We start from the raw sequence: 144,179 nt of genomic DNA, 5'->3' as shown, positions 1-144,179 counted from the left end.
TCTGAAAAAGTCCCTAAAAGATTTTAAAATGCCCGAAAGTTCGGTACTAGTCCAGTATATCGATGACCTGTTGGTGGTATCAAGGACTCGAGAAGACTGTGTAGTGGATACTGTTGCATTGCTGAACCATTTACCAGATGGAGGACTTAAAGTATCCCCATCAAAGTTGCAATTTTATCAAAAAGAAGTACAGTATTTAGGCCATAAAATTGAAAAAGGGATAAGAAAAGTGACTGCAGATAGAATCAGGATAATCAAAGGAATGAGAGCCCCAATGACTCAGAGAGAGGTGAGAATGTTTCTTGGAATGGTTGGATATTGCCGTCAGTGGATTAGTAATTTTTCATTGATCGCAAAACCTCTGGTACGATTGACAAAGAGTGATGTAAAAGATCCCATTGAATTAAACAAAGAAGAGTTGAAGGCTTTTAAACAATTGAGAGATGGTTTGTGTGAAGCCCCAGCTCTTGGCATGCCTGTCTATGAGAAAGAGTTTGAGCTCTATTGCAGCAAAAGAAATGGATGTGCACTTTCCGTACTAGTACAGAAACATGGAAAATTAAGAAGACCAATTGCATCTTTTTTAGTTATACTAGATCCTGTAGCCGTGGCATTGCCTGGTTGTTTGAAAGCTGTAGCAGCTACTTGTAAGAGCTTGGAACAGAGTGAAGGAATTGTGATGGGATATCCTGTGAGAGTGTTTGTGCCTCAAGACGTAGCGATCCTCTTAACTAGGAGCCGCACTCAGTTTATGACACATAGTCATTTAACTAAGTATGAGAAAGTCATATTGGGTGCAACAAATGTGAGCCTTGTGAGATGTCTGAATGTGAACCCTTCAACACTGTTACCTGATGCTGAGAATGTGTAAGTCAGGGATGATGTAGATCATGACTGTCTGGAAGTGCTTGATTTTTGGACCAAGCCACGCCCTGAAATAAAAGATGTACCTCTGAAAGAAAGTGACTATGTGATGTTTGTGGATGGATCATGCTTGAGAACAGACGAGGGAATTTTGAGTGCAGCAGTATGTACTGTAGCAGCTGTATTGGAAGCATCTTGTTTGAACGGAGTGAAATCGGCTCAGGTTGCTGAACTGTTTGCATTGACAAGAGCATGCAAGTTGGGAAAGAATCTGAGAGTGACTGTGATTACCGATAGTCAGTATGGCTTTGGTGTGGTGCATGACTTTGGACAGATTTGGTCCCAAAGAGGATTTTTGACATCGAGTGGAACTCCTATAAGGAATGCTGAAGTGGTTGGAAAATTGCTTGCGGTGATACAGCTGCCTAAGCAATTGGCAGTAGTAAAATGTGCTGCACACTCGAAGTCTGCTGATTATATATCAGCGGGGAATGAGTTTGCTAATGACATGGCACAATATTGTGCACGAAACAAGAATTCAGTGAATCGTGGAAGGGAAAAAGAAATGAATTCATGTCCCTTGCTGTTCACTAACACTGTGAATACATGGGAAGAGGTGTGACAGTTACAAGAAGAAGCAGGAGATGAGGAAAGGAAACAGTGGATAAAAGCAGGATGTGCACCACGAGAGACAGATCATGTGTGGGTTTATCGGGTTGGAAGACCTGCCATGCCTGATAGCATGGTCTCTACCATGGCACGGATGTATCATGGACAAGCACATGTAGGAAGGGATGCTATGATCAGACTTTTCAAACAAACATGGTATAATGCCAAGTTTAGACTCGTAGCTGAGAGCCTATGTCAGAGATGTCTTATATGTCAGCAATATAATCCTGGAAGAAAAACAGTGGTGAGCCTAGGAACAATAGGACGAGAAGGAGGGCCTTTCACCAGAATGCAGATTGACTTCATTGAAATGCCCCCCTGTAATAGGTTGAGGTATGTTCTAGTGGTGGTTTGTCTGTTTTCTCGATGGGTGGAGGCATATCCAACTAGAAGAAGTGATGGAATTACCGTAGCAAAACTATTATTGAGAGAGTTTATTCCCAGATTTGGTTTTCCAGTTACGATCGAATCAGATAGGGGAAATCATTTTCATAATAAAATCATGAAACTGATTTGTGAAGCATTGAATGTACAACAGAAACTGCATTGTGCTTATCGCCCAGAGGCTTCTGGTGTGGTGGAACAAGTAAATGGCACCATTAAAAACATATTGGGAAAAATGTGTTTAGCCACAGGTTTAAAATGGCCTGATGTCTTGCCTCTAGTACTCATGACTATTAGATCTATCCCTGATAAAAATACTGTATTGAGTCCCCATGAAATAGTGATGGGGAGGACAATGAGACATGTTTTCATTCCCGTCAACAAGCTATTACCTATATCTGATGACTTGGTGTTGGATTATTGAAAGGGGTTGGCTGATTCTGTTCATTCTGTGTTTCATCAGGTTGGATTGGATGCAAGCACTCTTGAAAAGAAGCCAGCTCATGATCTAAGCCCAGGTGATTGGGTGAGAGTTAAAGTGCTTAGAAGAAGAAATTGTCTGGTCCCAAGGTGGGGTAAACCACGAAAGGTGATCTTGACCACAGCGACAGCTGTGAAATGTGCAGGAGTGAAGAATTGGATTTATGCTAGTCATACCTTGCGAATTCCAAATCCAGCGAATAACAGTGAAGAAGAATACTTTGAAGAATCCGATACCAGTTCCGAGTCAGACTCAGAAGAAACCAGAACAAGAACAACTCCTGAAAGGGGGCAATTAGAATCAAGTCCAGTAATAGCATCAGAGAATCAACCATTAAGAAGAAGTTTGCAGATTTCTGACGCAAGTTCCGAGTCAGATACTGAACCAGTACAAGTGCATGAAAGAGAAATCGAAAACTGTGATGAGACTGTCAAATAAATTCTTGATAAAGAAGCTCCACATGTAAAAACGAGAGAAATTCCACCTGAAATCACAGAGGTAGATGGTGAGGTGCCAGATACAGAGAGAGAGGGAAAGATTGTTGCGGAAGAACCCCGAGGAGGTGTAGGGAAACCACAAATCCAGATAGAAGAAGGGACAGTTAGTCAGTAGAAACATTGTGTGGAAGAAACACGAGGAGGGACAGAAGTAGATAAGAAAAAGGAAGTGGTGGAAAGAAAGACTACTGAAAGTAAGAGTCAAGGTGGAACTGAATCTGAGGACAGTGACAAAGAAGTACTGGAAGGTCGAGTTCTGAGAAAAAGAGCATGGAGAACTGAGAGAAGTGAAAAAGGAAATAAGTTGAAAAGGCCAGCAAAGGAGGAAGTTTGGCCAAACAAGATAAAGAGACTGAGATACCGATTGACATGAGTCAAGTCATCTGGAGCTGAACAGGTGAATGAGGTGTCTAGCCAAGAGAAATCAAAAGACATTGAACAGACACCGTCAGGGGGAAGAAAACGGACTAGGAAGCCTAACCAGAAGTATAAGTCACCAGAATGGTTAAATGTGGCACTTCCTAAAGTACAAGAGGAAGCAGACAACCAAGGGAATCTAGAGGCGACTATACCAGAAGTGGTTGAGGAAGAATCGGAAATCCTGAGAGTTATCTTGTCCGACATTGTGGAAGAGACGGATGTTCAGGAAATTCTGAATCAAGACTGTGAGAATAAAGTGAAAGACGATCAAATGCCAAATTGAGGAAACAAAGGTGTTCCAGAAAAGAATTTTGAAAATACCGAACAAAAGACATATCAGACAAGAACCAAGTAGGTGCCTAGAGCCTTGGGTTTAGACGAAACTAGTTATGAAGTAGACGAGGCTTAGTCAAAAGACAATGATCATTTTCCGAAATGGCAAACACAGAAAGTAGAAAATCTACATGTGTGTTCCTTTGAAGATGGTGCAAGGTGTGTTGCTGTTGTACAGGATTACTAATGCTTCAGTGGAGTACGTTAGCTTTAATAGTTTCATTTAAAGTAACATTAGAAACGATAGAAGGTCATAGTGAGAATATGACTGATGTAGAAAAGATTCATGATATTCATCCGACTAAAGAAATAGATAGACATTATTTACATAAAGATAGGTCCATAATTGATTTTTCTAACAATGTTTTCTCAAAATTGTTGTATGAATACTTAAAAACAATGGTTGTGAGAGACTGCTACGTCTGTATGCAGTTACCTGCATCAGTATCTGAGGGAGTGACGTACCATCACCTTCCAGTGACATATGGAATAACATGTAGTGTATTAGCTAGTTTGTTTTACAAGAGATGGAAACTAGAATATTATTTTTCAGATGTAGATAAAAAAAATTCACAAGTACCCGTAGTTCCAAAAATTGAATAGGGTAAAACCTGGTAAAGTTTTAGGTGAATTTTTCTTAGAAACTAGAGAATCAACGTTAGAATAAGTATTTAGAAATAATCTCACATGTAGTATGAAGAGAGAAGAAAATACTTTTCTAGATATGGTAGAAGAGAGGAGAATAAAAATGCAGAAGAAGGTACCTGAGCAAAAAGAGGAAAAGACAATCTGGGATGTTGAAAGAGAAAAACATTTGAAAGGAGAAACTAGTCCAGCTATGGCTTTAGATTGGCCTCAGAAAGGGAAATTATGTATTAGAAGGAATCAAACTGTGTATGATAACTATTTCATGGGTGCGAGTGATTGCCATGATACGTAAAGAATCATGGGTGGATGGGGATTTAAAGGAGGAAATGATCCGGTATTTCCTGGATTATATTTTATCTGCGGGAACAAAGCTTACTATCGATTACCGGACCATTGGTATGGCACATGTTATCTAGGCCTGGTTTTCCCGAAGATATTTCATGTGGGAAGGGGAAAAGATGGTGCACATGAGATTGGTAGACAACTAACACGTAGAAGGAGGGAGAGTTGGTCAGAAATTGTAGGGGATATCTTTGGAGCACTGATACCAGCAGTTGGAATATCTCTGAATGCCCACAAAATTAGAAAATTGTCTTCAGTATTGGATCGCTTATCAACAAGTACTGCTGGTGGTGATGCAAAATCGACTTGCCCTTGATAATATTTTGGCCAAAGAGGGTGGAGTCTGTGGAATGCTGAAGGTTCAACATTGTTGTACTTATATTCCTGACGAAAGTCAAGATTTAAAAACATACATTAAGAATATAACTGATTTGCACAAGGAGATTGTTTCATTGGAGGTTGAAGGTGTTTGGGAAAGGATTGGAAAATGGTTTTCTAATACTAAAAACTTTTTACTAAGATTAGGTAGTACCTTTATTGGTAAGATTTTAATTCCAGTAACATGTGTGATATTTTAAGTATTAATTCTGAGACTAGGATGTTTATGTAGCAAAAAAAGAAAAAAACAAAATCATATAAAAAGAGAAGCTGCAAAGAAAAGAGAGAAAGAAAGAAAAGAAAGAGAAATGGAAGATATAGAATTGGAAGAATGGAAAGAGAATGTGCATAAAAGGGCAAAAGAGGAGGAAACAGGAGAAACAATTATGTGACCTAACGAAACTTAAGAGAACTGAATTCATTTCTATTATAAAATGTTATCAAAATATAAGGGATTTTATGGTGATATTAAAAATCACCAAATGGGGGATTGATGGAGCAGGTAAAGCAACACTTTGTGTAATTCTCTATTTTGCATGAAAATACTAATTACGTAATCGACTTATATTATAATTTGAATTAGCTGTTTGCAGTGTTATACTAACCAACAATTTGCATTTTTGTAAACACCAATTACACGTGGTACTCATTGCTATTTGCATGGCAGAATAATTCTAATAATTAATTGCGGTACGCCTATTAACAGTAGTATGTGTGGTGATAGAATATTTCATGATATATGTTGCTTTGGTGATGTTTGCGTTCCTGTTAGGACCAAATGGTGAGTTATTATCGCTTTAAATGTTGCTATAAGCTAGGAAAATATTAATACATAAAGGGATTAGTGTGGGTTAAAAAATTAGAATCTTCAATTCCATATATTAATTACTCTTTTGTGTTTGTTTTGCTTAAGTTGCCATTCAGGCCTACCAAGCCATGACATTCAAAATGGAGTTCAGAAGTGGCCACCGTCTGGTGAGCGAGATGTCTACTGCGCAGACTCGGATGGCTCCGTAGACCTCCAGGCACCCTCAAGTCAGAGCACAGTGTTCCTGATCAAGGATAGGAACATGGAGGACTGCCAAACTTCAGTTAGTAAAAATCAATGCAAGGAACAATGAACTTCCACAACCAAGAAAACTACAATGTTGCATGGACATGTCATGAACCGAGGAAGTGACCTAGCACTTCTTTGAGAACCAAAGTCTGGGAAAGTTGGACGATGTTAAAATTTTCTTCAAATGGACCAATCAGATTATTGTATTGTCAAAGAAATGTTTCATGTTATCCAGAATTTTCTTTTAAAAAGGGTAGTAGAATAGGGAGGAGTTACCGCACACCCCTACCGACCCCACAGGCGATGACAGATGAGCTAGATGCTTGCACGATTCCTGGTCCTTTGGAGATCTTTGGGACTGTGACGTGCTGAGCAAAGAACTTTTCCGGACTTTAAGTCTTGGCCTGCTTTATTGGGACAACTGAGCAGAAAAATTTGGTTTATGCAGAGCCAATTGAATTAGAAAAGACCCCGATAGTAAGAATAGGTAAATATAAAATGTCATGCGATTTGTGTTGTTTGACTAAATTTCAACTTTGATTGACTGAAATACTAATTATATAATTGCAAACAAGATTTAGATAAACAATAATTTGATTAACAGAAAATAGGAGTTTGTGATTTTTCCAAGGAGATTAGAGTATTCTGAAGCTTAAATGTGTTTTAGCTGGTTCTAAATCACCATCAACCAGTCCAACTAATTGCTCCGTCGACCAAGTGGTGGAGTGCCTTGATGTTAAGGTTAGGATCCTATTGGTGGTGATGCAAATATGTATATTCTGTAATATAACTTTTCTTCCCTATAGGTAATAAGGTACCCCCCCCACATGTCCAGCGCATCGTTCCTCCTGTGTGCAGACCTGTGAGAGAAACGTATGAGTGTTGGTGTTATGGGCCCCACCAATGAATGCGTGTGTAAATGAGTTAGCGTGACGTCGGGTCTGTGACACAGGAAGGATCTGTAAAATTTGCCCCCCCTCTTCGCGCTGGATCACTACCTTACCATGAATCAAAACTTCCACTAGTCAAAACTTCTATTAGACAAAACTCCAATACCGCCAGGAACAAAATTAATCACCGGAGTTTTCTTGACATTTTAATTGCTGCCTGAACATTGCCAGAGGCCAGGAAAGCGGCAACAGGTGCTTTTAACACAATATAAACTAGCAAACACCAAACAGGCGCCCCCGTGCGAAGTCAGCACCCGCGGCGGTGGCACCGGTCGCACCGCCCTAGAGCCGGCGCTGCCTAGAAGTAGCCCTGGAAGACGTATGGCAGGGTAGGACAGTAGGACTCGGCTTTGCAGTATTCCGGCATAGAGAACCAGGGTGCTCATTCGACTGGACAGTGCCAGTGAGGGCCCGGGAACTGAATAAAGGAAGGCTGTTAAAGTTTAGTGGGGGCCCGGAGGAGAATCAGGATTCATGGAGCGGAAAAGAGGTTTACCCTTTTTTTGCACTAGATTGGTCTGCACATTTATTTTTGGCCTTTGATTAGCTGGGTAACTCCAGTTTTGTTTGCAAGGCAGTACTTGAACGAAGTTGAAGTTTTTCTGGCCTTGTCAACGTGGTATTGCGTGTATTGGGAACCGAAATGAAAAATGTTCCCCCTGGCTGGGAGTGGGTTCTAAGGATCGGGACTCTGAATACAGAAATGAATGAATGAGATGACCTAAATTTTATTTTTAGGGACCTTTAACTTTTCAACGCCAAGGCTTTACTATCAGAATTTGAGTAAAATATTTCGAATGTGCAATCAGAAAAAAAACTCGCATTTCTATTTTAGTGCTTCTTTTACTAGTTTATGTATATCCAATCTGCAATGCTTTTTTTGTATTTACCGCCCATATTCTTTCCTTTGCAACTTGTTGTAAACTAAGTCACTACGAGTCTCTTTTGCAGCAGTGTCTGTATCTCCGGAGCTAAATGAAATACTGTGTACCAAAACACTCACATGTGTATGCAGACATTTTTTTTAGCCCAAATCCACCGCAAGATTTTTCTTGCATTCAGTGTTATGTAATGTAAGAAAAATCTTGCGGTGGATTTGTGCTGAAATAATGTTTGTACATACAACCAATTACCGCCACTTTAATCGCTATAATGCCTCGGCGGGAGGATGGACATGGGAGCGTGACTGTCTGCACAGCATGACTCTGTGCCAAAGCTGGAAATGCGGCTCTCCGCGGCCTCCTCAGGGGGCCATTCCAACGGGCAGCCCTTTAGTGCCATTTGGGCACAAACGCCACCCTACTGGCCAAGGGTTGGACTCAGGAAGAAATCCTTCGCCATGGCGCATCACCTCCGGCAGACAGAGGTCAGGTGAGGGTACTTATACCTCCTCCCACCTCTCTGGAGTCCTCTTTGCGCCAGACATGCCGTGATCCAGGTTGAGCCGGGGACCACGAGGTTAGTTATCATAGACCGCCCCCCCTTTTTTGCTCCCCGATCCCATCGCGCAATAATCACTCCACGCAAGGTAACTTAGCGTAAAAAACCATTTATTAGGACAGGGTTGGACAACCATACCCAAACATCACACAAACCCCCCAACAATCCCCAACAACATAACTTCTCATTTTCCCATACTCTCCCATACTCCAACTACTCCATCCCACTTCACACAGCAACCTCCTCACTTATCCCATTCGCTTCCTCACTTCTCTTCCAACCTCCTCCATCATCTCCATTCTTCATAAACTGGTATGACGCATCCCCACCTTTCACCAGTATCCCCCTCCCCGGAAGGGTGAGTATGCCCGTCATGGACTCCTCCCCCCTCCCAAATCCGCTCCAAGCACTCACAACCCGTCCTAAACTGGCACGCTTATAGAAAAAACGTATTATTCCGCAATCGATTCCATCGACTGTAGGGTGGGCGGGTGGCCAAAGCACGACTAACTAACCCACCCTGAGGCGCTGGGGAAAGGAAGAGGAAGGACTTCCTCTCCCAGCCCCCTTTAACCTCACCTAACGACCCCACCCCTTATCCCACCCCTTCCTTCCCTGTCCCTCCCTTGCGCGAAATCCCCGGGGGAAGACTAGTCTGCTGACCTTTCTTCCCCCGGGGGCCGCATCGCTCAATAATCACTCCACGCAAGGTAACTTAGCGTAAAAGGCCATTTATTAGGACAGGGTTGGACAACCATACCCAAACATCACACAAACCCCCCAACAATCCCCAACAACATAACTTCTCATTTTCCCATACTCTCCCATACTCCAACTACTCCATCCCACTTCACACAGCAACCTCCTCACTTATCCCATTCGCGTCCTCACTTCTCTTCCAACCTCCTCCATCATCTCCATTCGTCGTAAACTGGTATGACGCACCCCCACCTTTCACCAGTATCCCCCTCCCCGGAAGGGTGAGTATGCCCATCATGGACTCCTCCCCCCTCCCATATCCGCCAACCAGGGATCCCCCGGAGGTCGGTTACCTGCCCCACCCCATTCCAGTGCACCTTTCGCCCTCACTCTCTTCGACACCAGATAGACTCATTCCATAAACCGCTGATGACATCCCTCAACTCCATCATGTAGTACGCATTGCCCATGTGTGAAAGGTGCACTCCATCGTCTCTAAAAAGCAGGGGCACCTCGAGCCGCACTCCGGTGTGCGCCAGCACTTTGATCCCAATGTTCTCACAAAACACCCGCATTGCCCTATTCAATTTCCTTCGGGCTCGTTCCACCGCTGCGGGCTTTAATGCCCCCCTCCAGATCCGACGAGGGATGAACTCAGTCCATACAATACAGGCGCCAGCTAGATTGCGTTTCATAGCCTCCAAGTCCCTTTGCATCAAATAAAGCAATGACACCCCCGATTGTTTCACCAGGTCATTCTCCCCCAGATGGATGGCGAGCAAATCCGGACAGCCTCTCTGCAAAACTTTCTTTGTCAGCCAGGGCAATAGCTCACCCCAGCATATCCCACTCTTGCCCCACCAATGTACCTCGTGACGGCTGCTTCTCAGGCCTAGGCTACGACCGTACACCTGCCTGTCGGAATACTTGGAGGCCCAATGCACAAACGAATGTCCAACGATCCAGGTAACCGTCTTGGCTCCCGGACCCCCAACACAACCTACGAAGAAAAAATAAATTAGAACACGAAACAGAACAGAACCGCTCCAGCAGCCGTCGCGCCCCTACGCACCTCGCCGCTCCACTTCCTCACGTACCGCTCGCAACAGCGCGACTTCCACCTACCAATCCGCCTGATCTTGTCCCAGGACCACCCCAGCCGCGCTGCCGCCGTCGCCGCGCCGATCCGGAAAGAGTGCGTCCCATACCCCGCTGGGTCCCTACCTAGGCGCCTCAATGCCATGAGGAAGACCGCCAGCAGCTGAAACGCTGTGACCCTCTTCCCGGAAGCATGACAAAATATCTCTCCTACACTCCTGCCCACCTGCCGACAAAAACGTCTCCACTCTCGCACTGGACAAGCTCCCACCCCACCCGACTCGCACAACCACACCCATTTTCCTCTTCCAGCCTGGTCTGTTTTGGACCGTCCCAGCCAGATACCCAGGCATGCCCCGTCCAGTCGAACGTCCTCAAACCCCCTCCCCGGAGCCCCTCTAGCCCCCAACAACTCCGAAACCCGGAATGCCCCAAAGAACATCCACGTCATGCACAACCGAAACAACGCCAACTCAACCACGTCATAACAACAAAAACTCAATTCCGCCAATATGTCCAACAGCAATTCAAATGTAATAGCCTCACGCACAGCCGCCCTCCCAATCCCCCCCGCACCCTACCCCAGCCCTTCAACATCTTACTCAGCAACTCACTCCTGGCTGGATCAAATCCCAAATAAACCATACCATAGAAGGAAATCCCCGCCAACTTCCCCGCAATCGTAACCGGTGACAAACCCTTGTCCATGCAGTGCAAAACGTACCTCATCACACCCTCCTCACAATCCCCTTGAGACATACGTCAAGCATCCTTTGACCATCCCAGAAAAGCACCCAACTCCGCCCAAGCCAAACGGTACGCCCGCCTTGTGGCCTCTGCAACAGACTGCTCAACCAACTCCACCACTCTCACTCCCCCCAGCTCCAGATACCCTCCGGCACCTTGATCTTGACAACCTCTGCTCCTGGCGCCAACCTTCTGAAACGCTGCCACTGCGAACGAGACAATGCATCCGCAATGTTATTGCTAGCGCCCGGCACATGCTTCGCGCGAAACAGCACATTGAAATGCAGACACAGCAGCATGAAACTTCGCAGCAAGCGCAGCACCCGCAGGTCCCTCGCCCTCTGATTATTCACCAGGTCAACCACCGTCCGGTTGTCCACATGGAACAGCACCGATCTGTTTTGGAATTCCTGCCCCCACACCTGCAGCGCAACCACGAGCGGAAAGAACTCCAAAAACACAATACTCCTGCCCTGCATCAACCAGTGCGCCGGCCACTGCTCCGCACACCACCTCCCGTCCCAGGTAATGCCAAAACCTCGTGCCCCAGCCGCATCCGAAAAGATCTGCACCTGCCACACCATATTGTCATCCGCAAAATCCAATGAGACCCCGTTGAAGTCGCTCAAGAACACTTGCCAGATCCGCAGATCCGCCCGCACGCCCATGGAAATCCGCACCCTGTGGTGGGGCCCAGTCGCCTGCAAAACGTCCTGCCAGCCCGCACCACGCGACACGCGAAATTCAGCAAACCCAACAACCTCTGTACGGACCTCAAATCAATCTTCCGCTGCGCCACCACCTGCAGCAAAAATTCCTGCATTTCCTCCGCCTTTCGCTGGGGCAAGCGCGCCACCCACGCGACCGAGTCCAATTCAATCCCCAAAAACGACAGACAACAGCTAGGCCCAGCCGTCTTCTCCGGCGCCAAAGGAACCCCAAAGTCACCAGCCAGTCGCTGAAAATGGCGCAAAGCTTCCCCGCACTCGCCCGACTGCCCGCGCCCGACGAACAAGAAGTCATCCAAATAGTGGGACACCAGCCGGTGCCCCAATCTGTCAGTGAAGGCCCACTGCAGGAAGGAACTGAAAGTCTCGAACAAAGCACAGGATACCGCACAACCCATGGGCAAAACCTTGTCCACAAAGATCGCCCCCCCAAACTGCCTCCCCAGCAATGGAAAGTCCGCCGGGTGAATGGGCAGGAGGCGAAACGCAGACTTGATGTCACACTTAGCTAACTCCGCCCCCCGGGCCACAAGCCCTCACCAGCTCAATCGCATCATCCACCGACGCATACAGTCCCCCCCCCTCTCCCCGCCGACTCACTGCCAGAGAGGTACAGTGCAAAATCCTCCCCCACCAGCTCCTCGCTCTCCCCTTCCTGATCGCTGTCCTCACTGTACTCCACCAGGCCCAAGCCCCTCCCCTGACAAGCGCCACTACCCCCCCTGCTCCGCCCGCACCCCTCCCATGGACACCCCCGGGGGACCCCCTGCCCCTGCATCGCCAGTGCTCCTGCCCCCCCTGCTCCCCCCCCTGCTCCCCCCACCTCACGAACGCCTGTGGCCCCCAGCGCAGGGAGGCTCATACGCCGATCCCCACGCTTCCCCCCAGAGCCTGCTCTCTTGGCCCCCCCGCGTTGCCACCGCGTGCTTCTTAGGAGGCGGTTCCTCCAAACATGCAGCCACTGCCGCTGCCACCCCTGCGGAGGCCGAGCGTGGCGTCCGGGTCATTCCGACCCACGCCTGGTCTAGAACCCCCGGCCGCAGGAGATCCGCTCTCCCCGCGCGGCCGAGGAGCTGCAGCGCTGCGCGCACCGCAGCGTCATCCGGTGCCTGCCCCGCGCCTACCTCCATAGCCGTTCGACCGCCTCCGCCGAAAATAGACCCGCCTCCTCCGAATCACGCCGCTCCCAGGCCACCACCTGTCGCCAGACTAGGCCTCCTCCCGTCAGCCGCTCCGCCACCCGAAAGCCCCTACAGAATACTCCAAAGCACGACTAACTAACCCACCCTGAGGCGCTGGGGAAAGGAAGAGGAAGGACTTCCTCTCCCAGCCCCCTTTAACCTCACCTAACGACCCCACCCCTTATCCCACCCCTTCCTTCCCTGTCCCTCCTTTGCGCGAAATCCCCGGGGGAAGACTAGTCTGCTGACCTTTCTTCCCCCGGGGGCCGCAATGCAGTCCCACCACGCTGGCCTTTCCCGTGAGGGGGCTCGTCCCAGTTTCCAGCCTGCAGCCCGGCCCCGTGTGGTACCGTGGGGGTTGGGGGCTAGGGAGCGGGACGGGGGTCTGGGCGGGTAGGGGTGTCGATCCTGCAGGCATCAGCCACGCAAGCCTTGCACTCCCCAGCAACCTGGTTACGGCCCGCTCGCCCCCCAGACTGCCGCTGCTGGCTTGGCCTCCCTGAGGGCCCTGGTCTGGGCTTGGGCCCGCGGGGGGCTCGGGCGCAGGAGTGAGAGCACCGCTAGGGGCGCCAGCAGCATAGGATGCTCCAGTATGCAGCATGTTTATAAAGCCTGGCGACAGTAGGTGCACTGGGGCCCACAGGGTTTTTCACATCCAGACAGCAGTCATGCCCCCCCTCCTCGCCTGTTGCGGGGGGCTTGCCGTGTGGGGGGTGCAGCGAGGCCCCCTCCTGCTATTTTCAGGGGCCGCCCACTGCGGGGTAAATATATAACGCCCTGCAACTAGTTGGAGCTCGAGATATGCCCTGGGACTGGAGCACCTCGTCTGGCAGAGCATTTGTAAACAATTGTAAGCGTTTAGATTTTAAAGTCGCCAGGGTATAACTGAGGCTGAGCGGTCTAAGGTGCTGGATTAGGTCCCTAGTCTCTTCGGAGGCGCGGCCAGGGGTGTTTTCGAGACTCTAGAATTGTGTCTAGACCGAAGTCAGTCAGTCATTAGTTTCTGGCCATCCACTTATTATTTTCTGCTGTTTTCTTCCTGAAATGCGATGGCACCATAAGGCGAGTGAAGCATTTATCAAGGATAAGGCTGAGGGTTCGAATCCCGACCGGGTAACGTCATACTACCCCGGGTCACACCCGCGGTCATCCGTCTCCACAGGTAGTGGATGTTATAAGGTTGCACGTTCCTTTATTACACCCGCTCATCATGTGTCTCCTTACTGCGCGTTACCCCTCCATCTTCCAGGAAGTGCGTTATCATTCCATCTGGCTTAGTGCGCAGACATTGCTCAGGGTCCTGTACATAGAATTAAAGCGATCTCCAATAGTGATGTTCAGTGCCATTTTGAGATTTTTGTAATGCCAGGTTAGCATATTTTCTGTGCTATTCATGATTAAGTGCAAATTATTTATGCTATGCTTAGTGCATGCGTTTCAAATGCCAAGTTCGCATATTTATCTCACTATGCTGAACTGCTGCCTGCATGCATTGGTAATGCCATGGTAGCATACGTTGAGTGTTATCTTTGGATTCAGACCGTAGGGGATGTGAGTGTTGAACCTTCTACAACTTTCTGTTACTCCTTGTAGGTGTTATGTTTTTTGCCGTAATGTTACTTACCTTTGCTTGAGCGGGCATGTTTAGTGCATCTCAAATCTATTCTTACAGTCTCTGATGACGGGGCAGCGATTCTGCAATTCAAACCGCACTTACATTTATGTGGCCGATGATGGGCATTTGGTTGGCACCCAAACCATTCTTGCTTTTATTTGTACTGGGTTACACCCAGACACTTATTACTGTTGCTGGTGATGGGGTATCTGCGTGCACCCAAACCATACTAAACTGCTGGACATCTTCGAGCATGCTAAATGCGCTCAGACGTTAATTACTTGCTGGTGTTGGGCATTTACATTTCAGTCCAAGCCGTTCCTGCATTTACATATTATGGGGCCTATTTCTTGCACGCAAATGTCTGGTATTGGGATTTGTTTCTTGCCTAAATCAGCGGCACTGGTTTGTGTGCAGTCATTTAGATGTCCTTAACAAGAGATTGCCAGAAGAATTCATGCCTTCATGGACACTGGGCACCAGGCTGCAGCTCTCCCCGAGGCACAGTAGGGCTTAGCTTCTGGGGCTTATTTGGGTAGGATTGTCTAGCATTCCGTTGTGCGGAATTCGTTACTTCCCTTTCGTTGAAGGGCTTCTGGCTTTGGAGAAGGGGAGGGACGCTGCTGTTAAAGTAGGGTAAGATGCTGAACTTTAAGGCAGAAGCATGCTCCCGGGCTTGGGCACCGGAGGAACTGTGCCTGCTGCCATAAAACAGCCTGGGCAGCGTGCTACTTGTGAGTTCGCGAGGTGTCAGGCTTGAACAGGTTTCGTTTTGCTTTCCCAACATCCTGTTTCGCGTTATGCTCTGGTCTGAGTCAGCTTTGGTTTGCGAGGCGAGCTCGGGCCCGTTGAGGCGGTTGGCACACACCGCCTGGTGTGTGCCACTGATTTGGGCTTGAAATCTTCTTGGAAGCATTTTCAATTTTCCCCTAACTAAACCATAGTTTTTATTTACGCATGTAACCAGCAGCCATTGACAGTGTCATAGCTCCGGCTTGCTGTAGGGGTAATGTTACGGGTGTGAAAGTGTGGCTATGGGCTACTAAAGCTAAATTGCAGCATCAAGTTTACCTGTGTAATTTGACCGGGTGGTTTCTGGTGCACTGCATGTCACTTAATTGTCATACCGGCACTTGTGACAGTCTGCCACGAGTTGCCGCTGTCTGTAGATTTTAGAGATGACCACAAGAGGCATTGATTAATTCAATTTACATTAAAATCACTATTGCCTGCTGCCCAAGCCATTCTGATAGCTTTGAGGGCTTGGAATAGGCGGAATTGTCATGCTTCCACGAGTGTCAGGGTTAGTAGTTGTGGTGTTACTAGGATTGGCAGTACGGTAGGAGCAAGGTGTGGTGCAAAAGGAGGTGGCCGCCTGATGTGAGTCCTGGCATATAGTGGCACAAGTGTCAGGTTTTCTGTAGAACTGCCTTGCTGTAGTGTAGCGCGGGCGAATGTTGATTCTAGTTTTGCGCAATATTGCATATTACATATTGATGTATGTGTCGCCGTAAACAGCTCTAGGTCAGAACTTGTGTTACTCCGCCTTCAGTTGGCATTGCGGGGCGCCTGCCTTGGCAGTAACCAGACAGGTTGCCCTGGGTGGGGCAAAACAGTATATCAGTTTGGGGGTTGATTATTGGTGCGTTAAACCAATTGTACGGCCAGGGTGCCATAAAGTGGGAAGGCAACTTGGGGGCAGTGTTTCTCACTTTGGCTGCACATGAATGAATAATATCTTCATTCACCAATACCAATAATGGACATTGCTCCATCCTTCTCAGCAAGGTAGACCAAAAAGCGGTTTGATAGGTCCTTTACTTTGATGAGCGATTCATTCAACGCTTTTCTTTCAAAGAACTATTCTCGCCAATTTTAAGCCAGTAGTTTGAATGGCGCTTATGTCTTTAATCCATCAATATTTCTTTGATGATCTGGTGACTCGCATTTAAGGGGATGTCCATGGTTCTTTGCATGGTTAATTAATGTTTCCAGTACACAAAGACACCCGTTGCTTAAGGCCTCAGGCTCCCATTGCTTCACCCTTGGTTTGGTCGTACCATAAGGGGGGCAGTCACTTACGAATAAACCGTCGGTTGGCTATGTTAGAAAGACTTTTCTCACTCCTGAGCTGTGGGACGGTGGACCAATTGACCTAGTGAGTTATGTAATCCCTGTGATGTCATGATGAGGTTTGGTAGCACAGCGTAATAGGGGCAGATGGTACTAAGTCTCTCTTGTATGGACGATAGGAAGGGTAATTAAAATAAACTGGTATGGAGTCTCTTCTGTAGTGTGCCACTGTGGGAGTGCCACAGTAAATGTACACTGCCTCTGGGATAAGCCAGAGTCTCTGCCTAGCCACCTAGGGGGTGGGCAGGTGTCAGCATGAGTGTGTGCTACCTTCTCCCGACTAGAGAGGTGGGTTTGGCAAGGCTTAGGTGCATACCCTAGCCAACCTGAAACTCTATTTACAACATTGGTAGAGAATGCCTAGGAGTGGTTTGCAGTCCATTCGCAACCACCCCACAGGGTGAATGTTTTAGGCCACAAGGTTTGTGGAGGGCTCTTGTGTGGGAGCCTGGTGAAGAGATAAGGTCAGGCTAGGATGTCTCGTGCTTTCACCGCACTGTTGAGTCCTAGTCACAAGTGGATTCTATCAGGGTGTGCTGGCTGTGGGTCAGGAAGCGCCAAGGCATCAGTAGCACTGAGCGGCTTACAGTCAGAGGCGGTATCCGATGCAAGGGGGCAGCTGTTAGATTAGCACCCTACTCAGAGGTACCGCCTTGCTTGGAGGTCTGTTGGCACCACCTTTCAATGGAAGCTAGCTGCTTTGAGCAGAGCATTTGCAGGCATAAGTAACAGTATCAGCTGCCAGTTCAAACGTGCATCTTTCACTAATTTACTGAGATAACTGGGACAGGAAGTAAGGCGGGCTGGATAACTGTTGCTTCTACCTGCATTGGCACATCTTGTCAGGAGTGATTGTCAAAGGGATTGCACTTAAGCCAGGTAATGTTAGCACCCATCCACACCAAGCTGATTGTTAAGGTCACCCTGGGCCGCATTTATACAGGCGAGCAGTAGGCCATTGTGGTTGTCAGTGCCATGAATCACTAAATTGAACTGAACAGGAGGCGTGTCCGTGGGTTACACCAGCAGAAGTTTGAGGAGAGCTAGACTTCACCCATGGTCAAGGTGTAGGTTTAAGTAGTTGGAGTGGCACTCTTAGTTGAACAGGGGTTCGATGCTACACGAGGGCATCGCCGCGTTGCGGCCAGAGCACGGGCATTGGGTGTTTCCCAGGGGGCAGCAGGTGGAGGCAAGGCTCTTTCCAAATCTGGCACCAGAACACAAGGTAGTCAGGGCCAACTTGTCTGTTAGGTGACTTGTGTAGGCATCGTGTAGTTGTCACTCCACGAAGGGGTGAGTTTTCTCCAATAGTGGGCAATATACATATATGTGTGTCTCTGGCCTTACAGCTGTGTGGAGCCTGGCTCATTTAGAGGTACGCCCAGGTGAAAATTGTGTATTTAAGGTTTGCATGATCAATGCGGTTTGTGGTATCTCCTAGCGGACCCACTGAAGGTGTACTGCAGCAAAACAGGGAACTGGGAATCTTGGTTTACGTCACTTTGGCAAGCTTAAAGCATCCAGGGTCGGAGATGGACAGTAGGTACTGTGCATCTGTGATCCGACGGCAGTTAGGCAAGCGGGGTGCGCTGCGTAAGTTGTAATTGCATAAAAGGTTGAGGTGTCTCCAATAGTGGGCACAAGACATATATTGTTTCAAACCAGCTTTGATACCATTAAGATGTTCACCAGGGTTTAGCAATCAAAGGGGTTTGTGCAACCGTCTGGTCAACGGGGGAAGTAAGTGTACCCCTGAACCAAGGGTAGGTGACATGTTCCTGCAGTTGAGCTCAAAGGCCCAACCGGTTAGCTATGGTAGCCTCGCTGGGTGGTGATGCTGTCAGCCAACATAGTGTGTGCCGTCCCAAGAAATGGGGAAACAAGGTGTCAAGCACAAAAAGCTACTATGTAAAAGAACATTTGGAACGTCCAGTGATCAACAATGATTAAAATTTACAGAGCAGGTAATTTTCCCCCTATGGGGTTGCCCAAGGGTGGGCAGTGTGAACACCCCTGCCCCCCTTTTCAGGAATATTCTAGGATGGGGTTTAGGTAGGACTTAGTCAATCCTTAATGTTAGGCACCATATTGCTCAGTGCGCACTGTATTAAATCACCTCCGATTCTCTTAGCTGGTATGCCTAGGGGGTTTCACCACAGAGGGAGCTGAGCTGACGGAATTCCCATAAGGAATAAAGGATGCATGACAAGGGCAGGAGGGCACCCTTGCTCATTGACACATACTTCTAGTTATGAACATTCCTGTGCATCATGATTTAGGAAGCACAGGGACTGTGCAAATGTTAAGCATGATCCTTCTCGCTCTAATAGCCAAAGTAGGCAGGCTGGGGTGGGAGCGGTTACCTAACAAGTGGGCTGCTGTCCCATACATGGGGGACACAGGGGTTCAGGCACACACGGTGCTAGTAGGACGGCAGCTAGGTGGGATCAGCAAATAGATGGGGCAATGTGAGCCTTGGTGTCTTAATTCGTCCCGCCCAGAGTCGGCATGGGGCTAGGTCATGTGAGACAGTGAAACTTTCCCGCAGGAGAATGAATAGTTCTTGGCACAGGTTCACAGGCCAGAAGGTTCTTTGGTTTCATCAGACACTAGCTGATATAGGCTAACGTCAAGTGTTATTGTGATATATATGGGGTTCATCTATCACCATTAGGGGGGGTTCTCTTCCCTTAGATTTGCAGAAGGCCTGGAAATGAGCGGTCGCATGTGTGAAATGTGCGGTTTTGGTGAGATCAGCAACTACATGGGTCAATGTGAGCTCTGGTGGTCTGAGATGATCCCCCGCAGAGGTGGCACAGAGCTAAGTCAGAGGAGGCCGTTGAACATCCCTGTAAGAGGGAACTGTTCATGGCGTAAGTTCGCAGACCAGAGGGGTCTGGGTTTCATCAGACACGAGCTGATTCAGGCTAATGTTAAAGGCTACATGGCTAAAGATGGGGTCCATTGTCACCATTGCCATCCAGGGGTACGCCTAGGTTAGGTTGACATAACGTGGGTGCATTTGTCTCAGGCGGGCATGGAGACTTTCCACTGGACATGCACGAGGCCCTAGAAAGCAGGTTGCAGGTCAGAAATTAGCTGTTTTGGTGGGGGGGCTCTGGCACTGATGGGGGCCGCCTCCAGAGCTGTGGTGGAGTTACAGTGCGATCTGGAAGCAGACGGGTACAGTAAGGGTACCTCTGCACGGCACAGTAGGGGTGCCAGAGCGAAAGACCAGGAGCTTCAGGGCAGGTTCCTGGAAAACCGCGACGGCGCCCCGTTAGTCCTTCGGGCGGTTGGGGGCCTGACCAACCGGGGGTTTGCCCTGCTACGCTCCACCCTGAAAAGGGCATGAGTAATAAGAGACTAACGTGTCACGTGTTCCAGAGGAGGAGGATCACAAAAAGGTGTAGCACTGATTGGGTGTCCCACATTGCTAGCTCATCAGGCGGGGGGCAGCATAGGTTGGTACAGCTGCCTGCCGTTAGATCGCCCATAAGATAACCCACCATATTGCATACTTGTGTATGGAATAAACCGGCAGCAATATTTCCCATAACAAAAGTGGTCTTGTGTATTTATTTATTCATGCATGCTCAGACTGTGGGTGGGGGTAAGTTGACGATAGTGGCACTATACACTACACACATCAAAGTATCTCGCGTCCACGACGCGCCTCAAACACTGCCGTCCTAAAGTGCTGCTCCCTGGTGGGAGATGAGATCCCACCGAGCTAAGTAAACAGAGGCATGTTCGCCCAGACAGGCTGTTGGTCAGACCTGAAGGCGCCTTTGAGTTTCACGACCTGTCACCTTTACTTACTTATCTGTATCCAGTGCATACATTGGTAGCATATACTTGCCTGCACGAGACAGGATCCTGTAGTCAGGATCCTGTCTCATGCAGGCAGGTATATTCTACCAAATGTCCGCGCTGGATACAGAAAAGGAAGTAAAGGTGAGAGGTCATGGACAGAGTACTGGCTTTAGTGCTAATGGCGTGCGGGGCGGCATTGTTTGTTGGTGCTCTTCCCTCCTCCCCCGAAAAACCCTTCGCCACAGATTACCCCGGTACCAATCTCCAACAGTGCCCCTCAGGAGAGCCCTTCTCTTTTGTGCAAAAATTGTGCTCAGCTAAATAGGCTGCATGCGTCATACCTGAATTATTAAATATGTATCAGCTCAAGTTCACTGGAGTATACACTCGAGAGTCGCCTATTAATCATTAATCACCGCTCTTTCACCAGACTCTGAGTCCCTGAATTCAATTAGAGGTAACAATGCGTGGAGTTTGTAGGGAGTAAGGAAATGTTTGAGCATGTTTAAGGACCAGTTAAGCATCTAGTGTTGGGGGCACATTAATGCAGTATGGTCCCAACAACAGCATCACTGACGTTTCAACATGTGAGCTGTGTGAAAATATCACACCTCAAGGACGACATCATTTTGTAGAAAATGGGGAAGTAAAACATATGAAGAACAACAGCTCAAAATTAATATAGTGGTATCTGAAGATATCGTGGTAGCCATGTTAGGCTTGTACATTTTAAACTGCAAGTAACAAAAGAATCTCTCTGACAAAAGCAGTAACTGACCAATTGAACTATCTACATTATATGCACTTTTGTGATCTGCATGGTACACATTCTTTGCAGCAGGCATATTAACCCTCTGCGCATTACCATTGGCTTGGGCCCAGAATGCTGCTAGTTTGTGACCTGTTTAGTTGTTTGTTAAATAAAAAAATCTGTGAACTACTCAGCATTGTTAGCTTGAAGTCTGTTATGAAGCTATGTGGTTATACTGAATAAGCAGCTAACTAAGTTATTATATGAAATCTCTTTATTAATGTAATTACTGCACTTTCACAATTGCTTTATTAACCTTGCTTTCTCAAAATTGCTGGAAAATGCACCAATTGCCTACTCTTTTTTCAACATTTTCTCAGGGGGAGAACCCCCCGAACCCTCCTAAGGTTGTTTGGCTCGCTCACTACGCTTGCTTGCCACGGAGCACTCTGCCACTAATTTTACACCTCACCACTTTCAAATGTCACCAGCCGCCACTGCTAATAGCTTTGGTAGGCCACAACACCTCATCATCGGCATATAATATTGCTGGTATTGGGTGATTGGAACCTATTTCTGTCAAGACTTTTTCTGGGCCATTAATGTAAAGAGTCAAAAGGAAAATGGTGAGCACCAACCCTGGCACACACCTCTATGACGGCTAAAGGAGGCTGTAGTCTCCATTTGGGCTTCATCTGACACTTGCTGTAACATCATTGTTAGAAATGGGGATCTCTAGTTGGAAGAGGTAGGTACCTTTGTCCAAATGGGGACCCTTGCTTCTAGTCAGGGTAAGCGGGATACACAATTTAGATAACCCCTGCTCATCCCCTTGGTAGCTTGGCACAAGCAGAGAGGCCTATCCCAAAGGAAATGTGGAAAGTATTTGTACCAACACTCACAGTAACACAGTGAAAACACCACCAAAGGACAATTAGAAAAATAAAGTATCTTAATCTAAACTAAACAAGACCAAAATGACAAAAATCCAACATATACAGTTAAAAATATGACTTTCAAAAGGTTTCAAGAACTTGTAGCATAGAAAACTATGGATGTGTGACTTTTCACCAAAGTACCTGTGGATGCGTCAAAGTTTCAAAAGCCAAACAGCCGCAGAGTCAGAAAACAAAGAGATGCGACACTCCTGAGACCTGGGGAGGCGATGCGACAGTTCTGCGCCACGCAGAGGACGAGTTGCATCAAATCCGGTCTGTATGGGGAGTGATGCATTGATTATTTGTGGCGGTTCCGGTCTGCAGGTGATGCGTCGGGAAAAAGTGCCGTACAGGTACGATGCGTGGAAATCCAGGATGTGTCGTGATCGATGCGACGACGTCGAGCGATGCTGCGTCGGTCCTCTTCAGCCATGGCCCCTCGATGCGTTGATTCTTGCAGCGGCAACAAGCACTGCGTCATTTTTCACATGGCGCGGCAATGTGTGGAAATTGTTCTCATGCAGTGAAGATGCGTCAGGAAAACAGCCGCAAGAAGAGAGACACATCGATTTCTGTAGTTCTTTGAGTTTCTTCTTTCTTCCATCTTCCAAACAGCAGCAACAACTTCCAGAGGCCCAAAACTGGCACAGGATCCTCTTGGCAGGTCAGATCTCACAGCAGGAGAGTTCAGAGGAGCTGGGGGTGAAGTCTTTGTGTCCCTGAGTCTTCAGAACAGGAGGCCAGCACATACAGGCCCTTGGAGATCTCCTTCAAGCAGGGGACACATCACACAGCAAAGTGCTTCTCTTTTCCTTGGCAGAAACAGCCGCTGCAGGCCAACCCCACACAGCACACAGCAAAGGGGCAGTACTTCTCCACAGTCTCCCCAGCTGTTCTCCTTGGCAGAGGTTCCTCTTGAATTCCAGGAACTAAAGTTCTGGGGTCTGAGCTCCTCTTTTTATACAGTAAATGCCTTTGTTCTCTGAAGGCAGAGAGTGGCTGTACCCCGGCCAAAACCAGTTCTGTCCTCTCTGGTGCAGCTGCCCGCCAGGAGGTGGAGACAGCATTGTGGAAGGTAGACCAGGCCCATTCAGGTGAAAGGAAATCTCCACCCCCTACTCTAAATGCAGCCCAGGTCTATTCAGCCCAGCCCTTACTCATCAGGCTCTCTGGAGCCACTGCTACACCCCAGCCCCTGACCTCCAAACCCAGACAGTCAATTCACATCCTAGCATAGGCACACTGGATGGCTAAACAAGAAAATACCTATTTTCTAAAAGTGGTATTTTCAAACACAGAATGTAAAAATCATCCTTACTAAAAGATGCATCTTAACATTCTGAGTTCAGGCATATCAAACTTTATTTTCCTACCTTGTTCCCATGGACAGTTATGTTTATAAGATGTTATAAACAAACTCCCCATTCTGTCCAATGGGAACAGGTAGCCTTGCAATAGTGAAAAACGAAATTGGCAGTAATTCACTATCAGGACAAGTTACACACATCAGCACATGTCCTACCTTTCACACTGCACCCTGCCTAGGGAGGTACGTTGGGCCTTCCATAGGGGTGTTCTGTATTTAAGAAAAAGGAAGGTTAGAGCCTGGCAAGTGGATGCACTTGCCAAGTCGACCTGGCAGTAAACAAACTGCGCACAGGCACTGCGGTGGCAGGCCTTAGACATATTTTCAGGGCTACTCATCTGGGTGAATAGGTAGAAGGGTGCCTTCAAGGGATTTGTTTGACAATTAATTTATATAATTTCACTTATTATTTGAAGGTAGGTTGGTTATATACCTACAGTTATCACTTGTTGTATTCTTAAGTCAACTTAGTTTATCAGAGTCTAAGTTAAATCAAATGCGAATGAATCATCATATGTTAAACTCAATGTAATAGAGATAATCAATCAGAAGGAGGAAATAAAAACGGGTGTATGTATAAAAATTGAATTTATATTCAAAGTTCAAAAGGGTACTTCAAATAATAACAATTATTAATACAGTGAATGGAAATGTTTCAATTATTGATGCCTTCACTTTCAAATTGATCAAACACTTTTTCACAATGGTGTAATTTTCTCTGGAAAACAGTGTGAGAGTCGACGTTTCGGTCTTTAGATTTTCTTTAACAAGACCATCTTCAGGACAAATTTATTTACAAGGTTGACCCCTAAAAATAGAAAAAATTATCTTAATGAATATACAAATACACACCCTAAATAGTAATACTTTTCCTCCAAAAAGTATCTATCACTTTGCTATTTATAATTCTCATAGTCAGTCTCGAAAATTCCTTTAAATTATTACGCATTTACATTGAAAAGAACATTTTTTACAAAAACAAACCGAGATGGATGTATGATATTACAACGCAGGTTTTTACCACGCGTGCAGTTACATCGCATGCGTCACAACGCATGCGATGTTACAACGCTATGCCATTAGAACGCAAGTCTTTACATCGACTTGCGCTAGATGGCGTGCTGACATTAAAAAAGTGTAATTTACTATTCCAACTCCAGTCCACTTAACAGTAGGGAAGGTGTTGGGATAGTAAACTACACTATTTGTAATGTTAGCACGCCATCTAGCGCAAGTCGATGTACAGACTTGCGTTCTAATGGCATAGCGTTGTAACATCGCATGCGTTGTAACGCATGCGATGTAACTGCAAAGCGTGGTAATAACCGCATTGTAATGGCTGTTCCCCAACCGAGATTCATCATCTAAAAAAGATATATAATACAATCAAGGACATTTCCATTATGTTCTTTGGACCTAGAACTCATTTGTTACTTATAAATTGTCCTTTAATTGCTATCACATATTTGATGTATGTTTATCTTTATTAATACCAATGGTCTTTTGAGATGATCCTAGAGGCTTCCAATATGTTTCGAATATCGAGACATATATACCTTAGTGACTTGATTTTATTCCAATCTAATAAGTCAGATTTCACTGAAATAGGAACTTAGAGACACTATTGTGTCATTGTGTGCTAAAACCAAAGGAGCTGGTCGGCTTTGATCCATTCGCATCCCCATTGATGGAGATGAGAATGATCCCTTATTTGAACCAGTCTTTACACAAACTGATGTATGCTGTACACAAACACCTAGATAACTGTTTGAGTTTCTTCTAAAGTTATGAACCTTAATAATATGATCACATGATATAGGATATAGGTCTAATCCTTTTAATCAAACATACACACAAAATTCTTAAGATGTTGAAAGACTCAAATGTTTGTCATACGTTGTTTCATTGAATAGAGACATACCTCAAAAAGCTGTTGGTTATTTTATCGAAAATAGAGATCAAGGAGCGTCAAGTAGCAAATGCGTAACTGCCCCAATATATCGCGGTTCATAAGATTCTAGCGATTATATAGATGCCCACGTTTCAGTCTAGAATCAAAGAAATGTTTCGAAATTAGTGTCGGGTTAGGAGTTAAAGCGTCATGAACTCAACCCGTGAACCACTTAGAGCATACCTGAAGGCTGTTTGTTAAATCACGCATGCACGTCACTATTGAGAGCCGAATGTCGCGTTTATTTACCGGCTCCGTTTCAGACTCAGAAGGTTGTACAAGTACCCACGAACTGATCTAAAACGAAGGATACATCAAATTTAATGTAAAGGTATATGTTAGAGAGAGAAGTCATACACTACACCTCGTAACCGCTTGTAGCGTACCTGTAGGTTGATCTGGCGATTTGACTAATCCATACATGTCTGGACAGCGAACCAACTCTAACGTTTGTAAGACGGCACCATTTAAACTATTTAGATAGTGAAAACGGACTAAGGGATATGTGTCACCTAGTATGGATGCTAAGAGGTAGCCATCTTTAAATGGAGTGATTATTGTGTTCATTAAAGGACTTATGTTATAGTATGTTGAAAGATGGCTTGTTTCTACCTATTTTAACATGAATACATAGCCCAATAGCAGTGATTAGAATTGCCAATAATAGTCGTGTTGTCTCGACTTTTATGGCAGAAACTACCCCAACACTGCTGTCTTGGAGGGTAGTGTTACTTATGGTTGAGAGTCATGAACTATCGTCTTAAGTTTGGTGAATAACGTTGTATACAATAATTAGATTGTCGGCTTTTTAGACATCGCTAAAGCGATGATCTAAATATAGAGTAAACGTCTTGTCACTTAAATGTGTTCAATCGAGCCGAAGGTAATCAAGAGGGGGTTTATAGTTCTATGTGTTTTAACCCGCAATGTAATCCGGCTCAGAAATATCTTTTAGGGCACTGAATTGATCCATAGGTGACTGCCTATACAAATCTAAAATGACATTGTAGACAGTGTATCACATACGATGTATTATGTCTAACAGATTTCATAATCTTTACTTTACGTTGTTAAATATAAAGATAAATTCACTTTTCTGATTTTTTTGAAAAACAGTAATATTCACACGGATTCCAACATAATTGGCCTTAGAGTAACTAGTGATTATACAATGCCATTGTAAAGAACATAACATTACAGTAGTCAAAAGTTTCAATTACATCAAAATCCTAAATGCACTACTCGAGTAAATAGATTGAATGTTAGCAAAACTGTTATCTTTTAGACCAGCATATTTTTTAAAAACGTATTAGAACCTCTACTGGGGTAAGTAATCAAGAAGGAAAACATTGTGCCTAGGGGATCAAATGATTTCTAGTCATTTCCAGATGGGGCCATAATACTGTTTGTAGTAGCAACGATCTTATTGAAAGTGGCTTCTAATTAAAAATTTAAATGAGGCAAGCCAAAGTGTGCCATTCAGTTGCCGAGTTGAGTCCCCGGTTTATTACATCAGTTAGACAAATCAATCTACCCTCTTTTGTAGTTAGTAGCTGATCAACATTGTTCTGTCTCTTACTTGGTTTGACTACTTCCAAAACCCACCAGCGCATTTCTTTATCGGTATGACCCTGGTTTTGATAGTGTTCTACCAGAGGGGCATTTTCTGTACGACATCTAATGCGTGATTGATGTTGTAAAATTTTTTTTTTGACTGGTTGGGCTGTTTTTCCAATGTAGTATAGATTGCAAGGGCATTGTATGCAGTATACCACATTAGGTGTATTGCAGTTCGAAAAGCTTTTAAGGGTGATAGTAGTGTTGTTGATGACACAGGTTTTGGTTGTTTGTGTGGTATTGCATGCTAAGCACATGTTACATTTATAGTGGCCAACAATGGGCGACAGTTGTCTCATATTGTCTATTAGGTCTTTGTGGTTATCATCATACGCTCTAACCAATCTATCTTGCAGGTTGGTGCCCCTTTTAAAAGCAAATAAGGGTCTTTCAACAAAATCCGGTAGATGTTTTAACAGATTCCAATGTCTATTTATGATTTTTTTGATGACATTTATATGAGTTCCAAATGTGGAAACGCATACTATTTGTGGATTTTTAGGACGTTCCTTGACTTTCAGTAGTGCGTCTCTATCACTGAACCATGCACGTTTCATGGACTTTTTAAGCAATTTAGATGGATATCCTCGGGCCTTGAGTTTCTCTTTTAGTTTCTTGGCCTCTAAGAAATAGTCATCTTTATAAGTACAGTTCCTGCGTAAATGCAGAAATTGCCCAAATGGTAGACCATCCTTGAGTGCTTGAGGGTGGTGGCTTTGTTATTGTAAGAGAATATTTCTTGAAGTTGGTTTAGTATACAAAGTTGTATACAGATGGTTTGACGTGTCATTCATTCATAATTTTCCACTATATTGATTACTGCCATGGTATCTCTTATATAAGAGGGTTGATTTATTGCAAAAGGTCTTATAAAGAAATCAGCATATTGTGCCAGAGGTTTAAGGATGGAATAACATCCCGAAACGATCAGGCGTCCAGGAGGGTTAATGGGATCTTTATGCACCTTTGGGAGCATGTATATGGCTCTTATATAAGAGATACCATGGCAGTAATCAATATAGTGGAAAATTATGAATTTGATCCACAAAACGATCTTCTAGTCTCTATGGATATAGAGAGTCTGTACACCAACATACCACAGCAAGAAGTTCTAGATATACTAGAAAACCTCTTGGATACAAGACCCAGGCCACATCCAGTACCAACAAATTTCATTTTAGAGTGCGTACGCATCTCTTTATATGAAAACTTTTTTCTGTTCCAAAATACTTTCTATCAGCAACAGAAAGGAGTAGCGATGGGGGCAATTTATGCCCCGGACATTGCCAATATCTATGTATCAGTATTTGAGAAGGAACATATTTCACACTCATCTAATCCTTTCTCAGCCAATATTAAAAACTGGCTCAGGTACATAGACAACGTTTTTCTAGTCTGGCATGGTACACAGCAAGAACTCCAAACTTTCCATGAATGGCTGAACACTAGAAATCCACATTTACAATTTACCATGGAATCTGATAAGTGTGAAATTAATTTCTTAGATATCACGATCAAGAATGACACGTCAAACCATCTGTACACAACTTTGTATACTAAACCAACTTCAAGAAATATTCTCTTACAATACCAAAGCCACCACCCTCAAGCACTCAAGGATGGTCTACCATTTGGGCAATTTCTGCGTTTACGCAGGAACTGTACTTATAAAGTTGACTATTTCTTAGAGGCCAAGAAACTAAAAGAGAAACTCAAGGCCCGAGGATATCCATCTAAATTGCTTAAAAAGTCCATGAAACGTGCATGGTTCAGTGATAGAGACGCACTACTGAAAGTCAAGGAACGTCCTAAAAATCCACAAATAGTATGCGTTTCCACATTTGGAACTCATATAAATGTCATCAAAAAAATCATAAATAGACATTGGAATCTGTTAAAACATCTACCGGATTTTGTTGAAAGACCCTTATTTGCTTTTAAAAGGGGCACCAACCTGCAAGATAGATTGGTTAGAGCGTATGATGATAACCACAAAGACCTAATAGACAATATGAGACAACTGTCGCCCATTGTTGGCCACTATAAATGTAACATGTGCTTAGCATGCAATACCACACAAACAACCAAAACCTGTGTCATCAACAACACTACTATCACCCTTAAAAGCTTTTCGAACTGCAATACACCTAATGTGGTATACTGCATACAATGCCCTTGCAATCTATACTACATTGGAAAAACAGTCCAACCAGTCAAAAAAAGAATTTTACAACATCAATCACGCATTAGATGTCGTACAGAAAATGCCCCTCTGGTAGAACACTATCAAAACCAGGGTCATACCGATAAAGAAATGCGCTGGTGGGTTTTGGAAGTAGTCAAAACAAGTAAGAGACAGAACAATGTTGATCAGCTACTAACTACAAAAGAGGGTAGATTGATTTGTCTAACTGATGTAATAAACCGGGGACTCAACTGGGCAACTGAATGGCACACTTTGGCTTGCCTCATTTAAATCTTTAATTAGAAGCCACTTTCAATAAGATCATTGCTACTACAAACAGTATTATGGCCCCATCTGGAAATGACTAGAAATCATTTGATCCCCTAGGCACAATGTTTTCCTTCTTGATTACTTACCCCAGTAGAGGTTCTAATACTTTTTAAAAAAAAAATATGCTGGTCTAAAAGATAACAGTTTTGCTAACATTCAATCTATTTACTCGAGTAGTGCATTTAGGATTTTGATGTAATTGAAACTTTTGACTACTGTAATGTTATGTTCTTTACAATGGCATTGTATAATCACTAGTTACTCTAAGGCCAATTATGTTGGAATCCGTGTGAATATTACTGTTTGTCAAAAAAATCAGAAAAGTGAATTTATCTTTATATTTAACAACGTAAAGTAAAGATTATGAAATCTGTTAGACATAATACATCGTATGTGATACACTGTCTACAATGTCATTTTAGATTTGTATAGGCAGTCACCTATGGATCAATTCAGTGCCCTAAAAGATATTTCTGAGCCGGATTACATTGCGGGTTAAAACACATAGAACTATAAACCCCCTCTTGATTACCTTCGGCTCGATTGAACACATTTAAGTGACAAGACGTTTACTCTATATTTAGATCATCGCTTTAGCGATGTCTTAAAAGCCGACAATCTAATTATTGTATACAACGTTATTCACCAAACTTAAGACGATAGTTCATGACTCTCAACCATAAGTAACACTACCCTCCAAGACAGCAGTGTTGGGGTAGTTTCTGCCATAAAAGTCGAGACAACACGACTATTATTGGCAATTTTAATCACTGCTATTGGGCTATGTATTCATTTTAAAATAGGTAGAAACAAGCCATCTTTCAACATACTATAACATAAGTCCTTTAATGAACACAATAATCACTCCATTTAAAGATGGCTACCTCTTAGCATCCCTTCTAGGTGACACATATCCCTTAGTCCGTTTTCACTATCTAAATAGTTTAAATGGTGCCGTCTTACAAACGTTAGAGTTAGTTCGCCGTCCAGACGTGTATGGATTAGTCAAATCGCCAGATCAACCTACAGGTACGCTACAAGCGGTTACGAGGTGTAGTGTATGACTTCTCTCTCTAACATATACCTTTACATTAAATTTGATGTATCCTTCGTTTTAGATCAATTCGTGGGTACTTGTACAACCTTCTGAGTCTTAAACGGAGCCGGTAAATAAACGCGACATTCGGCTCTCAATAGTGACGTGCATGCGTGATTTAACAAACAGCCTTCAGGTATGCTCTAAGTGGTTCACGGGTTGAGTTCATGATGCTTTAACTCCTAACCTGACACTAATTTCGAAACATTTCTTTGATTCTAGACTGAAACGTGGGCATCTATATAATCGCTAGAATCTTATGAACCGCGATATATTGGGGCAGTTACGCATTTGCTACTTGACGCTCCTTGATCTCTATTTTCGATAAAATAACCAACAGCTTTTTGAGGTATGTCTCTATTCAATGAAACAACGTATGACAAACATTTGAGTCTTCCAACATCTTAAGAATTTTGTGTGTATGTTTGATTAAAAGGATTAGACCTATATCCTATATCATGTGATCATATTATTAAGGTTCATAACTTTAGAAGAAACTCAAACAGTTATCTAGGTGTTTGTGTACAGCATACATCATTTTGTGGAAAGACTGGATCAAATAAGAGATCATTCTCTTCTCCATCAATGGGGATGCGAATGGATCAAAGCCGACCAGCTCCTTTGGTTTTAGCACACAATAACACAATAGTGTCTCTAAGTTCCTATTTCAGTGAAATCTGACTTATTAGATTGGAATAAAATCAAGTCACTAAGGTATATATGTCTCGATATTCGAAACATATTGGAAGCCTCTAGGATCATCTCAAAAGACCATTGGTATTAATAAAGATAAACATACATCAAATATGTGATAGCAATTAAAGGACAATGTATAAGTAACAAATGAGTTCTAGGGCCAAAGAACATGATGGAAATGTCCTTGATTGTATTATATATCTTTTTCAGATGATGAATCTCGGTTTGTTTTTGTAAAAAATGTTCTTTTCAATGTAAATGCGTAATAATTTAAAGGAATTTTCGAGACTGACTATGAGAATTATAAATAGCAAAGTGATAGATACTTTTTGGAGGAAAAGTATTACTATTTAGGGTGTGTATTTGTATATTCATTAAGATAAATTTTTCCATTTTTAGGGGTCAACCTTGTAAATAAATTTGTCCTGAAGATGGTCTTGTTAAAGAAAATCTAAAGACCGAACCGTCGACTCTCACACTGTTTTCCAGAGAAAATTACACCATTGTGAAAAAGTGTTTGATCAATTTGAAAGTGAAGGCATCAATAATTGAAACATTTCCTTTCACTGTATTAATAATTGTTATTATTTGAAGTACACTTTTGAACTTTGAATATAAATTCAATTTTTATACATACACCCGTCTTTATCTCCTCCTTCTGATTGATTATCTCTATTACATTGAGTTTAACATATGATGATTCATTCGCATTTGATTTAACTTAGACTCTGATAAACTAAGTTGACTTAAGAATGCAACAAGTGATAACTGTAGGTATATAACCAACCTACCTTCAAATAATAAGTGAAATTATATAAATTAATTGTCAAACAAATCCCTTGAAGGCACCCTTCTACCTATTCATTCACATTTGCCCGAGCCCTCAAGGGTATGTTGGGTTGTCCACTGTACTTACTCTACTCATCTGGGTGGCACAATCAGTGCTGCAGGCCCACTAGTAGCATTTGATTTGTAATCACTGGCACACTTAGTGCACTTTACTAGGGACCTAGTGGTAAATCAAATATGCCAATCAGGGAGAACCAATCACAATAACAATTTACACAGGGGGCACTTGCACTTTGACACTGATCAGCAGTGGCAAAGTGCCCAAAGCATCCAAGCCAGCAAAAACAAAATCCAGCACAGCATCAAAAACACAGGAGGTGGAGGCAAAAAGTCAGGGAAAACCACGCCAAGGAGGCCAAGTGTAACACGTGTCCCCTCCAGCTGAAAAGTGGGGAGAACTACCCACCCTCTTGGAAGTTCTCATCACTAAGCCGGAAGAACCTGGACAGACTATCAGCATTGGCGTGTTCTGTACCAGGGCGGTGTTCCACCATAAAGTCCATTCCCTGTAGGAAGATGGACCACCTCAATAGTTTTGGATACTCACCCCTCATCTGCATCAAGCATTTGAGAGGCCTGTGGTCTGTCTGAACCCGGAAGTGAGTCCCAAACAAGTAGGGCCTTAGCTTCTTCAGTGTCCAGACCACAGCAAAAGCCTCCCTTTCAATTGCACTCCACTTCTGTTCGCTGGGAAGTAGCCTCCTACTGATGAAAGCTACAGGTTGGTCCAAGCCATCATCATTCAATTGTGAGAGTACTGCTCCCACACCATGCTCTGAAGCATCTGTCTGCACAACAAATTATTTGGAGAAGTCAGGTGCCTTAAGCACAGGTGCCGTGGACATGGGAGATTTCAGGGCATCAGAAGCGGTTTGGCAGGCATCAAACCAGATCACCTTCCTGGCTGCTTCCTTAAAGTTAGCTCTGTCAAGAGGGCAACAATGGTGCCATACCCTTTGACAAACCATCTGTAGACCCAGGAAGGCTCTCAGATCTGTCTTCGTCTTGGGGGCTCACAAGCCAGAAGGGTGTCAATCTTCGCTTGTGGGGGCGCCACCTGGCCGCTCCCTACCTGGTGTCCCAAGTACATATGAGATCCCTGCCCTATCTGGCATTTACTAGCCTTGATAGTGAGGCCTGCCCTTTGCAGAGCCTTCAACACTTCGCAGTGGTGTTGCAAATGTTCCTCCCAACTGGAGCTGAACACAGCAATGTCATCCACGTAGGTGGCGCTGAATTCCTCCAGCCCGGGTAGTACCCGGTCGACCAGTCTCTGGAAGGTGGCAGGGGCGTTCTTCAACCCAAAGGGCATAACCTGGAACTGGTAGTGCCCCTCTGTTGTTGAAAATGCTGACCTCTCTTTTGCCTCATCTGTTAAGGCAATATGCCAGTACCCAGATGTTAAATCAAATGTACTGAGGTACCGGGCAGCTCCCAAAAAGCAACAAGCACATCAGTTCTGGGGATGGGGTGTGCATCAGTCTTGGTGCATCAGTCTTGGTGACTGCATTGAGCTCATGCTAGTCCACACAGAACCGTAGTTCTGGAGTTCTGGAGTGGCACCGGGTGCAACGGCTTTCGGCACAAAGACCACTGGGTTAGCCCAGGGGCTGCTTGAGGGCTCTATCACCCCTAATGCCAACACCTTGGAAAATTCTCCCTTGATGCTGGCCCTGACTTTGTCAGCTACCCTGTAAAATTTCAGCTTCACAGGTAGACTGTCCCCAGTGTCCACATCATAGTTGCACCAATTGGTGACTCCTGGTGTCAGGGAGAACAGGGAGGTGAACTGTCCCAGCACCTGGCGACAGTCCCTCTGCTGCTCTGGGTTCAGGTTAGAAGAGAGGCTTACCCCATCCACTGACCCATCATGTTCCTTTGCTAACAGGAGGTCAGAAAGAGGATCACTCTCCTTCTCCATTCCATCATCTGTTGCAAGGAGCATAGTAGCATAGTTATCTCACACCTCTCAAAGTGCGGCTTGAGGAGGTTCACATGCAGGACCCTCAAAGGGCTCCTAGGAGCCTGCAAGTCGACCAAATAGGTCACCTCACTCTTGCGCTCCACCTCCTCATATGGACCAGTCCACTTATCTTGGAGCGCACAAGGCTTCACTGGTACCATCACCCACACTTTCTGGCAACGCTGAAATTCGACCAGAGTGGCATTCTGGTCATACCATCTTTTAATTTCTTCCTGGCTAGCTTCCAGGTTCACCTGAGCGAGTTTCCTGAAGCGTTGAGTCTGGTTTCTGAAGGCCAGAACATATCTGAACACATCTTTTGGGGTCTTACCAGGAGTTCTCTCCTAGCGCTCCTTCACCAGACTCTCACAGGGTGCCCATACAGCAGTTCAAAGGGACTGAACCCTAAGGACTTCTGCAGTACCTCCCTGTATGCAAACACAGGCATGGCAAAAAGACGTCCCACTTCCGTCTCATGGGTTCTGCCAGACCCTTTATCAAGCCCTTCAGGGTTCGGTTGAATCTCTCAACCAACCTATTCCCTTGTGGATGGGAAGGAGTGGTGAACTTGTATGCCACACTGCACTCCTCCCACAAAGATGTCATGTATTTCGAAATGAAGTTTGTACCATGGTCAGAGAGCACCTCTCTGGGGAACTCCAGACGGGAAAAGATCCCCATCAGTGCACGGCCCACCACGGGGGATTTGAGGGACAGCTTCGGGGTACCGGGTGGCCTGGTCTACCAAGACCAAGATAAACTTGTTGTATAAGGCTGTCTTGTGTTCCAGTGGCACCACAATGTCAATGCCCACCCCTCAAAAGGGGTGCTCACCACAGGAAAGGGTTGGTGGGGAGCCTTACACTTCCCCTCACTCTTGCCACTTGCCTGGCAAGTTGGGCAAGATCTACAGTGTGTACCAACGTCCCTTCTCATTTGGGGCCAGTAAAAGTGGGAGACAAGCCTCTGGAAGGGCTTGTCACACCCCAAATGTCCTGCTAGAGGCAAGTCATGAGCCAGGCCCAGTAGAAAGGTCCTGAAGTGCTCGGGTACCACCAGCACACGGGCAGCACCGGGCTCAGCGACCTTAGGCTCACTATACAACAATCCATCTTCCCAGTAAATCAGATGTGATCCAGACTGATCACTTGCTGCCTGGTTTGCAGCCTGTTGCCGCAAACCAACAAGAGTAGGGAACTCCATCTGCGCTCTGCAGAACTCCTCCCTGGAGGGACCCCCTTCGTGCTGCCTTTGGGTCAGCTCAGGCAGATCTCCCGGTTCAGCCACCTGTTCCCCTGTAGGTTCCTCCTCATAAACCATGGGCACTTCGGGAGCTGGTTTCCCACATCCACTGCCCCTCTTCTTCCTGGCAGTCACCTGGGCCACTGTTTCAGGCTCCAGGTCCTCTTGATTACCCCTACTGGCTGCCATTGACTGAGTGGTCACACAGACCCACTCAGACAGACCCAACATCTCCAAATGAGCCTGGCGTTTCACCTCCTTCCATTGGGAACTCGCCAGGTCATTGCCAAGCAGACAGTCAACAGGCATGGATGGGCTAACAGCGACCTTCAAGGAACTTGAGACCCACCCCCACTCAAAGGGAACTAGCGCCACTTTACACAGGCGCTCAGAGTTGTCTGCTGCAACTACAGGGTGAAGTACATTGGAAATAACCTCCTCTTCAGACACCCATTGACACCTAACAGATGTCACACTGGCTCCTTTGTCTCTCAGAGCCTCCACCGTGCTCCTATTGATGGTCACTCAATGCCTATATTTCTTAGTGTTCTCAGGCAGATAGGATCCCTGGACATTCTCTCTGTCTCCTAATGAGACAAGGGTCATAACTGCTGGCTCCCCACCTTCACTAGGAACCAATGCCTCCCCCAGCGCTACACTCACTAACCCCGGTGGCGGTGCATCAGTGGATGATGGTGAGGTGTTGGGGCACTTGGGATCCCTTGCAATGTGGCCAACCTTACCACATGAATAACACCAGTGGGGAGCCCGGTTGTCGTACCTGCCCTTACGGGGCCAGGACACTTTAGGCTTGGGGGGCTGGGATTCTTTACCTGGGGAACTGTTTTGGGGCCCTTCAGAGAACTCCTTTTGGTTATCCTTGCCCCCCCACTCTTCTGCTTGGGACCCTGCCCACCCTTGGCTGGGTTACCCACAATCCCCTAGTGAACCCTGGTGCTAGTCCAGCGGTCCGCCTCCTTAGCGAGCTCCCTGGGGTCAGTTCGCTTACAATCCAATAGATGCTGGCGCACCTCTGGAACACACAGACTACTCAAGTGCTCCCAACTAATCAAGTTGTACAACCCCTGGTAATCAGTCAGCTTGCTGCCCTTTATCCAACCATCCAGTGCATGGTTATACATGTTCACACATTCAATCCAAGTATGAGAATCAAGCTTCCTAAAGTTCCTGAACTTCTCTCTGCACTGCTCTTGCATGATTCCATACCTGAGGCATAAAGCTTCCTTCATGTGGGGCTAGGTCAGGTTACCCGCCTGCTCCAAAGGTGACAGGGTGTCCCTCCCAGAGGCCTCAAAGTGTTTCCACAGGCCTGCCCCCAATTCTTCTCAGCAACCTCATTCATTCTCAAGGCTACCTCATACACCGTAAACCATGCATAAATATCTTCACCCCTCTGGTAATTCTGCACTAGGTCCTTGGGTATGTAAACCTTACTCCCTTGCACTGGCTGTACGCGCATCCATTTGAACTGGACTCCACTTGCTTGGCTTTAATGTCCAGTTCCCTCATGCTCAACTCATGAGCCAGAAGCAATTTCTTTTCCTCCAAAGCAAGAGTGTTCTTGCTCTCCTCTGCCATCTTTTTTCTCTCCATGGCAGCCCTTTGGTTCTCCATTTCCAATTGCTTCATTTTAAACTTTAAGATCTCTACTTCATGATCTCTGACCCTTTGGTTTTCCTCCCGCTCCTCTGGGGAAAGACTTCCAGCGGAATGGTTGATGCCAGCCCTGGAGGCTACTCTTGATACAGGCAGATCCTGTGACCTGAAACCATTTCCTTGTGCATTCTCATACACCTCTGCATCACCTGTCTCCCCAGCCTCTTTTGCCTCCCACCAGGCCCTTAAGGCCTTCTGTAGCTCCTCCTTCCTGGAGCTGCTCTTCATGAGACTTCCAAAATCTTTGCAAAATTGCTTGAGCTGATCTACTCTGTAGGTATGCAACATTTCAATATCAAACTCCAATTTTGCCACCTCACTTGCTGGTTTACTCTTCTGAGACATGATGCGTGTATACTTTAAGGGTCACTCAAAAATAGAACCCAAAACAATACCCAGTATGTGGTTGCGTAGTGGTCTGCACTAAACTAGTGATGTAAACCAATCACTGTGAGTCAAGTACAAATACAGGTTCAAATTCTCACCGCTGACCACCAATGTTAGAAATGAGGGTCTCTAGTTGGCAGAGGTAGGTACCTTTGTCCAAATAGGGACCCTTGCTTCTAGTCAGGGTAAGGTGGATACACACTTTAGATAACCCCTGCTCACCCCCTTGGTAGCTTGGCACGAGCAGACAGGCCTATCCCAAAGGCTCTGTGTAAAGTATTTATACCAACACTCACAGTAACAAAGTGAAAACACCACAAAAGGACACCACACCAGGTTAGAAAAATAAAGTATCTTTATCTAAACTAAACACGACCAAAACGACAAAAATCCAACATATACAGTTAAAAATATGACTTTCAAAATGTTTCAAGAACTTGTACCATAGAAAACTATGGATGCGTGACTTTTCACCAAAGTACCTGTAGATGCGTTAAAGTCCCAAATGCCAAACAGCCCCAGATTCAGAAAACAAAGAGATGCTACACTCCTGAGACCTGGGGAGGTAATGCGATAGTTCTGTGGCACGCAGAGGATGAGTTGCGTCGAATCCGGTCTGTATGGGAAGTGAGGCGTTGATTCTACGTGACGCTTCCGGGCCGCAGGTGATGCGTCGGGAAAACTTGCCGCACAGGTACGATGTGTAGAAATCCGGGATGCGTCGGCGATCAATGTGGCGGCGTCGAGCGACACTGCGTTGGTCCTCTTCAGCCGTGACCCCTCGATGCGTCGATTCTTGCAGTGGCGACAGGCGCTGCGTCCGTTTTCACAGCGGCGCCGCAAAGCGTGGAAATTGTTCTCACGCAGTGAAGTTGTGTCAGAAAAACAGCTGCAAGAAGAGCGACGCATCGATTTCTGTAGTTCTTTGAGTTTCTTCTTTCTTCCATCTCCCAAACAGCAGCAACAACCTACAGAGGCCCAAAACTGGCACAGGCACCTCTTGGCAGGTCAGAACTCACAGCAGCAGAGTTCAGAGGAGCTGGGGGTGAAGTCTTTGTACCGCTTTGTTCGCCATAAGTTGGCAGGGTATGCTCAGACGTGAGTCCCTTGCTCACTTTGCCACTGGATTCAAGCAAGCCTGGCTGAAGACGGCTGAAATGCCAGAAACCGGTCCTAGGAAGCTTGTTTCCGGTCCAGGGAAGGCATGGCTTGGCAGTTCGGGCTGGACTGTTCCCATGAGGCACAGGGTCAGACTGATTTGCATATGGCCATGTCTGAACTGGGGTGGCAGAGTGGGTTAAGGAACGGTGATGGATCAAACCCAGATCTGTTGACTGGGTGTGAGTGTTTGATTGGTTCTGATGCTCCGTCCATCACCACCTCCTTTTGTACCGCGGTGAAGTCTTTGTGTCCATGAGACTTCAGAACAGGAGCCCAGCACATACAGGCCATTGGAGATCTCCTTCAAGCAGGGGACACAGTACACAACAAAGTCCTTCTCCTTTCCTTGGCAGAAACAGCAACTGCAGGCCAACCCCACACAGCACACAGCAAATGGGCAGTATTTCTCCTCTGTCTCTCCAGCTGGTCTCCTTGGCAAAGGTTCCTCTTGAATTCCAGGAATGATCTATAATTCTGGGGTCTGAACGCCTCTTTTTATACAGTAAATGTCTTTGTTTTCTGAAGGCAGAGAGTGTCTGTGCCCAGCCAAAACCAGTTCTGTCCTCTCAGGTGCAGCTACTCTAAATGCAGCCCAGATATTCAGCCGAGCCTCTGACTCATCAGGCTCTTTGGGGCCACTGCTCCTCCCCAGCCCCTGACACTCCAAACCCAGACAGTCAATCCACATACTAGCAGAGGCACACTGGATGGCTAAGCAAAAAAATCCCTACTTTCTAAAAGTGGTATTTTCAAACACAGAATGTAAAAATCATCCTTACTAAAAGATGCATCTTAACATTCTGAGTTCAGGCATATCAAACTTTATTTTCCTACCTTGTTCCCAGGGGCAGTTATGTTTATAAGATTTTATAAACAAAACTCCCTATTCTGTCCTATGAGAACAGGTAGCCTTGCAATAATGAAAAACGATATTGGCAGTAATACACTATCAATACATGTTACACACATCAGCACATGTCCTACCTTTCACATACACTGCACCGTGCCAGGTGGTTACCTTGGGCCTTCAATAGGGGTGTCCTATATGTAAGAAAAGGGAAGGTTAGGGCCTGCCAAGTGGCTGCACTTGCCAAGCCGACATGACAGTTAACAAATTGCGCACAGGCACAGCGGTGGCAGGCCTTAGATATCTTTTCAGGGCTAATCATGTGGGTGGCACAATCAGTGCTGCAGGCCCACTAGTAGCATTTGATTTATCAGCCCTGGCACACTTAGTGACCTTTACTAGGGACCTACTGGTAAATCAAATATGCCAATCAGGGCGAACCAATCACAAAAACAATTTACACAGGGAGTACTTGCACTGTGACACTGATCAGCAGTGGCAAAGTGCCCAAAGCATCTAAGCCAGCAAAAACGAAATCTAGCACAGCTTCAGAAACACAGGAGGTAGAGGCAAAATGTCAGGGATAACCACGCCAAGGATCCCAGGTCTAACAATCATGATGCAAAAGTCTCAAAAAACTCACAACGGGCTCATCGATCCCCAAATCGGAATGATGTTCCAACTATAAGACTGGTTTATGTGATCAAAGGCCAAACTAAGATCCATAAAGGCCAGATAAAGATGGTCCGGCATAGCCCTGGTGTATTTATTAATCAATAGATATAAATTGAGATACTGCTAAATTGCGCCCAGCTCTGCTGGAAATCCAAATTGCAAATTGGATAATATTTGATTGTTTTGGGCCCAAACCTCGAGGCATTCTAAAAGAAGTCTACCAGCAATTTTGGCAGTAGGATAAATAAGCGAAATAGGGCGATTGCCCCTAGTGTCTCCTGTGTCTCCTAACATAAATATGGGTACTATGGTCAAGTGAGTCTCACCTCCAGTGACATTTTTCACCAAGTGTACCAAATATGGGATATTATCCCTAAAAAGGTCAGCTGGTACTCCATCTGGTCCTGGTCCTTGCCCCTGGGACGCTTATTTATAGCAGCCTCAACTTCAGTTACTTCAAATGCTATGGCTGTGTTATTACCCACATACGATTTTCTGCCCTACCGAATAGATATTGAGGGTAGTACACCTTGGAAAAGTGGTTCACCAAAATGTCATGGGGAAGCAAAGTGTCAATGCCAGTGACAGTAGAGCTCCCATAAAAGGGTGATTAATAACTTGCTAAAAGGCCTGCATGTCATTCAGTGCACTAGCAGCCAGAAGAGAGTCCCATGACTCCTCTCTGATGTTTTTTTTCTATGAGGAAGGACTCTCTTCTACATCTGCCTACAGTGTCATACTCTGTCATGATTACAAGGAGCTGACTTAAAGGGACCATGAGCATATATTAACAGTGAAATAATGGGTGTAAATTTGTTCATTGACATTGTGTCACCTGCCTGTAATTTTACAACGTGACTTAGGTACTAATAGTCCTCATCCCAACATACCCATTAAGAGAGAGTTGCAACACAACCTGCCTAATAAGTATTAATTAGAGAAGTTGCTATTTTCAACCAACTGTGAATGGCTACGAATACAGGGATGTTAGATTGCAAGGGCTGCAGACATCTATACCTGTGTTCACATTCCCTAACAGGAAATCTTTTTTTAAGGCAGTCCATGTCCCTTACAGAGACAGGTTCTTCATTTAATAACACATTTGGGAAAACAGTGGGGTTTGCAAACAATGGTTAACTGGACCACTGTCTTCTACCCCAAGGCCCCTGAACTCAATTCTCAAAGTGGAAGCTACTCTACGGAATAGTATACCCCTTGCAAATCAGAATCCCTCGTGAAGCCAAAATTGTAGTAAAAAATCATTGATACATGTACTTCAGAATAGGATGGGACGCCCGTTTCACCCCCGCCGCTGGTTCTCAATGCAGCGGGGCAAGGGCGCTGCATTGGTCTCTCCAGCCACGGTCCCACGATGCGTTGGTTCTTGCAGCCGCACAGCAGGGCCTGCTTCAGAATTGGTGCGGTGATCTCAGACTTCGGAGATCGGTGCATGGGATTCAGCATGCAGCGATTTCTCCAGCCGCGGGCAGGCACTGTGTCGCTTTCTTCAGCGGCACAGCAGCGATGCATCGGAAACAGGTGTGGATGCATTGCGCTTCTCTTCGTTGTGTCTTCTTTCCAGCTCCCAACATCAGGAACAACCTCCAGGCCCAACACAGCAACAGGCACCTCTTGGCGGGTCAGAACTCCCAGCAAGGAAATTACGGGGAGCTGGTGGTGAAGTCTTTGTGCTCCTGAGACTTCAGAACAGGAGGCAAGCTCTACTTCAAGTCCTTGGAGATCTTCTTCAAGTAGGATTCTCAGCACACAGCAAAGTCTTTATCCTCTCCTTGGCAGAAACAGACACTGCAGGCCAACCCCAGAAAGAATACAGGAAAGGGGCAGTACTCTTCCTTCAGCTTTCCCAGCTCTTGTCCTTGACAGAGGTTCCTCTGAAGTCCAGAAGTATTCTAAAGTTCTGTGGTCTGGGCCCCAATATTTATACAGCATTTTCCTTTGTTCTCTGGTGGAAGAGAATCCCTGTGCTCAGTCCAAACCAGTTCTTTCCTCTCTAGTCCAGTGGCAGGAGGTGGAGACAGCATTGTGTAAGGCAGAACAGGTCCATTCAAGTGCAAGGAAATCTCCTCCTACTCTAAATGTAGCCCAGTTCTATTCAGCCCAGCCCATACTGATCCAGGAAAGGCAGGACACACCTAAACCCCTAGTGTCTGTCTACAAAGAATGCACATCCCCAGCCCCTGTCACTTCAATGTCAGTTAGTGAATCCACAAACCAGAAGAGGCACGCAGGATGGCTAAGCAAGAAATTATCCACCTTCTAAAAGTGGTATTTTCAAACACACAATATAAAAATCATCTTTACGAAAAGGTGAATGTTTATATTCTGAGTTCAGGCATACTAAACTCCATTTTTCTATCTTGTCCCAATGGAAAGTTATCCTTATATAATGTTATAAATAAACTCCCATTCTATCCTATGGGACAGATGGCCTTTCTATAGTGGAAAACGAAATACATGGTATTTCATTATCAGGACATGTCACAAACACCAGTACATGTCCTATCTTTCACATACACTGCACTCTGCCCATGGGGTACCTTGTGCCTACCTTAGGGGTGATTAATATGTCATTAAAAGGGAAGGTTAGAGCCTGACAAGTGGGTGCACATTCCAGGTCGACATGGCAGTAAAGACTGCGCTCAGACACTGCAGTGGCAGGTCTGAGACCCCTTTGAAAGGCTGCTTGTGTGGGTGGCACAATCAGGGCTACAGGCCCACTAGCAGTATTTGACTTACAGGCCCTGGGCCAGTGGTCGAAGTGGGGGGATCGGAAGGGCATGGCGTGCCCCTACTTCGTAAAATTTAAGTAATCCGTTTCCCTACTTTTCTGTTTTTAGAAATGTGTCCAAGGAAGGCAGAAAAAGAGAAAGCTTATAGATACGTTTCAGCCATTTATGGCCGTGCGGGTGGGCACAAAAGAAAAATGACTCTGTCTCTCTTCCTTCTTGTCCAGAGAAGGACAGTGTCCGCTTCCGCTCTGCTGCTGCTCCCATCTCTCTCACTTCTTCCTCTTATCGCCTCTCTTTCTATGTGGCTCCCTCTCTGTTTCTGAAAACCGTGACTTATACTCTCTCTTCCCTTTATTTGTTGCCCTGTGAAATGGATACAAAAAAAGAAAGAAACCCTTTTGCTGCAAATGTCTGTAATGTATTGAAGACGCTTCTCATAAAGAATTTAGTAGTTCTTTATTTGTAGGCTGATGATAAGCTGTGGGTACCAAGGGCCCAGTAGCACGAAGACCTGTAGAGTTCAAACAGGCACAACAGAGTTCCGAACTAGAACAAGAAGGCATCCAATAGCCTTATTCATTCCAATTTACATAAAAATAGACCTGACAGAGAAGAAATAGTGACATAGCATGCCACAATGTATTTTTCTGACATTTTTCTATTCCAAAGGGCAGCCTCAGTGCGAAGAGAAAAATGGTTCAAAATACTAAAAATAACTAAATAATGCAAGTCAGAGTGGTCGTAAAGTGGCCAGATTGGTTTTATTCAAAACAAAACACATTAGGGCCCCATTACAGAGTTTGCCAGTGAAGAACCACTTTTGTTTTGTCATCTTTCTTTAAACAACAGGGCATATTTACAAAGAAGTGACAGAGCGCTCCGCCACTTCTGAAATGCAGGGCTGCACCGTATTTACAACAATACGGTGCAGCCCTGCGTTTCCCCCAGCGCTGGTAATAATTTCAGCTTCCTATCGCCAACGCATTCACCCTTGCACCATAATTAAAGGGTGCCTGCGGTGCGGCGAAATGATTGTTTATGTGCAGGAAGGTGTCCCTTCCTGCGCATAAACAATCTTAAATGGCAATTTGTAACTTCTATTTGTGCTGCTTTGTGCAGCACAAATGGAAGTTGCAACTCGTCATTTTTTAAATGACTTTTTATGTGCAGGAAGGGACACCTTACTGTACATAAACAATCATGCATGGGGTTTTGCTGTTTTTATGTGTGCTGCACAAAGCAGCACACATGAAAACCGCAAAAACAAGGAGAAATAAAGCATTTCTCCTTGTTGCAACTTGTTAAGACCACGTTGTTCCTGCTTACATTTCACATGTTTTACTTAATCTTGCATTCTCTATGAGTAATTGATTTTCCCAAGATGTTATTACTTTTTTTTCAGGCAGCAAATTACTTGTCTAGTGCATAATTTGAATTGAGTCACATCCCGGTGTTTATAGCGCAGCACAACTGGGTCATAGCTGAAGGCAGTGCGAGTTTCTCTCAGTGGGGCGGTATAGTGTTCAGTGTGGGAGAGGATGTGGCACTATGGCCAGAGCTGCCTAATTTGGGTCTGGGGAACCAAGTTCAGCCTTCATGACCACTCCGTCAAACCACTCTCCAGCGGGAGCACATTCCCATGCTAGACATTAGAAGGCCCAGCTAGACAGTAGAAGCCCGGGTGCCTTAGCACCAGAAGGTGGGCCCTCCCAGTGGCAAGTGTGGGTTAACCTTGAAGGCCTGTCCACCACAATCCATGCTGAAGTTCACCTCCATTCTTGCGGGCAGGCTTATGAAGCAACACACCCCAGAGTGACAGTGACTTGGTCACTGAGGTCACAGGACCCTTGAAGTCAGTCTGCCTCACCCACTGGTACCTCAATTGGCCTTGTTTCAGAAATAGTAGTGCAACTCACCAGGGATCGGCAATGCACGATTTGCACGCACACCAAACTAAGTTCACAAACTTCACGACCTCTCTGCTCCATTCACAAGCACTTTTAACATGCGCTGCCTCCTTTGGGGCCAGTAGAATTATGCAACAAGAGAGAACACAATTATGCCACAGTGTTGACTAAATTATGCAGCAAACAAGAAGTCTGCAGCATAATACGGTATATTTTCTGATACTTTATTATTTTTACATTTTTATACATACTAAAAGTCTCTGAAAATATTTTGCCTCGTTAGTACCAGTGTAACAGTCAAATGCAGCAATAAGAAAGGTTACCAGTCAACCTTCGCAAAGGGCCCTCCACTTCGCAGCAACACAAGTCACATTTTTTTGTAACTTTTGATCCATTTGAGCTACAAACAATTTATTAGTTAAAATCTTCAGATTATGCAGCAGATGGTGTATTATCTGGCAAATATGGCAGAGCCATAATTAGGTGGAAAACATTTGCAAACTGGGATATTTTGTCATTCATGTTTGAACTGCTCTTGTGGAAAAAGGGTGGAGAAGTGCTGATGACAGAAACTGCATGGCTCGGAGACAAATTAATTGTACTTCCACTTTTAAGTGTATTTGGGACATTCTGTGATTGGAAAAGTATCCCACTTTGTGAATACATTTTAATGTCAATAACTCATATTCAACCCTTAATAAACATGTGTATCCCTTGGTTGAATTAAATAATGTAATAAGTTGTAAATGGTCAGTGAAATACCAAACAAATACTAAAAATTGGGATGGTTTGCTCTTTCTGGCCACACCTCTGACTCTGCCCATTGACCCAGTCCATGGGTTATTCCTGCCCTCTGATTCTACACCCACAGTTCCCCTACTTCTTTTCCCCCACTTCAACCACTGCCCTGGGCACACACAGTGCACTGTACTAGGGGCTTAGTAGTAAGTCAGATGAGCCAATCATGGAAACACCAATGCATATTCACAATTTAGAGGGAGAACATATGCACTTTAGAACTGATTACCAGTGCTAAAGTGCCCAGAGTCCTAAAACCAACAAAAACAGGGTCAAAAACAGGAGGCCCAAAAGCAAAAAATGTCTGGGGATAAATCTGCTGGAAATTCCAGTTCCAACAGGTACCTTACATGTCCATACGTTTTCTGTGATGCAGAGCACAAACAGAGGAGATGGATATGTGTCAGGAAAGTTCTGAAAGGAATAAACCTGTCTTCTGTACAAATGGCTGTTTTGTGAATAGGGCATGAAATCCTAAATCTCTTGATTGCGGAGGATTTCAGATTATATTGTGAATCCTCTATATAATGTCTTCTAGATCACACTGACGAGTCACTGACAGAGCAAACTGTGTCTGTTATTGTAAAACATCTTTGAGATGTTTGACCTTGAAAAGATGCTCTATTTGCATGAAGCTCATGCGTGGCCCTTTCCTAGTGCAAAGGGACCTTCATGAGGATCCTGCATGTGTCTTACCTCTGGGAGTGGACGGATGGGTTTTCCCACCAGAACACCGAAGAAAAAGTGTATGTGGGGTCAAACTATTGAGGCCTAACGAGTGACAACAAAAATATGGCAATATATATATAGGTATGGATCGGTTTAGTGTACTTAACTTCACATATATGCACCATGACGTTATGTATAGCCTCATGGTACATATATGTGCTGTTAAGAACAGCAAGTCTAAACTTAGCTATATGCGCGGAAGTCCTTCCATAAAAAGATGCAGCGAGTGTGCGTGGCATGTGGGCGAGAAGCGTCTCTTTCCCAGGCAGTCAGGATCCTTTATATTGAAGCAACGAGAACCCTTGGAGCTTATTCCTAAAAGTCTTGTAATGAAGTAGAAATCAATAATGTCTAGAAAAATGAGCATGTCCAGCAGCACCGCTAATGACGTCATGCAGCTACCCGACGCTCAGCTGCCGCCGGATGCTCTCAATGCAATAACCTTGTTGCCAGTGGCTCCCGCGGGGACTGCGGCTGGAGATGACGCACGTTTCTGAAAAGGTTTCCTCAGTGAACTTCTGATAAAATGTGGTTAGTCACAGATTACAAGCCTTGGTTTCTTCTTTCACCAGCCTGCAGCAATAATCATTTGTATCTAGCTTTTGTAAGGGGACCTTTAGGAGGGTTTCACTGGCTGCACCACGGTGTGTACTGTGGGCAACCTCGCAGCCATCCATGTCTTACTATACCGAGGCCAGGGGTGGTGGTATGGTCTGACCAGAGAGACGAGGAACGCTGAGCTAGGAGAAGCTCTTCACCTGTGTGAATGTATTCAGTACTTACCGGTGCGAATGCACTCAGTATAGGCATGCGATGGCAGCGAATGTATGACGTTACTATGCCATACTTTACCACGCAGTAGGTTACAACGCGGATGTTACATCGGTGGCGTTGTTACCACGCATGGCTTTGCATCGCAAGTTGTTTCTACACTTGCACTAGATGGCGCACTGGACTTAGGAATAGTATAAATTACTATTCCTACTCCAGTTAGCACAACAGCAGGGAATGTGTTGGATTTAAAATCCAACACATTCCCTGGTGTTGCGCCCCATCTAGCGCAAGTCGTAGAAACGACTTGCAGACGATGTAACGTCCGCGTTGTAACCTACCAGCGTGGTATTGACAGCGTTGTAAATGCTGTTTCCCAATGGCAGCGGTTATTGTTCTCCCACCGTTCAAGATGAAGTGCCACAGTACTAGCCAGCACGTCTTGTCCTTTTCCTTATTTTAAAACTCCCTTGAAGTGTTTTCTCATGTTGTTTTACGGAACATTGATAATGTGACCTTTCGGTCCGCTTCTTCATCCAGTCTGGTTGAGCTATTGCTGTTCTGTTGTGTTTCAGGGTCACCAATGAGAGCAGGTCGTTGAGTGGACTAAAGTGAGGTGAGCTTCACATGTATTGAAACTGGCCAGGATGTTGGGTAGGCGGTGACTTTATATGGTTATCTGAGTTATTCTTTTTAAAGATGTCCTTGTCTCTGTACTGTCCAGGCACTCAACATTCTAGATATAAAAGAACAATGCTGCAAGTACATACTTCAGTACGGAGCTTTAGCAATGCATGACTCCGCAAGGCTCTGGAAAGAGGAGACATGGCAGCCCTCATCCTCCTGGACCTCTCACCCGTTCATCATCCAACACCTACATCCGAATCCAAGGACACGCACTCTAATGAACCTGCTACTTCCTGACTGGAAGCACCCAGTCAGTCAGCCTAGCCCTTTACACCCCAGACACTGGTGACCTCATCTGCCGAGTTCCACAAGGATCCTCCCTGAACCCGACGCTCTTCAGTATCCTCTAGCCAGCATCCTCTAGCCAGCATCATCCACCCTCACAGCATTAACGTCCTCAACTGTGCCAACGAAACCCGGTACCCAGATCAAGTTCAAGGCCTGCATTACTGAAATTGGCCACTGGATGAAGACCAACTGTGTACAGCTGAACACCAACAAGACCAACATCGTGACGCTGTGGCATACCACCTGAAGGCCAACAGAGCTAATACAAACACCCTCCATCTATGCCAAGAACCTCTGGATCATCATCAACAGCAATCTTGTCCACCCAAAATCCATGCTATCACCACCTCATGCTTCCATACCCAAAACTGTCACACTCGCCTGTTCACTAGCAAGCTCAGCTACAGGAACACCCTCTATGCCAAAATCAACAAAACAAATTACCAGAAGCCTGCAAACCATTCAGAACTTGGCAGACAGGATCACCTTCAACCTCCCATGCTGCACTAATTTCACACCTCACTCGAAGGGTCAACTAGCCCCCTCCGGTTCACAAACGAGTGCAATTCAAACTCCACACCCACACTTTCAATGCACTACATAACACTGGCTCAGCGTACCTCAGCAATGGCATCTTCTTCACAAATCTTCCAGACACCTCAGCTCATCCAGACTCCTACTTATACATATCCCAAGCATACGAAAAACCGGATCCGCCAGTAAAGCCTTCTCCTACATCGCTCCTAAAGCATGGAACTACCTGCTGCTACTCATAAGAGCCTCCTCCTCACTTCTTGAATTCTGCAAGAAGCTGAAGACCTGGCTATTTAAGTAGTCCCACTATCTCCTAGACGTGGCCCGACTTACACCTGCTCAGTGCCACTATACCCTCCCTGGTGATAGTGCGCTCTAGAAATCTGCATAGCATGCAACACTCTTTTCTGCACTTTGCACTATTCACGATGGTGAACTGATTATACATGGCATACATTTGACACCATAGGATAGCAATAATTAAGACTGCCATGAGGTTTTAGTCCTTAACATATAGGCATGGCCTTTGAAATCACGCAGTTCTGCAACATTTTCAATGTAAATATGAATTATGTTCCCTTACCAAATAGTCCACCTATGCTGCATAACTAGCAGATTTCAGTAAAAACATGTTTCTTACTCAAATAGACCAAGATTATTAAAACGCCGCACACAGGATACAATACCACCCTGTACACTCTGCAAATGTTGTCTGGGCACATTTCCGTTGTTGCCTGATATATTCAGTCATTAAAGTGATTTTAATTTTTCCAGGCAGTGTTACCATCCCCAATTGTGGGAGTGGGGAATGGCTTTCTTTAGTGTGCAGGACAAAATCAACACATGTGTACATGCTACTGTAACATGGTGGAAAGAATTATTTTTTTCCTTGGCATGAAATGTTTTGCTTCAATAATCATTTAAATTCATGATTGCATCACAGCCACTGAATCAAAGTAGCAGTTATTGCAATACGGCCCTTGGAATTTAGAAGAACACCAAACATGCAGAATCCCTTTTTAGGTTTCACCTGCACATCTCTTGCACTATGTTTGAGAAATCTATTGTTTTCAATATAAACTTAAAAGGGACTTACATCCTGCCTCCTCTCTTTCTTGGCTTCTCATTGGTTCCTGTGCGTGCCACTCACCTTTCCTCCATTTCTATTGGCTGTAGCATATTTTCCTGGATTTACCAATGCTTCTTTAAGGTCTGATGTCTTGAATACTAAAGTGCCTCGTAGTAAGACATGTACATATTAAATATGTATTGTACAATCTGTTATGCAATAGTGTTTTTTTTAATAAACATTTATATTGCCATTTCAGTTAGACTGGTACAAGTTAATAAAAACAAAGCAATAGAGACATGACAATTGACAATTTAAACAGCCACAATCATCTACACAAAGGCTTATTTATTAGTGGAAAGAAGTACTTTTTGAGGCATCATAGCCTGAACAGAGTGTCGATTCAAAATTGAAGACAAGTTTTAGAACATATCTGGGACAGCGAAATGACACTGGCTCATCTTTTATTATAAGTGGTGTATGTATGAAAGCGTGCTTTCTGCTGAGTGCAACAATGCACATTTTACCCAATCATTTTATTCCAGAAGATGGGAGGATGTGTTTATGAAATATTACATTTCATTTTATGGCTCCATTAATAGAATGTCAAGTGAGAGAAATCAGGGCTAACAAGGCTCTGGTGTTGATGTCCCGCTTCTGAGCTCTGGTGTGGCTCTATTACTTGAGGTCTCTTGCAGCTGTTGGAGGTGAGTGAGGGGCCAGACAGAACTGCCGGAGTGGACACTCGTCCCTTAACAGTTTTTCCTGGGGTAGACTAAAATGCTTTCACTGGTTCTCGAAATGAGTGAAGGATGGCTCCACTGACTCCGACAGCTATACAATATTGTTAGGTCGCTATGGGCATGAAAGATCCAGCGGGAGGAGGAGAATGCTCTGGTCATGGGCCATACTATTCCAAGAAAGGTCAGAGCTTCTTCTCCTGAGATATCAGTGGTATGACTGTGTGAGAAAGCGGGCTGTTGGTTGAGAGGGTGTGAGTCCTTCCCAAGCAAGAGCCACAATCTTTGTCAGGGTGAACCCCGAAAGTCACTAAATTAACCTGTGCTTAACCCTCTGGTACCTTGGCACAAAAGCAGTCAGGCTTAACTGAGAGGCAATGTGTTAAGTATTTATGCAGCAGATAAACAGTAATAAAGTGAAAACACAATAAAAAAAATCCCACTCAAATGTAGAAATATAAAGTAAATGTTACTCAATTCAATTCAATTCAATTTATCTTTATTCGGATACAGTATGATCCATAAAAGTACAACATCACTATCGATATACATATGATACTCATTCCTCACTCGAACAAAGACAGTTAAAAGATAAAAACATAAGATAAATTTAAAAACAATTTTAAAAATGGGAGTGGGTTAGACTGGTAATTCGTGCAAGGATCAACATTCTTTAGTGTGCAAAAATACAAAATGTAAACTTTAGAGCACTGTGCAAAATAGGCAATTAGTAGGCTTCCGACAATATAAATAACAAATTAATCATTGAGTACTAAAAGAGGCCCTATATATACTAATGTTAATAAATTACTAATGGGCGATAATGTATATTAGGTAGGCAATAAAGTTGATCCTCAATGTTACTGTGCAAAGGTGGCAGACGCATAAACATAATTATAATGCAAGTAATCAATTTGTAACAACCAGTTTTGAACAAAATAAACATTTCTTAGCTAGCCAATAAAGTTTTCCCTATGTTTTTACATATAATGGCATTTTTTAAGGGGTAAGCATGGAGGCTCGGGATTTGACAGCTGCTGATAAAAAGAAGCCAACACGATAGATCATATCCTCATTGCCCAGTTGCAATATTTCTTCGTATGCAGAGATGTGATTAATTATCCCATTTGCCTTAAAATAGGGGATAAGAAATTGTTTGGTGTACTTTACATAAAATCTACAGGAGAACAGAAAGTGTAGTAGGGTTTGTTTGCAGCCATCACCACATGGGCAAACTGTCTCCTCCAGATTTTTATTAAAGCCAATGGGAAAGCATAGCAAATATTTTACACTGTTATCCCTAAGGCGAAAGAGCAAGCGCCTATTCCATCTCCCAATGTTTTTTCTTAGGTACTCCTGTGGTTTGGAGTGGTTGGTGCCTACTATCCTCGGGATGGACATATATCTGATAATAGATGGCTTGCTAAACTCAGCCTTTGCTCTGTCTGTACGATATAAATCATATAGTGCATCCCTAGCTGATCTTAGGGTTATGTTTTCGGCAGCAGAGGGAAAAGAAAAGCTATGTTCTAAATGTATACTGGCTAAACTTTTATAAACAGCATTGAGCCAGGGTATGTTTTTACCCCTGTCACATCTCAGGCAATCTGTTATAATTCGTTGAGTTAAAATGGCAGCAGGGTTGCGCCATATCTTCAGCCAGAATAATGCAGGACGAGATTTAATAAAATCTTCTACGTAATGTAGAATCAATTCTTTGTGGCATAAGAAGGTTGGCGATGAAATTTGTGCCCCAAGTAACCTTCTGCAGAATCTGTTTTCTTCAGATTGTATCCCACTGCAGTCCACGAACCCCCAAACCTCGGAGCCATAGGTCGCAGTAGGCAAACACTGGGTTCTATAGATCTGCAGTAGTGGAGTAACTATAACTATATCTGCCTTTTTAGGTTGTCGCAGGCTGGTTATGGAATTAATTGTCATGCCTAGTTTATTTCTGCCTCTTGCTACGTGTGATTTCCATGAACCAGTGTCGGAAAAGACTAGGCCAAGATAGGGAAAAGTGCTCGTGCTTTTTAAAAGATCAGTTCCGATCCTTATGTTCTTTGTGTTGTATTTTTTGGGTCCACATGACATTATGAATGATTTATTAAAGTTCGTGCGTAATCCCAACTCTTCCATAAAAGATACGAAACCAGAGATTAAAATACGTAATGTTTTGGGTGTGCGGCCCATAAGGACCGCATCATCTGCATATAGAAGTGCAGGATACGTTTGACCGTTGATTTTTGGTATGTCACTAGTTAGTTTGATCAGCGATAATATTCAGGCTTTGATTTATACGTATGGAATTACGGTTTGTTTGATACATTTTTATAATAACGATTTTATAACACTGCCTAACAAAAATTTTATTAGGTTATTTGAATTTATCGACATTTTAGTGCATGAAGAAAAATATGGTAAATTAGATGGCATTTGTCTGGGGGGAGACTTCAACGCCCACCTATATAACAGCATAGATACATCTGCCATAAGTAGTGCTGGGAAAGAATTGTACAACTATTTATCCATCTATGATTTAATCGATGTAATGGCTAAAGCTGGTCACGACTCAGGCAATCCCCCATTGCCTACCTATAGAGGTCGTGGTTGCTCATCCACCATTGATTATATTTTTATCTCTGCTTCCCTCGAAATTTTTTTAGCGAAGGCTGAAGTTTTAGGTACCACTTATAGTGACCACAACCCAATTTTTACTACTATTAGATTTTTAAATAAATCTAGGAAACGTCTAGAAATAGGGGCAAAAGATCTGACAGTATCTACCGACAAGTTGAAACTGATTTGGAGAGGGATAGATAATAACGCTTTACTGGCCCGTATTATTAAATCCCGCCGCTCACTTATAGAGATGTGTCTGTCTAGCACCTGTCCTGGAACTGACATCATCCAGGCTTTTACTATGCTGTGTGCCGGAATAAAATCAGAAATTTCGAAACCAGTTAAGACCCAAGGTAAGAACCCTAGATGGTTTGATGGCACCTGCTCAAGGGCAAATAGGTCCTTACGTGAAGCATTAAAAGCTGAACCTAGGGACACGGCATTAGTAAAGCATATGAGAGAGCGTTATAAGAACGCAACTAAAACACGTGCGGAGGCAGTGTTAAAGGAACGGTGGGACTCTCTTGCCTGCGCTGCAGCTCTCAAAGACACAACGGGGTTTTGGAGAGAGGTGAAAGCACTTAGATCCACTGGATCAAATATTACCCCCATAGGATGCAATATATCGAGCAACGTATGGGAGGAGCACTTCTCAAAAATCTATCTTGCTGACACACCAAGCACTGACAGTTTTCCATCACCCTCCAATTTTACCATATCACTACTTGAAGTTGAAGACGCCATACATGAAAGTGCAGGGAATAAAGCCCCAGGCCCAGATGGCCTGTCAATTGATCTTATTAAATCTGAACCTGACCTTTGGGCCCCTCTTTTATGTAATGTTTTTAATAATTTGATTAATAGCTCCATCCCAGTAACCTGGACGACAAGTATAATAGTACCCATCTTCAAGAAAGGGGATAGATCCGACCCTTGTTGCTATCGCCCAATATCCTTGACCGATAACACCTTAAAGATCTTGGGCCGGGTCGTTTTTAATAAAATCAGGAACTGGGCAGAGGAGGAACAAATTTTAAACTGTTGCCAACTGGGCTTTAGGAGCCGTGTTGGCACAGTTGAACAGTGTTTAAACCTGAACCTTATACTGGGGAAATATACAGTAGCAAAAAAAGTACCCTTATATTTGGGTTTCATGGACCTAACTTCAGCGTTCGATATTGTTAATCGCTCACGTCTATGGGAGATTCTTTTAAACTATGGGTTGGATGATGCACTTGTTTACTTTTTGGCATATTTGCACAAAGACCTGAAAGCACGAGTGAGGATCAACAATGAAGGGGAGGTCTCTAGGGATATATTAATTGGCAGAGGGGTCCGACAAGGGTGTGTCTTGGCCCCTCTGCTTTTTATTCTTTATATCAATGAATTGAATAATTCCCTGATCAAACTAACTAGTAAATGTTACTAAATAAAATGACACCTAAATGACAAAAATCCAATCAGTAGAAATGGAGATATGCAATTTTAAAGCTGTAGATAAAAGGAGATCCAAAAGGCGCAAAGTGCTAACTGTGGGAATCTGGTTGTATTTGACCGGGACAAAGTCACAAGTTCAGGCCAACCACGATGGAGTGCAGGCTGGGCACAGGACCAAGTTTGGCCTGAAGTGCGGCTTTGCGGGGCTTCCTGTCACTTTGCACCGGAATTGGTGGAATCTTCTGTTAAGCTGGTATTACACCTTTAACCCCACTTCCAAGGGTCCAGGACAGAAGGGCACCACTTTGAGGGCCAGGACTCACTCAGGCTGGATCCAGGTACAGGTCCAAGATGGTTGGAGCCTTTACTGTCTCTGAGGCTCTGATCAGGAGGCCATCCAACTAGCTCTTAGAGTCACTCTGGTAGTCCTGGGTGCAAGTGGAAAAGCAGGTTTCAAGCAGCATGGCAGTCCCCTGAGGGCACTAGTTCTTTTGGTGCAGCAGAGTAGTCCTCTACACTACACAGCAGACCACAGAGAGCAAGGCAGTCCAAAGGTGAACTGAAGAGTTAGTCTGGGGGTCCTATGTTTACACCTGGTGCACCCTTTAAAGTGGGAGAAACTTCTGGAGTTGCCCCCCACTCCACATAAATGCCTGAAACTACCTGCTGACCTGGCCTGGTTGTCTGGGGGCACAATGACCTAGTATGAAGCCCTTTGTGAGTGTTCCGAGGCAGCCCTTTTGCAGTGCAAGTGTGGTAGGTGACAGCTCCGCACCCCCCATTCTGCCACCATCCTGCCTCTCTATTGTGTGGCTGTCTGAGAGGAATACGCCAAGGCCAACTGCCATTCATACTTAGTCTTGTGACCTTGAGCGGGTTGATGGTACTAAACTGTTAGGACAAAAAAATGCCAACTTTCTGTCCATCACCACCCCTCTTTTGTACCGCTTTGTTCGCCATAAGTTGGCAGGGTATGCTCAGACGTGAGTCCCTTGCTCACTTTGCCACTGGATTCAAGCAAGCCTGGCTGAAGACGGCTGAAATGCCAGAAACCGGTCCTAGGAAGCTTGTTTCCGGTCCAGGGAAGGCATGGCTTGGCAGTTCGGGCTGGACTGTTCCCATGAGGCACAGGGTCAGACTGATTTACATATGGCCATGTCTGAACTGGGGTGGCAGATTGGGCTAAAGAACAGTGATGGATCAAACTCAGATCTGTTGACTGGGTGTGAGTGTTTGATTGGTTCTGATACTCCGTCCATCACCACCCCTCTTTTGTACCGCTTTGTTCGCCATAAGTTGGCAGGGTATGCTCAGACGTGAGTCCCTTGCTCACTTTGCCACTGGATTCAAGCAAGCCTGGCTGAAGACGGCTGAAATGCCAGAAACCGGTCCTAGGAAGCTTGTTTCCGGTCCAGGGAAGGCATGGCTTGGCAGTTCGGGCTGGACTGTTCCCATGAAGCACAGGGTCAGACTGATTTACATATGGCCATGTCTGAACTGGGGTGGCAGAGTGGGCTAAAGAACGGTGATGGATCAAACCCAGATCTGTTGACTGGGTGTGAGTGTTTGATTGGTTCTGATACTCCGTCCATCACCACTCCTCTTTTGTACCGCTTTGTTCGCCATAAGTTGGCAGGGTATGCTCAGACGTGAGTCCCTTGCTCACTTTGCCACTGGATTCAAGCAAGCCTGGCTGAAGACGGCTGAAATGCCAGAAACCGGTCCTAGGAAGCTTGTTTCCGGTCCAGGGAAGGCATGGCTTGGCAGTTCGGGCTGGACTGTTCCCATGAGGCACAGGGTCAGACTGATTTACATATGGCCATGTCTGAACTGGGGTGGCAGAGTGGGCTAAAGAACGGTGATGGATCAAACCCAGATCTGTTGACTGGGTGTGAGTGTTTGATTGGTTCTGATACTCCGTCCATCACCACCCCTCTTTTGTACCGCTTTGTTCGCCATAAGTTGGCAGGGTATGCTCAGACGTGAGTCCCTTGCTCACTTTGCCACTGGATTCAAGCAAGCCTGGCTGAAGACGGCTGAAATGCCAGAAACCGGTCCTAGGAAGCTTGTTTCCGGTCCAGGGAAGGCATGGCTTGGCAGTTCGGGCTGGACTGTTCCCATGAGGCACAGGGTCAGACTGATTTACATATGGCCATGTCTAAACTGGGGTGGCAGAGTGGGCTAAAGAACGGTGATGGATCAAACCCAGATCTGTTGACTGGGTGTGAGTGTTTGATTGGTTCTGATACTCCGTCCATCACCACCCCTCTTTTGTACCGCTTTGTTCGCCATAAGTTGGCAGGGTATGCTCAGACGTGAGTCCCTTGCTCACTTTGCCACTGGATTCAAGCAAGCCTGGCTGAAGACGGCTGAAATGCCAGAAACCGGTCCTAGGAAGCTTGTTTCCGGTCCAGGGAAGGCATGGCTTGGCAGTTCGGGCTGGACTGTTCCCATGAGGCACAGGGTCAGACTGATTTACATATGGCCATGTCTGAACTGGGGTGGCAGAGTGGGCTAAAGAACGGTGATGGATCAAACCCAGATCTGTTGACTGGGTGTGAGTGTTTGATTGGTTCTGATACTCCGTCCATCACCACCCCTCTTTTGTACCGCTTTGTTCGCCATAAGTTGGCAGGGTATGCTCAGACGTGAGTCCCTTGCTCACTTTGCCACTGGATTCAAGCAAGCCTGGCTGAAGACAGCTGAAATGCCAGAAACCGGTCCTAGGAAGCTTGTTTCCGGTCCAGGGAAGGCATGGCTTGGCAGTTAGGGCTGGATTGTTCCCATGAGGCACAGGGTCAGACTGATTTACATTTGGCCATGTCTGAACTGGGGTGGCAGAGTGGGCTAAAGAACGGTGATGGATCAAACCCAGATCTGTTGACTGGGTGTGAGTGTTTGATTGGTTCTGATACTCCGTCCATCACCACCCCTCTTTTGTACCGCTTTGTTCGCCATAAGTTGGCAGGGTATGCTCAGACGTGAGTCCCTTGCTCACTTTGCCACTGGATTCAAGCAAGCCTGGCTGAAGACGGCTGAAATGCCAGAAACCGGTCCTAGGAAGCTTGTTTCCGGTCCAGGGAAGGCATGGCTTGGCAGTTCGGGCTGGACTGTTCCCATGAGGCACAGGATCAGACTGATTTACATATGGCCATGTCTGAACTGGGGTGGCAGAGTGGGCTAAAGAACGGTGATGGATCAAACCCAGATCTGTTGACTGGGTGTGAGTGTTTGATTGGTTCTGATACTCCGTCCATCACCACCCCTCTTTTGTACCGCTTTGTTCGCCATAAGTTGGCAGGGTATGCTCAGACGTGAGTCCCTTGCTCACTTTGCCACTGGATTCAAGCAAGCCTGGCTGAAGACGGCTGAAATGCCAGAAACCGGTCCTAGGAAGCTTGTTTCCGGTCCAGGGAAGGCATGGCTTGGCAGTTCGGGCTGGACTGTTCCCATGAGGCACAGGGTCAGACTGATTTACATATGGCCATGTCTGAACTGGTGTGGCAGAGTGGGCTAAAGAACGGTGATGGATCAAACCCAGATCTGTTGACTGGGTGTGAGTGTTTGATTGGTTCTGATACTCCGTCCATCACCACCCCTCTTTTTTACCGCTTTGTTCGCCATAAGTTGGCAGGGTATGCTCAGACGTGAGTCCCTTGCTCACTTTGCCACTGGATTCAAGCAAGCCTGGCTGAAGACGGCTGAAATGCCAGAAACCGGTCCTAGGAAGCTTGTTTCCGGTCCAGGGAAGGCATGGCTTGGCAGTTCGGGCTGGACTGTTCCCATGAGGCACAGGGTCAGACTGATTTACATATGGCCATGTCTGAACTGGGGTGGCAGAGTGGGCTAAAGAACGGTGATGGATCAAACCCAGATCTGTTGACTGGGTGTGAGTGTTTGATTGGTTCTGATACTCCGTCCATCACCACCCCTCTTTTGTACCGCTTTGTTCGCCATAAGTTGGCAGGGTATGCTCAGACGTGAGTCCCTTGCTCACTTTGCCACTGGATTCAAGCAAGCCTGGCTGAAGACGGCTGAAATGCCAGAAACCGGTCCTAGGAAGCTTGTTTCCGGTCCAGGGAAGGCATGGCTTGGCAGTTCGGGCTGGACTGTTCCCATGAGGCACAGGGTCAAACTGATTTACATATGGCCATGTCTGAACTGGGGTGGCAGAGTGGGCTAAAGAACGGTGATGGATCAAACCCAGATCTGTTGACTGGGTGTGAGTGTTTGATTGGTTCTGATACTCCGTCCATCACCACCCCTCTTTTGTACCGCTTTGTTCGCCATAAGTTGGCAGGGTATGCTCAGACGTGAGTCCCTTGCTCACTTTGCCACTGGATTCAAGCAAGCCTGGCTGAAGACAGCTGAAATGCTAGAAACCGGTCCTAGGAAGCTTGTTTCCGGTCCAGGGAAGGCATGGCTTGGCAGTTCGGGCTGGACTGTTCCCATGAGGCACAGGGTCAGACTGATTTACATATGGCCATGTCTGAACTGGGGTGGCAGAGTGGGCTAAAGAACGGTGATGGATCAAACCCAGATCTGTTGACTGGGTGTGAGTGTTTGATTGGTTCTGATACTCCGTCCATCACCACCCCTCTTTTGTACCACTTTCTGAAAGAGGCTTTTTCAGAATGGTGACTTAAAATTCGACTTTACCATTAAATATGGTTTTAAATTACAATTCATTAGAGACCAAACTCGACATTCCTCCCTACTCCTAATGAAAAGTTATCACGTATTAAATGTAATAAGGTAACCTAAGTTTTTTACTACTGGGTAATGTAAAACCTAAAAGTACATGTCCCCCTTATTAAATACACTGCACTCTGCCCAATGTGCTGTTTTGGGCCTACCCTGAGCCTGCCTCAAAAAGGAGGGATTAGGACTGGCAAAAGGTTTATTTATCAAGGTCGAAAACGCACTTTAAAACTGCACACAAAGGCTGCAATGGTAGGCCTGAGACATGTTTTTAAAAGTCTACTTAAGGTGGTGGCACATCAGTGCTACAGTCCCACTAGTAGCAAATTAAGTTGCAGGCTTGGGGTACCTGTAGTACCACTTTAATGGAGACTAACAAGTAAATTAAATGTGCCAAGTGGGTGCAAGCCAATTTCACCATGAATAAAGGAGAGAGCTCCAAAAAACAACAAAAAAGGAGTGCCGAAAGCAGGAAGGGTGAAGGCAAAACTTTTGTGATTGACTGCAGAGAGGGCCAAGTCCAACAGATTGGAGTCGCTGCCTGTAGCTCCAATGCAGCCAGGAGGCTGTGGCATAAAGATTTCAGTTGAAGAGGTTGTGACCTATCTGGATTCTATACCTCTGTTGGATGACTTCTGCCTGTCGGGGAGCCATATTTGACATTTAGATGAGTCAAGATTGGACAAACAAAATGGATTCTAGACAATACCAAAATGGATTCCACACTATTGTGTGAATGTGAGATTGGAACAATTATCTTTCACATTCGTTGCTTCATTGGATTAATTAACTAAGCGTTAATGCTTCATATGTTTGGACATCTCCGGATGAGATTAGCACGCAGAATGTTGAATATTTTTTAAGAATTGGTATTGTACTTATGTGTTAAGACAATGACAAATATTATTCTTTTGTTCTGATTTGCTAAATAAATGATACTTTTGCTCATGCCGCATAGATTTTGGAAGAATTGTGTATAAGAATGCCTTTATTTTGGGGGTGAGCCAGAAGATTTTCCTATTCTACTAGGGATGTTGTCCAAATTCTTTCTGATTTTGGTACTGATTTGGGACTTATAATAATTTTTGAATTTTACTTACTCTGCATATCTTTGGATCTGAGAGGTTTCATGTTATTGATTCTGTACTGCTTATTTTGAATTTTTAGAATAAAACTCTTTTACTTTTCATTGATATAGCACTGAATTATATAATGCATATCATTAATTATTAAATTGTTTTTAATAGGCTGATTTGATGTTTAGAGACGTACCTTAACGCGGGGACACATTGCCTCATGAAATTGTTTTGTAACACTGTCTCCAGTCAACTGTGGGGGAAACCAATGAGGTAAATTTAAGGATGTCCACATTTTTGCGTACGGTTTTGCTCCTGCAGTAGCAGGGAAATATTTACAGAGTTTCCACATTGGAGTCTTAATATACTGCTCTGAAGGGGACATCTCACTAGGAATTTAGGAACTATGCTGCATCTGCACTGACGCAAATTGTCAGCGCCTTGAGACCCTCACGGGTGAGTAGTGCGCTCTACAAATCCCTGATTGATTGATTGACACAAACAGAATTCCAGCTGGAACACTTGGAAGTCCCTCTGAGGGCTGTAAACATTTGTCTCCAGGGAGTGGGAACCACTTTTTAAGATGATGCTTGAAGAGGGAAAGGGTCCCTAGGTAGGCAAAGTGTCCTGAGGGAGACCAGCAACAGGTGGCAGGCATCCATTGTAGCAGAGAGGCCCGATATTTCTAGATACTAAGAAGGAGAGGCGAAAATCCATAGTGTTGAGAAAGAATTGTTGTCTATGTGGCTGAAGCCATCTGTGTGGCACCTGGAGAAACTGGGAGTAAAGTAGGAGGGCTGACAATGTGTTTCCTCACAGACTGGAGTGGTGGAGTCCTTCTTGGGGTGAAGAAAGCAAGGCTGTGATACATTGTGCTGAGTTTCTACAGAAATCTATTCTCTGTTTGCTGTTATGGCTTGGTGATGGGCACAAAACTAGCTCATGTTTCATGGGTAGAGGGGGGATGTAGATGTGCTTCCCCTGGTGCAAGCTTTTTCCTCTTTCTCCATTCTCCTCCCTCTTCCTATTGCCTAAGTGGTGAACATGCATGTGGAGTATGCAACTAGTGTAGTGACCCTGCGATCTCATTCTGTTATCTCTGACGACTAAAATTTCTCTTGGGTCCTTTATGGCAGTATTAAGTTGCTTGATATCTTTGATATAGCTTCAGTAAATATGATTGAAAACTATATTATTCCACAAATAAAACCTTGTGCCTCCAAAACATGTTGTTTCTTAGCATGTCTGCTCAATAGTTGTTTTTTTACATTTGCAAAATAGTTGAATGGCTGACAGTCTCTGCAAAGTGCATTTTGCACTACGGTAACATTGTCCAGAAACCTTTTTTCAGTTAACCTTAATTTTATGAAATCAAAATTATGCCCTGTGCCTTTACGTCTCACAATTACTATGCTGCTCTGTGCCTCTCGAGCCATATAGAGTGTTCCACACTCACATAGTCTGTTCTTCTGCAGACTTGTGTGCAGTTCGTGCATCTCTAACCCCAAATGTTATCATCCTTTTCTATTTAATATATCTCTGGCTTGGGCACATGTTAAGTGTATAAGTGTATTCCTGTCTCTTCCATGTTCTTTCCACAAGAACACTGCGTAGTGAAGCCCAGATTTACCAAGATTTTGAGTAAAGAATGCGTCACTTTTGGGTGTTTTTCGTTCAGATCATCTATAAGTTATGGTGTGAGAGCGAGTAAACAGAGGGTACATTTATTTCGAACTTTCTCAGTATACTTTCTGGCAATAATAGAATATTAACTATTTTCCATTAATCACTTAATTTTTCAGAAGCAAGTGAAAATATAGACTGAAAAAAACATCTTTGGTCAACACACTGACTACAAAAACTAGATTTAGAGCTACATGTCTCCAGACCAAAATTTCAATCTACATCTAAATCAGTTTCAAGCATTTGCCCCCAACATATGCCTGGACTGAAAGAATTCTATCAGGTAACAGTGCCTGCAAGGGATTTCGTTTTAAAATGAATGTTCAAGCTTAATTTAACACAATTTATTTTGAGTGCCCTACTAAATGGCCTCAGATATATGAATTATACAAATTGATTACAACAATCAAAAGACTGAATAAATCAAGAAAAACAACGATGGGGGGTCGTGGCTTGGCCGTGCAGCAAGCTGGCCGCTTGCTAAGTGGCCTCTGCCGGCCGGGTTCATTATCCAGCATATATCCTTGGTTATCGGGACAATCACGCTTCCAGACCCCATGGACTACCTTCAGCAAACCTCAAGAGGTGCGGCGTGGCGTTCATTGCCGCCGAGTGCTGATGTGTGCGGCTGTTGCGGCCAGTGAGGCCTTGGCGCGGTGGGCTGCGCGGCCTGCCCGAACCTAATCCGGTTGCAGTGGTGGAAGGGGCTCCCACTTCCTGCCGGCCCCTAAGGTGACTAACTCTATCAGCGTTGCGGAACCACTTTGCCACCGGAATCCCTGAGACCACAGCCATACCCAAAATGAAGCCATATGGTGAGTCCCTGCTGCATGAATTGCTCCCTACAGCTCCATCGGCTGTCTTTGTGGTGGAGCGTGTACATAGATCTCTGGGGCCAAAACCACCTGTCAGCGGCACACCTAGAGCCATAATTGTGCGTCTATTAAACTACAGAGACTCCATACTAAGGGCTGCCAGGGATCACTGCCCCATTAATCATCAAGAGAATAATATATTGATCTTTTCAGACTTCAACCCATTGGTCCAAGCTGCGTGAAAATAATTCCTCCCCACAAAACGCCTTCTGCAACGTGCCGAAATCCTGTACGCAATTCTCTACCCGGAGAAACTGAAAATCTCATATGAAGGACACCCTCATTTCTTTACGGATGCCAAATCTCCCCAAAAGTTCACCAAGCATATTTGCTCCAAGGGACAGCTATCCGTCTCGCCTCCGCACACCGAGTTCGAGAATAGACTTAGCGACAATGACTAAATAGAGAGAGAGAGCGCAGAGGGCAGCCGCCCGAGATGCATGTTTATGGCCGCATCCACTGTGGTTGACTGGTGGCTGTAGGAGATGTGGGGCCCGCTACTGCCAATACATTGACTCAGCATTTGCCCTAGTCTTTTTTTACCCCCATACTTTTGTACAGCCCGGCCACCCTGTTAACCATGCAGGGCAGTTAGCCGGCGACCTATGCCCCCACAGGAAGATCTTGCATGGTTTGACAAGTTTGTCTTTTTTCTTGGTTTGTTCGGGAGGGGGTCGGTAGGGCAAGCAACAACCTAATTGGGGGGTTGGTGTGGGAGGAGGGGTGGGATGGGCGTGTTGGAATGGGAGGGGGACACAGTATGTCAGAAGTTTAGTATATTCTTTTTGATGGACATGAGAAGCAACAGAGCGCATAACCAGATGACGATATCTCATCTTCTGACTGGCGGCTTGCATCCCACTGCGAACACATAGCTCACGGCACACTCCCAGTATGCAAGTCATGCTACTAACTGTAACAGATGATGGCGATTCAGTTTCCTGACCTGGAACATAAGTGGTCTCAATAATCATAGAAAGGCGAGTTGAATCCACGCCTATTTAATTAGACATAAGCTTGATATTTGCTTTTTGCAAGAAATGCACCTTAGGAGCAGTACTGACCCCAAACTCCATCACAGGTACTGGGGGAGACACACTCCGCGGCATAAACTCTAATCACATGCGTGGTACAGCAATCTTGATCAGACGCGGTGTGGGCTGGACTACCACCAACTCTGTCACTGATCCTGAGAGCTGATATGTCCTATTGAGAGGCACACTCAGTGGCAGTGCGTCCATTGAGGGCGTTGGGGCGTTGCCCCCCCGGCCCCGCCCACGCCGCAGCTCCCTCGGCGTCTCTGAACTTAGTTTACTTAAGTTCAGAGACGCCGAGGGTGGGGAGAACTGACAATGCATGTCAGTCAGCATGACGTCGGACCGTGGGTAGTCCGGCGTCATGTTGACTGACATGCATTGTCAGACAAGCCAGGGACAGGCAGCACTGCACCACAAGTGCGCATGAGTGGGCAAGGTGAGCTAATTTTTACCCCGTGCCCAGTCATGCGCACTTGTGTTTTTACTGCCTTGCGCATGCCCATTAGGAGCCCCTCGGTCTCCTAATGGTCAGGCGGCGGGTGAAGCGTAAGCTGTGCCCTCAGCCAATCCTGGCGCTGCAGCAGCGCCAGGATTGGCTGAGGGGTTGCCACTCCAGTGCTAACGTGGTGTTCCTGTTTGAAGAGGGCAGAGGCGCCAACGTGGACCAGGAGCAGAGGCGGTCAGGTAAGTTTTCGTTTTAATTTTATTCTCTCTCGGCCCCCCACCCCCGCGCGACCCCCCCTCACAACCTGCCTCCTCGCTCTTTGAAGAATGTTTTTGCGTGCATTGGAAAATAAAATGCATACTGCGCGCGCAGCTCTGTATTCACAAACGTGGTCTTTTTAAACCATCCTGCTTTCGTTTTTTAATGATATAAGCAATGGGAATTAGGTCTCACTAGGCGCTATAGATAGATAGTTCAGGATGTTCAACCGATTGTGAGATGTGCTCTGTCGTAAGTTACTGCTTGAGTCCAGTTCTCCCGCTGCTGGCTGCTGCCTCCTCCCTCCTTTGTTCCCCATCTTCCCTCTCTGTCTCGCTCCTCCTCATGTAGTAAAAACCGGTCAGAGACTTCAAGAAACAGGTATTACCTTCTCTTTCCTCCTTTCGTTTATTTGCTTCCTTGTGAAATGGATCCAAAAAAGAAAAACACTTGCTGGAGTGGAAACATAGTCTTTTGCTGACATTTTTCAATTTCTAAGTGCAGCCTCCGGGTAGAGAGAAATAAAACATTCAAAATATGAAAAATAACTAACTAACTAAAGCAAGGTGGCCATATTGATTTATTCACACCTAAACACATTAGCGCCACATTACAGTGTTTGCCAGTGAAGCCCTACTCGCTCTTTGAACAACCATGTTTTCCCTGGGTGGGAAAGCACACCATTCCTGGAGGTACTGAAATACCTGCTTGTTGGGTGCGTGCATTGGAAAACAAAATGCATACTGCGGCTCTGTATTCACAAACGTGGTCTTTTGAAACCATTCTGCTTTCGTTTTGTAATGATAAAAGCAATGGGCATTAGGTAAGCTCCATTACTCTCACACATTCCTTTCTGCACCCTCGTTCCCTTATGTCACTGTTTCCTTCTCTTTCTATTTCCCGGTTAACTGACTTTTCTCTCTTGCTCTGGGGGTGAAGGCCGATGATGAGAAATACACCCCGGACCGGACGCCGGACCTTAAAAGAGTGGCAGCGCTAAGTGCCCACCACCTGCAATCACCTCACCGATACATATTAGGTGCTATAGTAGAGTCTAGAGATAGTTCATCCGATTCTTGTGTGAGATGTGCTCTGTCGTAACTACTTGTCATTTGCTATGACAGGGGAATGGAGGTGCGGAGACAGAGAAAGATACGAGGGAGGAAGGGATACTGAGATGTAGGGAGGGATAGCAACCAAGATGGATGTGACAGCAACAAGATAGGAAGAGATAGCAAGATAGAAAGAGGCAGCCAGATAGGGCGAGAGGAGAGCATGGGGGTTGCGAGACAATGGAAGGGGCAGCAAGAGACAGACACCGGGCAGTGTCAGCAGCACCCAGCCAGTGACAGAGGAGGGGAGATGCTGAGATAGCAAAAGAGATAAGGTAGGAAGGGATACTTAGATGATGGGAAAGTGAGAGTGTCACTGGAAGAGAGTGATGCCGATAGAGCAGCTAGCAGCCACTTACAGGTGAAGGTGGTGAATTCTGGGAGAGAGATAGGTAAAGAGAAAAGTGACAGTTCACAGAGGCACTTTCACAATTGCTTTATTAACCTTCCTGCTTTCTCAAATTTGCTTGAAAAAGCACTATTTTTCTTCTCTTTTTTTCAAAATGTTCACGGGAAGAGAATCGCAACGAACCCCCCCTTATGGTGGTTCAGGCTCGCTCGCTACGCTCGCTCGCAACGGTGCAGTATACCAATCATTTTACGCCTCACCTCATTCAAATGTCACCAGCCGCCCCTGGGCACACTACACACAACTCTGCTGACACTAGTCTCCATCTATGGCCCTAACGTCGATGACCCTACCTTCTTTGAAACTATCCGGTCAAACATCACACTACTGGGCACAGAGACGGTGGTGTGGGGTGGGGATTTCAACGCTGTTCTGCAGGATTCTCTTGACCGGGTCGGGAGTTCCTGTCAATTGCATCCCAAAGCTACCGACGCCCTCACTACTATATCCCAAGAATACGGGCTGATAGATATATGGCGTGCCTGGCACCCGGGGGTTAGGGAGGGGACCTACATATCCGCATGCCACAATGCATGGTCCCGCCTAAACCTTTGGTTGGTGTCCAGCAATTTTGCGACCTGGTCCACGAACATCACACATATGCAACGCACCCTCTAAGTTCATGTCCCTGTCCTGCTTAGCTGGACCATACCAATGTCTATGCCACGTGCTTTCAGCTGGCGCCTGCCCCCGCATGCATTACATGAGGCAGCATTTCGTGCGGAGGTGCGTACGGATATCCTACACTATTTTACAACTAATGAAAAATAAGTTGATTCCCCCTCCACACTATGGGAGGCCTTCAAGGCAGTTATAAGAGGGACCTGCATCACCAAACAATCTGGGGTCCTAAAGTCTATCAGGTCCACCCTGGAAAGGAATATCATTTAGAAGCAGTTCGCGAGACACACTTCCTGGGGAAGAACTCTCGTGTGCGTAGATATGGGGAGGGCGACCGCCCTGGCAGAGCCCTGACTAACACACTTAGGCAACCTCGCACCCCATCTTATGTCACTGAACTACTTGACAATGACTCAAGCCCTGTCAGCGGCAGGCAGCCATGCTGGAACGATTAAAAGAACTCAACGCATCCCTTTACAATGCCACACAGAGCAGCCCGAAACCGGAGTTGCAGGCCTATTTAGAATCCATTGAGCTTGTGTGGCTGAGCAACTCCCACCGTGAATATCTAGATGTGCCCTTCACGGTGGAAGATATTACACAGGTTATAAACAGTCTGCCCGTGAATAAAGCCCCTGGTCTGGATGGGCTGACATTCTCCTTCTATAAGGCGTATGCTGACATGCTTGCCCCTTATCTGTTGGCGGTATATCAGGAGTCACTTGAGGGAAGCCACCTTCCGCCAACAATGCGAGAGACCCTGATCATCACAATTTTAAAACCGGACAAACCAGCTAATAAATGTAATTCCTATCGCCCACTCTCCCTCATTAATATTGATGTTAGAATGCTAGCTAAACTACTCGCCAATAGACTACAACCCTTACCCCCGATTATTGCCAGACCGGACCAATCCGGTTTTATCCCAGGGAGATCCACTGCGCATAACTTACGTACCTTTCTTTCCATCCTCCATCAATTGGACCCGGGTTTGCCGACCCTCTCTGCCTTCCTGGATGCAACAAAAGCGTTCGATTCCCTCGAATGGCCGTCCCTTTTCACAATACTGTCTAGAATAGGCATCAGCCCCAACTTTTTAAAGCTAATTAACCTGCTTTACACTCACCCTACTGCTAGACTCAAGTTCAACGACCTGGTATCTGTCCCATTCCCTATATTGTGAGGCACGGGACAGGGGTGCCCTCTATCACCCCTGCTATTCGCAATAGCGATGGAGACTCTTGCTGCCAGGATTCATCAGCACCATACAGCTAGCGGATTGGGCCTGACAGATCAATGTATGCCGATGATATCACGCTATACATACGGGACCCTTCATTGAACCTCAACCCTGTGCTACGAGAGATCCTCCTGTTTAGCGGCATGTCGGGCAGACATGTTAACTGGGCCAAATTGACGCTTTTACCCCTGACTCTGGCCCCAATCCCACTTGACATGGACTTCCTCTTGACCTGGGCTGAAGGGGTAGCTAAATATTTAAGGATATGGCTCAGCAGAGAGTTACAGGAAATTTGGCGAATGAATTATGGCAGGCTGATTACCTGGCTGGAAGGTAAAATAGCCCTATGGGCCAAACTAACGCTTTAAATGGATGGCAGAATCGCCATAGCAAAAATTATGATTCTACCTAAGTTCCTGTATTTTTTGTCAACATTCCATTTCCTTTATCACAGGCATTCTTTAAGCATCTGCGGCCCCTTCTAGTGACACACGTCTGGGCGGGAAAACAACCTTGTATCAAATGGGAAGTAATGACACTGCCACTTGCACAGGGTGGGCTGGGAGCGCCGGACCTGGAGCTTTATGCTTTAAGCGCACAGGCTCAATACCTCCATTACTGGGCTCATCCTATCCCATTCCAGCCTCAAATGGTGATTGAAAAATATGTTGCCTTTCCTGCCCCATTGCCAGCTACCGCCTACTACAACTACAAAAGATAAATACTGTGGAGACCCTGCGCTGGGCATGGGAGGGTCTCAGACGACGTGCAAGAGTTCCCCTACTGTACGCACCATCGATGCCACTTGCGCATCACCCAAAATTCCCCCCCACATGACACCGGCTCTATCCAACATGAACGTCGGGTGGGGCTTACCTCTTTTGACGACCTCTATCCAGAGAAGACGATTTTAGCCCGGCCACTGGACCCCGTCGACACCCAGACACCCGCTTTGGAGCTCCTTTTATATTACCACCCAGGACGATCTGCCCAGAGGGCCTGCTATCTCTGCCCGCGGCCACCATTGTCACACAACTGCAAAGCAACACAAAACCAATACAGTGAAATGCTTGCACTTACATAAACAAACTATAAAAGAAGATTAACAGACAACAACAACAACTAAAATAAAGAGAAAAGAAACAAAAGAGAACGAAAGATGAGAGGGAGTGAAGTTGAGGCAGAAAACAGTCAAAATAAAACAATGAAATACTGCAGTGGTGCCACTCACCAGCTTACCGCAACAGGCAGCAGATGATGTCACTAATGTAGCGACCCCACCACGGATGTCTCAAGACCAGCCTGCCCCTCAACATGCCCTAGTGGGCACACTGCATCTCTTCATCGAGCTAGTTGATCCAGCCACGGCATTCCCGCGCTGGAGAATGTGGATAGGAAGACTAGAGAACTACTACATAGCGACCCGTGAGCCTGATGGAGCCATAAACGATCCCTCCTACTCAATTATGCTGGCGAATATATCTATAGACTGTTTAAGCACCTCCTAGTACAAGAGCTGTGACCGACTATGACACTGCAGTCAAGGCACTCAATGTTCATTTCGACCCGCAGCTGACCCCTGATTTCGAACGCTTTAAGCTCCACCAGGCCCGTTAAAGATATGAAGAGTTAATAGACACTTTCTACGCACAACTGTGTGAACTAGCCAGTACATGAACAGCTGACAAATAACTCAAGGAAGTAAGGGCTCAGTTCATCCAGGGCTGTAGGAACAAGACATTAAGGGACTTATCCTAAGGCAACTCTATATCGGCCTAGATGACATTCTGATTCTGGCAAGGTCTCATAATCTGTCCGCAGTGAGAGCTGCAGAAATGGACATTGCAATCACACAACAACCAGAACGCACCCCCACTATAAGGGTAGAATGAGCCAACACTGTGCACACTGATGGCAAGACAAGAAAGGCCAAGACGACTATGACTCCTCTGTCAGGGCCAAACTGCGGATACTGTGGCCGTGGTGCACGCCCCCTAGATGAACGCCCAGCACAAAGTCACGTATGTTCCAAATACGGCAAGTTGAACCACTTTGCCACCATCTGCAGAGGGAGCTCTAAAGGAAGAGGTACACAGGGAAGAAAAACTCAAGCCAGGTCTATCAGACAACTATCCATGGATGACCATGAGTCCCTGAGTACTGCTAAGCTGCCACAACGCCATCAACACTGGCTGTAGGACTTCCTCGGATGATGAAGAGCAAGTATTCCTCATCTCATTCACGAATGACCTTAAACGATACAGACGGCCTCAACCCACCTGCATTGTTGACATTGCAGGATTCAGCATCGAGGCCCTCATCGACACTGGCGCATCAGTGAATGTAATGGGCATCAAGTAGTATCAGCGCCTTCTAACAAGACCACCACTGGCATCAACAAATACCAGAAAATTAATGAACGGAAGTCAACCCCCACTCCTGTTAAAAGGAAAGATGATGGTACAGATACAATCTGAGGATCGCAAGTTCACGGCAACTGTGCACGTCATAGACAAAGAAGTTAATACCCTCATTGGCAGCCACACAGCAGAAGACCTAGGTCAAGTGTCTACAAGAAACGTGAAAGCATTCCAGACAGATGAACTTATAAAACAATTTCCGAACTTGTTCCAAGGGCTTGGGTGCCTGAAGGTCCCAACGATCAAGCTACAGATTGGCAAATCTTTGAAGCCGGTAGCCCTCTGCCACAAGCATGTGCGTTTCCACCTGAAGCCGCTGGTAGAACAGGAACTAATCTCAAAAGCCTAGGGGTGATGAAAAAAGTATCATGCCCGACACCATGGGTGTCCCTAATGGTTATCACTGAGAAGCCAAAGCATAGATATGACTCTGCATTGACATGCTACTTCCCAACCAAGCTATCAAACGGGAATGGCACATTATGCCGATGATGGATGACATCACTGCTGATTTGAACAGGTCGAGGCGGCTTTCTATACTGGACCTCAACACAAGATACCACCAGCTACTTCTTGCAAAAGAAAGCCGCTATATCACCACATTCTCAACGCATCTAGGATTTTGCAGATATAAGCGATTGAACATCGGGATATCCTTGGCAATGGCAGTGTTCCAAAATGCCATCAGGGAGACGCTATCAGGCCTCCAAGGAGTCATGAATGTGAGTGATGATATCCTAATCCACCCAGGCACCTATGAGCGGTGAGAACACGGCGTCAACCTCCTTAGAGAAAAGTGTTCTTTCTTTCAGATCTCTATCAAGTTTTTGGGATATGCCTTCAACCAACATGGAGTACAGATTGACCCCCGCAAGTCACATGCCATCACACAAGCCCCAGCACCCACAACAGTGTCCGTGGTACGAAGCTTCATGGTACATCCCGAACCTACCGACCATCAGTGAGCCTTTACGTGTCCTGATGAAAACAGACGCCCCCTGGCAGTGGGGCCTGAAGGAGGACGAAGCATTCCGAAAAGTGAAAAAAGCCTTACTCAGCAACCCAACAATGGCCTACTTCAATCCTAAAAGACAGACTGAACTTTGATGCCAGCCCGGTAGGCATGGGAGCTGTACTCACCCAAGAGGCGGAACCGGGCAAGTGGGTACCGCTAGCTTTTTCAAGTAAAGCTTTCACACCTACGGAGAACCGATACTCCCAGAGTGAGAGAGAAGCATTAGATATCAAGTGGGCATTAAGCCATTTTCACCTATACCTCAGCGGCAGGCCGTTCCGTGTGGTCATGGATCATCAGCCACTTGTCCCCCTATTGTGTGGCACAGCACCACACCCCCCACAGTGAAATACTGCCACAGGGAAGTAATATACCGACCAGGTGCTAAGAACCTGGCGGATTTTCTCTCCCGTCATTCACCCACACCTGCTGATGAACAAATGCGACAGCTCAGATGTCACTGAAAAATACATCAGCATGGTGATGCATGGTGCGTGCCCGCAGGCACTTAGCCTCCAGGAAATCAGTGAAGCCATCAAGTCCAACTCAGTGCTAGTAAATGTCATAGATGCTCTCCAACAAGGCTCATGCCAGAACTTCCTGAGCTATGCCAATGGCTGGCATGGCCTTGAGAAGGAGTGCCACACCTGAAGGTCTCGTGCTTCGAGGGGCACGGATCTTCATCCCTGAAAGTCTGAAGGAAAAGGTAACGTGACTCTACTTATCCTTATTATTAATATTGTAATTATTATTATTAATCGGATTTATAAAGCGCATGGCTTGAGAAGTATTTATTATTGTGGATTTCTTTGCACTTGTGGTGCAGTAATGTCTGCTAATAAATGCATTTATGTTTGTGCAAAACCCCTTTTGCCAATTCCTGAAAGGTGTAAAAATAAGGTGAACTTTCATTTGCAACCATTAGCTTTATGAGTAAGGCTGACATTTTTACATGGCCATCTCTCATGTCGTTCTGAAGTGTTGCGGGGATTCTGCACATACACAGAACTATGCACAGGAAAACAGGACCTCGGTGTATAGGGGTTGTACCTTCCTACCTTAGTGCCCAAAATCCCAAAACCGACTAGCTATAGTGTCTCATTCATTCTCCTACATAATCACGAAGCTACAAATGATTAGACAACCCAGAATACAACACTCCCGACTCTCTCAGGAATCGCGGTAGCAAGACATACCCTTTCGCTCACTCACTCGTACTAGTCCACAATAAGGATTGTCAGAGTCACTATATAGTTCAAAATGTTTATTTTAACTAGTGTGCTCTATAATGCAGTATACGAGCCGCAAGCAGCAGCAAAATGCATAAACCTAACACAGTTAGCATTGTTACAATACCATAGAATAGGAAGAGGGATTTCATCATATACGGACAGTGGAAAAAGGTCTATAAGGCCTAACCACCCCCCCCTTGGTAAGTTGAGGTTTATTATATAAAGGAAGATCACTGGGCTTTGTCAGCAGACCCCATACCTTAGAGCCTAGATGATAGCTGTACATCATAGGAACAGCAAAGGTCTTCTCCAAGGAAAGGTTTCCCTCCAGGTGTGTGTGAGAAACATGCATCCACGTAATATCAAAGCATGAGCTTTCCAGCAGTGCAGCTGTGTGTAGCATGTTTTGTCAAGGTGCTAGGGACTGACCAGAACAGAATAACAAGGGGCATGTTTATCGACCTTGAACATCGTGTTTAGACTAAACTCCAGGAATGGCAGAGAACGCAGAAAGCAGACAGTTCTCATGTGAAAGGCACAAACAGAGTCTTGCAAAATAAATTCATGTAGTAACGTGCGCAAAAGCAGCATCATGGCAGCAGAGCTCATGCTAACTTAGCAATGTCAAGAATGACCCTAACGGCCAAATAACAGAAGCTTAAAGAAAATGTACAAAAAACAGGGTATGTTTAAGACTAAAATGCAGGCAATACACACTTGTCAAATCTAAACAACTGCTAAGAATGGTAGTGACATGGTCATAAACAAAGAATAGTGTTTGTGTCCCTGCTTACAGCGGCTCCTCCGCAATGGCAGAGGAGCATCACCCCACTGGCTCAGAGCCAGCCGCTGAAAAAAACAATATTTTATTATTGTTTTATTTTTCAGCTCTTGGCTGAGCCACCGTGTGTAGGGAGGGGCGGCCATGAAAGGGGGCCAGAGGAGTAGTAGGTGCACTTCTAAGTCCGCATGTCAGTTTGGCCGACAGTCTTAGGCCGGCCAAAACTGACAGGTGCCCTTAGGTTTCTCCAACCCAGCTGTCTTGTACAGCTGTGTTGGAGAAACAGCACAGACTCCCTGTGCATGAGCGAGCGTTAATCCAGCCCGCTCAGGCAAATCTGCACGCTGGCTCTCATGCTTGAGGCAGTGTGGTGCGGGGATTGGATGGGCAGATCGTGTTGCCAGGAACTGGAAGCAGAGGAACGCGAGGTGCCTGGCAACACCAGGTAAGTCTTTTATTATTATTATGTTTTATTATTCACCCCCGTGCGCTCCCCCCGAGCTCACCCACTCCCTCCATGCCCCCGAACCCATTTCACCCGCCCACCACTCTTTTTCTGCATCGGCTGCCACTGCTTACAGCCCTACCGAGGCCCACCCATATTTTGTGTTGCTTGGTCTGCTTTTGCTGTTCTGTCTTCACATCACAAAACTGAAACTAACACAGGGAAAAAACTAATAAAATATCTTGAATTCAGTAAAGCACGTGCAGTAATATTATTGTTTTTCTTGCTGTTGAACGCTGCCCCGGTTGGCTGGGGCAGCGTTCTAACTCTTCCTGCCTGCACCTGCATTCTGTGCATTACAAACCCAGACTGAACTGTGGTGAGGGGACGGGAGCCAAGAGACGAGTGATGTGGGAGCCTCAGCTGCCCTGCTCTTCTGTGCCCACTCCAGACTGAACTGTGGTGAGGGGAGCCAAGAGACGAGTGATGTGGGAGCCTCAGCTGCCCTGCTCTTCTGCGGCCACTCCAGACTGAACTGTGGTGAGGGGACAGGGAGCCAAGAGACGAGTGATGTGGGAGCCTCAGCTGCCCTGCTCTTCTGCGGCCACTCCAGACTGAACTGTGGTGAGGGGACGGGTGCCAAGAGACGAGTGATGTGGGAGCCTCAGCTGCCCTGCTCTTCTGCGGCCACTCCAGACTGAACTGTGGTGAGGGGACGGGAGCCAAGAGACGAGTGATGTGGGAGCCTCAGCTGCCCTGCTCTTCTGTGCCCACTCCAGACTGAACTGTGGTGAGGGGAGCCAAGAGACGAGTGATGTGGGAGCCTCAGCTGCCCTGCTCTTCTGTGCCCACTCCAGACTGAACTGTGGTGAGGGCAGCCAAGAAACGAGTGATGTGGGAGCCTCAGCTGCCCTGCTCTTCTGCGGCCACTCCAGACTGAACTGTGGTGAGGGGAGCCAAGAGACGAGTGATGTGGGAGCCTCAGCTGCCCTGCTCTTCTGCGCCCACTCCAGACTGAACTGTGGTGAGGGGGGGGGGAGCCAAGAGACGAGTGATGTGGGAGCCTCAGCTGCCCTGCTCTTCTGTGCCCACTCCAGACTGAACTGTGGTGAGGGGAGCCAAGAGACGAGTGATGTGGGAGCCTCAGCTGCCCTGCTCTTCTGCGGCCACTCCAGACTGAACTGTGGTGAGGGGGGGGGAGCCAAGAGACGAGTGATGTGGGAGCCTCAGCTGCCCTGCTCTTCTGTGCCCACTCCAGACTGAACTGTGGTGAGGGGAGCCAAGGGACGAGTGATGTGGGAGCCTCAGATGCCCTGCTCTTCTGCGGCCACTCCAGCTGGACTCTGATTTATTGGAACTAGCCAAACATGCTGCAACCCAGGGAACAAGGACTGTTCCTGCAGCCCAGGAAATATTGTGTAGACAAAAGGCATATTAGGTACTTTTGTAAGAACTTGTTTTCAGTGCAGCCTGCTGCATTATTTAACAGAAGCTTAATCTGCTTCCATGCAAAGATGTAGGATGGCTAGGGCTTTAAATCGGGCAAATACAGTAATTAAAGACAGGCATTGAACCCGGTGCCTACCAGACACTATGTGCATGCCATTCATTTTACATGTGAAATCACGGATAATTTTCCAGAATGTGTTCAAGAACCCTTGGAGTAATTCAAGTCAGCGATGCGGTCCCTGTGACACTACAGTTTGACTTCATGTTTCATGGTATTTGCGTCGTATTTCCAAGGAGTAGTTTATGTTCCCAGATGCGTTTCTGTGGCTTTGTGTTTTTGTTGTCCTACATATGTAACGTGTATAGTGTGTATCGAGTGTTCATCACAGTGCAGGATTGGCAGCTCTGGAGCTGAGGCTGGAGGCAGTGGGATTTTCTGACAGTTCCAGCAACTGTGTCATAAAGGTCTTGTGACTACATGAGCGTCCAATGTTTAGATACACAGCACATAGCGATGGTCACATACAAGAGGATGTATTTGGATGGACAGCAGAGGCACCGAAATACAGGACAGATGGCATGCGGTGTTAAGCACTGGGGGGATATTTAATGACCTTTCACGGTACGAAGCTCAGCAAGTGGAGTTGCTGTGGTCCATTGCATGTAAGAGAGAGAGCAGAACAGCACCAAATTTGCAAAGATATGCAGTTCTGCTCTGTCCTGGCGCTTGCACACTTCTGATTGCCTAGTGCCAACACAAGCACCCTTGTGTCATGGCACAAGGGTGCCTGAGTGTAACACCCACCCAAGCAAATTATCATGTTCCTCACATGTTTTTTGCAAAAATCAGGCTATCTTCCTGAAATGCCTGCACCCTCCAGAGATCCTGAAACAACCTGTCTATCAACTTTTGGAACACGCTGGCCACTGAAGCCAACCCGAATGGGAGTCTGGTATACCTGAGTACCCCAAAAGGCATAACAAAAGCTGTCAGGTCACGTGACTCTTCCGGAATCACTTGGTGATAGGCCGATTTGAGATCAATTACTGAAAAATATCCAGCCCTTCCTCATCGCCATGTAAAGTGGAGGAACATACAGCACGCCAAAGTGAGGTTTAAGATAAAGTTTATTCCAATAATCAGCCCACTGGTGAAGCACGAACAGGCGCCAACTCCAGCTTCAGCTAAAATGCCGTTAACCTCTGAACAGTGTCTAACATTCCATTCTGCATCATAATGGCCTAATTACATTAAGACACCCAGCAACAGTAAACAGTAAATCATGACGTAAAGCCCACTACACAACACTGAGTTGTGGTCGGATAGATTTTGTGCAGGAAGGTGTACCATCTTGCACAAAAACTATTCTTCGAAGCTGTTCCTCTCTGTATGTGCACCGTGGAGTCCAGCACACATAAAAAGCGGAAATAATGAGGAGAAATAAAGATATTTCTCCTCGTTACGCTAGCCTCAGGTAGGTGAACCTGTTATATTGTACTTACCTAGCTTCAGCTAGGCTGAATCTGCTGTGGCACACGCGCATTCCATGGATGACATAGGGGCCTTCTGACATTTGAATAAGGCAGTTCACTTGTAAGCTGTGCCTGGTGTGACTGCAGTTTTGGGTTCCTATTTCTGGACAAATAAACTACTTTGAAGATCACCCTTCGTAAGAGTGCTGAATACTATCTACAACAGAACCGTTTTGTCACAAATCCATGTTTACAAGTCTTTGTAAGTATGGGTTTCGCCAAACACATGGTTGGATATATGAGAACACCAATGCACCACCAATGTTACGTCTACCTGACACAAAGTAAGGCAAGACACCTAAATCTGAAATTGCTTGTCTTTGTTAATCCTAAAATGGCTTTTGCGTTGGCCAGGAGCTGCACATGTCAGAGAAATGAGACGGGGTAGGAGTGGATGGAGGCAACAGAGAAAAGTAAAAAATTAAGTTACCTACTGCCCTCCAGCGCCGCGCTCTTCTGGCTCCACTGCAGGCAAACACAGGCTCTCAGATTGCACTGTGGCCAATCCTGAAGTTCCTTTAAACTTCTCTCATTCATGAAAGCAGCTTCAGGACTAGCCTGAGCGCTGTGAATTTGCACTCCTAGACAGACGAGGAGCCTGTGCCTGCTCTCTCCAACCCGGCAACACAGCTCGGGTTCGAGAGAGCTTTAGTGCGCATGACTGTTTGGCCAGCCGCCACAGGCTGGCCAAACCATCATGCACACAGAAGGCAGTGCCTACCACCCCCCTCTTCAGTACTGTAACCCACTTGGTAACTCGGCACACAGAAGAAAATAAAAACGATAATAAAACGGGTTTTAAACCCATTTTATTATCGTTTTATTTTGCTGGCGTTGGGTCAGTGCCAAATATGTGATGCAACTCAATGCAAAATCTTAGTAAATCTGGGCCCAGATTTTAGTTCACATCTTTGATGCCACACCCTTCATTAGGTAGGCCACGTCCCTTGTAAAGGAGTCCCAGTTACAGTTCTTTTATCCTCACCTTAAAACCCCTGACCATATTCATCACAGGACAACGAATGTGGAGGAGAAAACCACTGTTTCATGAAGTTTTAGAACATCAGGTATATATTCCAAAGAATTCAACAGAGAATGTGTGAAGGTCAATAATTTCAGAAACCCACATAGAAGCTTATACTATAGCCTTATAGCCCACCGTAGGAGGCTATGCCGGCTATTAAAGGCCCGCTCCCGCGTTAGCAAGGGCCTTTAACAAGGGACCGGGACTTTAATAGCCGGTATAACCCTGCTACGAAGGGCTATAAGGTTATTAGAACATTCTACCACTAGAGGGCAGAATGTTCTAACAAATAAAACAATGGCCTCTCGGAGCTCGAGGGGGTTTAAATCCCCTCGAGCTCCGAGAGGCCTTTGTAAAACATTGGAATGTTGCTCTGCTGGCCTTTACAGACCCGTAGAAGCATGGAGCACTCCATTGTCTACAATGGAGTTTGCAACATTCCAATGCTCTAATTAGTGATGCGATATTTACCTCAGCACAACAGGCATCCAGCCAGGCCTTACCCTGCAATATCTGTTGGACCAAGTCACCACTCATCTGTCTGTGCGTTATGAATGGCACATCACACTAATTATACACATTAATAACAATAGCAGTGCTCACAAGAAATGCTCACTCTCATAAAGTGAGAGCTATTATCTCTCGCATGCTGTACCATCGTTGTTATAAGATATGTTTTGGAGACTATCCTGGGCCTCTTTTCAGGAATTCTACCTATGGGCCCAATTCGGCTTCTAATAATTTTAGGGTTATTTCTCAGCTGACCCGCCCTTCTCCAAGCCAAAGGTGCCCCCCCAGCCCACCATCTTTCATCAGATACTACGATCCACAGTGTTTATATCTGTACAGCAAACTATCAACAACCATTTGCGATGCAATAGGTCTCGTATTTTCGGAACTGTGACATATTGGTATTGTAAATGCTTTTTTATTATTGCAGGTTTTTTATACCCATAAATGGCATTGTCACCATTAGCTCAAAATCTAGCAATTACAAGACCTATTGCATTGGAAAGCTGGAACAGAGAGCGTGGTGTCCCTGAAGTGGGTGCCACGCTCAGTATTAAAGTTAAAAAAAGAAATTGAAACAGAGAGCACGGTCTCCCTGAAGTGAGCGCCACGCTCAGCATTAAAGTTAAAAAAAATAAAAAAGAGCTGAACATAGAGCATGGTGTCCCTGAAGTAAGTGCCTCACTCAGCATTAAAGTAAAAAAAAAAAAACAGAAAAACTGAAACAGAAAGCGCAGTGTCCCTGAAGTGGGCGCTGTGTTCAGCTTTAAAGTTGGAAAAAAAACCCAGAAAGCACGTTGTCCCTAAAATGGGCGATGCGCTGATCAATACATCAGCAGAGTTTTTTCTTTCAATGTGATCCAGCGCTCTCTGGACGTCGTGACAAGGAGCGATGTGTCTATGCAATAAAGCTCAGGGAGTTGCATTAACGAGAAACAGCTATGTGCATTAGTGACAGGCCCTCACCCAAGGGCATCTTGCCATTGCATGATTTAAGCACCCCCGCGGCCTGGAGAAGGCGATGATTGAAAAAAATAGTGCCACCCACTTATAAAGCAGACGGCATAACAACACAAGTAAAAGGCCAAGTTGTTATGGGAGATTACAAATGCAATATCAACACACAAAACCTTGGGATTATCCAAGGGAGGGAACTAGAGGCTATGGGGTGTTCAGGGTGAGCTGGCCTCCAAACCTATCATGCACACACAAAACAAGCTACCCTGAAAAATTGGTCGATAACAAAATGTAACCATATCCTTACAAAACACTAAGTCAGTAAAGTGCTGGGCATTTCAAAAAATGTAAAGGACTGTCCTCACATACCACCAGGTGTCATGCTTCATCATTGGCAGTCCTCGCTCTCTAAAAATCACGTTTGATAGAAAGCGGGCCTACACCTGGAGACAGGGAGGCACTTCTAATGATCTAAGTGGGGGCCCGTGAATACGTGAATTTAAACACCAATGTAATAACCCAAATACATTTATGTGCTGGGTACTACTTGGTGTTAAAAACTAAAATGTGGGGATTGGGGGAACTAGTACTCCATCACCACCTTTATCGTCAACATGTTTCTGCCAGTGGCCCAAGTGGGTCTGTGGCATTCATCAGGATGAAAATAGGGCTCCTATCTTACCAGTACAGTTCAGATTAAGCCTGGGCAAAGCACTACACTACGCTCGCATAGTTTGCGAAGTTTGCGCTACTTCACACTACACGAATTGCACGTAGCACAGTGCAAACACGCGTAGCGTAGTGCAGCGGTCATTTTTTTCTTGCTCGCGGTCCTCAACGTCAAGTTGGCGACCGCGAGCAAGCAAAATGAAATCCCGGCGAGACTTTTTCCTCGTTCGCGATCAGCAACATCAAGTTGCTGATCGAGAGCGTGGAAAATAAACCTTCTGGTGAGCTTCTCAACGCGGGGAGGTCAGGTTTTTCATTGCGAGTGGTCGAGTATGCTCGCGACCGCTCGCGATGAGAAACTACCAGTCCGCGTTGAGAAAGCTGCCACTCGAGTAGAAATCTACTCGAGCCGTTTCTGCCTAAGAACAAAAATGGGCACTTACACTTAGGTTTTATTTTCTTTTTTGACAAATTAAACACTGCATCTCTGATAAGTGTCTGTCAGAGATAAGTATAGAAATATTGAAGATGGCTTCTTTTATGGGCTGTGGAGAGGATACAGACCAACCCCTCTCAAAATTCGACCTCCATTTACACAAGAAATGCTTTTCGGAATTACCTTCCATCGTATGATGGCCTACTAATATTTCCGAAGGAAGGTTTCTCTCGTGTGCGCTGTGTCTCTCCCAGCCTTGATTAGCCGGGTAACCCGAGACTCCCGGCACAGCACTGAAGCAGGTTGTGCATCCGCAAAGGTTAATGAATAATTGATGCGCTGGCAGACCCCTCATTACAGCACAGAGAGTGCAGCGCGTGGCTCCAACGAGAGAGGCACATGAATGAAATAAATATTGAGAGACAAAAGGCCAGATTCGCATTATTAGATGAGGTGCATGTGAATAATACAAGGGAGCCCAATAATGGAAGGGTTGTTATGACAACAGACGCCCACTGGCGTGCATGAGTCACTGCTCTTCGTGTTTGCTCTGGTGGCAATGCATCACCTTTACAGACAATGTTCCTCTTTTTCTGTGAAAAGACCAAGCATCATATACTCAAACGCTATTTTAAAAAGATAAAGGAGATTGTGCGCAGCTACCACATTTATTCCGTCCAAAGAATAGCTGGGTTCAGAAAAGAAACTCGGCGTTTGCTGGATGATAGCCAAGTGTGGAATTCAGAAAATTGATTTGTAGTCTAAGCTGCAGGAGACAGGAACATGATTCTTTATTGATTGCCACTGCTTTATAAAACCAATGACTCCGAATTTGTTTTAAATGGGCAATTTTTCATTACATTATTGTGCAAGAAAAAGCATCAGAATTGTGCACCAGCAAAAAGCCAACATTGAACAGTTATGGTGATGAAAATATCATGACTTTATTTTCTGTTAAATACAGTTAGATTTAGTAATGCAATGGTTTCTTCCATGTTAATGACACCATTACTGAGAATTGTCTTTCAAGCAGTGTAAAATGTACATAATGTGGACAATCGTGTGGGTTATCTGTATTCAAAAGATGGAGGAGCAGCGCCAATATTATTACTTCTGCCTTTGGTCAACTAAAGACAATACAAATGCATGCTGGTGGCCTCTCATCGCTTGTCAGCGAGGTGGTCTTTCAAGGGTGTCAACATGAGTGAATGAATAGATGAAAGAAGCAAACAGTGGTGCTTTGCATAATGAACCGCCGCATACGTTTGCGGGCGTGAGGGGGGTCGCAGTGGGCCTCGATGCCCACCGCTGTTTTGAGAGGCTAGCTGGCCAGCATTTGCAGGCTCTGGACGTCAGGTCTCCAAGTTAGATGCCAAGTCCTGAAGTGCCAAGTGTCACAGAGCTGATCTTTCCGCAGGCCACTATGACGCAAGTTGGAAAACCCAAAACCAAGTGGGCCATAGGCAGGACAGATGACGACAGAGCCGGTCCTGGCTCACAGACGTTACATTCAATGGTTTTACCCCATTCCTCCCTCTTGTGCAAAGTGCTTCAGAATCTACATGCACTTCCACATCTCTTGCAATGATCATGCCAGCAAGAGGCCGCGGTCAGCCTGTGACCAGCTGAACCTGCAAACAAAGGAAGCACCACAACACCTGAAGTCAAGAACTGAAGTGCACCCCATGCAACTCTGCCCCTCTCATCTCTGATTTATCCCTGATGCTCATGATTTTGTTTTGAAGCTTGCCTCGACCTTCTCGTACCTCACGTACCCCAAGAGCAGTCGCGAAGCAATGCTTCGATGAGACCTAATACAAGTACCGCAAATTGCCCCGTTCTTTAGCTTGCTGGTGAAAACTGACTATTGTGGGGGTGTAGTGAACCCCTCTTACCTCAGGGCCCCGTGTCATTGCACCTACAGCATTAGTAATAGCTAAGCTCTGCCCAATAGTTTGTCTTTGCAAAGTTGTACAGTGTTGCCCTCTTCAATGTTCTGAGCTATGTCCCTGATTCAGAAATGTACTTAAATAAAATAATGTAATTTCAAATGTCTGCGGTAAACCTGAAAAGAAGATATATGGAAACCGCTGCATTCTGATTGTTGATGCAGGCCTCCACTAGAGAATTTGTGGTAAGAACGAACGGAGGGGCATATTTACAAGAGAATTGTGCCACCGGAACGTCACCTTTTACGATGTTCCGGTGGTGCAGTGCCCTACACCATATTTACATAGTGGTGTTCAGCCACTTTGCGTGGCTTAATGGCGCTTTGTAAATATGGTACCCTTTAACGCAGTTTTCTGCATAAAAGGGGCAGCAGTGGGCATTGCTGTGAGCGTTCCACCGCCACACCCATTGTTTTTTGATGCTGCCCCAGGTTTAGAAAGATCTGTAAATCTGAGGCAGTGCCAAAAACTAACGCCATGCAAAAGCAGGTGTTAGATTGGTGCAACGAGGAGAAATACTTTTATTACTTCCAGTTTTTGCTTTTTCTATGTGTGCTGCATTTTGCAGTACACATAGAAAGAGCAAAACACCTTTACTGATTGTTTATGTGCAGGCAGGGACACCTTCCTGCACATAAACAATCATTCCCTGCAACGCAGGCATCCTTGCACTATGGCGCAAGGGTGTCTGTGCTGGCACTAGGCAAATATTTTTAGCACCAGTGTAAGAGAAAACACAGTGGTTCGCCATATTGTTGTAAATAAGGCACATCCCTGCGTTTTTTAAATGATGCAGCATGAAGCTACAGAATGTGTCCCAGCTGCTGCGCCATTTCCTTGTTGATATGCCCCAAAATTACTGTATAAAAGTACCTCACACGTCACCATAAACTCTTCATTCATTTTCTTTAAATGTTTTTCTATGAAGTAGGAGGAAATAACTATGTGCAGGAGCTGTGAAAATTCAGCTTTTTGAAAGACACTACGAAAAATTGGTTCATGAATTCTAATAACTAAGTTTCTTGTTTTATTTCCAACATTTTGAATGTAGTGACGTTTTGACCGCAGTCCATGACAATCTGACCTTCTGTAAAGCTTTCACAGCCTGGTTATTTTCCATTCTCTGAGCTGGCCGTCATGTCAAGAACACTTGAAGACGATGAGTGTGTACTGAATGTAGACCTTTTTCTGCCACCTACCAATATGTGACTTCAAAGATACGCTGTTAAGTATCGAGATGCGATTCCTTTTCACTTTAAAAACAAACAAACTCTTCATTGATTTTCATCAAACTGAGTGGAAAGCCCACCCATCCGCGAAAAACAGACCTTGAGGCATGAGAAATACAACATTTCAGAATCAAATACTGCACTGTGTGTGTGTTTTGCCCACATGCTCTCCACATTGCCTCTGTGGATACGCCTGCCTGCTCTGTGCCAAGCTACCAGAGGGTGAGCACAGGTTATCTTTGGTGTGTAACTGACTTACCCTGACTAGAGTGATTCTGCCTGGCTTGGGTGTCTATCTTATCCAACCTAAAACCCCATTTCTAACAAACTCCTTTTGCATTTTTTTTATTGTGGATTTTGATTTTCAATTATTTACCAAGGCAGTGAATTCAGCAGGTGTTAATTAACGTTGTTGTTGTTATGTAGTTCTTGCATTCTGTGGTATGCAAACCTTGCATTACACACATGACACGTTGTGTCAATATACAGAACACATTGTGGCAGATTTATATCAGACTTGCGCCACTTTTACGCCGCCGTTGCGTCACTTTTGTGACGCAGCGGCGGCGTAAACCTGCACCATGTTGCACCCCATTTACATTGTGATGCATCTATGGAGATGCCTCACGGTGTAAAGCCCTGCGCCACATGAAACCTGCGTCAGGTTTCATGTGGGCGTTTCTACTCAGGGGGGGGGGGCGTTCCGTTGCAGGCACGCCCCTGAAAAGTGACTCAGTGAAATCTATAATATTTCACTGAGTCACTTTCCCAACGCTGATGCGTCAAAACCCTGCGCCTGCTTGAAGCAGGCGTAAGGTTTGACGCACCATGTTAGGGATAGGGTAGGTTGGAACAGTGCTGGAGTTGCGTCGCGCTTGCGACGCAACTTCAGCTCTGCGCCAACCTTACGCCGGCAGATGCGTCACGTATCTGCTTGTCCTTGCGCCACGATGCGCCGCATTGTAAATGCGGCGTATCTGCGGTGGCGCAAGGGCAAACTTGCGTGACGCATCTTCCCTGGCGCATCCATGCTGATTTGCAGGGATGCGCCAGGGAACATAAATCTGCCCCATTCTGCCTTAGAGGGTTTTCTCAGCTGAGATCTAGCTGCTCTACACCTTTAACTCTAGCTCATTATAAATTTCAGCCTGACCTCTAAGTGGTGCATTTTTCATTCCACGAACATTTCACTTGAAACTGCTAATTTCTCACAAAAGCTGAAGAACTCAGCTTTCCCTTATGTATCTCTTCTTGATCCTGCCTTTTGACAGATTACAAAACAAATGGATCCTAAATATACATACAGCTATTAACAATTTCAGGATTTTACTCACACACTTCAGCTGCAAGTGCAAGAATTTCAAGAACTGCGAATTTAAACAAACATTTACTGCTCAAGATATTCCTGTAGTCGACCCTGGTGTTTTCTGATATTCTAGAAATCTCACCAAGTTAAACAAATTAAATGATACCTTATTGGTGCATTCTGCCTTTCAGCCTCCACTGGATAACATGGACAATCTCCTCAGCAATCCCTCAGGAGCTTCCTTGGTTTGGGCAACTCCCTAATTGCCAATCCCAACCCCAGATATGATGATTAAAACGTGATTCTAACAGCTTTCAAGAAGATGTTCGAAAAACCTAATAGGGAGTATTCTGCTGAAGAGCCATGTGTGATATTCCACAGGATAGTTCTGATGTTTTGCCTCGCATTATATAATTCGTCCAGTTTTAGGCAAAACAGCATTGTTAGAGAGAACCCAAATGACTTTTTTATACAAGGTCTTACTTACTTACTTATGCTTATCACCCCTTCCTGGGGTATAGGCCGTCAAACAGAACTCCCCAGTCATCACTGTCCTGGGCTTTTCTTTCAAACTGACTCCAGGTGTAACCCAGCTGCTTGTAGTCTGCTTCAAGACTTCAAGGCCAGATGTTTCTTGGTCTTTCTCTTTTTCTTTTCCCTTGAGGGTTTCAGGTTTGATGCGGGCTTGTGGAGGGTGTGACCTATCCAGCCCCAGCTTCTTGCCCTGATTTCTTCATGAGCAGGGAGTTGGAAAGTCTGCTGCCATAGGTTGTTGTTGCTGATGGTGTTTGGTCAGTGGATTTAGAAGATTTTCCTCAGACAGATGTTGATTATGGTCTGGACTTTGTTGGTAGTGGTCACTATTGTCCTCCAAGTTTCTGCTCCATACAGAAGGACTGATTTTACGTTGGTGTTAAAAGCCTGATCTTGGTTTAAAGTGTTAGGTACTTGGAACTCCAAATCTTCTTTAGCTGCATAAAGGCAGCTCTTGTTTTGCCGATTCTTGCCCTGACTTTGGTGTCTGAGGCAGCCTGCTTGCCTACGACTGCCCAGGTAGGTGATAGCCTCAACCTCTTCCAGTGCATCACCTGCAAGAGTGACTTCAGTTGTGCTGGCCATTAGCCTTCAGGAGCTTGGTTTTTCTCCTCTGGATGTTGAGGCCAAATTGTGCTGATGTGGCTGCCACTTTGTCAGCCTTCTCTTGCATCTGCATATGGGTATGGGAAAGTTGTGCCAGCTCGTCTACAAAGTCCAGGTCGTCGAGCTTCATCCAAGGTGTCCACTGGATCCCATTTCTTCTCTTTGCTGTGGATGTTTTCATAATCCAGTCTATGGGCAGCAGGAAGAGAAAAGGCGAGAGAAAACAACCCGGGGTTACTCCGGTCCTCACTTTGAAGGCTTCTGTGAATTGTCCTCCATGAATTATCTAGGCAGTCGGTTCCTGATGAGTCTTACAAGTTTATCTGGCACACAATAGTGGCGGAGGAGTTTTCAAACGGTCTCTCTGTCCATGCTGTTGAATGCCTTTACCATAACTGATGAAGCTGAAATCGATGGGGGAGTTCCATTCTATGGACTGCACAATGATGATGCACAGTATTGCAATCCGGTATGTTCAGGATCAATCTTTGTGGAAGACAGCTTGCTGATCTTATAAATGAGTGTCAACTTGTTTCTTCATTCTGTTCATAATGACTCTGTTGAATACTTTGCCTGAGGTTGATAGAAGAGTTATCCCTCTGTAGTATGCGCAGTTATTCAGTTCACCTTTCTTGGGGATCTTGATCAGATATCCCTCCTTCTAGTCTGATGGTACCTAATAGTCTTCCCAGATCCTTCTAAGCTGGTCTACTGATGTTTCAGTGTCTGCCGTCAGTGCCTTTGCAGGAATGTTATCAGGTCCCACTGCCTTTCCATTTTCCAGATGTTTGATGGCTTACCGTATTTCTTCCTTGGTTGGTCTGCTGCAGTCGATTGGCAAGTCCTTGTCAGCTGGCTGTATGTTTAGTGTTGAGTGGGGTTTGGGCTGGTTCAGCAGTTCTACAAAGTGCTCCACCCATCTTCGTTGTTGGCCTTTGTTACCCATGATTGTCTTTAACAGGTCTTTCTGGCTTGCTGTATCTGCTGGAGAGTTTCCTTGTTGTGCCGTAGAGTTCTTTCAAGCTTCCATGGCTTGCTGCAACCTGGACTTCTGTGGCAAGACCATCAATGAATCTTCGCTTGTCTGCTTCTTGTTGGTTTTGGTGTATTCACCTTGACTTTTCGCTCTTTCTGTGCTTGTTCGGCTGGTGCTGACTGCAGCTTTTTTTTCCTTTCTCACTTTTGCAGAGAGTCTTGGTGGAGTTCCATTCTTTATGCTGGTGTTTCTTGGGAAGCATTAGCTCCTGGCAGGTGATATCACTGCTCGTGCTGTAATTTAGTACCAGTAGCAGGAGCAGCACTGAAAAATCTGGGCGAGCAGCACCGTGCAGTGTATAAGAGCACGTGGCCATTTCAGTTGATTTTTCTGCCGCTCAAGTATAAAATCTACTCGCCTGGCAGCAATTCTACTCAACAAGAATCCTTTAACTGTGACTGCCCACTTTAGAGAATGGTAAAAAAGTAATGCTGAGTCGCCAAATTCCACCAATTCCATAGGTAGAATGGAACGTTACTACCACCCTACTCACCCCTCAGATTGTGAGATCATCCTTTGAATTATTTATGTATACCTCTATTAGGCAGCTCACTACTCACCGAAGGATTTGTAATACCAGTTGTAGCCCCCTTAGACTGTGGTACCTCGAGGACATACATCTAAAATAACTATGGCCACATTTATGGCAAAGTCAAGCAGTGCAGCAAGTCTCCTTGCTGCCCTGCGTGACAGGGAAAGGGCATGAATGCACCGTATTTAGAAGAATAGAACACATTTCTTCCTTTGCCCCTGTGCTGGTACCATTTCGACTGCCTAGCACCGACGCAGGCTTGCACCCTGGTGCATGGGTGTCTGCGTTGTAAGGAGTATTGTCATTGTGTAGGAAGGGGCACCATACTGCACAAAAACAATCCCCTGAGGCATTTCCCCCTGTCTATGTATGCTGCAGAATGCAGCACACATAGAAAATGGAAGTAGCAAGGAGAAATAAATATATTTCTCCTTGTTACGCCTCACCAGGGAATACGTCAAAATCCATGGATGTTGCATGGAAACACTCACACAACACACATGAAATGCGTTCCTTGTTCAGGGTAACACAACTCAGCGATTTGTGCTGTCCTTGGGCGGCTTGATAAATCACATTGTAGGCTTGTGTCGCGCATGCACCACGTTGCGTGGTGCTAACGTAATGCAATCCCATTCATATATATGCCCCCTAGTCTCAAAGACCTGGAGATCATAGACTGTAGCTGAGAATGTTCAAAGCATGGGTGTGTCAAAAACTCACGAACATCTAAGATGCTGGCTGAGTCTGAGGACAAAATCACCCTATCTCCCCTCCCACTAATCTTTTTGGTCATAAGAATAATACACAACCAGACAATAGTGGCACGGGGATGAGGCGTAAGGGAGAAGACAAGGCACAATGCTGTTGCTTCTGCAAGCATGCCTTTGGAGGATTCTCAGAATATACGTCTGAAGTAGTTCTCACAATGCACACCTTTGGAATGATTTTCACAACCATGCCTCTGGTGTGTTCCCCACAAATTAATACCAATAAAGAATCAGACCCTTAGCTTAATTACAAGAGAATCCCATTAGTATATTTTACAGTAATTATGTTGAATTTCTAAATGTATTACATATAGCTGTTAAGAATATGCTACATTACATCAAATGCTTTTTTAATGCATGCCATTACAAGGCGGTCATCACAACGATCGCGTTGTAAGAACCCACGCCATTACAACGCAAGTCGGAACAACAACGTGCTCTAGGGGGTGCGTTGGATGTTGGAATAGTATAATTTACTATTCCAACTCCAGTCTGTGCAACAGAAGGGAGGTGTTGAATTTTAAATCCAACACCTTATGACCCCTACAGCAAGTCATTCCGACTTGCGTTGTAATGGCATGCGTTGTTACAACGTGGTCATTGTAATGACCGCATTGTAATGGCATGTGTTGTGATGCATGCGCTGTAAACGATGTTTACCAGTTGTTAATGCTTAACAGCTACTGATACAAGAGTGTTGTGCTTCTACGAAGTTACATACAGGAATCCAGAAGCAACAATCTGTGCTGACGCAGAAGAACTGAGCAGCCAGGAAGAGGAATGAATGCAAGGCACTGCCATAACCAGGAGTAGAGCCCCCATTTTGCTCAGGCAAGTTCCAAACAAAATATTTCTGAGGGTACAGTCTGTAACCTCATTAGACTGGATATAAGCGGAACTATGTTCTCACCATAAAAAATATATAATTTGCAATGCATTAGCGTAGCTACCCAAGGTGCAGGATATTGGTGTTTTAGTAAATGCTGTCCCATACAGGCTGAGGAAAATCGCTTTTTGTGATGTTTGCTGAGCTTACCACGATCCACCTTTAGTTCCATTACCGACTTTGAGTTAAAGCAAGAATTCATAGAAAATAAGATTCAGCTTGTGCCACTTTTATAATGGATCAGTATTTGGTCAAACCCAATCGCTAAGCTTTGTAAGGACATTATATCTGACTGCCTGACATTGGACAAGGCCTGTTTTATACCTAGGCTGAGTTATATGTGGTTCAGTTGCAACTCCTAAATGGGAAGTGTCCCTCAGAATGCACTGCCAAATTCCAATCTGGATTTCGGTGCGCTGCAGCCTATTCGCCCAGAGGTCAAACCAGCTGCGCTATTCCTCGATGCCGAAAAGGCTTTCGATTATAGCTGTTGAGCCACTGCTTCGGGCACTGCGCGAATACCATCATCATAGAGGGCTTTGCTTTCCACATTATAACCTTATTGTCTCGGCATATGCGGATGACACTCTGTTATATATTAGAGACCCTGCTACTCACCTATCCCCTGTGATACGGGAGGTATTACGCTTTGGGGGGTTGTCCAGCCTAAGGATCAATTGGGAAAAGTCAATTTTGTTCTCCTTGACGCCTACCACGGCCCGATTTCCGCTTGAGTTCCCACTCCAGTGGACCACTGAACCAATGCGATACCTGGGTATCCAAGTTCATTCTGATGCCGAAGAGGTACTTCGGGCCAATTATGGTACATTAATAGGGAAGATAGGAGACCACGTAGATAGATGGATACGTCTCCCATTGTCTTTGGCTGGCAGAGTATCTTTGATGAAAATGGTTATCCTGCCCCGCCTACTTTTCTTGTTTCTGAATATACCAATTGTGGTCCCTTCACAGTTGTTTCGCAAACTGTGGGTCCCTGATGATCAAACAGGCGTGGGCCGGTAAAACCCAGCGAGTTGCCTTTGACACGCTTATACTTCCGTATGCCGCTGGCAGCCTTAATGCCCCGAACTTCGAATTGTACTATAGAGCCGCGCTGGCCTCTCATGCCCATAGTTGGGTGCATGGTCCTCAGGATCTGCCCCATCTTCACATCGAAAAGATCGTCGCTGCCCCCTACTCCTTGCCTCGCCTATTAACGCAGGCCCCCATTCGACGGAGTGGTGTTTTAGACTCCATCAATTCCGTAGTCCACACGTGGGACGCGCTTCTACGACTATATTAGGGGGCGCAATTATACTCGCCCCATATGCATATTGATTGGTGCCAGTGGTTTGTGCTTAGCTCGGATAAGGGTACCCCGGATTCCCTTCACAAACTGCGTATACATCAAATGGGCAAATTATTTTGTCATGGACGATGGAGCTCCTGGGACGAGTTGGCAGGTACAGACAGCGTTCACTCAGCCCTCACCAAGTTTCATTTTTTTCGCACGCGGCACGCTTTAAGGGCAGTGTTAGGGGATGACTTACAGGAACCCTTGGCAATCCCCCCTCTGACAGCGTTGTTAAGTGCACCATCCCCGTGCACGATCATCTCCAAGCTTTATACTCTTGCTCAAAGCGAGAGAGCAACGTACGGCAAGCTTGGCAGTCTGATATAGGAGCTCTCATTACTGACGACACCTGGTATTACTGTTGCGAGGTCACTCGTAAGATATCCCTAAACGGCCGCCACCGCATTGCTCATTTTAAATTTCTCAAACAGAGATTATTATTCCCCTTCACGACTCTTTAGGTATGGTCTGAGGGATACTGACAATTGAGAGAGATGTTATGCCCCACACGCAGATTTCTTCCACGTAGCGTGGCAATGTCCGTCAGTGTTTCATTACTGGGAATTAATTTTACAGAAGCTTAACAATATTTTAGGGCTATCCCTTGCTCCAGATCCCCTGTTAGCGCTTCTGGGCTACACCAAACACCTTGAGAAGCGGTGCGCAAATTGGTGGCAATGGGTCTCCTACTTGCAAATCGTCGACTGGCGATGCGATGGTTGAGGTGCCCGGTACCTACTGTCGCGGAATGGGAGCGAGACATGGTGTATTGTAACACTCAATCTGATGTATACAACGAATTGCTCCCCCCTTGCAACTGACCAAAGAGTATTTGGGGTCTGTTTGCGCAATATCAAGCTGCAGGTCCGTCTACACATGAGGCTCCTGGGGATTAAGGGGTGACTGCATTTATTCTTAATATCTTTTTTAATGGATAGTTTTGCATATGCACTCATCCTGGTTCTCTCTGACCTCCACTTCACACGCAGCTCTTGAAGTTCATCTGGCCCTGCCAGATTACCTCACTATTGATGTACTGTTTACGTGTTTCATATACTGTATGCACCGTCACTGCCACTAAATTTATATCCCCGTGCTCTGTATTGCAACCACTGACATGATATTTGTTTTATGCTTTTAGCGATCCATGTTATTGTCTTCATTGTTTGATGTTGCATTCTTTCTTTTGGTTTTTTGTTTGATTGCTTTATTTTTCTGCATATTTATTAAAAGATTAAATACAATAAACCCCCCCCAAAAAATCCAATCTGAATTAATCCAATTTCTGAGATAATTTTCAAATTTCGCATTGATGTTTCAGCACATCATTTATTTTCAGCTGTATGTCTGTAATCACATCAATTTCATAGGATGTTTCATTCTTTAAATCCATGTGCCTCCATAATCAATTAACCAAACACATATATCTGCCCCAATGCATTTCTGGCGTGTCCCCGCCCTTCATCAGGGGAAACTTCCTAAAAAACCAAGCATGAGCGAATGAGTTGACCATGTTCAAAAGAAAAATAATGTTCATTCTATCTATAATATAAAACATGCAGAGTGACGTGATTCCTTGTGTCTTGAGGTTCATTGATGGTAGAAAACCAAGTCTGTTGACTCCGGAATCAAAACGTGAGATCAAGCTTTTATTTTGGGACTTTATTAGAGAGAGGGTCACTTCAACCAGCACACAGGGTAGGCTCACTGTACAATTCCGTCAGTACAAAATGACCCCTTTTTCCGAGCCATTCCTAGATGAGATAGAACCACAATTGGCAAAGTGCGTATACCTGAAATTCAGATACGGTATATTGCAAATAAACAGTTCCGGTGCCAAATAGTCAATGCTACAACTTAAGGAGGGGGAGTCCCACTGTACTTTATGCCAGATGGGGGTTGATGAAGACATTCCACACGTCCTGTTTTTCTGACCAGCATATCATTCCGCTAGAAGTAAGTGGATAAAACCAATAGGCAGGATCCTTAGTGTCAGGAGAATGAATGATATGATGAGAATATTAAAAACTGATAACTCTCGCCTAATAGTATTTGGAGTCAGCCGTTTCCTATTGGCTATTAACTTTATAAGAAAAAATAGAGAATTACTATTTAGCAAGAACACATCTTTTTATACTTGAAAAAGGCTGACTTGAAGGGCTCCGAAGATGGCGCTGCAATTAATAGAGTGGGGTTGATACGCGGGGAAGACCATTGGCCAAGGCTATATGGTATCGAAAGTGAAATAGCTATTCTCCTGTGTAAATATAGAAGTATTAATAATTGCCATGTATTTTAAAAGTTTTTATGTTTTTAGTAATATTTTGATGATCTTATGAACTAACAGTTCAAGTTTTATATAGGCATTTTATTGAACTTTTTTTTATAAATGTTTAAATCCTACTAGTTTTTGTATCACTCTGGACACAAATTAATTCATGCTGATGTTTAAGCATAATGGTAAATTGTAATAACTGCGCTATTGCACACCCATCACACATGCACTTTTCCGGAAATCGATATTGGTACAGAACAAATGGTACTTTGCTGCTCATAAATTGCACAGGCTCTTTACAGATGAACAAGATAAGAGGGCAACCCCTAGATCGTCAAGATGACCACATGGGACTCATCCAAACTCAATACGAACTCTAATGAAACAGATGTATATTGATGCGATGAAGTGAACAATGGATGGGTGTATCTCAAATGAACTTTTTATGTATGTATTGACTTTTACTGTTTTTCCACTTTTATTGCCTTATTGGCCGAAATAAAGTATTTTGATGATGATGAGAAAACCAATTCAGTATAGAAAATAAACTGGATGAAGGGCCGTGCTGTGATCAGAAGCCTTACCCAATAGTGGGGGTCAAAAGGTTAGAACAAACGAGAAAAATATTTGCAACAAGACCAATCTGACACAACGTGAAATACAAGTGCGACTAAGAAGCAGGCTACGATCGGACTTAGGTCGCGCTGTGATTAGGAAAGTGAAATAATAATAATAATAAAGGGGTTTGTAGAGCGCATGGTGACGCCTACCGGCGTATCCCCGCACTGAAACAGCTTGTGTTTGTGAAAGACGTATACAGTGCAAGGCAGTAGGTGAATGAGTATGTGATAACAAGGTTGTTGTGTACTTAAACCGGGTCTCGATGGTGCTGTGACCATCAATGTGCACTTAAACCGGGTCTCGATAGTGCTTAAGGCTGTTACCGTCAATGTGCCAGTAACAATCATTTACAACAGCTCGAACATATATGGCACGAAAAACAACTCGCGAGCAAGCTTTCGCTTGTGGCACAGCTGATATAACGGTGAAAATTTACCTTTAATCCCTATACTTTGGGACCTGCCAAGGTGGGTGCCGCTGGTTCTACAAATGACTCAAGACGCGCATTCGGGCAATCGCAATATTTGACAAGACGTGGTCTAGTAATACCATTTTCACTTTTTGAACTTGCGTCCTAGGGGGTTGCACATTGACCTACCTCATTAATACTGGAATGAAGCAGTAGTATACAAAAGACTTGGAGGAGGGGAGGGCGGTGGAGGGGTTGGGCTGGATACATAGGGATAAAAAGGGACAAAATACAATTTACATTTACATTTAATGAGAAACAAAGGACCCCAGGTCCTTGTAGGGGTGCCTGGAGGTGCCGGGAGGACAGTGTCTGTGTACTCCAGGGGATGCATTAGAGAGGAAATAGAGCAAGGTCTCTGTGTGAAATAGAGGCACAGTTTAGGTGAGGAACTTGCCCATTAGGAAGGTTTTGGCATATTTTTGAAGTGAGCCAGAGAAGGGATTCTTCTAATAGCGGGTGGGAGTGAGTTCCATATTCTTGGTGCGGCCCCAGAGAAACTCGATTGTAAGTTTTCTTTTTCAGAAAAGGTGCAGATTGGAGCAAGAGATCTCTGGAGGACCGCAAGTTTCTGGTTCCTCCGGATATCACGAGTTTCTGGGCAAGATATGCAGGGGAGTTTGAATATAATGCCTTGTGCATGATACATGCCATTTTGAGTTGGATTCTGGCCTGTAGCGGAAGCCAGTTACGCGCTTTTAGATGTGGAGAAATGTGATCGAACTTCCTTGAGCCTGTTAGTAGCCAGGCGGACGTGTTAAAGCAAGCTTTTAAAGGTGCCAGGGAGATATTGGGTAAACCCGAGAAGATAGAACAGTCATATTCCAGTCTAGAGATGACTAGTGCTTGAACTGCCATTTTTAGGTCAGGAGTATCCAGGAAGTGTTTCAGTTTCCTTAGCTAGCTTGTTGTATTGTGCTTTCCCCAGCCGGGTAAAGGAGGCTTCTTCAGTAACTAAAGCTACCATAGAAACTTCCGGTACGGTAGTGAGAGGAGGCAGGTAACTACCTAGGAGCCCATGTGGCCTACTGTTTAGTAGAAAGTGTGGTTTGATCATATCAATTGAGACAAATCTCTTGTTTGTACAGACAGCACAGGATGGGAGAAGTACAGTTCTAGTACCTTCAACAGCCAAGACAGATACAGACACTCTGAAGAATAACCCAAATTCCTTTTTGTTCACAATATTTTCCCTAACAAGGTGCCCAGCCTTTGGGATCCACCCGGGAGTCGCTTGTGTTTTCTTCACTTCTGCAGTGGTGGTGTGTTTTACTTGGATATTGTTTTGCTTGTCCCAGAAGCTGGTCAGTTCCTGTAAAACAATCAACTGTTCATTTAGGTCAAATGGTGTTTCAACCGCTACTGTGCTGGGACTTTTAAGGTCTGGCACCCACATCTTCACCTCAAACAGGATCTCATAGGGAGTCCGACTGTGCAGGAATTTTCTAGGCAGGTTGTTGAAAGCCTTTTGGACCCCCGTATAGGTGATGGACCCAACTGCAACCTGAACCTAATACCCTAGCTGTTAAGGACTGCTTTAAGTCCAGTTTTTTTTCATGGCATCTGTGTAAGCCCTGGAGTCAAACACTGGACCTGGCCAGAATGGAATGTGCCAAATGCGTATGTTCCGATAAAGACTCGCAGATCCTTTATAGCAGTTCAGGTGTCAGCTGACTACTGTGGCCAGACCCATAGGAATCTGGAGCAGTAATCCACTGCAACCAAGATGTACTTGTAAGCCCCATCTGATGACACGGGCCCGCAATGGTTTAGGTTAACAAATCCAGAGGCTTGTTAGAATTGAGTAGAGGTGTCTGTGGTGGACGTGCCATGGTGAAACCCTTCATCTTCAGGCAGATGTCGCATTTGAGGACAAAATCCTTGGTCTGTTTGTAAAAACATCGCCACCAGTAGCGTTGCTGCATTAGCGAAATTGTAGCCGCCAACCTTGCGTGTGCAGATGCAAGTCCCTCGTGTGCATCTAGACTTAAACCTAACCTGCAGTCTAAATTTGGCATTACTCTATTCCCCACTCCGGGAATATGAGCAAACTGTATATTGTGCGCATATAATTTATTGGAGTACTTGAGTGAAAAGCCCTGCTGCAGGTGGGTGCATTGCATGCAGCACTGACATCCGTCATGATGTCTCCGTCTATCCTCGTACTTGAACGAGTAATTGCAGTAACTGCAGCAGTTTTCCCTGTTGCTTTTGTGACTTCATCAGCCATGCAATTCCCTGCAATGTGTTTGCCAACACGTTGGTGACTCAATGTGTGTATTACATGAGTTTGTGGTAAGCACTCTTTCAGCTAAGCTACCTGTTCCTAAAACATCTTGTGCTTAATTGTACAACCCTTAAAATCTCTGAATCCATTCTGGCTCTAGTAGTGTAAGTATTAATTGTAAAACTGGACATAATATTATGAATCACATATTGTGAGTGTAAGAAATCCGGGATCCGTATTCTCAAGTGTCAAAACTAGAGCTCGTTGTTCAGTCAACTGTGCAGTGCAGTCACCAAGTGACTGTGTGTAGGTTTTCTCAGGGTCGAATCTTACACTCTGCATGTACCCCTTTACGGCAGCGAATGCCTCTGAGTACTGATATTTTGTCTATAAGGCAGGCAGAGCAGAATCATCAGTGATGTCATTTGAGATGTCATCAGTGATGTCATGAGTGATGTCACTGACCATGTCATGAGTGATGTAATATGTGACGTCATCAGCAGTGGATTGCGGGCGCGCGAGTTATAGTTAGCTGAACTAACTATAACGGGGGAATTTCATTGGTTTTGTACGAGTGAAATGTCCAGCTAACTATAACGTGTGTGAAACCTATGGTTTTTTCAGTGAATTTGCAAGGTTTTTTAAATGCTAATTCCTAACTATAACGTGTGTGAAACCTATGTTTTTTTCAGTGAATTTCAAAGGTTTTTTAAATGCTAATTTATGAATGTATTATTATATTTTTAATTTATTTATTTTACAATATGCTACCTATGTATATAATTATAGATATACTGTATCCTGCAATATGGAATGGCTCACCTTTTTTTTAAAATTTTTAGATTTAGTTGAACAGCATAGTTAATATCTTCTAGAAACCTCTAAACATTGTTTTTGTTTTTTTTAAGGGTTTTTGACCGTGCGCGCGCCGTACGCGTACCGTGCGCGTACGGTATGGTACGCGTACGGTGCGCGCACGTGGCTTTCATACGTACGTGCTCCGTGTGCGCATGCGTACGTGATTTACGTACGCATGCATACTTCGTGCGTGATGCGTACGTGCGTACGTGCGTGCTCCGTACGCGCATGCGCACGTGCTCATTTCACGCATGCGCACGTGCTCATTTCGCGCATGCGCGCGTGGTCCGTACGCGCGTGTTCCATACGCACATGCGCGCGTCCTACGTACGCGCATGCGTGCTTGTACCGTGCGCGCACCGTAAGCGCACGGTGCGCGCACGGTAAGTCATGTGATCAAGAAACAACACTTTTCATTGGTTTATATTAGTTTCAGTTCCAGAAACTTCCAACACCACACCCATTCCCCTCATTATTACTTCTGATTCCCTGTGAGAAGGAGCTGAGCAGCTTTTCTAGTACTTCAGTACTTCAGAATGGCAGAGCAGCAGTCATCTTCTGGGAGTGAGCAGGAGACCCTTGTGAGACAGAGACAGAGGAAACAGAAAGATTCTTTTATCTGGCAATTTTTTTCATTTCCACAGGGGCAGAAGAAAGTGAATGCTCCCAAAGTCACCTGCACTCTTTGTGATCGTGTCTTATCTAGAGGAGATCCTAAAAAGAAGTACTCTTTTAGTATCTTCACTATGATCAGGCACGTTAGAGATGTACATCCTGTGGCTTATGCTCGAGCTGCTAGAGAAAACCCTCCAGCAGCTCAGCCGAGCACATTCGCAGCAGCTCAGCCGAGCACATCATCGTCAGCTCAGCAGAGCACTTCATCTGCGGCGGCAGCTTCACCTTCTTCGGTTCCTCTGGATATACACCCTCTGTTTGAGAGGGTGCATATGCGGTGTAACTTGTGTAATGCTCTTATCTGTTATGCGGACACCAGCATTCCGCTAATAGAGAGGAAGATAGAGCAGCACACGTGTGAAACCCTATAAATTTTGCCATGTCTTTTTTTTCCTCTGTCCCTCCATTAACACAACGGCTCTTTTTAGAGCCACCTAACATCTAAACACTTTTTTTTTTTTATTCTATTTTTATTGTTTTCTTCCCGGCCATGCGCGCACCGTAGGATTCACACGCATCTCCAGAGTTACGATTTCTCGTAAACCTGGAGATGTGTCTAGTTCTTTGAGTGTTGCGTGGAAACACCCACAACAACACCCATGGAACGCTCCTTCAACACAAAGTGCTGCGTGTGATGTTGCTGTATTTATGTGGAAAGGAAAAGTCACGCAGGGTGGGTTTTCCTCTCCTTGTAAATATGGAGGAGCTCCCTGCGCCACCAGTACGTTATGAAAAGTGACATAGTGGTGGCGCAGGGGCCTTGTTAATTTTCCCCAGAGATGTTAAGCAAATTAAGGGTAAGACAGACAAAGGGAGAGAGACAGAAACAGAGACAGAGAGCAAGGAACTGAGAAGGAGTAAGGCAGTTAGAATGACTGAGACACATGGAGACAGGGAGAGATACATGGTTGAAAAAGTAGTGATGGAGGCAGTAAACCTAGGGGAGTAGTATAGAAGGAGTGAGGGAGTTATGAAAGAGCAGTAAAGGAAGAAGAGAGAGAGAAGGGGAATGAGAAAAGCAGAGTGAGGAGAAGTGAAGAAAAGGGAGCATGAAAGTGAAGGGGTGAGAAATACAGATATTTCTAACTTACCTGACCAACAAAATAACTTAATTATAAATAAATGGTTTTTTTTAATTGCTAGAAAAAAGGATTACATTTCCTAAATTTTCTTTCTCAATCTGAAAAAAAAGAAAAAAAGTAGTAATATTTAACAATACATTTTAGAATACAGTACACATATTTTCATATTGCCCTTTCTTTGCTGTTTTCAGAATATATTGAATTTCACTGCAAATTGTGAAATCAATTGCATTCATCACTTAACAGCGGGCAAAAAAATTAACAATCTGAAAGATTGTTTAAAGAAAGCCCTTAATCTCTACTCAGTAAAACATACCTTGATAGAAATGTAACATATATTAAAAATATCATCTAAGAACAATAACTATTTGCAATAAATAACGTCTGTAAATTTGGTTGCTTAAGCTCATACACCAAAATAATATCTGTCAAAGAAGTCCACAATAGAAACAGTTCCTTTCCATGAGGCCAAATGGTAATTTTTAAATTCTTTTTTGGTGAAATATCCAATGGTAATCCTATAAAATCGAAATAATGGTTTCTTCAGATTCTGCAATTTGTATCTAAAATTTGGGTTTTAGAAAAATTAAGTAGGAATTTGGTAATTCTGCAGGCAAACGTTGCTTGAAAATCAATTGTGAATCATTACACAGTGTCCAGCCTTTTTCACATTTTAGATAAACTGTGTAATGACCAGAAGTTATAGAAGGTCCATCATGGAAAATTATTGCAACTGCAACAAAAGTTTTTCCTGATATTGATAATTGATTTCCTGTAAACTTCTTTATTAAAGTGTCCAATTTTGTTCCATCAGCTCTACAACGTTGCATCATTAAAATTACATACTGTCCATATTTCTTTAAAAATCACGTTGAGAACATTTCTGATTTACATTGAGAACATTCCATGTTGTGATTTGCATCTTTAACTAATTTACTAAAAGTCACTGATTTACTCTCTGGTAATGTTAAATATATGAACCTTTCAGAATCAACATTAGAGCTGCATGTGTTCAAACAGTTTTCACAACTATGTTCCCATTTATAAGAGAGACCAAACATATTTTCTATTTCTACCACTTCATCTCTCAGTACCATAAGCATATACATTAAGAATTCCTGTGCATCTTGCTGGACATTTTGAGTAAACTGTGTACATCCTGAACATACATCTAAAAGATTTCTAACATCAGAAGCACTTTCTATTTTAGTTTTATCATTACTCAGCTTCTCATAAAGAAAACTCAGCAGAGAACAGAATCTTTTTTCATGATTTAGTATTATCTGCTCTTGCAAACTTTCAAGATAAAATACAACATTCAGCACTACATTAGCGTAGCAGTTGACACCAGAGCTATTTTCAAAATGACAACCAACAACCTCTTCAACATTGTCCTTTTTCTTTTTGCTTGCAATCACATCACTCTCCTTTTCTTTTCTCTTCTGTACATCCTCATTACAGATATTCTCAAATCTCCTTTTCCGACAAACAACATGTTTTTCAAACACAGGATACTGACCTAAATGAGGAGCATAGCTTCTTCTTAATCTATTATATTCCTTTACACAGTTTGCATCAACACTAACTTTTGACTCATCAAAGTCTATCATGAATAAACCAGATATTTTATTCACGCGTGACAAAGCAACATATGCCATACCTTCTTTAAACACACTAGATCCAATGTTTACAAAAGCACTATCTACAGTTAATCCTTGAGATTTGTGAATAGTTACAGCATATGCTAGAGAAAACGGAAACTGCTTCCTACGTACATATAAGTCTTTCACAAGCAAGAAACGAACTGAACAACGACTAATGTCTTTAAGCTCTTCAATCTGATTAAATTTTATTTTTAAAAATTCAATTCCATCTTTTTTCTGGTAATTAACAAAACCCACAACTTTACCCATAGCTCCATTCACTAAACCTTTTTCTACATCCAAATTACGTCTTAAAATTACTCGACAGTTCATACATACATAAAGATTCTTTTCTAAACCAGCTGTTTTCGATATGTTTTTCTCTAGAGAATCCAATTTAGTTGTCAATTTGCTTGTCAATATAATAGTTATTCCTTCATGTTGTATTTTATCTACAGCTTCCAGTTTTACAATCTCTTCATTTTCCAATTTCAAAAGTTCTTGATTGAATATAGAGCATTCATGTAGTGTTGGCATTAAGCAGATTACAGTATTTTTCCTGCAATTTTCTTGTATATTTTCTCTGGAACTATTTGTTCTGTTGGAAACAAATTACATAGCAATAGACTCTGTAAAGCTTTTCTTCCATGTTCTGTGAGTAGTCCAATTCTGATATCTTTGAGAATACTTGCATAATCATCATCATTTGCTTGCCGTATATTGGTAATGAGTTCTTTGTACTCAAAGTATGCCCAAATATTCACATTACCTATACTTCCTAACGACTTTTTCGTGTCTTCATGTGTAAGAGTATGAAATACTGGTTGTCCTTTAACTGGTGTGAGCTGCAGTAGATCCCCAAAAACTATAACATGTTTTCCTCCAAATAGCACGTCATAGTTTGTCTTTAGAATTTGCTGCATTCTTAAATGCACAAAGGCAAGCATTAAGTTTGATACCATGCTACCTCATCAATAATGAGAACTTTCATTTTTTTCAATACTCTTGAAACTTCAAAACATGCTTCTCCTTTTAGCTTGTGGTATTGTATTTTGTTCTCATGCTCTACTGGTAACATTAGCAAGCGATGGAGGGTAATTCCTTTTATGTTATATGCTGCTAACCCAGTTGGAGCAGTAACAACACAAGACAAAGTTGAATCAGTTTTTTTCTATAGGTAGCTTCTAATTACTTTAATCAAGAAACTTTTTCCAGTTCCAGCTTGTCTACGTACATTCTGATTGGTTCAAATGATGTGCATGAGCACTCTTTATTTTCATGTAGTAACCCATGATCAATTTGTTTTCTGACTTCCTCATAAATTTGTTGTTGTTCATCATTCAGTTGCTGTTCCAAATTTGGTAAGTTTATTAAATCTTCCTGAGCTTGATTCATAGCTGTTTCCACTTCAGTCATGGCTATTGCAGCTTCATTTTCTACGATTGGTTGTCCTAGGGGATCTTGACTGAGTGTCCCAGAACTTTGACTGTCTTGAGAACTGTCTCTAGCTACTTCAGCTGCAATTGTTGCTTCTTGTTCAATTTCTTCATTTAACATTTGTACATAAGTTGTGAAAGTACTGCATTCTATGGTATCTTTGCATGCATTAAAGGAATCTTCATAGCTTTGAAAATATCCAAGTAATTCATCCTCTGAGCGCCATGGTTTAAACAACTGTAAAAGTGCTAAGTGGTAAAATTCCTTCTTGTCAGTAGTGTCGCAACTCAGCTTTCTGTGATTAATCAAACTTCCTTTTGTTTGTTTTACCAAACATCCTTCCTCACCAATGACTTTATATTTTCCTTTGTTGATGTCTTCTGTGGCATTCCGTTTATAAATGTAGTTCTGCAGCACTTCATAGAGACACATGTTCTCAAGATGATGACTTCTCTTTGGGTAATATGTGTCCAACATGTTTGTTCTTAAAATGTCTGTACTTTCAGGTTCGTACTCTGCTAAATATTCAATTTCTCGAATAGATTTCAGTACCCGATTTCGCATTCCTGCAAGGCCTAAACTTACCCAAATTATTCTTCTGGATTTGGAGTACAGACTTGCAGATGATAACCTATCTGAGCATTCGTATGATCCAATTTCTCGATGCGATAACATCTTTAAACTGAAACTGTATAGCTTTTTACTGACGGTCTTCTCGTGAGAAATCTCTTCCCACATTTCTTTCAATTCCGTTTTCTCAGATTTAGTGATGTAAGATGTGACATACCGAGCAACAGCAATAGAATTGTCAGCTACATACTGAATATCCATGTTAGCATTCCACATGGATAAAATGACTGGGTTGTAGTCATTTATATATTTTGACTCTTCTTTTCTTCTTAGGTTGTAGGTATTCTTAGGCGATTTTCTTGTAATAGTATGTCGCACAGCTGACATAAAACTGTTTACTCTTCCATTTGAAAGAACAGGTCGTGGAAATCCAAATCGACATTTTGTGTAGAATTTATCTTTACTCTTGTACTTTCGTCAACAGTATTTTCCACACCGATGACTTTGGAAACGTAAAACTTGCTCTTTTAAGTTTTTTTCTTTTTGTCTTTTAGGTATAGTACATGTTTCATATCCTTCAATAAAAGATAAAACTGCATCATCAGAATCTGTTACAAATTTTGGGGCATCCTTGATCCACAACAGCATATGAATATGAGGAGCACCTCTTGCTTGGTACTCTTTTCTTCAAAAGAAATCCACAACTTCTCCAAGAGGTGGATTTTTTTTATTGCAGATGAAGGACATCATAGCCTCAAATCTATGATTGAAATATCTGCAAACATTAACCGGATCCAATGAGCACAATTCTCCTGCTGTCTTGTATTGGATGTTTTCAATATTTGAATTTGCCTCTCGAAGAAAATCCAGTAAATCATCCCAAGCGTACTCTGCACAGCTTAGGGTAAGGAACCATGTAGGAGTTCCTAAATTCCGTAACATACATTTCAATTCTCCATGGCGTCGGTACCAATATTCCTTAGTCCCACGCTGACAAGCCATTAGATTAATCAATTGAGACTCCAAATGATCATCTCGCTGTTGCACTTTGTTCAGAAAATCCTTTGCAGACACATTACGTAGATGTACTCCAGTTTTCAAAATGTGATTTATTGCATAAGATAGTGCTGATAAGTCACTTTCAAATAAAAGATGGAACAAATAAGGAATACTTTGACGAAATCTTGGATCTTCTGCATATAATCTTGTAGTCCGATACTCAGAAGCAGGAATCTGTACTGGACGTTCATCATATCGTCCACCTTTTCCTGTAGGAAACAGCTGGGGAAAACAACGAGCTTCCAAGCTCTCCTCCCATACACTCACGGGAGTTCCTTTTGCTTTTTTCATCTGAAAGAGATCAATAGTGTTTCCCATAACTTCTTTAGAATTAAGAGGATGTATGCTGAAATGTTCATACATTTCTTCTTCTTTTGACTTATCCACTTTTTCAATTTGCCCAGTTGGTATTCCTGTGTCTGCTAGTAAATCTTCTTCATCTTCATCCATATAAATTGATTCATACCATTTATTATTTCTTTTCAAATATAAATTTGCTCTTTGTACTTTTCGTACATCCACCAGCTCCTGTCAAATTTTCTTATTCTTTGTAGGTACACCATTAACCAGAATAACTAATGGTTCAGTTTCCAAACTATCTGCATCAATTGTTTCAATATTTTGTTTCAAATCTAATGGCAAATAGACAACTCTTCCTTTTAAACCTCTTTGTAAATCTGAAGGAGGTAATTTGCCTGTTTTGGGCTTCATACGAACTATAGTCTGAAACGGATGGACACATTGAATGAGTATAGACTCATACGTATTTAAATCACTTAGGGCCTCATGTAGGTAGCATACCAGTTACCACTTCTAAAATACCGAACGATACCGAATCGGTATTTTAGAAGTGGTAACTCGTATGTAGGTAATGAGTCGGTATTTTTTACCGATTCGTTACAATTCGGTAATTACCGAATCGGTATTTACCGATTCGGTAATGAGGCATACCTTCCCATTGAGGGGAAGGTATGCCTCATTACCGAATCGGTAAATACCGATTCGGTAATGGTGGAGAAAATGCAAGGGTGGCAGGGTGTCACATTGACACCCTGTTGCACCCCTGATTCGGCCATGTGTGCACATGTGGCACACATACATGCCCTAAGGGCATGTATGTATGCCACATTGCACACTGCTACGCGCTTCCAAATGCATACACACATACATTAATTATTTACCACCAACTAAAAGTTGGTGGTAAATACCGACTCATAAACACACACACACACTCCCCCTACATATCATTTCTGAAATCGGAATTTACCGATTCGGTAAAATTACCGAATCGGTAAAATTACCACATCGGTAACGTTACCGATTCGGTAATTTTACCGATTCGGTAGTTTTACCGATTTGGTAAATTCCGATTTCAGAAATTGACCCCCTACATACCAATAGCCAATATACCGGTCGGTAACGGTATAATTACCGAAAATCGGCCGTTACCGACCGGTATATGGCTACCTACATGAGGCCCTAAGTTCTGCAGGAATATCAACCAATTCTAAATTATTATGTACAGCTCTAGCAGGCATTTTATTTTCTTCTAACTTGTTATAACAGTATTTACAAATACGCTGATCTTCACCCAAATCAAAACAATTTTCCAGAAATAAATATGTAGCAAAATCCTTCCACTTAGAATTATTTTCTTTTTCACTTTTTTTATAAAGATCAACATTCCTTGTTTGAGTTTTATAATGACTTCTCCGGCAACAAATACAAGTAATATTTGGTCTTTCATTAGAGATGATAGTAAATTTTGTCATTTGATCTTCAAATGTTTTACTAGCAGTGGGTTCTACATTCTCTTCCACATTTTGTTCAATAACTGTGTCATTTCCTGCACTTTCTTGCTCTGTACCAAAGTAACAAAACTCAATATCCTCACAAACCTTCTTCACATCTGTTACAGATCCACGGAACAGAGCACTATTCAACTCATGTAACTTTTTTTTTTTTTAAAACAACTTTATTGGGATTTTCAAGTGGGTATATCATAGTACGCATTACATTGAGCATTTTAGTTATACAGAGAGCTCAGGATACAATTCAGGCATTGTGCACCATCTGTGCCAATTGTGGCGTTGTCTACGAAGCTTATCCAGAATGTCGTAATGCCTCTAAGGAGGCCACCAGTTTATCACAGTGCTGAGCATTACATTCCTAGCCTCCGACCTATTGTGCCCAAGGGGAGCGTTGTCCGCTCAACTGACCCATTACCCCACCTCCCACCCGGAACCCACCCTCCATACCCAACTATGTTTCTTTTGCTTTTTGACTTCATTACATTCACTAATTTATCTAATGTACGGATCCTGTTCAAAATTAAAATGAATAGTTTCCTTTTTAATTTCAAAGCCTTTGCAACAATTGATTCAATATGTTTCTTTTTCTTATAAAATTTGGCTTTCTTCCAATATTTTTTCACATCCTTTAGCAAATTGAACATCACTCTTCTCTGAAACATTTTTCTACGAATGTTTTTAAAATCTATTTTTCTATTTAAGTCATTCTTTCTTACTTCTGATTGTACATTAGCATTTAGTATATTCTGTTGATTGTCTTGTTGCTTTCTACTTGAAACACTATTTCCAGTGGATATATTTTTTACATTTTATCTTTGCTTGAGGATATTTTAAAAAAAATCCTTAGTCTGCTTACCAGAAGGCTTTTTCTTTTTTCCAACATGAGGTTCTTCAACTCATTTTTGTTGTCCAGTTGTCTTCAAATATAGATGTTGTTGCTGTTGTTTTCTCTTTCTTGATTTTATAGGCATCTTTAATTAATTTCACTCTTGTTCAGCAATACCTGAAAGAAACTAAAAAAAAAAATACCTTTATGTAATTTATATATATTACTATATTTTTTATGAGCTTTTCAAAACCTATCATATGAGCTATCCCTTTCCTACGACTGCAAGTCTTACACAATAAAAGCTACACAAATTAAATCTCTGACAACAATTCCTGTGTGCACACAAACTCATGGTGTGATTCTAGGCAGAAAACAATATTTGATTGGCAATTTCAAAGCACATTTACCACTGTGGTTTTGCAAGTGATAATTATTGTAACAGCCTGACACATTTTCCTTATAGTTTAGAGAGGCAGAAAAGAGCACATGTCCTAACAGCTACTCGAGAGCATGAGCATGTGGAACCTGGGTGAGTGATTAGACTAGAGTAAAGGAAATGAACCTTGGTGATGTTGAATGTGGTAGCGTTACACACTACTATCTAAAATACCACACAGTGTTGAATAGTAAGCATGGGAGTGCAGGAGAAGCAGCTGCCTGTGTGTTAAGAGCGTCCTTCTGGAGACTGTGTATTGTCAGCTGCAAGAGAGATCTGCATGGACGCTTGCAGAACTGCATGAAGACTGCAGAGATGTTTGTAAGAGTACATGTGGGGTAAGGGTTAATTGGAGTTTTGAACATGTAGGATCTACCTCACCCATTGCAGGAGTGTAAGGAAAATCTACCCTGTTGTTTTCAAATGTGTTAGCATTTGCCTCTCATTTGTGAGATATTGATTTGTGCTGAATGCTAGCCATCACAGTTCAAGAAAACAAGCTGCCACTTTCCTACGAATGCAAGTCTTACAGAACCAGACCAACACGAATTAAATCTCTGACAACAATTCCTGTGTGCACACAGACTCATGGTATGATTCTAGGCAGAAAACAATATTTGATTGGCAATTTCAAAGCACATTTACCACTGTGGTTTTGCAAGTGATAATTATTGTACCAGCCTGACACATTTTCCTTATAGTTTAGAGAGGCAGAAAAGAGCACATGTCCTAACAGCTACTTGAGAGCATGAGCATGTGGAACCTGGGTGAGTGATTACACTAGAGCAAAGGAAATGGGCCTTGGTGATGTTGAATGTGTTAGCGTTACACATTGCTATCTGAAATACCACACTGTGCTGAATAGTAAGCATGGAAGTGCAGGAGAATCAGCTGCCTGTGTGCTAAGAGTGTGCTTCTGGAGACTGTGTATTGTCAGGTGCAAGAGAGATCTGCATGGACACTTGCACAACTGCATGAAGACTGCAGAGATGTTTGTAAGAGTACATGTGGGGTAAGGGTTAATTGGAGTTTTGAACATGTACGATCTACCTCACCCATTGCAGGAGTGTAAGGAAAATCTACCCTGTTGTTTTCAAATGTGTTAGCATTTGCCTCTCATTTGTGAGATATTGATTTGTGCTGAATGCTAGCCACCACAGTTCAAGAAAACAAGCTGCCCCTTTCCTACGAATTGGGAAAAAGGGGGTGGTGATGGACAGAGTTTCTGAATGATGCAGAATACTCTTACCAAGTCAAGAGATCATGGTTTTAATCCATCACCGTTTTTTAGCTCACTGCACCATCCCAGCTCAGAACCTGGCTACATGCAAATTAGTCTGTACCTGTCCCAGTGCATGATGGGAACAGGGCAAACCAAACTACCAAGCCAATTCTTATACTGGGAAGGAAACAAGCTTCCGGGGACCGGTTTCTGGCATCACAGCCTTCGTCGGCCCGGCTTGCCTGAATCCTGATGGTGTAATGAGCCATCACCACCCCCTTTTATACCGCTTTGTTCGCCATAAGTTGGCAGGGTATGCTCAGACGTGAGTCCCTTGCTCACTTTGCCACTGGATTCAAGCAAGCCTGGCTGAAGACGGCTGAAATGCCAGAAACCGGTCCTAGGAAGCTTGTTTCTGGTCCAGGGAAGGCATGGCTTGGCAGTTCGGGCTGGACTGTTCCCATGAGGCACAGGGTCAGACTGATTTGCATATGGCCATGTCTGAACTGGGGTGGCAGAGTGGGCTAAAGAACGGTGATGGATCAAACCCAGATCTGTTGACTGGGTGTGAGTGTTTGATTGGTTCTGATGCTCTGTCCATCACCACCCCCTTTTATACCGCTTTGTTCGCCATAAGTTGGCAGGGTATGCTCAGACGTGAGTCCCTTGCTCACTTTGCCACTGGATTCAAGCAAGCCTGGCTGAAGACGGCTGAAATGCCAGAAACCGGTCCTAGGAAGCTTGTTTCTGGTCCAGGGAAGGCATGGCTTGGCAGTTCGGGCTGGACTGTTCCCATGAGGCACAGGGTCAGACTGATTTGCATATGGCCATGTCTGAACTGGGGTGGCAGAGTGGGCTAAAGAACGGTGATGGATCAAACCCAGATCTGTTGACTGGGTGTGAGTGTTTGATTGGTTCTGATGCTCTGTCCATCACCACCCCCTTTTATACCGCTTTGTTCGCCATAAGTTGGCAGGGTATGCTCAGACGTGAGTCCCTTGCTCACTTTGCCACTGGATTCAAGCAAGCCTGGCTGAAGACGGCTGAAATGCCAGAAACCGGTCCTAGGAAGCTTGTTTCTGGTCCAGGGAAGGCATGGCTTGGCAGTTCGGGCTGGACTGTTCCCATGAGGCACAGGGTCAGACTGATTTGCATATGGCCATGTCTGAACTGGGGTGGCAGAGTGGGCTAAAGAACGGTGATGGATCAAACCCAGATCTGTTGACTGGGTGTGAGTGTTTGATTGGTTCTGATGCTCTGTCCATCACCACCCCCTTTTATACCGCTTTGTTCGCCATAAGTTGGCAGGGTATGCTCAGACGTGAGTCCCTTGCTCACTTTGCCACTGGATTCAAGCAAGCCTGGCTGAAGACGGCTGAAATGCCAGAAACCGGTCCTAGGAAGCTTGTTTCTGGTCCAGGGAAGGCATGGCTTGGCAGTTCGGGCTGGACTGTTCCCATGAGGCACAGGGTCAGACTGATTTGCATATGGCCATGGCTGAACTGGGGTGGCAGAGTGGGCTAAAGAACGGTGATGGATCAAACCCAGATCTGTTGACTGGGTGTGAGTGTTTGATTGGTTCTGATGCTCTGTCCATCACCACCCCCTTTTATACCGCTTTGTTCGCCATAAGTTGGCAGGGTATGCTCAGACGTGAGTCCCTTGCTCACTTTGCCACTGGATTCAAGCAAGCCTGGCTGAAGACGGCTGAAATGCCAGAAACCGGTCCTAGGAAGCTTGTTTCTGGTCCAGGGAAGGCATGGCTTGGCAGTTCGGGCTGGACTGTTCCCATGAGGCACAGGGTCAGACTGATTTGCATATGGCCATGTCTGAACTGGGGTGGCAGAGTGGGCTAAAGAACGGTGATGGATCAAACCCAGATCTGTTGACTGGGTGTGAGTGTTTGATTGGTTCTGATGCTCTGTCCATCACCACCCCCTTTTATACCGCTTTGTTCGCCATAAGTTGGCAGGGTATGCTCAGACGTGAGTCCCTTGCTCACTTTGCCACTGGATTCAAGCAAGCCTGGCTGAAGACGGCTGAAATGCCAGAAACCGGTCCTAGGAAGCTTGTTTCTGGTCCAGGGAAGGCATGGCTTGGCAGTTCGGGCTGGACTGTTCCCATGAGGCACAGGGTCAGACTGATTTGCATATGGCCATGTCTGAACTGGGGTGGCAGAGTGGGCTAAAGAACGGTGATGGATCAAACCCAGATCTGTTGACTGGGTGTGAGTGTTTGATTGGTTCTGATGCTCTGTCCATCACCACCCCCTTTTATACCGCTTTGTTCGCCATAAGTTGGCAGGGTATGCTCAGACGTGAGTCCCTTGCTCACTTTGCCACTGGATTCAAGCAAGCCTGGCTGAAGACGGCTGAAATGCCAGAAACCGGTCCTAGGAAGCTTGTTTCTGGTCCAGGGAAGGCATGGCTTGGCAGTTCGGGCTGGACTGTTCCCATGAGGCACAGGGTCAGACTGATTTGCATATGGCCATGTCTGAACTGGGGTGGCAGAGTGGGCTAAAGAACGGTGATGGATCAAACCCAGATCTGTTGACTGGGTGTGAGTGTTTGATTGGTTCTGATGCTCTGTCCATCACCACCCCCTTTTATACCCCTTTCCTACGAATGCAAGTCTTACAGAACCAGACCAACACAAATTTAATCTCTGACAACAATTCCCGTGTGCACACAGACTCATGGTGTGATTCTAGGCAGAAAACGATTTTTGATTGGCAATTTCAAAGCCCATTTACCACTGTGGTTTTGCAAGTGATAATTACTGTAACAGCCTGACACATTTTCCTTATTGTTTAGATAGGCAGAAACGAGCACATGTCCTAACAGCTACTTGAGAGCATGAGCATGTGGAACCTGGGTGAGTGATTAGACTAGAGCAAAGGAAATGAGCCTTGGTGATGTTGAATGTGGTAGCGTTACATACTACTATCTGAAATACCACACAGTGCTGAATACTTAGCATGGGAGTGCAGGAGAAGCAACTGCCTGTGTGCTAAGAGCGTGCTTCTGGAGACTGTGTATTGTCAGGTGCAAGAGAGATCTGCATGGACGCTTGCACAACTGCATGAAGACTGCATAGATGTATGTAAGATCACCTGTGCTAAGGGTTAATTGGAGTTTTGAACATGTAGGATCTACCTCACCCATGGTAGGAGTGGAAGGAAAATCTAGCCTGTTGATTTCAAATGTGTTAGCATTTGCCTCTCATTTGTGAGATATTGATTTGTGCTGAATGCTAGCCATCACAGTTCAAGAAAACAAGCTGCCCCTTTCCTGTGAATGCAAGTCTTACAGAACCAGACCAACACAAATTAAATCTCTGACAACAATTCCTGTGTGCACACAGACTCATGGTGTGATTCTAGACAGAAAACGATTTTTGATTGGCAATTTCAAAGCATATTTACCACTGTGGTTTTGCAAGTGATAATTACTGTAACAGCCTGACACATTTTCCTTATTGTTTGGAGAGGCAGAAAAGAGCACATGTCCTGACAGCTACTTTAGCGCATGAGCATGTGGAACCTGAGTGAGTGATTAGACTAGAGCAAAAGAAATGAGCCTTGGTGATGTTGAATGTGGTAGCGTTACACACTACTATCTGAAATACCACACAGTGCTGTATACTTAGCATGGGAGTGCAGGAGAAGCTACTGCCTGTGTGCTAAAAGTATGTTTCTGGAGACTGTGTATTGTCAGGTGCGAGAGAGATCTGTATGGACGCTTGCACAACTGCATGAAGACTGCAGAGATGTATGTAAGAGTACATGTGTGATAAGTTATAATTGCAGTTTGTAACACATAGGAACTACCTCACCCATTGTAGGAGTGGAAGGAAAATCTACCCTGTTGTTTGCAAATGTGTTAGCATTTCCCTCTCATTTGTGAAATATTGATTTGTGCTGAATGCTAGCCATCACACTTCAACAAAACAAGCTGCCCCTTTTCTACGAATGCAAGTCTTACAGAACCAGACCACTACGAATTAAATTTCTGACAACAATTCCTTTGTGCACACAGACTCATGGTGTGATTCTAGGCAGAAAACAATATTCCTGGGTGATACCAGTACACCTTTACTTATGGTGAAGACATACTCCAGAATATCTGACAAGTTCAAGGCAGTTAAATATCTTCCAAAACATAAAATGTAAAACACAACTTTAAAAGGAAATGAGCCTTGGTGATGTTGAATGTGGTAGCGTTACACACTACTATCTAAAATACCACACAGTGTTGAATAGTAAGCATGGGAGTGCAGGCGAAGCAGCTGCCTGTGTGTTAAGAGCGTCCTTCTGGAGACTGTGTATTGTCAGCTGCAAGAGAGATCTGCATGGACGCTTGCAGAACTGCATGAAGACTGCAGAGATGTTTGTAAGAGTACATGTGGGGTAAGGGTTAATTGCAGTTTTGAACATGTAGGATCTACCTCACCCATTGCAGGAGTGTAAGGAAAATCTACCCTGTTATTTGCAAATGTGTTAGCATTTCCCTCTCATTTGTGAAATATTGATTTGTGCTGAATGCTAGCCATCACACTTCAACAAAACAAGCTGCCCCTTTCCTACGAATGAAGTCTTACAGAACCAGACCACCACGAATTAAATCTCTGACAACAATTCATGTGTGCACACAGACTCATGGTGTGATTCTAGACAGAAAACGATTTTTGATTGGCAATTTCAAAGCACATTTACCACTGTGGTTTTGCAAGTGATAATTACTGTAACAGCCTGACACATTTTCCTTATTGTTTAGAGAGGCAGAAAAGAGCACATGTCCTAACAGCTACTTGAGAGCATGAGCATGTGGAACCTGGGTAAGTGATTAGACTACAGCAAAGGAAATGAGCCTTGGTGATTTTGAATGTGGTAGCGTTACACACTACTATCTGAAATACCACACAGTGCTGAATACTTAGCATGGGAGTGCAGGAGAAGCTACTGCCTGTGTGATAAGAGCGTGCTTCTGGAGACTGTGTATTGTCAGGTGCAAGAGAGATCTGCACGGACGCTTGCACAACTGCATAAAGACTGCAGAGATGTATGTAAGAGTACATGTGTGATAAGTTTTAATTGCAGTTTGTAACACATAGGAACTACCTCACCCATTGTAGGAGTGGAAGGAAAATCTACCCTGTTGTTTGCAAATGTGTTAGCATTTCCCTCTCATTTGTGAAATATTGATTTGTGCTGAATGCTAGCCATCACACTTCAACAAAACAAGCTGCCCCTTTCCTACGAATGCAAGTCTTACAGAACCAGACCACTACGAATTAAATTTCTGACAACAATTCCTTTGTGCACACAGACTCATGGTGTGATTCTAGGCAGAAAACAATATTCCTGGGTGATACCAGTACACCTTTACTTATGGTGAAGACATACTCCAGAATATCTGACAAGTTCAAGGCAGTTAAATATCTTCCAAAACATAAAATGTAAAACACAACTTTAAAAAAAGAATCTCATTTCTATTTTTTATATCAAAATGCACCACATACATCCCCTCTCAAATTCATAACTCACCTTCTTTAAAAGTAGTTAGTTGAGAAAGAAATGTGGCACTCACACAGCAGATTATCAGAGCCAGAATCTCTGAACTGTACACCTCTCAGCAGAACCAGTAAATGGCAATGTTTCCCTCTCTTTTTTCACATATATACATGTTAACACTTCAAATCACAGTGCTTCCCACATTTTTTTCAAATGGAAACACACATTTCTATTGGTTGCAAATTCCAACCCTTTCCAAATGATCCCTACCCCCAACATGACTTCTGCCTCCTACCATAGCAACAGGTCATGGAACACTGGTGTCAGCAGAGAGGTCAGAAGTTCAGCACACAATGTTTCTAATCCAAAGAGCAAGAGTGCTTGACTTTTCAAACCTAACAGCATATCCAAAGTAGTCTTCGTGGGAACACATTTTTCTGAACCAATACAAAACATGCTTTTAAAAATTTAAACATACAGCCTAGTTTTTAGTGTAGAATGGTCTGAAACAGCCAATGAGCTCTTGTTATTTAAAAAAAGTATGTAAGCCTCCATTTTACAACTATCTTTCTTTTCATATTGCCATTCTACTGAAAGACACCTTCTGAGTGCATCCAGATCCCCTTGAAAGATGTTCACAGTGTGGATTGTAGGTCATAGCTATGTCTTCTGGAGTGAAAAGTATGCAGAAAAAAGAGGTATTTTGAAAGACCTTGCTTTGCCAAATGTAGACATTGAATGGATTGGTCAGCGAGGGTTAAAGTGGCACCAATTAATGCCTTTGGTGAAATCTTTTCTACATCTCCCACAGCCTAACCTTATAATTGTGCACTGTGGTGGAAATGACCTAGGCACTTTAACTGGGGTAGGTCTGGAAATGCTTGTTAAGGACACCTTTGTGCAATTGATGTCACTTTTTCCACAAACTACCTTTGTATATTCTAATATATGCCAAAGGCAAAAGTGGAACTGGTCCAACCAATATTGTCCGCAGATTGACAAAGCAAGAAAGCACGTCAATAAGTCTGTTTCTGCTTTCCTCAGAGACTATGGTATGCGTTCTATGTACCACAACAACTTGCATTACAACATGCAAGGCATTTATAGAGGAGACGGTGTTCATTTCACAGATGAAGGCAACAGAGTCTTCCTCTTGAACTTTAGACTCTGCGTCGGTACTTACTTGTAGGTACAAAAAAACACTCAATGAACACAACGGCTCTTTTTAGAGCCAACCAACATCTAAACACTTAAACTTGATTTTTGGATCTATTTCTTTTATGGTTTTTTTGGCTCCATGTGCGCACCCCGCAATATTTTTTTATTTTTTTTTTTTTGAGACCTAAGAGGTCTTTCATGGTCCCCCTGAGAAGGCCTAGGGGCCAGGGACTCTCAACCCTGCCCACTTTTCACGTTCTCCACTTTTTTTTTTAGCTCTCTTCTGCCTCTAAAACTCAAAATGGCGGCTGGGGGTGTGCGCGCACCGTGCGTGCACCCCGCGATTTTTTGAAAAAAAATAAAATGTTTTTTTCACCCTTCGGGGTCCTTCAGGGACCCCCTGACAAAGGCTAGGGGGTCAGGAACTCTCTACCCTGCCCCCTTTTCACGTTCTCCACCTTTCTTTTTCCCTGTCACACACACAACACACAAAATGGAGGCCGACACTTCCTGATTTCGACCGATTCGAATGTTGACTGTCATGAATCCACCAATCAGAATTACGCTCGCGCACGTTAGGGTGCGCGCACCGTGCGCGTACGGTGCGCGCACGGTGCGCGCCTATAGATATTTATGTGCTTTTAACTGCAATTTTCTCAGAAACTACTGAACAGATTGACTCCATATATGCAAAAGGCACATCCCTGACCTGAGGACTATCTTTTTGCCAAATTTCAAGTAATTCTGTTCAGCCGTTCGGGCTGTACCTTCGACTAAAGGTCCTATGGGAAAATGCATGGGGAAAACGCGTTTTGGGACCCCCCTTTTTTCTCGGCCCCCGCTTAACGATCCCCACCGAGACTTTCAGGGTAGGAGCTGAGCGGAGCGCCCCATTAGTTTTGAAAATTTCGCGAGGATTCGTCAACCGGCGTTAAAGTTATTCAAAATAGAATTTTGAGATTTCCTATGGAAACACGGTCCTAACTATAACCATCTACTGGCGACCGCCAGTAGATAATAACGCTTTGGTACACATTGTATGATATGCACCTAGATGTTTACAAAGGTCTCCATTTCCTGCATTCACATTTCTAATTGAAAGTGTGTGAATCACAAAAACAAGTTGCGAATAAATACACCCTTGTTTGCGGATAACCGAATCCACTAGTTTGGCCATACAGTCAGCTGAACGCAACTGAAAAGTCATGCACTAGATTTATGATCTGAACACCTGCAACACGCTGTTGACGTTTCCAGGAGCCGACAGAGTCAACATGCTCTAGTTCTAAATAGAGCGCCATGCCATGAAGCGTGTGACGCTTCGCGCTTTACTTTGCCCGAGGTAGTGTTGCGTACTGGTCAGCAGAGCGCGGGTGCCATCATTATCCTGTGCAGCACGTGACGCTTCACGCTCCACTTAACTCGCGCGCAATCCACTCACAAATAAGTAGACATCCACGGCAATCAATTTACTTTATAGACGTTGTACAATACCAGTACCAACGTGTCTTCACCATACAAAGGAACAAGACAACCGTACAGCATGCGCAAAGTCTCTGCGATTCTACCATTTTTCGATGATGCTCCGTTCTGTGATCTGCAGCCTAGCAGGACTCCAGGTTCTTCCTCAGTTCTCTACTTGTTGCCAGTGTAACATACCTCATTTGTGAAGTAAGTACGATCATGTGTGGTAGTCTTCAAAGTAATTTTTTGGGTTCCAACAGAAACCATGTACATATCGTACAAAGGACCTGGGTCAACTGTTGTCGTATCGATTCTGGTGGCATTTCATATTTCAGATTCCATGCAACTAGATTGGTCAGAATATAACACCTTTCTTCCTGAGCCTAACCCAGCTTCATGAAATTGGATCTCCTCCTGCACCGACCTCCTATACCTCTTCAAACACAGCAATACAACAGGATCCAGACCTCAGGCCAGTTGGTACACAAAGGAGCTTGGACTGATGAAACACAGCAGCTGAAACTCAAATAGAGAATGAGCTAGGACAATGCAGACAGGAGCACGTTCAAATTTGCCCTAAGACACTACCACCAAATGATCCATACCATCAAACGCACCGCTCTGGCAGGCCACATCGACACCATTACCAACAGAAGCACAGAAATCTTTATTATTGTGAAAGATTTCACCTCACCATCGACTACCTCCAGCATGCTCACCCCCTCGCAGGACCTCTGCAACACTCTCTCTCGATTTTTCAGCACCAAAATCACTGCCATTTACAGCAACTTCAACCTGTAACCAGACCATACGGATCTTGCCACACGCTTCTCGTTGAAAGAACCAATGCCACCACCACGAAGTTCACTCAGGGACCCCATCGGACCCTTGCTGTCAGTATTGCAATTTACAAATTGTGCTTTTCACAGGACATAATCTCATGAAATGGTTAATACATTGTCTTTGTAAAAATAGCCAAGATGCTGTGACATTTGACACATTTAAAGTTGATTTCCTTAATACCAGGTGGCAGGAGAAGGCTTCCAACTTGGTGCAAAAAAGTTGATGGAGTGGTGAGACAAGATACAGACTAGTTTTTTAGGAAGTCAGATTTGAGATGTGGAAGGATGCAGTTTGCTTGAAAGTTATGTTAAGAAAACGATTTGGCAGCTGCTTACTTCCCAATCCAGTTGATCTCTTTCCTAGGGCTGCCATCTCTGTTTGCATGCTTCAATGGAACTTACAAGTAGAAGATATACTTTCTGCTATCTTGGTTTGTAACCATAACCCCCTGACACATTGTAGGTTGTTTTTAATTCTTTTTGGCATGGAGTTAAATATGTGAACCTTCAGCAATTGGAGCAAGACATTTAAACCGAAGATTTCAGATTTCATGAAGCCCTTGTTTAAAATATTATGGAGGTTCTTACAACTACGGCAGCCATAGCCACGGTGGCATTGCGGGCACTGCTGCACTGGCAGTCCAACCGCTCTATTAAGAGTTTGATGCCAAAGGACCATTGCAGCCGCCGGGAATCCATGATCCCTTGGCAGTGTTGCTGCAATGTGAGGCGGCAATATGCTGGTGGTGCCGCTGCGGCACCACCAAACATATTACAAGTTTCCTCACCGCCACAGTTTTCAGGGGCCCTACAAGAATCCCTCTTGCTTCTGGGCCTTGGGTTGCATGCAGGGGGGCACATGCTGTGTCCCCATGTCTGTATGCACCCCTTGTTCCTGCATGGCATGGACTGCACAATCCATGGCATGCAGGAACATGCTTTGGTGCCTTTCTACAGCACCAATATGAGCCTTAGAAAGGCACCGCCATGGGATCGCAAAAGCACAGCCCGCGAGACCAAGATTAAACTCCATAACTGGCGGGCGGTGTGCGGTGTGTGGAGGGCTTAAGCCCTAAGTTCTTTTAACTAAGCTGTCTTATAGTGAAAGAAATGGTGCAAAACATTCCTGACACTTCTAAAGCTTCATTTTATGTATAATTTAGTTTGATAAGGAACTGCAAGTGAAAATTTGTTTTGTGAACATTATTTAGTTTGGAGTTCAGTTTTACAAGGTACTAGAGGCCATAAATCTTGACATCCAAATAAAAACTGTCTAAACTTTCAGCTGAACTTTATTTAGTTTGTGAAGGATTGCAAGCATTAAATCATAGCATTTGAAGGGACACTAGATGAACTTAAAGTCCTTGGAGATTTCTTCATGTTTAAATTTGTTTTTATTGTTGCAAAATTAAGCATAGGAAGAGAGCAAGTCATCTGCTGGAATGGCATTAACATTCAGCTATTTATGCACAAATAACTTGGAATTTATCCTCAGCCCCCCTCACTCGCCCTCCCGCCTTGGTGCCTGTAAAACTGATATTGTCACCATGTGATTGCTACCTGTAGCCCTTTTGAAATCCTTCTCAGTGGGTATGTGGGTGTAGCTACGTCAAGCGCAGCAGTTTTAGATATTTAGGGCAGGTGAACTTGGTGAATTCCTGAGAGAGAAGTGTTATAAATGGTTGCCAGGCTACCTGAATGTGTCCCCTTGTGTCTTAATTGTCAATGAGAGTCTCTCCATTCCCAGTAAAGGCCAAATATGGTGTATCCAAGACAGTCTAGTCGGGACCCTGTTCGTACCCCATAGGGCTAGTATTGATTGGTCCGCCACCCTCATGGCCAATGTAATGTGCCTGCCCTTACTTGGATCTGAGTGGGTAGGTCAGCAGATTGGGAAGGCCTAATACTACGTATGAAGGAAATCTAGGGAGCTGAGTGTTAAAGTATGTATCGATCTCTGATAGGACCTCTTCCCAGAAATGAACCAGTCTGGGGCATCTCCCAAAGGATATGTACCAGTGTCCCAGGGTAATCTTCACACCTCTAGCACCTGTCTCCTCGTTCTGGGTGCCCTTTGTGAAGGCGAACTTGGGTTAAATACCAATACGTAGCGATTTTCACCACTGTCTCTGTACTGGATGTATTGGATGCAGTGTGCCTCGCCCTATAATAGATGTCTCTCCCCTCCTCTGGGGATAGTTGTAGCCCCAATTCCACTTCCCACCGTAGTTGGGCAGGGGATTTTGTATCTAGTTCCAGGCCCATCAAGGTTTTATATAAATTGGAGACAAGGGATTTGTCGAACTCCTTGCTAAGGAGCCACTCCTCAAAGTTCATCCGGTTTCACTGTGCAGCCCCCCTACTCTCCGGATGCCTCAGCCAATGTCGAATTTGGGTGTACCGGAATCTCTTGTCCTCTTAAGATTGCGTAGTCAGCCTCAGGGTGTCGAATGGGATGGGGCCTTCTTCATCAAAAAAGTTGCCTATTGATCTGCACTCCAGTTTCTGCCAAATAGATTTAATTTCCGGGTTGAAATCCAGGTTCTCGGCCACCACAGTGAGCGGGGAAGTGAACGATGAGAGGCCAATCTTCGTCGCAACTGCATCCCAGACCTTCAGCGTGGGCACAGTAATCGTGGAGAGATAGAGATTGACTGGGTGGTGGGATCGGCTCAGGAAGGGGATCTTCCACAGGGATGTTCCCGCTAGCGCCCTATTCATAAACAAACAACTCTTTCCGATTCCCTGTGGGTCTATTCCACTAGATGCCTGACTTGGCTTGAAAATAACGCAGGATGCATGGGATACCAAGGCCACCCTCCCTCGGAGCTCGCCAGCTAAGGCCGCATCGCATACGGGGGCACCGGCTGGCCCAGACAAAGTATTGAAAGGCTCACTGCAAGGATTGAAGCATTCGGGGGAAGGGGCGAGAGAGGCAATGTCAAGAATATGTATATAATTTTAGGAAGGGCTGTCATCTTCAATTCCGCTACTCGTCCTAGCCACGATATCGTGTATGGCTGCTAACGGGCTAGATTAGACCTTACTCTGTCTACTAATTCCCGGTAGTTGAATACCCAGGTATGAGATGTCCCTTTCCCAGTGAATGGAAAGAACCCGTGTGAGATGCTTCTGCGTGGATTGCAAAGCCATCACCTGTGACTTGGCGATATTAATCTGGAAACCTGAAACCGCTCCGAACCGCACATCCTTCCCTAGTCAGCCCTGGAGGGCCTCCTGGGGGTTACCAAGAGAGACAATGACATTGTCTATATCTAGTGTGATAAGTTGCTCCTCTCCCCCAAAGCATATACCTGTCACTTCTGGATCATCCCGTACTCTCTGTGGAAAAGGCTCAATGTAGAGCACAAATAAGAGAGTGGAGAGGGGACCTCCCTGTCGCATGCCATGTTGAATTGGGAAGCTCTCCGAACTTCTACCATTGACTCTGACCGAAGCCCTCGGTCGCTCATATCCACTCAAAACCTACAAGCAGAACCTATCCCATAGCCCGAAGTGCCTCAATATTTCTGCCAAATAAGGCCAGTGTACCCCATGGAAAGCTTTTTCTGCATCTATAGAAAAAAGCATCAGCTCCCGCTGGGAGCGGGATACCTTATCACCAAGATGGAGAAGCCGCTTGATGTTATCTGAGCATTGACTGGTGGGAATAAAACCTAACTGGTCTAGAGCGACCAGTCCAGGCATGAAAGGTGTGAGGCGTGCCGCCAAAATCCCTGTGAACAATTTTGCATCCCCATTTAGAAGCGATATAGGTCTTTAGTACCCGCACCACCTTTTAACCTTGCCTAGTTTCGCTATAACCACTATGGAAGCAGATGTCATTGATGGAGGGAGCGTTGCCGAGTTTGTGATTGAATTAAAAACTTTGGTAAGGAAAGGGGCCACCGAGTTGCAAATATTTTTATAAAAGATGGCCGGAAAGCCATCCGTACCTGGAGATTTATGTGGTTTCAGTTCAGAGATTGCTGCTATGGTCTCCTCAATTTTAATGGGGCTGTCCAGGCCAGCCGCCTATTCTGCTTTTAAGGTGGACACTTTAACTCCTTCCAAGTCTTCAGAGATCATCTGGGGTGGGAAATCTTGCACCAAGTAAAGATACTTATAAAAGGATCCGAATCTAGCTGCCACATCCTCATCTCCCTCGATCGGCAGTTATTCATCTGTTAGTAGAGCTTCCACTACATTGGCCTGACGCTGCCATTTGAGTTTGTTCACTAGCATTCTTCCACACTTGTTCCCTCCTACATAAAATGCGTGTTTTAGGCGCAGTATTGAGTACTCAGCATTGTCTAGGTCCAAGCCGGCTAGTTCCTTCCAAACCGTCTTCAGCTGTCTCCAAACCCTTGGCACCCCAGTGCGATGGTGGATGCGTTTGAGTTCTCACATTTGTTGTTGGAGTTCTGCACGTTTGTCTCATCTGGCTTTATTATCCGCCACAGAAATATTGATCAGCACCCCTCTCTGATTATCGCCTTTAATGCGTCCCACACTATCGCTAATGGAGTCTCTAGGGTATCGTTCACTTCCAGGTAGTCTCTAATCGTCTTATCTATCTGTTGGTCAACCTCCGGTTGGCGGAGTAATGTGTCCCGTAATTGCGACACACGGCACTCTTGGCCTTGGAGTAGGAGGGTAAGATCCAACAGGACCGCTGAGTGGTCAGACAGGGATCGGGGTTTGATCTCCAGTGAGCGTAATGCAGCCTGGACCTCCCTAGAACCCAGGAAGTAGTCCAGCCTAGCGTAGGATTATTGTGTGCTGGAGTAACAGGTGTAATCTTGTGAGTGCGGATGTCTACCCTGCCACAGGTCTCTCAGGCCCATATCCTGTAACCCCCCTGTGCTGATCGCCCCGCACCTCCCTGCTGCTGGACTGAGCGGCCTAAGTCATTGTGAAAAACCAGATTCAGGTTTCCCTCTTGCACCACCCATATATCCTGTGTGGCCATGATTTCTGCTGCTGCCCCATCTAGAAACTGTTCTTGCCCCTCTTTGGGAGCGTAGACAGACCCAATTATTATGGAATGGGGGCCCAAGAGGCGACTCTTGATCTCCACAACTTTCATCCCCACCCTTCCTCGAAAGTAGCTTGAGAACAACAATTCCACCCCCGCAGACTTGTTTTTCAGTGAGGAGGAAGAACTGCTGTGGGAAAGCTTGGGATTTAAGTCTATTCCAATCTTTACACAACAGATGTGTTTCCTGTAAAAGGCAGACATCCGCCCCAGATTGTTCTAGGTATGAGAGTATCACCTTCCTCTTGATCAGATTGTTCAAGCCCTTAACGTTGAGAGTCAACACCCTCAGTCTCTTTGTTAATGAAGCCATAATGGGTGCCAAGTTTGCTTCTGATTCGTGCTTGTGAGACCCCGTCCGCCCTCTTCCCTTGCGCCCCGTGAGCCTCATCTCGATCCAGGTATGGAAAAGTATGTGAATTTTGACTACCTACCGGGCACCCGTCAACTACCCCATAACAATAACGATAAACAACCATAGTTCCTGGGTCGGGGATGGAGATAGTAAGACCATCCCTCTACCAGTGGTGAAGTCTCTGTGTGGGTCCTTGGCCAAGTCTTCAGTTTCCCGTTCTGCCTCCCCGTCCCCCATCTTCTCCCCCCGCCAACCACCCCCCTGGTCAAGCTGTGTCACCTCAGGCGGGATCCTTAGATGTGGTGTCTTCAGCCAATTTGTCCATAAGAGCCCTTCTTTCGGCTGCCATAGTCTACAAGTCAGACCCGGACCCTCCTTGGCCTCCGCCATCTCCAACAGCCTTCTTTTCCTTGTCTGCTGAGTTGCGTGGTTGGTCAAGACTCCTCTTGGGGCTCTCTCTGGAGTAGCTTGCATGCTACTGACAAGGAGGGCAGTTGTTGGAGCTGATCCTGCCATCGGAAAATCAGTCTGAATGGGTGACCCCATGAATAAGCCACCTTCTTGTTGTGGAGGAAGGTCATGGCTGGGCAGAACTCCCACCTTTTCTGGAGAGTGGAGGCAGCAAGATCCTGGAATAAATGGAGAGTCTGGCCCTGAACCTGAACTGATGGTGTCTCTCGAGCTCTTTTCAGGATCCGATCCTTTAAGGCAAAATTGTGGACACAGGTCAGGATGTCCGGTGAGCTGGCTTTTTCCTGGGTAACAGCAGCCCACTCTGTGGGTCCTATCCAGATGGATTGCTCCTGCTGATGTATCTCCGAGGATTTGAGAAAATAGGTCTGCAAAAGAGGCCTCTATGTTATCACCTTTCACCTCCTAGGGGCTCCCCGTATTCGAATGTTGTTTCGTCTGGAGCTATTTTCTAAGTCCTCCGCATGTGCTTGAGGTTCTAGTTGTTGCTCTGACAAACGGATGACTTCTTGTTGCAATTGCTCAATTTCCTCCTCTCAAGATGTATCACGCCCCTCAAGGGCATACACTCAATCGCCTATGTCCGTCACTTCTTTACCGAACCACTTGAAGCTCGCTCGAGAGATCCCTTTTGACTGCCAGGAGGTCGTCTCTCAAGCCAGGTACGGGCGAGTGAATGGGGCTTCCAATTCTTCTGCTGATGGTGAAGTCCCTCTGCTCATTCCCCCATGGGCACTCCGTCTTGGGGGCCATTGGTTTCATGAGCATGTCCTTGATGGAGCCCCACTTCTTCGCCCTCGGGACCTCAGAGGGATCTCAGAGGGAGGATGAAGTGTTCTGTAGTGCTCCCCCTTCTTCTCACAGCTCTCCGGGCCAAATTCAGGACTTGTTTATAGAAGGATCCCTCTGCTCCTTTTCCACTCTTTCCACTCTAGCTGTCTGATGCTATTACAATCAGCCTACTCAAAGGCAAAGTTGGGGATTCTTATTTCCTGTGATTGATGGGATAGGGGCCCGTCTTTTGCACCTACCCAGATCAGACCAGCCTCCTTCGCATTCGGATCGCCCCAGACGCTTCCATTAGGCCCTGCTCCACTATTGCCTCCTATGGTCTGACTGTTGAGCTTCCCTGGGAGTCTGGATTTTTTGCTTCTCTTGCAGCCTGTCGGGTCTCCTCGCCCAGGAGTCCGGTCTCGACATGCGCTGGAGTTACCTCTTACGCCGTCACTGGAGGTTTGATGTCGACGGCTCCCAGCTTCTCTGCTTAGCGCCTGGCACCTCCGATCTGCACAGTTTCTCCACTCACCACACCCTCTAGGGATCAGAGGAGGTGGGCAACTCCTCCGTGTGTGTCTCTGGGCCTCCATCCATCTGTGTCTGCAAAAGCCTGCCCCATTCCGTGTGCCATCCCGCCCGGGGTGGGGTGGCGATCCCAGAACACGGCGGCAGTCCCTGGGTGTAAATGAGGGATGGTGGCAAGGTATCCTGGGGGGGCCAGACCTGCCCTTTCTGTGGCGGTCCACGGCCATTGTAAGCACCTCCGAGTGGGCTTCCGGCTTTCCAATCCCAGGCCCGGACTAGTTCTATGCTCCTTCAGCTTTATGCATGCTGTTAAGAGTGGCCCCCCACTCCTACCGGGGGACCCAGAAACCCTCCCCACACATTGCTGTAGACAGGCCCGGCTGAGGTGTGTCTGTACCGGGGGCAGTGGGGAGGTTTTGGCGTGGTAGAGACTGGGCTTGCGATGCGAAGGCCTGTGATGAGGAGCAGTGAAGAGAATATATCAGTTCCGATGAGCGGTGAAGCTGCAATGCGGAGGTCTGGTGTTGTCATCGAGGCTGATGTTGACATGGGTTGCGAGGAGCTTGCCCTGGGAAAAGCATCATGCAGCATTGGTTCTGAAGGCGATGCGCCAGTCCCAGATGCGGGATGTAGCAGCGAGGTGATTCTTTTACGAAGGGTCCAATCCACACAACAGTGGCGATGAGTCGGTTTTGCGCGAAGAAACTCCGCTCAGCCGAGGAGATGCGATGGTTCTGCTCAGGGATGCGTCGCTCAGCAGAAGATGCGTCGGTTTTGCTGGAGAAACACCTATGTCCCACTTACAAGGGTCCTGGACTTGGGTGGCACCACTTGGCAGGGCAGACTCACAGATGGTAGAGTCCAAGTGAAGAAGTAGGTTGGTTGGAAGACCTTTATGTCCCTGAAACTTCTGATTAGGATGCCAGCCAGCTAGCCCTTTGGAGTCACTATGGGTTCAAGTGATGTAGGTCTAGTCCCCTCACCCAGACAAGAGGGCAGCAGGTCAGCACAGCAAGTTAAGTAAACAGCAGTCCAGAAGAGTAGCATTCTTTTCAGAAGCACAGAAGTCCGTTGTCGTGGGAGAGTCATCATAGGTCCAGAAGTGTACTAAAGTGGCAGTGTCAGAGGTTCAATATTTATACCCAGTCAGGCTTTCAAAATGGGAGAGACTTTAAAGACAGGCCTTTGAATTGCACAGAGGTCCTGCCCATCCTGCCCTGGCTCCTGACTTGCTGTCGGGAGAGTATGCAGCCCTTTGTGTGGGGACAGGACACAGCCTTGTCAGGTTGAGGCTGGGCCCAGCTCCTACCTCCCATCATGACAGGATGGCCCATCAAGAAACACCTAAGCTCTCATTGAGTGTGGCTGTCTATGGGGAATACACAAAGCCCAACTGTCACCCACCCCAGACAAGTGATAGGAGGCAGGCAGCAGGCACCACATTGCTAAAGTAAGAAAATGCCAACTTTATAAAAGTAATGTGGTAGTCCCAGTGTTATCCTATGGGCGAGATAGGCCTTGCAGTAGTGTAAAACAACTTTTAGAGTTTTCCACTTCCCAGACATGTAAAACTTAAAACTATATGTCTTGCCTTTCAAAAACATTCCACCCTGCCCTCTGGGATGTTTAGAGCCTACCCTAGGGGTGACGTTTATGTATAATAAGTGAATTTCTGTGTCTGGCAAAAGGTTTATTTTGCCAGGTCGACATGTCAGTATAAAATGCACACACAGGCTCTGCAATGGCGGGCCTGAGAGATGGTTAAAGGGCTATGTAAGTGGGTGGTACAATCAGTGTGCAGGCCCACTAGTGGCATTTAATTTACAGGCTCTGGGTACCTGGAGTACCATTTACCTAGTGACATTTGAGTAAATTAAATATACCAATTGGGGATGAACCAATATTACCATGTTTAGGGGAGACAGCACAAGGACTATAGAACTGATTAGCAGTGAAACAGTGCACACAGTCCTAAAGCCAGCAAAAACAAGGTCAGAAAGTGGAGGAGGTAGGCAAAAATCGGGGGGGGGAGACCAACCACCCGAAGGCTAGCAGGTTTAACAATGGGAATCTGCTACACAATTTAATGCTCCCCAATTCGTAAAGCAATTCCATAAATTAAATCCTGAGAAACCCAGCCCTGAGGAAGGGCATAGGGGAGGGGGTACTGTCAGTATTGTGAATAAAGATGCAAATTTGCAAATTGTGCCTGTCACAGGAAATAATCGCATGAAATGGTTGATACTATGTCTATGTAAAAATAACAGAGGTGTATGACATTCAACAAAATCAAAGTTGATTTCCTTAATAACAGGGGAGAGGAGAATACTTCCCACATTGAGCCCAAAAGACAAGACAGAGACAGTTTTTCAGGAAGTCAGACAAGACGTGGGAGGAAGTAGTTCGCTTGGGAGTTATATTAAGAGAACAATTCGGCACTGCTTTCTCCCCAAAGCAGTTACTCTCTTTCCTTGGACTGCATTCTCTATTTGTATGCTGCAAAGGAACTTTCAAGTAGTAGGTACACTTTATGTGATCGTGGTTTGTAACCGTGACCCTGGGAGGCAGGGTAGGACTGTTTTGAATTATTTTTGGCATGGAGGTAAGTTTGTGAGTCTTCAATTGGAGCAAGACATCGAGATTTCTGATTTCATAAAGACTTTGTTTAAAATGCAAAATGTTTGAACTAAGCTCTGCCCATACTGAAAAGAGGACAAACTATTCCTGACCCTTGTAAAGCTTCTTTTTCTGTATAATTAAGTTTAATAAGGAACTGCAAACGCATATTTATATTGTGAACATTATATAGTTTGGAGTTTAGTTTTAGTGAGGCACCAAAGGCCAAATCGGGAGAAAGGCCATGTGAGCTTGCAGATGAACTTTGATTCATCTGTGAAAGGATTGCAAGCCATAAATCATGGCATTTGGCAAAGGACACTAAATGAATGTAAAGTCTTTAGAGATTTATTTAGAAATGTTCTCTGCCAACTCTTTACAATTTTAGTGTGAGGAGAGAATTATATGTTTTACAGATTTTGTGTTAGGAGCCCATTTTTTTCTCTCAAGTATCCTTGACATAGAGGTGGGTGTGTATACACAATTATTGATAAATTTAGTGTTTTCATATATGTTCACACATTACAAGGGTATGTTTATTTGCAGATTGACATATTTGATGCATATAGTAGAGAAGAGATAGCTGAAAAAATAGATGTAAATCCGCATGTGAAGCAATGTTCCATGTGAGAGGATTTTCATCCAGTTTAGTAAACAATGGTTCTTTCATTTTAGGTTTTCACATATTCCCTTGTTCAGGCTGCCAATCATTTTCCTCACAGAACTAATCCTGTCCTTTTTTCACTATAAGGTTTTAGCAGGCAGGATGCCTGGCCGCTATTGCCGACGGAGATCCACCGCACAGACACACCAAAGGGCATATTATTAAGCCAGGCGTTAAAATTATCGCCGCTTTAGCGGCAGAAAACTGCCGCTAAAACTGCGACAATGGGCTTGATAATATGCTCTATGGAATTCCAATTGAAGCCCATGTTAGATGTGAAGGACGTCTAACATGGGCTTCAATTGGAATTCCATAGAGCATATTATCAAGCCCATTATCGCCGCTTTAGCAGCAGTTTACTGCCGCTAAAGCGGCGATAATTTTATCGCCTGGCTTGATAATATGCCCCTATCAGTGTTAGAAGTGGGGGGGATCGGAAGGGCACGGCGTGCCCCTACTTTTAAAAATGATGTTAGCCCGTTCCCCTACTTCTTGATTTTAAAAAGGCGTACCGGGACTGCCCTACTTTAAAATGACAACTTTATTATTCAGCCTGTGTGGTCCACTGTGCACATCGGCGAAGGCCTCTGCAGCGCGTCCCACCTCCTCCCTTTCTCCTCTGTGTCGTGTCTAGGGGCCTGCAAAGTGACACTGAAAGGGCCATCAATTTTAGCATAGCGCGAAAATGACTGCCCTGAGCCCGTGATTCACACCTCATTCAGTGAGGACGCTACATGCCTGCCCCCACTGTGACCAATACAATGATCACATCAGGATAATTTGGTGTCCCCCCCTTCCCCGCTCACGCAGACTGACGGACGCCACCTGGGAAAGAAGAAAAGGGCTTCACTGAGGACTTAGTGACTTGCTGTAAATCTGCTCTCCAGCCAGCCAGAACTGTAAAGCTGACCCAGCCCCACCTGGAAATTGTTCTCCGTTCCTGCCCAGAGGTCCCCGGCCACTCCTTTACAGCTCTGCTCTTTTCTCTGTACCGGGGCTTGGACTGCCTCTGAAGTTGAACTCCACAAACATCAAGTAAGTTGGGAAAATAAAATACCTGGTGCATTTTTTAACCGGAAAATTTCGAATGTCTTATCTGCTGTTTTTTATGTTATTTTTTTTAATGTGTAGTGCGGGTGTGTAGATCTGTGTCTAATGGGCCGAATAACATGAGAGATCCTTAGCCCACTTGCAGTCTGATGAACATAGATGTTTTGTTAATAGGTGCGACTTACTCCTCAACGCCCCGCTAAGTCAAAAGAGGCCGCATCGAAACCCTGGCTTTCCGGGTGGTTTGAAAGAGAGTTAGAGCTTTTCATGTATATTTTGGGCCGGTGCTTCGTGACCTCGGTGGCAAAGCTTTAAGTGATTTGATGAGTGTGCTGAAACGTGTACTTAAAGGTAGGTGGGATGGCATTTGGTAAAGCTGGAGATTGCAAATAGAGATTTAAGCCTACACGCACATCACATTTATATTTCTGCTGCTTTCATAGAACTGCCAAGATAAGTTATTTTAAACTTTGCAATTACATTCAAACTGAGAAGCTAAACGAGCAGCATAATTTTTGTTTTCAGTGTTTTCCCTCTCGGTTAGATTATGTTCTTGCCTTTCGCTCCAAATCACCCCTTTTAAATGCTAACAAGATGTGCAGTTCATGCCACGCATTTCCATTCACAGTGCCACCAATGTGTTCAGTATATGTGAATATCGAGCTCTCTAGGTCCAGTTTTCCAGAGATCCAAAGAAGCAGCAGATATTAAAGTAAATAGGCATTTGTTTACCCCTTCGAAACTGTGGCTTTAACACAATTTGCCCATCTGCAACTAGCAGCACAATGTTCCAAATTCGGACAGGGTTATAAAGACGCCCAGTCATGATGCTAACTCGTGCTCTTCCAACTCTGACCTTGGCGGGGCACACCAGCTCCTAATGTCCTTGTTTTGGTCCCCTCACATCAGGCTGTCTATGATAGCAGATGCTTGAGCATCCTGCCAGACCCGAACCTGGTTATTTTAAATAAGAAGACTAGGAAACCGTGATGGTCTATTTTTGAAGACCAACCAGCCGCGTATGAAACTCGTAAACTTGGAATATGCCTTGTCTGTTCTTGGATTGTCTTGCATTTTCCTCGTCGGGAATACCGTAAAACAAGAGGAACATTTAGCATGAGGAAGTCCTGCTCTGCTGCTAGTATAGCGGGACGTTCTGCGAAAGAATGCCAAAGCTAATATTTAGTTTGTGCATTATTCTCTTGTCCCGAGCATCCCTTTTTCTATATATAATACGGAGGTTAAACGTTAGCAGAAATGGCATAACACTGCTGCTGGCTTTATCGACTTTCATTAGAATTCTCGCGAATTATTCACATGCTTTAATGATGCCAGAGAAAGCAATCCAACTGACTTCAGTCCCATTACATTCTAAGAGGCAGTCATTATTATGCTGAAAGGTATGTGCCAGTTACTGCTATCGCTGAAATATAAACTCAGAAAGCATGACAGTAAAATATGACCTCTTTTAAACTCATTTATTTCTGAACAATGAGAGTAAAAGCGTTAAGGTAACATGTCGTTCCTGCTTATATTTTGCATACTTTACATAATCCTGCATTCCCTGTGAGTGTTTGCTTTTTCCAGAATGTTGTTACTTTTTTTCAGGCACTGCATAATTTGAAATGAGTCACATCCAGGTGCTTATAATGGGGCAGAATTGGGTTGTAGCTGAAGACAGTGCGAGTTTCACTCAGTGGGGCAGAAAGGTGTTCGGTGGGGATAGGATGTGGCACTATGGCCAGAGCTACCAAATTTGAAACTGGGGAACCTGGTTCAGCCTTCATGCCTTGTCCATCAGCCCACTCCTGGGGGAGCACCCATGATAGACCTTAGAAGGCCCCACTAGACCTTAGAAGCCCTGGTCTCTTAGCACCAGCAGGTGAACCCTACCGGTGGCCAGTGTTGGGTAACCTTGAATCCCTGTCCACCACAATCCATACCGAAGTTCACCACCATTCTTGCGGGCAGGTCTACAAAGCAGCACACCCTAGAGCAGCAGTGGCTTTGTCATAGAATTTAAACCTGAATTTTATGTTCAGAAATGGTTAGAAAAAGGGAGGAGAAGTGCAGATGAAAGAAACTGCATGGCTCGGAGACAAATGGCTTATGATTCCACTTATAAGCGTATTTGGAATATTCTGTGATTGGAAACATGTCCCACATTGTAAATGAATTAAATATAAACAACTTGTATATTAAACCTCAAATATGTTTATTGATTCTTTGAATTACATAACGTTATAAGCTGTAACTGGTCAGTGAAATGCCAAACGTCCAAAAATTGGTATGTTTTGCTATTTCTAGCCACACCTCCGACTCCGCCCACTAATCCAATCATATGCTTATTCCCGCCCCCTGAGTCTCCGCCCACAGTTCCCCTACTTTTTCCCCTCACTTCGACCACTGGCCCCTATGGGAGGAGTGCTCAGCTGTAAAGGGAGGTCTAGTGGTGAAGTTGTGGCCGAAGGCCATTGGTGGTGGATTCAGTGCAGAGCAGTGGGGTCCCAGAACATGGCAGAAACTCCTACAAAGCAAAATGGCAAGGCTCTCCATATTCTGTTGAAGGAAGGCCCCTTTAATCCTAAACAGGGTGACTCAGCATACTTTTGCTGTCTGTTTAGCATCTCCATCCATAAGGCAGCCCAGTCGTGGAAATACTGAGCTTGTGAAATAACAACCTCGGTTGTTTGGAATACACAGGTAGAATCTAAATTCATACACACAGCTCCAGGCTGTGCCTGAACAGCCTAGTATGTGCTTGGCTCGAGGAAAGGGGGGGGGGGGGGCATTAACATTTGGACATCCAAGCCTGACATCACTGCCAGTATCAGCAGCAAACTACATTGACTGCTTCGGAGGCACGGCCATAATTTGAATGTGGGTTAATTAGTGACTCACAAATGCTCCTTGGCAATGAGAATGAAATTGCATTCAGGGGTTGACTGCTCCCCCCTGCTGGACCCTCCAATCCCAACGCTGAGCAGAGTGGCTGGGGCAGCTGTAGCTTGAAGTGGGACAGCCGGGAAGGTTGCATCCAAAGCAACAAATCACCAAATCACAGGCACTAGAATGCCAACAGATCACACCTCGATCTGAAGAGGACAAACTTCGATGCAGATGTTCAGATGAAGCTACTCTTGGGGCAGGAACACCTAAATAAGCCTTGAAAAAAGAAATAGGGAAACTTCCAACCAAGCCTAGAAATTGTGAACATCTTATGAGAAATCATTGATCCAAACACGTTTAACAAGCATTGGCAAAGCCAATAGGTCTGCTTTTCAAAGATGTTAGTCGACCGTTTACCTTTGTTAAAGTTTTTGCAGATGTCAGACAACGGAAAATTTGAAGCTGGAGAATTAAAGACATGCTTCTCATGGCGGGTAAATTGAAAGTTTATAACTTCATCAATTATTAAAGAACTGCTCATTTCTAATGAGTGCCAGTGATTCTTGGAATGGAGGACCGTTCTGTAAAACATCACGTACCATATTTAAATAATTGAACTCCACTTTGTGGCCCTCGTCGTGAGTCGATGTTCATTCATGCTTGTAATGCTGTCGCCGGTGTGCCTGGTATACATTATGTATTACCGATCAAGCACGTCACCAGGTCGAATGCAGCTGGATAGAAGCAGGTTATGTCGCGCGGTTTGCATAGATGCCAGTGAGGAATGAAGCCTCCTCTTGTTCTCAGTGCCCACGCTGAAAGTACATTATTCACTAGAGGTAAGCAAGTGGGATGAAGCATGACATACGTCTGGGCCAGGGGGCCTTAAGGTTATGGATAGTAGGGGTTGGACACAGGTATCGTCACTGTTTACACAACCTTAGGGCGCAGAGCAAAGAACATGTATCCCACGTCAACAGCCTCATATTATGAAAAGGCACCCGGTTGCACTTAGCCCGAGGTTGCACCGCTGAATACTGCCTGTTATACTATTTAACAACACAACTTCCATCCCCTCTCCATGGGAGCGGCCCGGGTCAGGCCGTGCACCGTTCTGTGGTGTTTATGACACCTCATACTTACCTGTGATGGTAGTATCTGCATTCGAATGCGCATCAGCTTATAATTACTGAGCGATCAGAAATTCATAAAATGTAAATGCCAAAAGGCAGCCAAGAAGTGAAATGCCATATTTTCGAAAAGAAATGTTTTGAACACGTAAAACGGATTATGTGCTATGTGCCTACCAAGGGGTAATTTGTTGTGTAGCTGTCCAATTAGGGTAGGAGCGCGACTGCAGTTATTGTTAAAAAGTACAGCACGTTAGGCCTTTGACGTATTGTTTGGCTACAACTATTCAGTAGCAGAAAGCAAGAGTGGGCCAGGCTTTTCTGTTTGTTTTAAAAAGTTTTAACTTTGAGTGACCTTCAAACTCAATCATTCCTTTGGGTGTTTAGGAGATAAATATCATTTATATTGTATGAAAATGACATTACTTTCACGTGTGTTTTGTTATGTGTGCTGTGTGTGCTCTTGCACCAGGATGGGGGATGTGTGGTGTGGCGTGGCGTACTTGGGCATTTTTGCCTATCGTAGAAAAGACTCTAGGGCTGACCCTGAACCAACAAATGCAGATCAGTGGCGGCTCCTAGCAGGGAAAAGTAGTAGGCAGCGCAGTGAACAATAATAAAAAAAAGAAAGAAAAGAAAACTTACCTGCCGCCACGGTGCTCTTCCAGATGCACATGCTCCCAGACTCCCATGTCCAGACGCTGCTCTGATGCTGGTATTGACCAGCATGGGAGAAGCACCAGGAGTGGGCGAAGCAGGCTGATTTTATGCTCCAAAAAGGACTGGGAGCCTGTGTCTGCTGCTCTCCATGCAACAGCATGGAGATAGCTAAGTGCGCATGTTAGTTTAGTCGTCATAAGACAGCCAATCAAACCCTCATGCACACTTGCAGTGCCCTGAGCCCACCACTCCTCCTGCTGCTGTCAGAGAATGGCTCGGCCCTCACAACTCTGCTCCGTATTGTAAAATAAAATGATAAAGCACTTTTATTAATTGCTTTATTTTACATGTTTTAAATCGGTCGGGGCGACATTCCTGTCCCATAGCAGGAGTCAGTCTTGAGTTTGTCCCTCCAATGGAGCATTGCCTCTTTACAATCTCTTTGATTGTCCGGTATCACTGCTCCCATTACTTACTTTTCAAGCGCTGCTTTTTTCTTTTGTGGGAAGCACTCCATCATAGAGCGTGTATTTTTTAACAATCTTCCTTGTGTATGCCTCTTTCCCTGGACTTTGCATTACTTTCTGCTGCCCGACGGATTCTCCCCGTGCCTTCCCTCTTGCACTCACCCAAGTGTTTCTCCACATCGCTTCCCCCATACCCGTACCCTCCATGTTTCTTTGCCCAACCCCTGTGTTATTTTTGCTCCTGATGTCCCCCGATGCATTGACATCCCTGCCAATCCTCCCCCTGTTGCGTTTTAATACCCTTCCTGTTGCTTCAGTGTCCCTCCACCCTTCTGTGTGTTAATTCACCATTAACCAGGACTCTCCAGTCATCTCTGTCCTGGGCTTTTCTTTCCAAATGACTAAAGTTGTAACTTATCTCCTTTCAGTCTGCCTCAAGGCTTTGGCGGCAGGTGTTTCTTAACCTTCCTCTTTTCCTTTTCCCCTGAGGTTTCCAGGTCAGGGCTTGCGGAGGGTGTGACCTATCCAGCCCTAGCATTTTTTCATGATTTCTTCTTGAGCAGGGAGTTGGAAAGCCTGCTGCCATAGGTTGTCATTGCTGATGGTGTTTGGACAACTGATTGGGAGGATTTTCCTCAGACAGGTTGTGCCCTGGGCACCCCCCAACGTTTTGCTGACTGATGCTGGTGGTAACTGACTCTGACTGACTTTGGGCTCTGCCTAACAAGGCCCACGGCCAGTGCTAAGCTGAAAGAGACACATTAGAATACAGTTAAAACACCTGCATACACTAGGGTACAGTATGGTATGGTAGGGTACCCCTGTGACTGGCATGACCTACCCTATAAGCCCCTAGTATATAATAGGGCAGGGGATTGAAACTACCTAGAAGTCCCTAGTACCCTGGGGCATGGCAGTTTAGAGGCCAGCAGCCTTTTTCTGCACTTGCATGTGTGCACTGCTAAGGCCTGAGGTCAGTTTAAAATCAGCCCTGGGTGCCAGGATTGCTTTTAAAAAGTAAATTGTGCCCAAACTCGACTTTGGTGGTTGGGGCACTTAAAATAGGATAACCTACAATGTTTTGGCATATTAGGGACCCCCAGCGTGTCCGCTAGGTATCCCAGGGCTGCGGGGGTCAGGTATTTATAAGGTACACCCTTATAAAATGAGTTTTTATATGCCTGGGTAAAGTGAAATTTCATATTTCACTCCCCACATTGTGATACAGTGCAACTCAAATTCGACTTTGATGCTAGGAGCACTGTAAAGGGAAGAAATGCAATCTTTCAACAGATTCAGAACCCCTAAAGTCTCCCCCAGTTGCACATGGGGTGGGGTTCCATTAGATATAAGGCAAGTACTTATAAAATATTTTTTTGTAAGTCCTGGTGCTGAAAAAATGGCCCAAGTCATTTTTCCTATTGCAAATCCCTTGGTGCATAGGTTAACATGGTAGGAAGTTATTGATTAATAACTATTGATAGGAGAGGACTAGACATGCCATTCGAAGACTTCCCAGAATGGTATTAATAAATCCAACAATATGATATTGTTGAATTTCTCCTAAAGTGTACGTACAAGAAGTTATAAAACGTTCTTGTTTGCAAGTCCAAATTCAGCCTTCCAGTGGTCTGCCCTGATTGGTCAGAGTTGAGTGGATTAGCTAGGCTGCCTTGAAGAGGTGATAAAGAGCCCCTGGGGTTAACCAGCTCTGCTGGGAGGGCAGTGTGCTATTCCATAGGAATGCCAGGCCAGGGGGAGGAGTCGTAAACCATGGGCTTCAAAGGCAGAGGGATGGCCACTGTGTCAATTTCCACTTTACACTTTTGACCCCCACCAGACCCAGAATTAGGGAAGGTATGTGCAGATGGTAGGGGGAGAGTCTATGGAAATAAACCATCCTAGGGGGTGTGTTTAGCCAGCTCTTACCTCCTTGCTGGAAAATCAGCCATTATGGATTTGGAAGATTTGATGCACTCTGGGACAAAATAATGCCACACTCTACAGGACGTGGTCATAACTTTGAGGAGTTACCCTGTTCCCATTGGTCAGAAGTGACCTCCTGCATGACCCAGAGAATTTGGAATAAGTATCTGAGAGGGACAGAGCCCTCCAGATCTGCTGCTTGAAACTAACTGAAGCAAGAAGTGCCCTGCTGAGAAGTTTTGCTGTGCAAAGATTTCTAAAGCCTAACCTCTGAAGACTGCACCATCTGAAACTGCAGCCCTGTGGATTACCTTGCTGGAAAAGAAGTAAAGAGTGGACTCCCTGAAAGTTACAGGTGAAAGAGCTCAACTGGAACATTACCAACTAATTCCTCAACTTGGAGAACCAACAGTGGATTTGCACCAGTGCATTGTGGGAACTGAAGTCCTCAACTTTCAAGGACCATCTTGGCGCTTCCAGACCCTTGGAGTGAGTTTGAGACACTTTGGGACCCTTTGAGGAACTTCAGGAAGAAGTTCAAGAAGTTTGGAGAACTTTGAAGAAACTTTGAAAAAAAGCTCCATAGAAGGACCGACTCAACCTGGCCAGCCAGGCCACCTGCCTTCAACCGCGAGCCGGCCAAGCCATCCAGGTTCATACTGCTAAAAGCACAACTTCCAGAGATTGACCGGGACTAGAGAAAATCTGAAGCCAGCGAACCCTCACCGGATCCGGCTATATGAGGAGAATCGAGAGACCCCGCGAGAAAAAGCTCCAGAAAAGTTTCTAAGTCCGCTAATCGAAAAGGTGACTGGGAGCAACCGCGAGAGCCAACCGCCTGCCTTCCATTGCGTGTCGGCCTGGATTCCTGGGTTGTCCCGCTGAAGCAAACTTTAAGTCCGCGCCAGGGAAGTTGACCGGGACCTCTTCACAAGTCAAGCCGGCGAACCCTCACCGGATCCGGACTGGCTTGTAGCTTTGAGGACCCTCGGGAAGAAAAGCTCCAGAAAAGTTTCTAAGTGTGGAGGTAGAAACTGAGACCGGGACCTGCCGGGAGCTGTAGTCGCTCAGGGCTCCATCGCGCCTGGCCTGAAACTTTGACTTTGCCCCGGTCTATCGCGAGCAGGTATCACAATATGGTGCTATAATCTTCTAAGTGCTACATTTTATTAAATCTTTGAAAATTGATATCTCCGGTTCCCTACATTGGAGTTTTGTCATTTTGGTGTCATTTTAAAGATAAAAATATTTCCTATTTTTATAATGTGGTGTTGGATTTTTATTATGTGTTGTGTCTTAATTATTTACTGAAATTGTGTTTTTAAATGCTTTAGATACCTGTCTTTGAAGTTAAGCCTGTCTGCTCGCAGCCATGTTACCAAGGGTTGAGCATAGGAATAATTTTCCAAGACCTATGCTGAGTCCTATCATGCGTTAGTGGCTTTATTGCCAGTGGCAGACCTACATATGCCCCTACCAATAACCCACTTTCCAATACAGATGTTGAAGAAGGTTTGGACTTTGTTGGTGGAAGTCACTGTTGTCCTCCAAGTTTCTGATCCTTACAAAAGGACCGATTTTACACTGGTGTTATAAAGCCTGATCTCAAAGCATTAGGAGCTCCAAATCTTCTTTTACTGAATGAAGGCAGGTCTTTTTTGACAATGCTTGCCTTGACGTTAGTGTCAGTGCCGCCCTGCTTGCCTATGACTGACCAGGTAGGTGAAGGCCTCAACCTCTTCCAGTGCATCGCCTGCTGGTGTGACTGCCGTTGTGCTGGCCATGTTAGCCTTCCGGATCTTGGTTTTTCCCTTGTGGATGTTGAGGCCAAATTGTGCTGATGAGGCTGCCACTTTGTTGGTCTTCTCTTGCATCTGCACATGGGTATGGGTGAGTAGTGCCAGCTCGTCTGCAAAGTCCAGGTCGTCGAGCTTCATCCAAGGTGTCCACTGGATCCCATTTCTTCTCCTTGCTGTGGATGTCTTCATGATCAGGTCTATGTCCATCAGAAAGAGAAAAGACGAGAACAAACAACCCTGGCAGACTTCGATCCTCACTTGGAAGGCTTCCGTGAGTTGTCCTCCATGGACTATCTTACAGGTCATTCCCTCGTAAGAGCTCCAGATGACTCTCACGAGTTTATCTGCCACACCGTAGTGAGGGAGGAGTTTCTAAAATGTCTCTCTCTCCACACTGTCAAATGCCTTCTCATAGCCAATGAAGAGGGGGAGGTTCCGTTCCATTGACTGCTCCATGACAATGCACAGTGTTGCAGTCTGGTTTGTGCATGATCTATCTTTGCGAAAGCCAGCTTGTGGGTCTCGCTACTGAGCATACCCTTGTTCCTTCATTATGTTCAGGATCACTCTGTTAAACACCTTGCCTGGGGTTGATAGAAGAGATCTCCCTCTGTAGTTTGCGCAGTCAGGTCATCTTTCTTGGGGATCTTATTGGGATATTCCTCCTTCCAATATGTTGGCACCTTTTCCTCTTCCAAAATCCTTCGAAATATGGGGTAGAGCATATTTACTGATGTTTCAATGTCTGCCTTCAGTGCCTCTGCAGGAATGTTGTCAGGGCCTGCTGCCTTAACATCTCTCGAATGTTGGATGGCTTGCGGTATTTCTTCCTTGGTTGGTCTGCTGCAGTCAATGGGCAAGTCCTTGTCAGCTGGCTGTATGTCTGGTGGAGACTGCGGCACAGGTTGGCACTGCAGTTCTTCAAAGTGCTCCACCCACCTTCGTTGTTGTCCTTCGTTACCCATAATTGTCTTTCCAGCTTTGTCTTTAACATGCCTTTCTGACTTGCTGTATCTGCCAGAGAATTTCCTTTTTTTGTTTTTAAATTATTTCATTAAATTCACGAATGCCAATCAACAACAAAGCGCAATACAAGCATCAAACGTATAGAAGAGTGATACAATTGTCATGTGTAATGCATATGAATCCAGCAATAGAGAGGGGGAGATGGGGAGAAGGAGAAGGGTCCAGTATAACAGTCAAACAAGAAAACCAGGAGGGGGAGGGAACTGGGGGTGGAAGAGAGAAAAGGGAAGGGAGCTGGACAAATGAGGGCAGGGAGGGTGGTCAAACGGGTCAGTTTTCCCCTAGGAGGGGGATCCAGATAAGGAGGAACTCATCAGCCGTATCTATCAGGTTGTAGATCATCTTCTTGTAGGAGGCAGCCATGAACATGGCTGTGAGCCATTCCCCGTGGGTTGGGACCTGTGGAGAGTGCCAATGACATAGTATACAGATTTTTGCCATCGGGAGAGCCGTAGTGAGGAGATGGCGTGCATGATGTGTTAGCTGGCGGAGGTCCACCAGGTCATGCAGCTGACTCGATACTGGAGCAGGTATATCCAGAGTCTTTCCCAATGTGGACCCTACTGCAGCCCAGAATAGCCAAACCGCGGGGCATTCTGCTAGAATGTGAACCATGTCACAGGATGCATGATTGCGTCTCCTACAGGAGGAGTGGGGAAGCAGGCTCCCTGCACAGAGCTGTGCTGGCATCCAATGCCAGCCAGTGGAATTTTAAACAGACTGTACTTCACCCGGGCCTCTCCAGTCCCCCTTACCAGGGACTCCAATATCTTCACCCAGTCTTCATTCTCATATTCCACTTGAAGACGGGTCAGCCAGGCATCTCTGATGCACTCCACTTGGGGCTGTTAGTATAAATTGTGGATCAGAAGGTTATACAGCCCGGACATCACGCCCTTAAACTGGCTCCATGTAGCAAGGTCTGTGAGCACTGGGTATTGGTAGACAGACCAGGGTCGCAGACCTAATCTGCTCACTAGACAGTGGTGCAGTCACATATAGATACAGTTTTGGATTTGTGGCAGGCCGAATTCTTCCTGCAAAGCTGCAAAGGACTTGAGCTCATCATGAGAGAGCAGGTGCAACAAAGTATGTATGTTTGCTGCACACCAGGAAGTCCAATCAAGCATGTCCCTGCCAATACAGACTCCATGATTATGCCATATGGGCGCTCTTTCATGGAGGTAGGCATTCACATAGAAGAGCTTGTGGGCTTGTGCCCAGGTTCTACACATTGCTTGGATGATAGGGTTCAGGGCCCCTGCCCCAGAGGGTACAGGTAGGTAGAGGGGCAGCAGCCACAGTGAACCATGGTCACGCCGATTTTTAATTGTCACCCATAATGGGGGATCCCGAACCCGGGTATGAATGAATGTAAACTGTGCCAGGTGGAGAGCCATACAATAGTGCTCCACAGAAAGAAGGCCCAGGCCCCACAGACCTGTGGGCATTACGTTTCTTAATGGTTAAATGGGGTTTCAATGACTCCCAGACAAAGGTCTTGATGACTTTGTCCACTTGTCAAAGTTTCACGCAATGCGCAAGCAGGGGGAGCATGGCCAGTACATATTACCATTTTCACCAATTGCGTGCAGCCCCAGAGTGACAGGTTCAGGTGTGACGACTTATGAAATTCAAGCCGCATGCGCTCCATGAGTGGGTGGTGGTTGTCCTCTATCATGCACTCCAGGTCCCTATTAACATAGACGTCCAGGTATTGTAGGTGAGCAGTCTTACATTGAAATGGGCATACGGCGTCAGCAGCACAGGTGTTAACTCTCGAGAGTGGGAGGGCCTCGCTCTTATCACAGTTGACTTTGTAACCAGATATGGCAGCGAATGCTTCAACGGTCTACAAAACCGCAAGGATGGAAGAGGGCTGTGCCAAGAGAGTAAGCAGAACATCGTCTGCATAAAAGTATAGTTGAAAGGAACCGCTGGGGGTAGAGATACCCATAATCCGATATGACTGATGTATGACCACCGCCAGGGGCTACATGGCAAGGAGGAAGAGCAGAGAAGCAAGAGGGCATCCCTGTCGCATTTCTGGTGAACCAGGAAGAGGTCAGAGAGAAAACCACCGTAATTTACTTGTGCCGTTGGGTAGTCATAGAGCCAACAAACTTTGGACATGAAGTCCACATCAAGGCTGAATTTCAGGAGCGCTGTGAACAGGTAGCCCAACAATCTGTTGAAGGATCTTCTCGGCATCCAAAGACAGAGTTAAGGTCTCCTCCGGTATGTCCAACGATGACCATACCGTATCGGCAAGTGCCTGCAGATGGTTGCGAGACGAGCCCCCGGGGACAAACCCCACTTGAGAGTCGTGTATGGGGAAGGTGAGAACCTACTTGAGGCATGCAGCCAGGATGCTGGCCATAATTTTAACATTCCTGTTGAGTAGGGAAATGGGTCAGTATCTACCGCAGAAGAGAGGGTCTTTCCCAGATTTGGGAAGGTCTGACATAAGGGCTCTGTTATAGACAGGACCCAGGGAGACCACCCGATCGGTCTCGGCATATGCCTCATAAAGAAGATCGGTTATCACAGGTTTGGTCCACCTGTTGAATTCAGCAGGAAAGCCATCTTTCCCAGGAGCCTTATGGCTTGGGCGACCTCCTCCTTGGTAATTGTACCCCTGAGCAACTCTCGCCCCTCCTCCATGATGCAAGGGAGACGAACACTTCAGGGGAGTGCAGGATCTTATAGTATGAGGCGAACACGTCCGCTATTTCCTGTGGTATAGTGAGTAGGGTCCCGGAGTCTGGCATGATGGCGGGAATAACCATACTCGCCTCTCTCTGCCCCAGCTGTGCCACAAGTAACCTGCCTGCTTTCTCCCTGCTTGTAATGTTGGTGCCTCAGTGTTTGGAGCGCATTTTTGGCCTTGCAGGCTATTGAGGTCCATGCGTTCCTTTACCAGGCTGCTCCTAGTAGTATCCAAGGGTTGAGTCATATCAATGCATGATACCTTCCAGCATTAACTTGTTCCTTCATTCTATTCAGGATGACTCTGTTGAACTTTGCCTAGGTTTAATAGAAGAGTTATTCCTCTGTAGTATGCGCAGTTAATCAGGTCACCTTTTTTGGGGATCTCAATCAGATAACACCTCCTTTCAGTCTGATGGCACCTTTTACTCTTACCAGATCCTTCCAAACATGGGGTAAAGTATGTCTACTGATGTTTCAATGTCTTGCTTCAGTGCCTCTGCAGAGATGTTTGATGCCATGACGTATTTCTTTCTTGGTTGTCTGCTGCAGTCAATTAGCAAGTCCTTCTAAGCTGGCTGTTTGTCTGATGGTCACTGTGGCACCAGCTTATCAGCAGTTCTTTAAAGTGCTCAACACATCTCCGTTGTTGACCTTTGTTACCCATGATTGTCTTCCCAGCTTTGTCTTTATCTGATCATTCTGGCTTGCTCTATCTGCTATAGAGTTTCCTTGTTATGTCGTAGAGTTTTTTCAAGTTTCATTGGCTTTATGCGTCCTGGGCTTGTGCAGCAAGATCATTGATGAATCTTTGTTTGTCTGCTATTAAGCTTCTCTTTGCTTCCTTGTTGGTTTTGCCTTGAGCATATCCTTTTCCTGTTCTTGCGCGGTTGGTGTTGGCTGCAGCTTTGTTTTCCTTACTCTCCTGGATTTTGCGGACAGTCTTGGTGGAGGTCAATTCTTTATGATGATGTTTTTTCTTTGGAACCAGTACCTCCTGGCAGGTTGATGTCACTGTTGTTTTTAATTTCTCCAGCTGACTTTCTACTGAGTCTCTGTCATCCTCTAGTTTTTGCAGGGCTTGAAACTTGTTACTGAGTATTCACTCCATTTCTATGCATCTTTGAGGAGGTGGGGTGCTATATAGCTGGCATTGGTTTGTCAGTTCCATCCATGCTATCTTCAGCTTTAGCTTTAGCTTGTCCATGACAAGGTAATTGTCTGATGCCACGGCGACTCCTCTCATCACTCGAATATCCTCGAGAGTCCTTCGGGAGATGTTGGCAATGTAGACATAGTCAATCTGATTCTCTGTTGAATGGTTTGGTGACACCCATGTTGCCTTGTGTATTATTTTGTCTGGCAGTACACTACTGCCTTTCACCAGACTGTTCAGGGCACAGAGATTGGTGAACCCATCACCATTCTCACTCATGTCGCCAAGTCAATGGTTGTCCATGACTTCTTCATACCCAGTGTTGTCATCTCCAATCTTGGCATTGAGGTCCTCCATCAGTATAGTGTTGTCTCTCTCAAGGCACTTCTCCAGGATGGATGGAGTCTGTTGTACAACAGTTTTTTTTCCTTTTCTTGGCTTTCATTAGTAGGTGCATAGCACTGGACAATATTCATGCTGATCCTCTTTTTCTTTGTGTGGAAGGTAGCTGTGATACATCTGGGACCATGGGCATCCCATTCAATCAGAGCACTGATGGCTGCTGGTGTTAACATCAGTTCTACTCTCTGAGAATGTGGGGCATGCTCCTGCTCGTGTCCAGAATACAGCAGCATTACCCTTGGTGCCAGACTTTTCTGTCCAGACTGTGTCCATCTGGTCTCGCTGATGCCAAGCAGAGCAAGGTTGTATTTTTTCATCTCCGCTGCCTCTTAGGCTGTCTTGCCTGTCATGTATCAGTAAATACAAGAAAAAAAAGAGCCTGCAATATTTTGTAAATTGCACACATGCATCTTGTGCCTACAAAATTAAGTGGACAGCTGCATCTAAGGCTTTTTCATTTTATTTTTACTTTAGCAATGCTACACAACATCACGTGTGCTGTGCAATGTGGCTAAAAACAATTTGCAAAGCCAATGGTTCACAAAGACAAGATCTATTGGCTTTGCCTGTGCATTATTGCATCAGTTTATTCATGATTTCTCACACCAACATTTGAGTACTGCCTTCAGAGAGTCATTGTATTTTTCAGAGACTTTCATTTAGCACGTTAATATATGTTGCACCTGAATTTTCCAAGTTTACCCAACAACAAATATTGCAAATCGAAACAATACAACTAAGTAATGCAATAGTAGGCTAAACAAGCAAGAGAGAAGAAGTTTTGAGACTGTGATATATATTAAAAGTATCATATTTATAATGTCAATTAAATACAATTTAATAATAACTAAGTTCACTGAATATTATTTTGGAGCATCTAAGTAGAATATCTCTTGATATTGCCTTTTTACAAAGCATACACATGCAGTTTAGTTATGTACCAAGTTCAAATGCACAGGGCGCATCCGCTTTACTGCACACTTCTATTTTCTGTGGGAAAATATCATCGTTTCAAAATAATGCAAAACGAGCTTGTGTTTTGAAATCAACAACCAATCCTTTACTAATTATAAACAATATTTTATGTCAACCACAGCAACATCTTTCTTGAAAACCAATTATTTAATGATTGCAACAAAATGACTTGGGACACTGGATTCGGATTTAGTTGAAATGAGTACACTAGCAACAAATAACCTGTTAAAGGTATGCAGTCTAGCTTCTGGTTACATTTATTTATCATGGGCACAGAAACTGTGCTCTTAACAATCACCTGTTTTTCAGTTCAGTAAAAATAGAGCCCTTGATGCACATTTCTGCAAACTTGACATTTGAAACACAATTAGTTCAGCGTTAATTCATCATTTTTGACTTGTAACTCAAGGCCCACATATAGCAGCCACCATAATGATTCAAAGATAACTTTCACTAAAGACACTTCAACACAAAGTGGAGTGGAGCTTTCTCTTTGTATGAACCAAAGTACTTTACCATGGTCTATTTTTATGTGCAAGTAATTATCTCCTTTTAAGACTGATAAAAATCTTCCATCATGTTTACAGGATTTACGGGGAAAGACACTTGTGAATCAACTTCAAACCTCTTTGGCTATCTGTCACAAGAAAAATTACTTTGGGAAATCTAAATATATTGTAAGTG

At 45.0% G+C, this 144,179-nt stretch overlaps 1 pseudogene; it reads right to left on the bottom strand.

Annotated features, from left to right (window-relative positions):
- Nucleotides 1-86,057: 86,057 nt before the first annotated feature.
- Nucleotides 86,058-142,870, bottom strand: LOC146860321 (uncharacterized; annotated as a pseudogene).
- Nucleotides 142,871-144,179: the final 1,309 nt, after the last annotated feature.

This window comes from Triturus cristatus, chromosome 3_1 (assembly GCF_964204655.1).
Source record: "Triturus cristatus chromosome 3_1, aTriCri1.1, whole genome shotgun sequence".
Classification (NCBI taxonomy): Eukaryota; Metazoa; Chordata; class Amphibia; order Caudata; family Salamandridae; genus Triturus; species Triturus cristatus.
Note: the sequence above shows the minus strand (reverse complement) of the source record. Positions and strands in the feature narration are given on the sequence as shown.